At 40.2% G+C, this 144179-nt stretch overlaps 1 protein-coding gene across 1 annotated transcript; it reads left to right on the forward strand.

Annotated features, from left to right (window-relative positions):
• The first annotated feature begins 18111 nt into the window (after window positions 1–18111).
• On the forward strand, window positions 18112–104969 carry LOC126194263 (uncharacterized). Its single transcript, XM_049932755.1, has 4 exons — window positions 18112–18115; window positions 20372–20592; window positions 81821–81983; window positions 104892–104969. The coding sequence occupies exons 1-4, from the start codon at window positions 18112–18114 to the stop codon at window positions 104954–104956; spliced, it is 453 nt and encodes a 150-aa protein (XP_049788712.1). The 3' UTR covers window positions 104957–104969.
• The last annotated feature ends 39210 nt before the right edge of the window (window positions 104970–144179 follow it).

The raw sequence follows: 144179 nt of genomic DNA on the forward strand, positions 1-144179 counted from the left end.
AGCCGCACTTTTTTCCGGTTTTTGTAATCCAAAAACCCGCCTGCGGCTTAGAATCGAGTGCAAAGCCAGCGGAAGTTCTGAAAAATGTTGATAGGTGCCGCCACAACTTAACATCTGCCGTCGAATATATGTAGCGCTACACAAGCATGCTTTATGGGCACAAAGATAAATACTGGCGCCAAAACCTCTGCATCAGTAAATAAATTTAAAAAAAAAGGTAGAAGACGAGCTTTTTTTTTCTCCGCCCCGAGTTTCGACCACTGCATTTTCATACATTATCCAACGAAGTAAATACAAATTCCGTATTGTTCATCTTCGAATGTAGCAGAATTTCAATGTACTACGAAAATCCGACTGGCAAGACTGTTAGGGATGTTTGTCAATATGGCCAACTCTACGTTCCGAGTTTTTTCCTACCTGTGAGAAGAGATGGTTGCCTAATAGGAACCTGATGAAATGTGAATAACATGCAGTATTCTCTTCACCATAAGAATAATACGAATATAAACATTTTGCCATGTATTCTTTCATGTTTGCTGCTATCTCATTTAAATCCTGTCTGCGTAATAAACTACGAAACTAGAGTGAGACAACAGCAAACGCGGAAGAATATACGTATCGTGTCATGTTTATATTCGTATTATTCTTATGCCTAATAGTGATACAGTCAGAAATGAAGCACGGCAACTGACTAGATTTTAAATGTAAGATGACTAATTTCTGTGCAGAATTTGATGTACTAAAGAAGCGGCCGCAAAGATTTTCAAACGGAGGAAAATTTTCGCAAAACTCTCGTTCAGAACATGATATTCTATCATACGCATCTTCTATCATACACATTTGGTTCTTTTTGATCATTAAAAGAAAGCAGCAGTGTAAGTAACAACAAATAGCAGTCTCTTGCCATTGTTTCGCTAATGAGTCGATTCCTCTTTTTTTTTTTTTTAAAAGCGGCGGTAGCGCGCACAAAAGCAAGTCATGCTGCGAGCGGCGACAGGCCGTAAACACGCACTATCAAAATGCGACAAACAATGCATTACACAATACAGTAATGCATTTTCAGCTTAGAGTGACGTAAACACCTATAACAAAGAAAACGGCACTTATCAGATCAAAGCAAAATAAGCAATCGATTCAAACCAGACGAAGCACGTGAAAAAGGAAGGGTACCCGTATAAATACGGACGGAGCGCCTGACGCATAGCAATGGCTACCTGGTAAAGCTTAACTGCTAAGCTTACGACTCAAACCAAACTACTGTAGCTGTATCGTCTTTCATTCGACCTAAATTGTGTCTCATATTACAATGGACCAACTTTGTTTCGATTTGGAGGTGCGGCCTAAAACTTTTCTCTCCCCTTGAATTTCGAGTCTCAAATTTCAGGTGCGGCTTAGATTCGGGAATTTTTTTTTTTTTCCTTTATTTCGAGTCTCATTTTTCAGGTGTGGCTTAGATTCGAGTAAATACGGTATATATATATATATACTCCTGGAAATGGAAAAAAGAACACATTGACACCGGTGTGTCAGACCCACCATACTTGCTCCGGACACTGCGAGACGGCTGTACAAGCAATGATCACACGCACGGCACAGCGGGCACACCAGGAACCGCGGTGTTGGCCGTCGAATGGCGCTAGCTGCGCAGCATTTGTGCACCGCCGCCGTCAGTGTCAGCCAGTTTTCTGTGGCATACGGAGCTCCATCGCAGTCTTTAACACTGGTAGCATGCCGCGACAGCGTGGATGTGAACCGTATGTGCAGTTGACGGACTTTGAGCGAGGGCGTATAGTGGGCATGCGGGAGGCCGGGTGGACGTACCGCCGAATTGCTCAACACGTGGGGCGTGAGGTCTCCACAATACATCGATGTTGTCGCCAGTGGTCGGTGGAAGGTGCACGTGCCCGTCGACCTGGGACCGGACCGCAGCGACGCACGGATGCACGCCAAGACCGTAGGATCCTACGCAGTGCTGTAGGGGACCGCGCCGCCACTTCCCAGCAAATTAGGGACACTGTTGCTCCTGGGGTATCGGCGAGGACCATTCGCAACCGTCTCCATGAAGCTGGGCTACGGTCCCGCACACCGTTAGGCCGTCTTCCGCTCACGCCCCAACATCGTGCAGCCCGCCTCCAGTGGTGTCGCAACAGGCGTGAATGGAGGGACGAATGGAGACGTGTCGTCTTCAGCGATGAGTCGCTTCTGGCTTGGTGCCAATGATGGTCGTATGCGTGTTTGGCGCCGTACAGGTGAGCGCCACAATCAGGACTGCATACGACCGAGGCACACAGGGCCAACACCCGGCATCATGGTGTGGGGAGCGATCTCCTACACTGGCCGTACACCACTGGTGATCGTCGAGGGGACACTGAATAGTGCACGGTACATCCAAACCGTCATCGAACCCATCGTTTTACCATTCCTAGACCGGCAAGGGAACTTGCTGTTCCAACAGGACAATGCACGTCCGCATGTATTCCGTGCCACCCAACGTGCTCTAGAAGGTGTAAGTCAACTACCCTGGCCAGCAAGATCTCCGGATCTGTCCCCCATTGAGCATGTTTGGGACTGGATGAAGCGTCGTCTCACGCGGTCTGCACGTCCAGCACGAACGCTGGTCCAACTGAGGCGCCAGGTGGAAATGGCATGGCAAGCCGTTCCACAGGACTACATCCAGCATCTCTACGATCGTCTCCATGGGAGAATAGCAGCCTGCATTGCTGCGAAAGGTGGATATACACTGTACTAGTGCCGACATTGTGCATGCTCTGTTGCCTGTGTCTATGTGCCTGTGGTTCTGTCAGTGTGATCATGTGATGTATCTGACCCCAGGAATGTGTCAATAAAGTTTCCCCTTCCTGGGACAATGAATTCACGGTGTTCTTATTTCAATTTCCAGGAGTATATATATATATATATATATATAGTGATTTGTTCTCCGTACTCCCACGAAGGTTTCTAGCCGAAAAAAAGAAATAAGACACATTCTTGAGGAGATATGACGTCATAAACAATGAGATGCCACTGCGGGAAAATACCCAGATTTATGCATCCACTATTTGAGAATGAGAGCACTTAGCGATTGGCAACAAACGTTACATACAATTTGAAACCTCTACGAAAATTTTTCTTGCTGACACCCCCACCCCAAAATAATGAAAGGAAAAAAGATTGTCGCTTCCTACATTTTCTCAGTACATACCGTAAATCTGCCGCAGTAGGCATGACGTTTTAATGTATTACTATTAACTCTAATCGCAACATATTTCGTATACAGTATCCACATATATCAGTAAATGCGCCGGAAAATTTTATGTCTCTTTACTACATATAATTCAGGAGATACGACGTGCTAAACATAGAGATGCGTGAAAAACTGCCGTGTCAGGCATGACCTTTTGTTATATTATTTCTTCACTACTAACACTATTCGCAACACGTTTTGCAAACGTGATAAAAAAAGTATATAAAACCACGGGCGTATTCCTAAAAAAAAACGTGCCAAAATTTTAAATCAGTCGGTCAACAACTTTCCGAGATTTCTTCCGTTGCGAAGCACAGGCGTACAGCTATTGTTTAATAAATATCTTAACTGCAGTAATGACGTACACTTTTCGCAAGGAAAGGAAACAGTCTGAAATAAAAATAAAATTTACGACGCAATGAATGGCAGATTGTTTTTCGTATTTATTCGAGATGTCATACTTTTGTAAAAACATTTAAAGCCATGTGGTCCACCGTTTTCACTGTCACTATGTTCTGTTTCTGTGTTTGATTAAAATAGAACAGAAATACAATTTACAACAAACTAATAGGAGATTGTTTTTGTTATTTATTCAAGCTGTGATCGTTTGTATAAACATTTCACGCCATGTGATCAGTCGCTTTCACTGTCACTGTCTTCCGTTTGTGTGTCTGAGTCTTCCTCACTTACATCTTATGTGGCTGTGCTAATGATAATTTCGTCCACAGCAATTTCGACGACACCATCACTTGCCCAATATTCTTCTTCTGTTTCTTTAACTTTCTTGCAATATCCCTTCCAATCATTGGCAGTAACCGACTGGAAAGCTGCGTCCACAAGATTGAGCACGTTTGTGGCAACCAAGTCCCCTGATATGTTGTGCTCCCTAACATGCCTTTTTCTCTTCGCACATGCTAATTCTATTGCGTTTAAGTCGCAGTTGTAAGGTGGCGAGCGAACGACCTGGTGACCTTTGCTTTCAGCCAACAGGTTTACAGCAAAAGACTTCTCAGCTGGCTTATTCGCTCATACTTTTGCATGCAGCTCGTCCTTCCTCATACTCTCATCACAGGGGATATTTCTGCGTTGCAGCCGCTCCAGCATTCACACTTTCGTATCAAACTTCGTTGGAGTTCTCTCTGTTTGCCTGTTATGGTAAGGAGCGTTATCCATAACTATTACTGAATTAGGCGGAAGATTTGGCAGTACCCTCTCTCCGAACCATTTCTCAAAGTTTGCCGAATTCATCTGACCGTGATAATCGCCCTTTGTCGACTTTGCCCAGAACATAAGTTGCCCTTCGTTCACGAACCCATTCTTGGATCCGACACTTGCAACTATCAGTCTTCTCGATGAGCTCCCCCATGCAGTGACACCAACGACACTCTCTTCACGTAAGTCACCCTTCCTCTGCCAACATTTATTAAACGTTATGTTATTATCGATCCACGATTCATCAAGATATAATATTTCTCTGCCTGCTTCCCTGAAGTTCTTCATGTCAACAATGAAACGAGATCGCCAGTGCACAATGTCAGGACATTCTAACAACACATTCCTCTTGTTTTCCACCTTACACCATATGAACCCCATAGACAAAAGTACTTTTCTCAGCGAGACAATACTCCACTTCCAGCCTATTTTGTCGTGCAAAACTGGAAGCAGTGTTCGCAGGCTCGGCACAATCTTCCACACTGAATAAAATTCCGCAATTGTGTCGCGAATGCCACGCTGGTTGAAATCATCGACCATTACTTTGATTTCTCCACTTCTTTTCCTAAGTTAAAAGAGAGAGAAAGATTTATAAGAAAATGCCTTCTGCACTGCATGTATTTTTTTGAATTTGGAAATGTATTGTAATATGAATGTGTTTTGAAATAATACAGTAACCAGTGGTGTTTCCATACAAAGCAATACGGTAGCAAGGAAAAATGAAATATAAGGTAATTCGGACGAAATAGGGGGCTCCTTCAAAGTGATCATGAACAAAATATCAAAATATCTGAAATGGAAACTCACCTTTTTCTTGCCTGGTGTTTGTGGTGATACACGAGGATGATTCTTAGAAAACTGTTTGAATCTTCCAATGCTACGCATGCTTTGTCCTGTGTATGTAGCGGCTCTTACTGAATATTTGTAAATGGGGTGAAGCAATTTTTTCTGCTCCCTTTCCCTTTCACAGCATTCAATCACACACAATATAATTTTGCGAGCATTGCTACATAATACTGGTTTCCTACTAACCGTAGGCCTACCAGTAGGGGTTGTTGGCGACTCCTGAGATGGGCCAGCAACTGCCTCTTCACTCATTTTGATAATGTGTAGCACAACTGCACAATAAAAACACGCAGAACAGTACAGCGCAAAACAATAATGAAGCAGACGACAATGGCTACCTTTTACAACACAGTCAGCTACGTAATGTTGGCAGCAGTCGAAACTGCGTGCCTACCGAAGCCTCCCGACGTTTACCGACTTCTACCGATTCAGGACTAGGGATAGGTCTGCCATTTAAAAGTTTACACACTGTACTGCAAACATTAAAACTGAATTACAGAAAACAATTTTTAAGAATGCTGATCCAAGATGATAGCATTCCTTTAGTGGACAAAATAAAAAAGACCAATGTGAAGGATGTTGTTTATTGGGCTGCAGAGGCATGGCAGAGTGTTTCAGAAAATACTCTGAGAAAATCGTGGAGCAAACTGTATACAAATCTTGAATTTCAGTACAACCTAGTTCAGGGTGTATACGACCCGGGACAACCGGGAGGTCCGGGAAAAACCCGGGAATTTTTCATCCGGGAGAAAACCGGGAAAAACCCGGGAATTGTTTAGAATTCTGGGAATTTTTCATTGTTTTAGTTTTCAGTTAAATTTTTATGATTTTGACTGGTAAGAACCAATACCCAACAAAGGATATTACTGTATCCCGCTAGTGCAAAATAATACAGCAGCAACAAAACATGAACGGGAGAAAAAAGTAAACGAAAAGGAAATGCGCCCTATACAACAACAAAACAGTGCTCATACAAGCGTCTGCCAACAGTAAAGTGTGTCAAAGGCTTTAGGAACACTATGCAATGCTTTATAACAACAAATTGCCTCCGATGAGGGTGACGTGACAACTGTTTAAATTAGATTCGTTTGAGCAGTTTCGGGCGGGCTCTTGCGCATGCGCAGTTGAGTCGCGTATGAGTAGTACCTTTTCCCGCTTCTGGTTGCAGTAGCGTGGCTGGGCGCCACTACTTAATATTGCCCCGGTTCGGAAATATCGTAGATCCAGGGCTGATGCACAGAGCAGTCTGAGTTGTGGTGGGGAGGTGGGTCGTCTCCACATGACCTGTGTTTACGTTCAGTGATTTTGTTATTTCCTCTTCGTTTATTGCTCTCACGTTAAATGATAAAACGGATATTTGTGGCCGGGAGCTATCAAATGAATTAAAATACGTTCGCATAATTACGGCAGGCTAAAGTATGTTAATAGTTTCAGATTTTATTTCCACATTTGACAGTCAAGCATCAATCGCCTTACAGAACAATGAAGCTATTTTTGCTGGTTTGCTAAAGAGATTTGGCTTTTATTAATCCTTTCTACTGAGGCAGTCAATTTATTTGAAACGAAGTGTTTAATTTCACACTATTGGCTAGTTTCAACTGTTCGCTGCATTTCAAGTGCACGTATGAAATTATGCTATAATAAAGAACCAAACGTCAGTACTGGTACTCCAAGAAAATTTACATACGGATGCGCATTTTAAGCCCAATCATGCACTTTAGTATGGTTCGCGAAATCCCGACGCTCTTGAAGTATCCTCTTTCGTCTTGTTTCTTTTATGACATAATGTAAGATCTTTTAATGTTTTACACTTACGGGCTTCCTGCGTCACCGTAGCTGAGCAGGCACAGTGACGCCTGTTATCTGGCACTCTCTTGCAACTGCTCAAACGAACCTATTTCTAACAGGTCGCTGGAAAATATTGCGAATGTTGGTTTGAAAAGCGTTACATTCAAAGCAGATTTCCTTTTACGCAAGATGAATTATGTGTGAGAATGTACGATGAATTTCTTAAATCACAAAGCGTTTGACTCTCATTTAAAAATCAACTCTTTGAGGACGACCATTTAGAAGTATTTCGAGCCCAGAAGATGAGACATTTGCGACGTTATTAAGAATTTTACTGGCACATTTGTGTGTGTATCTTAAAGTGCAACACGCACAAAAAAATCAACATTATATGTGGAAGCTTAGCTTCTCTTCCAACTTATTAATCTTCAAGACCAATATTATATGTGAATGCTATGTATATTAATTTAAGCCATTAACTTTTCTTGTTTGTGTATTCGCACTACTTAAGAGTGATCTTGCTCTTGGCTTACTACATCACTTGTCCTATTGCTGTCATCAGCTGGCGAGATCACGTGAATGAGCTATGACGCTTACAAAAGTGCATCGCAGTCTCAATTTCAATGCTACGGAAAGTAACATGCGTTATTTGGTGGAATTCAAATGTATGCCTTCATAATACGAAAATATGCAGCGTACATGTTGCTGCACATCAAAGGTCTTTAAAACGTGTTTTTCCCCCTGAATTTTGTTTTCTAAAGTGCCGGGAAATTCTACGTCGGTATATAAAACCATAAACATTCAAAGGATTGATGACTTTTCCAGAGCCGAGGAAGAGTATACTGTCACTTAACACTGAAAAAGTGTATTTTCATCCGGGAGAAAGTGTATTTTAACCGGGAAATCCGGGAATTTTTTTTCCTTGTCCACGTATACACCCTGTAGTTGAAAATGAAGAGAAAAATCTACTACAAATGATACAGACAATCCCTGGACGTGAAGAAGCTAGTGAAGGAGATGTAGATGAGTGGATGACAGTTGATGGGGCATGTGTGGACAACCATACTGATGCTGATTTAGTTGCTGCTGTGACTCAAGACCAGGAAGAACTGGACTGCTGTGACGGAAGTGATGATGAGCCTGAAAGCGACAAAGGACAAACGAGAGCTGATGCCACACAGTGACAGCAGAATCCTTTGACCTTTCACTACATTATTTGGAGCAACAGCCCAATGCTACACCTGCTGATTTGATGTTTATGAGACAATGGCGCAACTATGCGTCATATAACAAACTGTCTTTATTACGCCAAAAAACAATGACTGAGTTTTTGTCATCTAAAAGGTAGGGATAAAATGTCCGCTATATTTTAGTAAGTTTGACAGCTTTTCTTTCATTGTTATGCATTGTTTAAACCTAATGTTTCCTTGCCAATTTTTCTAATACATGTTTACTGTACTGCGTAAATTAAAATAGTGTGTATGTACAGTGGTTTACCACAGTTTTCCATACTTAAACTAACGTTTTTCATGTTCGGATTAACCGATTTTTCAGATTACCGGGGTTCGGATTAGCGGGACTCTGCTGTATGACCAAAGGGATACATTTATCATCATAGCCTTTGAAAGAAATGCCCTTGCAGGAAAAGTTAACATTATGATGTATAGGTATGATGGGAAACCTTATGTCCTGTCACCCATGAGATGTTTCATATGTTTATGCTTAGGTTTTATGTCATCCTGCTCCACAGCAGACTCAAAATGTGGCGATTGTTCTAAGAAGGTTGTCCTTGTATGTCAATTGTACTGAGTACAATCTTCCACTTTTACCAGTTTGCGCAGTATTTAAAAAAAGAAAAGAAAACACAAAATATAAATCCTTTGACAGCCTGTTACATACTGAGGCAAGCAGAAATATGAATGCCTCCATCTCTTCAACACGATGACCTATTATAATGCAAAGCTCACTCTCGCTGCTGCCCCCCCCCCCCCTCCTCCCCACTACCACCACCTCGATATGTTTCAAACGAGAGCTCTCGTGGTTTTGTGGCACCATTTTTGGGAACCAATTTCCACAGCTGGCTGTCAAAGCAGATTTCTTTCCGGCTTCTACAGATGATAAGACTCCCTCCGGGACCCCTCTCCTTGTAAACTCACAGATCAGAGACCTAACACCGGTCAGGTGTCTGAGACAGCTGCAACCTGGGAGTCCCAGGGCTGCCCTGTCTTCATCCATCCCTGTGCCTTCAGCAAATAAGCCCACACACAAGAATCTGTGATCAAGAGTTGGGGAATCATCATCAGTGCAAGTGCAAACTACCCCAGCATTCACCATCTGTGACATTTGTCTATCTCCAGGCAGGGCACTTTCTTTGCTTGAGATGACCACCTCAGTCCATCCATCCATCCCCCTCACTTTGCTCCTACTTGGGGATTTCAATGCAAACCATCCTCTGTGGGGAAGTAACACTTCATCTGTTCGGAGCGTTTTGATTGGGCAGCTTCTTTCTGATCCCAGTCTGTGTCTCTTAAATGACAGCACTCCTACCCACTTCATTGCTGCTCACTGCACATTTATCATTTCTGACCTTATGATCTCTTCTCACAATCTCTTGGCTTCGTGACATTGGTCATTCCACGATGATCTTTGGGACAGTGAATCATTCCCATTGGCCGTGTCGAGGACAGTATTGAGGCTATGTCAAGATAGGATTCCGCCAAGAAAGCAGGCACGTGGGGGGTGCAAAAACAGGCCAAATGAAGTTGAAAAAGGCAGCAATAAAAGATCATTTAAGAGTTAACTGGGAGAGGGGACGAAACTTTTTTCCTTCATCCAGATAGCGTCATAAAGAAATGACTACTAACAAACAGTCGTCACATGGGTTGTGTGTCAACCGTGTGCTTGGTTCATACAGGTGGTGCCTACATAGCTAGCTCATGTTTTTGCCACTACTTCACTGTGGTGCTGTAAGACATCACAGGTTAGTGAGTAGGTCCTGAAAGAAATATGCTATTTGACCGAAGGCTTAAGATTTTTGCCAGTTTCGGCCAGCTGAGGACAGGAGTGAAAGTGTTTAACCTCCAAATCATTTTATTGAATCAAAAATGAAATTGGAAACATATGTCACATATAACACACTATGTCATCTCACTTTAATTTTTGCCAGGAATGCCTGGAATGAGAAGTCTGTATCTTATTTTGAAAAATGTCGGCAGATTTTGGTGTCAAATATAGCAGAAATATCAATACAGCTGAGATAGTTAATAAAACAGCGACTTTCAAATCTTAGTAGTTGGGTACTGTATACTTGTGACAATTTCAGTGACTGCAGCATCTTGACAATGCAGTTACAAAAATTATACATTTAGTTAGGCGTGTACAGCATTTTTTATCTGTTGTTGTTTTGGTAGTCAGGTGACTGCTTTGATGCTGCTCTCCATACTGGTCTACCATGTGGAAAACTTTTTTATCTCTGCATAACTGCTGCGCCACATCCTCTTGAACCGAGCGAGGTGGCGCAGTGGCTAGCACACTGGACTCGCATTAAGGAGGACAACGGTTCAATCCCACGTCCAGCCATCCTGATTTAGGTGTTCTGTGATTTTCCTAAATTGCTCCTGGCAAATTGTGGGATGGTTTCTTTGAAAGGGCACGGCAGACTTCCTTCCACGTACTTCCCTAATCTGATGAGACTGATGACCTCGCGGTCTGGTTCCTCCCCCAAACAACCCAACCCAACATCCACTTGAACCTGCTTACTGTAATCATTCCTTGGTCTCCCTTTACAGTTTTAATCCCCACTACCCCCCCCCCCCTCCCACACCCACACCCACACACACACTTACTTCCAATACCAAACTGACAATTCTGTGACGCCTCAGGATCTGTCTTATCAGCTGATCCCTTCTTTTAGTCAAGTTGTGTCTGAATTTCTTTTTTTCCCAGTTTGATTCAGGAACTCCTCATTTGTTATGCAATCTAAACCTATCAAATACTCAGCATCCTTCTACAGCATCGCATTTCAAAACCTATCATCTTCTTGTCTGAATTGCCTATCATTCACATTTCACTTCCATGATGGACTACATTCCTGACAAATATCTTCAGAAAGCTTCCTAACACTCAGTTTTATATTGGTTGTTAACAAATTCTATTTTTTCAGGAATGCTTTTCTTGCTGTTGCCAGTCTGTATTGTATTTCTTTTGTACTTCAGCCATCATTAGTTATTTTGCAACCAAATAACAAAACTCATCTACTACTTTTAGTGTTGCATTTCCTAATCTAATTCTGTTAGTATTGTGTGTGTTACTTTGACTACATTCCATTACGTATGTTGTAATTTTCTTGATGTTCATCTAATCTCTTTCCAAGACACTGTCTAATCTGTTCAAATGCTCTTCAAAGTCTGTAACCATATATGACAAAATTGCAATGTTCTTATTTCTTCTTTCTGAATTTTAATTCCCTTTCTAAATTTCTCTTTGGTTACCTTCAGAGCTTTCACAAATTACAGAGCGAATAACATTTCCTATCTCACCTCCTTCTCAACTGCTGCTGCACTTTCATTTGCTTTTATAACTGCAGTCTGATTTCTGTACAAGTTATAAATAACATTTTGGAACCTGTATTTTCTTCATACTACTTTCAAAATTGCTATTAAGTGTAGTCCGATGCAATTGCAAAAACCTTTCCCTAAATGTACAAATGGGACAAGGTGTAAAACTTTGCTTCCAACGTTTGCCGATATGTGGCGACAGTGGTAAGTATTGGTTGAAAGAAAAAGATTGCAGACGTAAGGCAGTTGCCTTGTACCTTGGTCAACATAACCTCACTCAAACATAAAATGTCAGTATACGAGCCTATTTCTCGTCACTTGTTAGAGGTGTTAACAGGGTGTATACAATCCGGGACAACCGGGAGATCCAGGAAAAACCTGGGAATTTTTTCATCCGGGAGAAAACCGGGAAAAATCACGGAATTTTTTTGAATTCCGGGAATTTTTTGTTGTTTTAGTTTTCAGTTAAATTTTTGTAATTTTCAGTGGTAAGAACCGTTACTCTAACAGAGGATATTACTGTATTCCGCTACTGCAGAATAATACTAATATGAGAGAAAAAAACGAAAATAAAACTGAAATTGCAAAGAAAATGCGCCATATAAAATAACACAGTGCTCGTACAAGCTTCTGCCAACAGCAAAAGGCTTTTGGAAGACTATTTAATGCTTCATAACAACAAATTGCCTTCGATGAGCGTGACATCACAACTGTTTACTTAGACTCATTTAAAAAGTTATGAGTGGGCTCATGCACGCGCGCAGTTGAGTCGCGTATGAATAGTACCTTCTCCTGCTTCTGGCTACAGAAATGGGGCTGTTGGCTGTGTAAGCAGCAATCAGCCACATGATACCTGGAAAAATTTTACTTGCGCGCCCAAGTTACCAGATTCACGCATGTGCAGCAGGCCCGGATCTAGTGGGGAGTGAGGGCAAACCGGGGTATCTGAACCGGGCGACAGTTTCGGGGGGAGGGGATAAATTCATATTCTTGAGAAAAAAAAAAAAAAAACGTGTTTCATAAAGCATCCAGAGAACATCAGTCTATCGATTATTCATATTATTTTGAAACGCTCCCCTCTCTGCCAGGGGAATCCTCGTCACATCTAGAAATAAACTTTCCTGCAGACAAAATGGGACGGGGCTATACGAGCTGAGCGGAATAAAGCCGAACCGGTGAATGCCAACTGCTGCTTGTTTATGTGGTTGATTTGGTTTGTGAATGTTCAGCCTTGTTATAATTAGTAGTGAAATCCATAGAACAGGTAAGGAAGATTACATATTATCTTCTTGATATATCCAAGAAAGCGAAATTTTGACAGAAATCTTTTGACCAGATCGCTACACGAGACAGGGTCAGTTGTAGTCCCCAGCTAGCAGCCGCTTAAGTTCCAGTCTGAGAGTACTGCAGAAAACGCGTTGTACGAACACGTAATAACGCCTAACCGGAGAATAATCGTTGGATAACTAAACCAGTGATTATGGCAGGGTTAGTGAAATTAACCGGAGAATGAGTTTTGACAGTGGTAGGAATAGTTACAGAATTAGTGATGACAAGACTGTTTGTTAGAACGAGAAAGGAGAAGAAATGGGGACATCACACAAATTATGGAAGAATATGACGTTTCCAAATTTATACAAAAATTTCGTTCTACTACTTTTCGGTCTCGTGCATGAGAAACTGGAGCGTATGAATGAAATGTGAAACTATTTCCTAACGTAAAGCTTTTTGCTTGTAGAAGGCCAAATAGGTATTTTCTATTGGTACTTTGTGAATTATATTCTGATGTATTATAAAAATGATCATTATTGCCAAAACAGTCTCGCTTATTTGGTGTGTGTTACAATTGCTGAAATATTAGAATGGCCTATTTTGTTTTCTCCAGTACACAGTGACAAAATAGACGTAATCAGATCGAGAAACCACACCAGTCTTGGGTACTATTTGTATTAACAGCTTTTTCAGTATTAGACAACGACATTTCCATTTTTCACGTAGCAGAACGTTTGACGAACTTTGATAAGGTAATAGTCCTTTCGCAGAAAGGAAAGCACACCATGGAAAGCCGTAGCAAGTTTAGACAGAAAAATCGCTAGGACCTAAGGACTGAAGAAACACGTACTGTCTTGCCTGTCTCTTGTACTTACTGGTTTTGTGTGTCCTATATTTAATTTTGTCACACAGAAGAGCAAGTTATTAGCTAATAGGCAATAAAGAGTCCAGTTTTTCTGAAGAGTTCTTGTTCTCCTGGTTACAAATAATCCTATCCAGTATTAATTGCGAGGTTTTCTTTTTACAAAAAAAAAGAGTGGGTGGGGGGGGGGGGGGGGGGCAGGATGTCAAACCAGCCGACTGGGAGCAGGAGAGGCGCTACAGGGCATTTTAATTTCCGCTGTCCTGAAATGGTTTGATGGCATCCATTACAAAATATACACGTTTGAATTCCACAGAGCGAAATACAGTGATGTGCGGTATAACAATGTTGTTTGAAGATGCGTGGCACCTCACTGCACACTTAAGACCAAATAACTTGTTTTACATATCCTCGAAGATATATCTTTTATGTTTCAGACTCTTCAGAATGATGTGCGCTACAAAATGAACTTATTTTTGAAAAGCATTTTTTTTAAATTTTTGACGTTCTGATGCGCAGAGCAGTCTGAGTTTTAGTTGGGGGGGGGGGGGGGGGGGTAGTCGTCTCCACATGACCTATTTTTACATTTAGTGATTTTTCTGTTTCCTTTTCGTTTACTGCTCTCACATCAAATGAAAACAAGACGGATTTCTGTGGCTGGGAGCTATCAAGTGAATTAAAATACATTCACATAATTACAGAAGAGTAAACTATGCTACTAGTTTCACATTTTATTTTATTTCCACCTTTCTGACAGTCAAGCATTAATTGCCTTGCAGAACAATGAAGTTATTTTTGTCGGTTTGATAAATAAATTTGGCTATTATTAAGCTTTCATGCTGAGGCAGTCAATTTATTCCACACTATTGGCTAGTTTCAACTGTTCGCTGCATTTCAGGTGCACGTTTTCATCTTCTAGCACGTATGGCATTATACCATAATAAAGAACCAAACATGAGATAATGCAGTACTGGTACTCCAAGAAAAATAACGTCCCGAAAACCACACTGAAAAGCTTCATATCTGGTCGAGGCCTACGTCATTGAGAATCTGGACATACCAATGTACACTGTAAGGCGAACTATGTGTTTTAGTATGGTTCACAAAATTCTGATGCTCTTGGAGTATCCTCATATGTCTTGTTTGTTTTATGACATAATGTAAGCTCTTTTAATGTTTTACACGTATGAACATACGGGCTTCCTACATCACCGTAGCTGCGCAAGCGTGATGACGTCTCTTATCTGGCGCTCTCTGACAACTGCTGAAATGAATCTATTTCTAACAGGTCATGGGAAAATATTGCGAATTGGTGTTAGGAAAGCATTATTTTCAAAGTAAATTTCCTTTTACGCAAGATGAACTGTGTGCGAGAATGTACGATGGATTTCTTAAATCACAGAGTGTTTGATCTCTTTTAAAAATCAAATCTTTGATTGCGAGCTGTTTAGAAGAATTTAGAGCCCAGAAGATCAGAGATTTATGTCGATATTAAAAATTTTGCTGGCATATTTGTGTGATGTATATTAAAGTGTAACATGTGCTAAACAGATCAACATTATAAGTGAAAGCTTAGCTTTTCTTGTAGCTTATTAATCTTAGAGACAAATATTATATGCGAAAGCTTTGCTTTTCTTATAGCAACATTATGTATATTAATTTAAACCATTAACTTTTGCTGTTGGTGGAATTCGAATTTATACTTTCGTGATACGAAAATTTACAGTGTACATGTTGCTGCACATCAAAGATCTTTTTCCCCCCCTGAGTATCGTTTTCTAAAGTGCCGGGAAATTCCACGCTGCTGTATAAAACCATATCCGATCAAAGGATAAGTTTTACTGTTCCGAGGGAAAGTATACTGTCACTTAACATGGCAATAGCGTAGTTTCACATGGGAGAAAATGTATTTTTAACCGGGAGATGTGGGAAAAATCCGGGAATTTTTTCTCCTTGTCCGCGTATACACCCTGGTTACGCTTTTGTTTGAATATGAAGAAAACAGCGGCTGAGTCTCATCGAATGCTCTCAAGTATGTATGGTAACGCTGCTCTTAGTGAAAGAACGTGTCGTGAGTGGTTTCAATGCTTCAAGAACGGTTATTTTAACATCTAGACTGGCATAGTGGTGGAAGAGAAAATGTTTTCGAAGATGCAAAATTGGAGACATTGCTGAGTGAAGACTCATGTCAAACTCAAGAAGAGTCGACACAATTAGTGGGAGTGACACAGCAAGCCATTTCAAAACGTCTCAAGGCTATGGGAATGATTCAGAAAGAACAAACTTGGGTCCCGTTTGAGTTGAAACCAAGAGACGTTGAATGGTGTTTGTGTGTCTGTGAACAGTTGCTTCAGAGGCAAAAATGGAAGGGATTTCTGCATCGCATTGTGACCAGGGACGAGAAATGGGTTCGTTACAATAACCCTACACGCAAAAAATCATGGTGATATCCCGGCCGTGTTTCCACGTCAATGGCCAAGCCGAATATTCATGGCTCCAAGACCATGCTCTGCATTTGGTGGGATCAGCTTGGCATCATCTACTATGAGGTGTTAAAACTAAGTGAAACAATCACAGGTGCTCATTATCAAACGCAATTAATGTGTTTGAGCATAGCATTAAAAGACAAACAGCCGCAATACAGCGAGAGGCACGATACTTTGATTTTGCAGCACGGCAACGCTCGACCCCACATTGCAAAAGAGGTCAAAATGTACTTGGAAACATTAAAATGAGAAGTCCTACCCCACCCACCGTATTCTCCAGACATTGCTCCCTCTGACTATCACCTGTTCAGATCAATAGCGCATGGCCTGGCTGATCAACACAACCGATCTCATGAAGAAGTCACAAATTGGATCGATTCGTGGATCGCTTCAAAAGATGAGCAATTTTTTTGACACAGGATTCGTACACTGTTGGAAAGATGGGAGTAAGTAGTGACCAGCAATGGAAAATACTGTGAGTGATACATGTGTAACCAATTAGTTTCATTAAAGCCTCAAATGTTGGGGAAGAAATGATGGAACCAAAGTTGAACACCTTGTAGGAACATAGGTGTGCCTTTCTTCAAACTATTTTCTAGGATAAGTTTTTGGGTCAGTATTGCTTTGCGCATTTCTACATTTATCGAGAACCCAAACCAATTTGCCTCAAGGTTTGCCTCTACCTGTTTTTCCATTATTCATTACAGATTTCATGTCAGTATTTTGTAAGCATAACTAATAGTCCAGTAGTATTGACACCTGTCAACACCTGCCTTCTGTAATTTTGTCATGGCTGGCATACCCAAGAATCTCAGTAATGTTGGGCGAATGTCACCTCTCTGTGGGCCTTCATTCCATTCATACTCAAACCTCCAGATGTCAGACACTCAGATCGGTACTAAATATTGGGTATCGGTAGAGTATCAACGAAAACACCGATTTAGTTCATGCTGTGAGCTGTCATCCAGTAGAAGATGTGTAAGCAGTAATTGAAAGTAACACCAAAATGACAGAGTATAGGCAAAATGTATCTGTGAGCACTGAATGTGTATGGGTAACACCACACCTGTCTATACAATTGTACTCTATAGGTTTGCTACTTGCAACTAATGAAGTGAAAGCAGACTGCCAAAAGAACATTGCTACAAACTCTGAAATGTCCTTTTACATGACAGAAAAATGTTCTCCCATGTAACAATTTCACTCATAATCGGTAAAAAAAAAAAAAAAAATTGCCATCAGCAGGTTTCAAACCCGTGACCTTTAGCATGACTATCTGATGCACTATCAACTCACCTACCAGAGATTTTCATATTTAGAGCTCACATATATGGTTTGCCTATACTCTGTAGTACTGGTGTTAGTTTTAATTATTCTACTGGGCGACAGCACATGGCATAAACTAAATTGATGTTTTGGTTGATACTCTATCGACACACAATGTTTGGTACAGATCTGAGTGACTAACATCTGGACGTTTGGGTGTGAGGTCTCTCTGTGCACTGTCATATTCATCTTGCATGATCATATCTCCCATCTCGTCTTCATTTGCTCCCCCTTCCGTTTCTATAACACTGTCATTTAGTTCATTTCCATTGTAGAGGGCCTACATACTCGTATATTCCTCTGACTGCGTCACTTTGTACATGGAATCTTTCTTTGGGTATGTGACCATATTTGGCTCAAGTAATTTGCTTTTGTCTTAGTGGCCAAAATTCTTTCATTTTTACTCCTTATGACGCATTTCACAACACGGCATTCTCAGATCTGTGATACAAGAAGTAGCAAAAGAATGAGTGGAAATAGATTATATACATTAACAATTAAATGGAATTAAGTACCTTAATGGGTATGCAGCATCTAGTTAAAATTCAACATTCTTCCTTCACATCATTGGCCACACTGCCTCACACTGTGTGGTGTGTTACAAACTAAAAGTATTAAGACACCAGGTGGCATTAGATTCAAATGTCATACACTGAATTATGATCTCTATGATGTGTAAATTAATTATGAACAATTCATAAACCTTCCTTAAATATATTACAGTTTAAAAACCCACACTAAATACAGGGTGTACACAAAGTCCGGGAACACTTTGTTATTTATTGCACAAGAACAAAATATTGTACAGATATCATACATATGTCATTTTGAAGAGAAACCCTGGAAGTTTTTTTCCATGTATACCGCCACAGCAGACTTTGGTAATTTGCCCATAGTCAGCGGTAGTCGCAAACATGGCAACTTCAGGTGTGGAGCGAGATTTGTGTGTGTTGGAGTTTGACAATAGCAAGTGTGCTACAGCTGTTCAGTGGATGTTTAGAACCAAGTACGGTAAGAAGCCACCAACAAGGAAAGCGATTTACCACTGGCACAACAAATTCATTATGACGGGTTGCTTGTGCCCGGTAAAGAGAAGTGGACATCCCAGTGTGAGTGAAGTGAATGTGGAGTGCATACGAGAGACACTCATAAGGAGCCCAAAGAAATCAGTGTGTAACGCTTCCTGTGAACGTGAAATGGCTCCATTGACGGGGGAAAGTCCTGTGACAGAAGCTGTCTATGAAACCACTCAAATTGGAGCTAGTGCAGAAGCTCAGTGACAAAGACAAGGACAAGCTTTTCGAGTTTTGTTTGCAGATGCAACAATTGAATGAAGATGGTTCACATATCGATTGTTTGTAAAAAAATAAAAAAAACTTTCAGAATTTCTCTTCAAAATGCAATATGTATGACGTCTGTACAGTGTCTTGTATATTACATTAAAAATAAGAATCACATTTTTATTTAAATGAGTGCTAGATTGTATCAGAACCTATGCAACATTTGTTGGCTACATTTCAAAATAGTGTCCTTAAGAACACCAAAACTAAGATGTTACATACGAGAAGGAAAAAGGAAATGACAACCAACGGAGGAGACAAGGATCCTTTGTTATGATTTCCTAAAGAAAGTATTATATGTCACCACGCAAAAGACCAGTTACTAAGTGGTCTCTTCAAAGAGCCAAGTATCATCGTCTCCGTCTCTGTATTGAATCGATGAGGTTGTGGGAAACATCTCCAGCACAAACCCCCATGCTGCTGGAGCTAGTATTACTCTTTCCTCTTTCTGCAGGCACATCATCAGAAACACGCAATGAGTTACAGTAAACGAAACCCATATACAGACCGTCCCCACCTCCACCTCCTGCTCTCCCCCCCTCCTCCCCCCCAATCATCACTTATGTTGTGCAGGTCCAAACAGCTTCACAAGCAAGTCGTCAGTTCACCAGAACAGCAGAGAACATTCTGGTGGGCTTCAAGAGCAGAGCTAAGCTTTTATATAAAGATGAAAGATGCTGTTAACTTCCCAAACGAGAAAGCGATGGTATGTTGATAGACACAATGAAAAACACACACACAAATTTCAAGCTTTCGCAACCCAAGGTTGCTTCATCACCTTGGGTTGCGAAAGCTTGAAATTTGTTTGTGTGTTTTTCATTGTGTCTATCAACATACCATCGCTTTCTCGTTTGGTAAGTTAACATCATCTTTCTTTTATATATATTCCCACATGGAATGTCGTGTTCCCCCCCCCCCCCCCCCTCTCTCTCTCTCTCTCTCTCTCTCTCTCTCTCTCTCTCTCTCTCTCTCTCTCTCTCTCTCTCTCTCTCTCTGCACACTCTTGACACTGTGGATCGTGGAATAATGAATCCCTAACAACTTACAAAACAGAAACAGAATGTCCCACACATCCACCTCGAACTACCATTCCGTGGTGAAAGTCCGTTAATTTCCATTATGTGGCCATAATCGTATCAGATCCCTTTCCACATGTATCACCTGAGTACAAATAACACCTCTGCCAATGCACTGCCTTTTTATACCTTGTGTACGTAATACATCTGCCAACTGTAAATGTACATATCACTCTCCCATGACTTTTGTCACTTCAGTGTATTTACTGTCTCACAGCAGTGGGTGTGGTTGGCAGCAACTATGTATCTGTAAATATTGCAAACGCCAAAAAAAGATTTTTATATTTGTTTATTAACACAGTTATCACAATTAGTTTATTGTGTTTCGTTTGTGGCTTAAAATTTTATTTATTGATGTTTCAGCAATTATCTTAGTTACATGTTGCATATTGCTTTATGTTGTTGAGTGTGTTTCTCTTCCTCAGGCTGGGATTAGTGTGCCACTGGATGACATAAAAGAATGTTTCAAATTTGTATCTCTTGGTGAAAAACTCAAAGCAGTTGGTGTTAAGGAGGAACATGAAAAGAGGACCTATCCAATGCCAAAATCAGATGGGAAGCGGTATGCTGGATTATATACAGATGTAAGATGATAGAAAAGAAATACTTCAGCTTATAGCAGTTGGTGTTATTGAATATTGCTCAGTGCTCCATTCACCTTAACAAATCGTCAATCATTTGTCTCTTAAGTTTAAGTAGCACACACTCGATTCCATGTATCTGCTTTGACCCATTACATCATATTTGGAATAAACAGCATAGTTACACCAGTTACTAAGACAACCATAGGTAACATTTAACAACTGGCTGCTTACATGCTTCGAGATGGTGACCAGAAGATTGACCATTACGACCACAAAAGAGCATAAGAAACATGCGGACTATTTCGGACACCAAGTGAAGTAAAGCTAACAGGACAGCCACATGAACTAGGGTCATTTTGAGTGGGGCAAACTAAAAATACTACAATAAGACTAACATCATTGCAATACAAACATGTAATCAAAAAATAACATGTACCAATTCCTCCAGAATAAACCAAAGAAAAGACTACATAAAACACACAGTTGGAATTGAATATCTCACTTGATTTATATAGACAGTGATTCCAGACATTTCTCCTCCTCCCTCCCTCTCCTCCCCTATAATAAATAAATAAAAAATATTTTCCATTGCCCATCCTGAATGCACCTTGCCTCCATGACATCACATATGAAAAAGCAGGATGGTGGGGGCAGCCAAATGAATATTTTTAAGAATCAAAACTATAAATATGATCACTACTACACGTTTCACTCGCAATTTGAGCTATGCTCTTGGGTTCCTGCTTAACCTCAACCTCAAAAAACGTGTCACATCCCAAAACAACCAAATATTTGTGAGAAGCAATGATCACTAATCATTTCACTCACTGCTATTTAAACTGCGTTCTTAGGTTCTAGCCTAACCTTACCCTCGGAAATTGTGCCACATACAGAAAGAAACAGACAAATGTTTGTGAGAACCGAGGTTATAAATATGATCATTACTGATTTCTCTAGCAACAATATAATCTTTGCTCTCAGTTCTTGCCTAGCACCACCCTTGTAAATCATGATTTACTTTGAATAAACAGCATAGTGTACACCAGATAGTAAGACAATCACAGTTAACATTTAATAACAAGCTGCATACATCCTTCGCATCATACGCAGGACATCTTGGGTCAAAGCTGTCGAGTGGCACTGGACCATGCATTTGAACCTGCTGCACTGTACACATTACTACAATTTGACATTGTTGTCTTGATTAGTTGTATATTTTCTTAATCTTCAAGACTAAGAAAATTGCCGATAATCAAGTTTCCATTAAAAAACAGAAACAGTACTGTACATCTTTCATGTATTTCTGTGCAGGTATGTATCATATCTATATGTCTGTATCTTTGTACTGTCCATTAGTTCTTGTCATCTGGCAGTAGTGTTTCTTATATTACTTTTTGAGAATGTCTCTCTGCTTTAATATATATGTTACCAAGGAGGGTTTGTTTACTATGGTCAGCTTACTTGCTAAAATTAACTGAAAAGGTTTGTCATTAATTTATGTGTGGAAATATGGAAGAAATTAAAATGATAATTGAAGGGCTGTGATTCTTCTTGATGTGCATTTAGATGGGCCACGTTTAATCATAATTTATTGCTACTGTATTGTTGTCATAAACATTTCGGTACAGGAATATTAATCGAACATGTGTAAATGGCCAGGCTACGTTTATGACACATCAGATATTTGCTTCTTTGTCCACACAATGTGGAATTTGTTTACCATGGCATGAGTCCTCTCTCTAGCACACCATTTGTTCATTATAAATAATTACATCCTCTAAAAAGCTGGACCCAGATATGCAGAGTATAGTGTAAAGCAGTCACACAAATGTTTCACACTCAGTCAGCATGATCCAATCACTGTGTCTTCTGTCAGATTAGATGTTACCAGTGTTGACTTCCATGCAGTGCCTTGATTCCCCCAGATTTAATTTACCATAGCACTGAAGGCTCTAATTTAGCATCCCCAGATAGTGAACAGGCACATGAAAAGTGTAGGAAGGCTTTTCTGTCATTGTACCAGCAACTGTTATGTTAATAAATGATGTGTAACATTACTCTTTTAAAGTTCAGGATAATAGAGCAAAATACTAAAGACTTTCTCAATGCAGTTCAAACATTTTAGCATTATTTAAAATTTACATTAAAGATTTTGATTTAATCCTTCCATTACGGCATTGCAAACTTTTGGTACAAGCAGACATAACATTGAGAAATGCACCTCAAAGAAGTACATCAAATTTCCATATGAATACTAGTAGCTAAAACATAAAGGGCATTTCCAGTGTTGTGGTAACTGGTGACAGTCTTCCATATTGGTATCAGTTTTAGTAATTTTTTGGCCAGTTTCTTTTATGAGATATTCAAAATCTTGATTTGACAGTCTGGTGAAATTCTGGATCAGCATCAATCAGTGATTTACATTTTCAGAAGCTGTTCACATAGTTAAAGAGTAACATATCCACAAATTGTGATGTCTCCCTTTTTTTCTTTCTCAGAGCAATATATAATTTCTCTGTGAGTTTTGCAGTATTAAAATTGCAGGAAAATTGTGTCTCAGAAAATTTGTTGTTCGATGTCTATCATTGCAGCGAGTTAGGGAGAGCAATGCTTCATTTGAGCATCAGTCTTCTGGCTGGTTTGATGTTGCCTACCACAGTTTTCTCTCCTGTGCTAAACTCTTCATCTCAAGAGTATCGGTACACCAATCAATTATTTCCAGAATAAGATTTTCACTCTGCAGCGGAGTGTGCGCTGATATGAAACATCCTGGCAGATTAAAACTGTGTGCCCGACCGAGACTCGAACTCGGGGACCTTTGCCTTTCACTGGCAAGTGCTCTACCATCTGAGCTACTGAAGCACGACTCACGCCCGGTGCTCACAGCTTTACTTCTGCCAGTACCTCGTCTCCTACCTTCCAAACTTTACAGAAGCTCTCCTGCGAACCTTGCAGAACTAGCACTCCTGAAAGAAAGGATACTGCGGAGACATGGCTTAGCCACAGCCTGGGGGATGTTTCCAGAATGAGATTTTCACTCTGCAGCGGAGTGTGCGCTGATATGAAACTTCCTGGCAGAGTAAAACTGTGTGCCCAACCGAGACTCTTCCCTTCCAGCTTTGTGATTTATTGTCATATTGTCAGATTTTTGTATTAACTTTGTTTTCAAGTACTTGTAACTGGCATTCTTCCCTTTTAGTTAACTCCATGTTTTTTCTCTGTAGGGTAGTACTGGTCTGATGATTACGTTATATTGCTTCATTTAAGTTTTCCTTGTGAGTAGTTTAGACTCTAGAAGTTCATGTATGGAGTAGTAGGCTTTACTAACATTTTGCAGTCTCATTTTCTCTTCTGTTTGTCTCTTATTTTGTTCACCTATTAGTGTGGCCAGAAATTTGACTTGTTCTGCCCATTCAAATTTATGTTTGCTGGTTACCTCATGAGAGTAGTTGTGTTGTTCGTCTCTACATCTTTAAACTGTGATGCATGTAGTTTTCTGATTGTTTACTTTTAGGCCAAACTTGGATGCTTCTTTCACAAGCTCCACAAATAGCTGTCCAGTTTTATTTTTAAAGCGGCCAGATTTTATTCCATTTAACAAAGCCTCGCTTATATTATCATCCATGCATGTTTTACAAAGATTTGTAAGTTTAATAAGTTATTTTATACTAGTGGACATTTGCTCTCTTTTACTGTGCTAGTCTGCTACATGTGTGCTTCCATTTTCTTTCATGTTATTTCCCTTCCAAGGTAGCAGAATTTTTAAATTTTGAACCCCAATTTTTTAAAGTTTATTGCTAATCTCAGTTGTGCAATTTTATTATTATTTTTGTCAGACTTTGGTTTACTCTCAACCCATATTCTGTGATCATTGGACTGGTCATTCCATTCAACAAGACCTGTAATTCTTCCTCACTTTCATTGAGTATAGCAACATACGTGTTAAGGATAGACAGGATGGACCATTTTAATCCATAATGGGAAATAATGTGGGATGGAGGTTATTGATTGATTGAGGGGAATTATGGGACTAAACGGCGAGGTTGTTAGTTGTAATGGGACACCATTTTCTCACATTACCTTTTTTTTATAGAAATAGCCGATACCATTTATACTATCAATTCTTGTATAGGTGAATATTATCTCAGCTGTTTAAGTAAAAGAATTTCATATGATTTTGTATACAATGTATTATATTTCAGGCTAAAATGTATAAAAGGAAATTAATTTGGTAGTACTATGTACGTACAGTTAAAGTTACTTTTCTTTTAAAAATATTTGAAAATACAAAATATCTGGCATATTTAAAATTCATGTTATTAATTGACAATCTGACACTTATTATTAAATTCTGGATTCATTTGTAAAATAATTATATAACTTGGTGATGATTCTTCTTTTGTAAACTCTTTTGCTTTTTTAACTCTTCGGCATATTGTGAGTACCGCAGAAAGTAGTTAATAGTGGGCATGCCTCTGATGGAAACGTACATGTTTTTTAATTCTGTCTTCAACAATGTAATTGATGGTTGTATGAAAATGGAGATTGTGAAATCAGTGTGATATAGATGAATGGAATAAAATAAAATAAAATCATGGCAACAGATAGTACTTCATCAGCTATTTAGTCATCTGGAACCCAGGAAGTCCAAATTTCAGCCGCAAGAACTGGAATCAACAACGACAAGAGAAAATGAAGGTAAGTAAAATGTTTTTCTTTTGTATATCTTGCACCTCATGAAGCATTCAAAACTTGTGCAGAGACTGAGAATTTTAATAGTGATGTGTGGGAGGGTAAGATTATGCAGTCCAGGATAGAGATGAGATACAACAAAATGTTATAGATAAAAGCTGTATGTGGCAAAGAGAGTCAGGCATTGTTACTAACGGCTGTGACGTTGAAAGTGTTTTTGCGGGTGATTTGGAGGTTAAAGTGATTTTTCTTTTTTTAAATGGGAACCTAATACTTGATTCAATATTTGAAAAGAGGCACCATGTTTTACGTATAAAATGATACATTATTCGCGGTCATGGCTAGCTTGATGAAGGTCAAATAAGCATATATATTTTTAGTTCTGGTAGGGATTAACTTTGAATAGAGGAGGGATACAGCAAACACAACATTAGATACAAATTGGAAGGAGCATCTCAAAGAATGTGAGACAAGGGGATTCACTCAATGACTTGTAAATAATGATCAACATTTTATTTATTTTCTCTCTTGCAAATGCCACAACAACATTTGTACTCTGTGACTTATTTATTTTTACCAAAAAATTAAAACTGAAAGTTTGAATCTCTGTTTGCTCTTTCCAAATCTGACATCACAAATAGTGGTTTCCATGTAACAAAACTTTCTGTTTGAATGACATTCAGTAATTATATGTAAACTCAAGGTTGTTGATAATGGTACATGACCATTTATGCCCCTTCCAGTCTGCATCTAACATTGCCTTTTACTGTATCCTTCCTCTGTTCTGAGTTAATCCATAAACTAAAGAAAAAACATATTTGCTTATTTTACCTTCATTGAACTTTGCCATGTACTTGAATAATGTGTCATTTTATAAGTAAAATTTTCTGCACTTTTCAAATATTAAATCAAATATTAGGGTTCCCATTTAAAAAAACCACTTTAACCTCCAAATCATCTAAAATCACCTTCAAGGTCACAGCCTATTAGTAGCAATGCATGATCCTCTTTGCTGCTTACAACTTTTACCTAAACATTTTGCTGTGTCTCATCTCCATCCCATTTTTTTTTCCAAGTATGGATTATACCTGAGATTGATGTAAAATAATATGTACATCAATACTACAGTCTCAGAGACTTCAGAAGGACATAGAGACATTCAGAATCGTAAGATTTATTTATTTTATTTATTTCTTACTCCATTGATCCAACTGTGATAAACTCACAATGATGTAGAGTGTGTCAGTAAACAATCAATACAAAGGTAGTAGTAAACCAGTCACTCAGACAAAAGTAATACTACATGTTTACTACACACATATGTAGTAAGAGTGACAGATTACATCAAACATTACACATAGAAAGTGAAAACAAATTAAAAACCAGTGAAAATGACTATGAAAGTTACATGGGTATGTTACCCACATCATTGCTCAAACTTAAACTATGGTATATCACACTCAAAATATCTGGCCCACAGACCAAGGTGGTTTTTTCATTGTTGCTAAAAAGAAAAAAAAAAAGAAAAAATAAAAAAAAAAAAAAAACTTCTAAACTGTAAAATGTACTTTCCAGTAGATATTGCTAGAGATGCTCCCTAAAAGAGGAATGGTTATCAAATTTGTTTTTAATATCTGGAGGGAGAGTATTAAAAACTTTTGCACCAGAGACCTGTACACCCTTTAGCACCATAGTCAGGTCTTACATTCGTTATAGAAATCGTGCTTTCTCCTAGTATCATATCCATGGTATTCACTATTTCTTTTATGAAACTCAGTACTTTTGCTGATGAAACTCATGAGAGAAAATATGCACTGGGACGTGATAGTAAGAATTTTTAATTTCCGAAAAAGGTTTCTACAACTACATCTGGAGTCTATGCTGCTCATTATTCTTATAACACGTTTTTGGGCCAAGAGTATTTTCTTTGCTAGTGTTTGGTTTCCCCAGAATATAATATCATACATTATGTTGTTGTTGTTGTGGTCTTCAGTCCAGAGACTGGTTTCATGCAGCTCTCCATGCTACTCTATCCTGTGCAAGATTCTTCATCTCCCAGTACCTACGGCAACCTACATCCTTCTGAATCTGTTAAGTGTATTCATCTCTTGGTCTCCCTCTGCGATTTTTACCCTCCACACTGCCCTCCAATACTAAATTGGTGATCCCTTGATGCCTCAGAATATGCCCTACCAATCAGTCTCTTCTTCTAGTCAAGTTGTGCCACAAATTTCTCTTCTCTCCAATTCTATTCAATACCTCCTCATTAGTTATGTGATCTACCCATCTAATCTTCAGCATTCTTCTGTAGCACCACATTTCGAAAGCTTCTATTCTCTTCTTGTCTAAACTATTTATCGTCCATGTTCCACTTCCATACATGGCTACACTCCATACAAATACTTTCAGAAACGACTTCGTGACAGTTAAATCAATACTCGATGTTAACAAATTTCTCTTCTTCAGAAATGCTTTCCTTGCCATTGCCAGTCTACATTTTATATCCTCTCTACTTCGACCACCATCAGTTATTTTGCTCCCCAAACAGCAAAACTCCTTTACTATTTTAAGTGTCTCATTTCCTAATCTAATTCCCTCAGCATCACCTGACTTAATTCGACTACATTCCATTATCCTCATTTTGCTTTTGTTGATGTTCATCTTATATCCTCCTTTCAAGACACTGTCCATTCCGTTCAACTGCTCTTCCAAGTCCTTTGCTGTCTCTGACAGAATTACAATGTCATCGGCTAACCTCAAACTTTTTATTTCTTCTCCATGAATTTTAATACCTACTCCGAATTTTTCTTTTGTTTCCTTCACTGCTTCCTCAATATACAGATTGAATAACACCGGGGAGAGGCTACAACCCTGTCTCACTCCCTTCCCAACCACTGCTTCCCTTTCATGCCCCTTGACTCTTATAACTGCCATCTGGTTTCTGTACAAATTATAAATAGCTTTTCGCTCCCTGTATTTTACCCCTGCCACCTTCAGAATTTGAAAGAGGGTATTCCAGTCAACATTGTCAAAAGCTTTCTCTAAGTCTACAAATGCTAGAAACGTAGGTTTGTGTTTCCTTAATCTAGCTCCTAAGATAAGTCGTAGGGTCAGTATTGCCTCACGTGTTCCGATATTTCTACGGAATCCAAACTGATCTTCCCCGAGGTCGGCTTCTACTAGTTTTTCCATTCATCTGTAAAGAATTCGCGTTAGTATTTTGCAGCCATGACTTATTAAACTGATAGTTCGGTAATTTTCACATCTGTCAACACCTGCTTTCTTTGGGATTGGAATTATTATATTTTTCTTGAAGTCTGAGGTTATTTCGCCTGTCTCATACATCTTGCTCACCAGATGGTAGAGTTTTGTCAGGACTGGCTCTCCCAAGGCTGTCAGTAGTTCTAATGGAATGTTGTCTACTCCGGGGTCTTATTTCGACTCAGGTCTTTCAGTGCTCCGTCAAACTCTTCACGCAGTATCGTATCTCCCATTTCATCTTCATCTACATCCTCTTCCATTTCCAAAACACTGTCCTCAAGAACATCACCCCTGTATAGACCCTCTATATACTCCTTCCACCTTTCTGCTTTCCCTTCTTTGCTTAGAACTGGGCTTCCATCTGAGCTGTTGATATTCATACAAGTGGTTCTCTTTTCTCCAAAGGTCTCTTTAATTTACCTGTAGGCAGTATCTATCTGACCCCTCATGAGATAAGCCTCTACATCCTTACATTTATCCTGTAGCCATCCCTGCTTAGCCATTTTGCATTTCCTGTCGATCTCATTTTTGAAATGTTTGTATTCATTTTTGCCTGCTTCATTTACTGCATTTTTATAATTTCTTCTTTCATCAATTAAATTTAATATTTCTTCTGTTACCCAAGGATTTCTACTAGCCCTCGTCTTTTTTCCTACTTGATCCTCTGCTGCCTTCACTACTTCATCCCTCAAAGCTACTGATTCTTCTTCTACTGTATTTCTTTCCCCCATTCTTGTCAATTGTTCCCTTATGTTCTCCCTGAAACTCTCTACAACCTCTGCTTCTTTCAGTTTATCCAGGTCCCATCTCCTTAAATTTCCCCCTTTTTGCAGTTTCTTCAGTTTTAATCTACAGTTCATAACCAATAGATTGTGGTCAGAGTCCACATCTGCCCCTGGAAATGTCTTACAATTTAAAACCTGGTTCCTAAATCTCTGTCTTACCATTATATAATCTATCTGATACCTTTTAGTATCTCCAGGGTTCTTCCATGTATACAGTCTTTTTTTATGATTAACAAATATCATTATACAAATAATAGTTTTGACAAAACTGAAATATTTTGGAATTAATTTCGGGCCTGGCCTTGCTAACATGTTTTCGTATAGAACGAAATAGATCCTTTAAGATTACTAATATTTTGTCATCCTAATGTTTACAATTGTTATAGAATTTATATTTGTTTGTTATAACAAAAGGTACTAACTAGGGCTAGTTAAAATAAATAAGAAAATCAATTACATACATAAAACTAAGCACAAAATCAGATCTGGTGTTATGTTCTTTAAAGCTGAGGGCGAAACTTTCTCTTTTATGGAAGTGCAGATTATATTCACATATGTTAATGCTAATTAGTTAAAAAATGGAAAAAAATGAATTTAAGTAGGCAGATGGCAAAATAAGAAGGGAATTAAAATTATCCCAGCTTGCTTCGTCACTGGTTGAGAGCAGGGGTTGAGTAGGGATGGACGAGGATATTGTGTAGGTTTGGTGGGTGGCAGAATAGCAGTATGAAATGGGGGGGGGGGGGGGGGGGGAAGAAGGATAGTTGGTTGTACATTCCTCATTTAGGGCAAGACAAGAAGTAGTCAAAACCCTACCAGAGAATATGATTCGGTTGCTCCAGTCATGGGTGGTACTGAGTCGTGAGGGGAATTCTGCTCTGTGGCCAGATGGTGGGACTTTGGAAGGTAGTGGATGACTGGAGGGATAAGGCAAGGGAGATCCGTTTTTGTACAAGGTTGGGAGGGTAACTGCATTGTGTTGAGATCTTATTGAGACCCTCAGTATATTTTGAGGAGGACTGCTCGTCACTGCAGGTGTGACAGCCACGGGTGGCTAGGCTGTATGGAAGGGAGTTCTTCGTATGGAATGGGTGGCAGCTGTCGAAGTGGAGGTATTGCTGGTGGTTGGTAGGTTTGATATGGATGGAGGTACTGATGTAGCCATCTTTGAGATGGAGGTCAACATAAAGGAAAGTGGCTTCTTGGGTTGAGTAGAACCAGGTGAAGTGAATGGGAGAGAAGGCATTAAGGTTCTGGAGAAATGTGGGTAGGGTGTTCTGACCCTCAGTTCAGGTCACGAGTATGTCATCAATGAATCTGAACCAGGTGAGGGATTTCAGATTCTGTGTTCTGCCTCAGCTTCAACTACAAGGAGCGAGCCAGATAACCAGGGATATTTTAATCCAAATTGTATGATTCATGTTCTCACAAAAAGAAGGAAAAAAAAACTGTAATTTCGTCCAAATGTCCAAGTTGTATTTAATGCTTAAACTGAATGACTACCTAAGTTAATTGTATCATATAACCAATGCATAGTTTCTTCTGAGTATACTCCTCTGGCTCATGCGTATTCTGAAACTGTGGGCCATACTCCTCTTTGTTGCAAATTATTTGTCCTCAAAAGTCTCCCACTGGCTGGCAATAATTTTCTTATTTTTAATTTAATCTAATTTATTTATTGCATTGAGGCAGAATTGATGGTGCCCACATGTATTTTCTGCATATGAATTTAATTCATCAGCAAGTGCTATTATGATTCATTAGATAAAGACAAAAACTATCAAAATATTTACATATTAAAAGAGTGTAACATTCAAGTTCTTTATTTAAATGATTTTTATTGAAAGAGTGTACTTGTGATTATAAATTGGGCCTTATTGAAAGAGTGTACTTGTGATTATAAATTGGGCCAAAGTGATTCTTCAGTAAGTAGACAGAAGTGCTGTTGAATATAACATGAAATTTCAATGTGGTGAACATCAGAGTGTCTGCATGAAAGACTTTTGTGACATTTTTGGCATTTTTTCTATCCTTTACATGGCTAAAAGATCATGTGAAAATAAATGAGATGATGATGATGATGATGATGATGATGATGATGATGATGATGACGATGAACAACAACTTGGCAATGAAGACTGAATACACTTGGCACCATCTAACTTTGATCAGAGAGGTAAGCATGAAAACACACACAACACAATGTGGTGAAATTGTTGTTGAGGCTGTCAGGACTCATGTGAAAACTTCTAAAATTATACTAATCATTTTTATCATCTTGAATTGCCCACCTATGTGAATATAACACAGTGACTTCTTCCCACAGTTGACTATGTAAAAAGGAATGTTAAGAGAGAGGTGTACAGACTTCAGTGTTTCATTTAAATTAGCCTTATGTGCAACATGCAAAGCAAGAAATGAATGGATTTTTAGAAAACAAAGAAATGCTGATGGCTGCAAAACTTCATCAGGTTAAAACTGATGCAGCTTCTGCTTTATTGAAGATATTATAATTGGGTGCAAAATGTGAACCATGGGATTTGTGATCGGTAACATGATTTGTGCCACATTTCGCCCATTCTGACTAAACACTTTTTTGTGGAAAAGGAAAAGGAGGGGGGGATGACTTTGGAAATACAATTTGAACATTCATGTATGGTACATAGGCACTACGTTTATGATTTGTGTTGTATGAAATTATAGCATCCAGCAGGTCTACTGAAGTGTTATCTTGCTTGTTTACCTCCTTGAAGGTATTAGACAGTACACTTCAAAAAAGGAAGCTGTTTTTATTTTCAAATTCATGTTTAAGACAGAGAAAAACATTCTCTTCAGTCTGTATAAAGTGTTTTGCTATAATCTGTGTGATAATATTGAGTATTATTTCCTCATACTAAGGCACCCCCCCCATGAACCATGGACCTTGCCGTTGGTGGGGAGGCTTGCGTGCCTCAGCGATACAGATAGCCGTACCGTAGGTACAACCACAACGGATGGGTATCTGTTGAGAGGCCAGACAAACGTGTGGTTCCTGAAGAGGGGCAGCAGCCTTTTCAGTAGTTGCAAGGGCAACAGTCTGGATGATTGACTGATCTGGCCTTGTAACAATAACCAAAACGGCCTTGCTGTGCTGGTACTGCGAACGGCTGAAAGCAAGGGGAAACTACGGCCGTAATTTTTCCCGAGGGTATGCAGCTTTACTGTATGATTAAATGATGATGGCGTCCTCTTGGGTAAAATATTCCGGAGGTAAAATAGTCCCCCATTCGGATCTCCGGGCGGGGACTACTCAAGAGGATGTCGTTATCAGGAGAAAGGAAACTGGCGTTCTACGGATCGGAGCGTGGAATGTCAGGTCCCTTAATCGGGCAGGTAGGTTAGAAAATTTGAAAAGAGAAATGGATAGGTTACAGTTAAATATAGTGGGAATTAGTGAAGTTCGGTGGCAGGAGGAACAAGACTTCTGGTCAGGTGACTACAGGGTTATAAACACAAAGTCAAATAGGGGTAATGCAGGAGTAGGTTTAATAATGAATAGGAAAATAGGAACGCGGGTAAGCTACTACAAACAGCTTAGTGAACGCATTATTGTGGCCAAGATAGATACGAAGCCCACACCTACTACAGTAGTACAAGTTTATATGCCAACTAGCTCTGCAGATGACGAAGAAATTGAAGAAATGTATGATGAAATAAAAGAAATTATTCAGATAGTGAAGGGAGACGAAAATTTAATAGTCATGGGGGACTGGAATTCGAGTGTAGGGAAAGGGAGAGAAGGAAACGTAGTAGGTGAATATGGATTGGGGCTAAGAACTGAAAGAGGAAGCCGCCTGGTAGAATTTTGCACAGAGCACAACTTAATCATAGCTAATACTTGGTTTAAGAATCATGAAAGAAGGTTGTATACATGGAAGAACCCTGGAGATACTAAAAGGTATCAGATAGATTATATAATGGTAAGACAGAGATTTAGGAACCAGGTTTTAAATTGTAAGACATTTCCAGGGGCAGATGTGGACTCTGACCACAATCTGTTGGTTATGACCTGTAGATTGAAACTGAAGAAACTGCAAAAAGGTGGGAATTTAGGGAGATGGGACCTGGATAAACTGAAAGAACCAGAGGTTGTACAGAGTTTCAGGGAGAGCATAAGGGAACAATTGACGGGAATGGGGGAAAGAAATACAGTAGAACAAGAATGGGTAGCTCTGAGGGATGAAGTAGTGAAGGCAGCAGAGGATCAAGTAGGTAAAAAGACGAGGGCTAGTAGAAATCCTTGGGTAACAGAAGAAATATTGAATTTAATTGATGAAAGGAGAAAATATAAAAATGCAGTAAATGAAGCAGGCAAAAAGGAATACAAACGTCTCAAAAATGAGATCGACAGGAAGTGCAAAATGGCTAAGCAGGGATGGCTAGAGGACAAATGTAAGGATGTAGAGGCTTATCTCACTAGGGGTAAGATAGATACTGCCTACAGGAAAATTAAAGAGACCTTTGGAGATAAGAGAACCACTTGTATGAACATCAAGAGCTCAGATGGAAACCCAGTTCTAAGCAAAGAAGGGAAAGCAGAAAGGTGGAAGGAGTATATAGAGGGTCTATACAAGGGCGATGTACTTGAGGACAATATTATGGAAATGGAAGAGGATGTAGATGAAGATGAAATGGGAGATACGATACTGCGTGAGGAATTTGACAGAGCACTGAAAGACCTGAGTCGAAACAAGGCCCCCGGAGTAGACAACATTCCATTGGAACTACTGACGGCTTTGGGAGAGCCAGCCCTGACGAAACTCTACCATCTGGTAAGCAAGATGTATGAAACAGGCGAAATACCCTCAGACTTCAAGAAGAATATAATAATTCCAATTCCAAAGAAAGCAGGTGTTGACAGATGTGAGAATTACCGGACAATCAGTTTAATAAGCCACAGCTGCAAAATACTAACACGAATTCTTTACAGACGAATGGAAAAACTAGTAGAAGCCGACCTCGGGGAAGATCAGTTTGGATTCCGTAGAAATACTGGAACACGTGAGGCAATACTGACCTTACGACTTATCTTAGAAGAAAGATTAAGGAAAGGCAAACCTACGTTTCTAGCATTTGTAGACTTAGAGAAAGCTTTTGACAATGTTGACTGGAATACTCTCTTTCAAATTCTAAAGGTGGCAGGGGTAAAATTCAGGGAGCGAAAGGCTATTTACAATTTGTACAGAAACCAGATGGCAGTTATAAGAGTCGAGGGGCATGAAAGGGAAGCAGTGGTTGGGAAGGGAGTAAGACAGGGTTGTAGCCTCTCCCCGATGTTATTTAATCTGTATATTGAGCAAGCAGTAAAGGAAACTAAAGAAAAATTCGGAGTAGGTATTAAAATCCATGGAGAAGAAATAAAAACTTTGAGGTTCGCCGATGACATTGTAATTCTGTCAGAGACAGCAAAGGACTTGGAAGAGCAGTTGAACGGAATGGACAGTGTCTTGAAAGGAGGGTATAAGATGAACATCAACAAAAGCAAAACGAGGATAATGGAATGTAGTCGAATTAAGTCGGGTGATGTTGAAGGTATTAGATTAGGAAATGAGACACTTAAAGTAGTAAAGGAGTTTTGCTATTTGGGGAGCAAAATAACTGATGATGGTCGAAGTAGAGAGGATATAAAATGTAGACTGGCAATGGCAAGGAAAGCGTTTCTGAAGAAGAGAAATTTGTTAACATCGAGTATAGATTTAAGTGTCAGGAAGTCGTTTCTGAAAGTATTTGTATGGAGTGTAGCCATGTATGGAAGTGAAACATGGACGATAAATAGTTTGGACAAGAAGAGAATAGAAGCTTTCGAAATGTGGTGCTACAGAAGAATGCTGAAGATTAGATGGGTAGATCACATAACTAATGAGGAGGTACTGAATAGGATTGGGGAGAAGAGGAGTTTGTGGCACAACTTGACCAGAAGAAGGGATCGGTTGGTAGGACATGTTCTGAGGCATCAAGGGATCACCAATTTAGTATTGGAGGGCAGCGTGGAGGGTAAAAATCGTAGGGGGAGACCAAGAGATGCATACACTAAGCAGATTCAGAAGGATGTAGGTTGCAGTAGGTACTGGGAGATGAAGAAGCTTGCACAGGATAGAGTAGCATGGAGAGCTGCATCAAACCAGTCTCAGGACTGAAGACCACAACAACAACAAGGCACATCTACTTACATAGTGACTGCACTGTGCAGAGAAAACAGTTAGATGGATAAGTCATACTGACATACTGGATCAGGGGAATCACACATTTGAAAGCCATATGTTTTCTAGAAATGAAAAGGGAAGACTTCAAGAACTATAAGCCATGAGCACAAAATTAATAAAGCATAAATGTAACGATACTGCTGTGTTACTATGTTTGTTTCTTGAAGAAAGAGAGGTCATTGCATCGAAGCTACAAGGCCTATAGCACATGAGATTTTCCATCCCACCAGTTTTATCTTTCATTTTGTAGTAGTTTTGCAATGTACATGCCAAAGAAATTTGACACTGAACATATTATTTGTATTTTCAAACCTTCTCAGATGCTCCAGTGAATGTAAGTTTAAATTATCCATTTGTAATTGTGAGTTGTTTCTTAAATATCAAGTTCAAGTTGAAAAAAATGTAAAAAAGAAAATAAAATTTTAATTTTTTGTCTTTCAGTGATCTGTTTTATGTGGAGAGCATATCGAACTAAAAAGAATAAATAAAAATAGGGAAAGATATATTGCTACTAACTACATGATGAGATGTTGAGTGGCAGACAGGCACATCAAAAAGACTGCTATAAATTTGAGCTTTCAAACAAAAGGCTTTATTCTGAAGAAGTAATCACATGCAGAGAGAGAGAGAGAGAGAGAGAGAGAGAGAGAGAGAGAGAGAGAGAGTTTTCTCATCTCTTCTCATTATATTATGACCATGTAGTCAGCATTAGACCTTTTTAAAATCTGTCTTCAGTTTTATGTCCGTCCCTAATATCCAATATATTACTGGTATTTGAAATTAATATTTAGTAGGATTTCTTTATATAAGTATCATCAAAATTAATGACATCAGTTCAGGTATGTATTATCATGAAGTATAGGGGAAACTGAAGTGCTCATCCTGACCTTTCTTTGACTGGCGACTTTTTATCAGAACAACACACAATGTTAATTAAGGACAATGCTTTATTTAGTCATTTAAAGACACGAGTTTTTTGTGTTCCTAAACAAATTTAACAGGCTCTCTCCACATTTACAAATAGCAACAAGCAGATTCACTTCACCACTTACTGTTCATTATACCTATGCATTAGTTATCACACTGCATCACTGGGGAGGCTCTGAAAATTACCAATATGACAGCTAGTCCACCTCATTTATCAAGTTGATGCCAAGGGGTTGCACCTTCACATTTGGTGCCTCATATGAGTAGAATGAGAATGAATCATGAGAGACTTGAAATGTTTCTCATGTGCAGACTCTATTGCCTAAGCTACCGTTGCATCATCCTTATTCTGAGGCTGTGGTGGATAACTCTGAGACATTGTCATTTGAATCTTTGTCTTAAGATTTGCTGAAGGGTGCACAAAAACAAAGCTAAGGCAGTCACAGCCTTCTAAACCACAGATTTAAATTTTTTCTGTTGCGTGATATTGGTTCTTCAATACCAAACTCATCTCTCTCTCTCTCTTTCTCTCTCTCTCTCTCTCCCCCTCCCTCCCTCCCTCCCTCCCTCCCCCCTTCCCCCTCCCCCTTTTTCCAAATCTATCCAGTGGTGATCTTATTTTTGAGCAGTTTGAGTGTCTGAAGTCCTGTCACAGGCCAAGTTATTGTGCTGAAGACTGATGTAGAAGAATTATGGGTAAAGTTTAAGTAGATTGTAAATCATTGTCTGGAGAGTTATGTACCTAGTAAGTGGATAAAGGTTGGAAAAGACCCACAATTGTTTAACAACAAAATTCGATGGATGCTGATGAAGCAGAAGTTGTTGCACTCTCAGTTCAAAAGAGAATGCATAAATGATGACAAGCAAGGTTAGTAAAGATTCATGCATCTGTAAAAACTTCTATGCACGATGCATACAACAACTACCACCATAACATCTTACCAAAAGTTCTGGCAGAGAACTGAGAAAATTCTGGTTTTATGGAAAATTGCTAAGTGGCTCTAAGGCTTCCATTCAGTCCCTTGTTGACCAGTCTGATGTGAAGATAGCAAAACTAAAGCTGAAGTTTTAAATTTCACATTCAAGAAATCGTTCACACAGAGGAATTGTTCAAGCGTATCATCATTTGACCATCAGACAGACTCGTGTATGGACAACGTAATGATAAGCATACCTGGCATAGAGAAGCAACTGAAAGATTTGAAAGCAAATAAATCACAAGGTCTGGATGGAATCCCAGTTTGATTTTAGAGAGAGTACTCTACGGCATAGGCGCCTTATCTAACTTGTATTTATCATGAATCTCTCGCCCAGCACAAAGTTCCAAGCAGCTGGAAGAAAGCACAGGTAACTCCATTGTATAAGAATGATAAAAGAATGGAATCGCAAAATTACAGACCAATATCCCTAACTTCTGTTTGCTACAAAATCTTTGAACATATCCTCAGTTCGAATATAATAAACACTCCTGAAACTAAGAAGCTTATGTCCACAAATCAGCATGGTTTTAGAAAGCATCACTCATGCAAAACTCAGCTTGCCCTTTTCTCACATGAAATACTGAGAATTATGAATGAAAGGTAACAGGCAGATTCCATATTTCTAGATTTCTGGAAAGCATTTGACATGGTGCCCCATTGTCAGCTGTTAACAAAGGTATGAACATAAGGAATAAGTTCACAGATATGTGAGTGGCTCAAAGGCTTCTTAAAATAACAGAACCCAGTATGTTGACGGTGAGTGTTCACCAGAGACAATGGTATTGTCAGGAATGCCCCAGGGAAGTGTGACAGGACTGCTGTTGTTCTCGATATACATAAATGATTTGGCAGACAGGGTGGACAACAACCTGCAGTTGTTTGCTGATGATGCCATGGTTTATGGTAAAGCATTGAAGTTGAGTGACTGTAGGAAGATTCAAGACAACTTAGACAAAATTTCTAGTTGGTGTGATGAATGGCAGCTAGCTCTAAGTGTGGAAAAATAAGTTAATGTAGATGAGTAGGAACATCAAACCTGTGATGTTCAGATACAATATTACTAGCATCCTGCTTGACAAAGTCAAGTTGTTTAAATATCTGGGCATAATGTTCCAGAGCAACATGAGGTGGATCGAGCATATGAGAACTGTGGTAGGGAAGGCAAGTAGTTGGCTTCAGTTTATTGGGAGAATTTTGGGAAAGAGTGGTTCTCCTACAAAGGAGACAACATATAGGATGCTGGTGCAACCTATTCTTGAGTTCAGCTCAGATCGAAGGAAGGTATCAAAGCTATTCAGAGGCAGGCTGCTAGATTTGTTACCAGTAAGTTCGAACAACACGTAAGTGTAATGGAGAGACTTTGGAAACTCAGCTGGGAATCCCCTGAAGGGAAGGCGATGCTCTTTTTGAGAAACACTATTGAAAAAATTCAGAGAACTGACATTTGAAGCTGCTCCCAATATACATTGCACATAAAAACCACAAAGATAAGATATGGGAAATTAGGGAGGTGTACAGACAGTTGTTTTTCCCTTGCCTTATTTTCAAGTGGAACAGGAGAGGAAAAGATACATAGTAGTACAGGGTACCCTCAGCCATGCAGCATACGGTGGCTTGTGGAGTATTTGTGTAGATGTGGATGTAGATGTAGATTACTATGATACTGCTGACTTGGTGAAGTATTTCTCCAGCTTGGTTGCTTGTCGTGAAATTTGTTTGTGTGCAGCCCCGTAGTTGGTACTGCCTGTATTTTTACTAACCATTGTACTTTCTTTATCAGTTTCTTTTGCCCATGCTTTGTACCTGTGTCCTTTCCTTATTTTCTTTCTCCAACTTCTCTAGTGTCTGTATTTGTTGTAAGTATTTCAATAATAAGGATACGTGATCTATTCTTTTTCAAAAAGTTTTTTTTTCCTCGTTTTCATCGTGTCTCTTGCCAGCAACATCTCTGGGCATTAGTGTACAGAATAAAACTGTTGCATTTCCAGCTTTCATCTTTTCCTGGTATCCACAAATTGTAGTCTGGACCATATTTGGCTGCCCTGTCATTAACATGTAGCATTTCTGGGCAGCATTCACTTCATCAGCAGCAGTCTCTAGCCTACATCCACTGTCTTTAGCCTGCACCACAGTCATTATCTTACTTCATTAATGGCCTGCATTAGCTTAGGTGTAAACCGGTTCCTGCCTACATTTTCCAGCCCACACTGTGTTTGGCATGCACTGTCTTTATATTTATAGCATCTCAGCTGTTATCATTTATAGCATGCGCAGTCTCTTGCCAGCACCATCTCCAGAGTTCACAACCCACAGTTGACACTATCTCTACTATGTGTGTCTCATGCCTTCACTGTTATGTGGCCTCTACTGTCTTGTATCATCATCATCATCTTGTCCCTGAACTATCATCATAATCATTCTTAACCTGCATGATATTGGGCATCTGTGGTCTCCAATCTCAGCTTGTCCAGCACCACCTGCAACTTTCATTGTGTTAGCCTCCTCAATCTTTAGCCTGGATTGTCTTAGTGCTGCACCATTTTGGCTTTCACCATTTCCCACTAGAATGTGTCCAGCAACAGTGGTTTCAGCCTACACATTCTTTGATATTAACATGTATTGATATGCCAGGTCTCCAGCCTGCTGCAGATTTGGCTTGTGTAATCTCCATTTGACTTTGACTTGGGTCTGCAGCATATCCAGACTACAATACCAGAGTTATCTATAGCCTCCATCTGGCACCATTTAACGCATCCAGTCTGCACTTTCTTCAGGCTTTACTGTGTAAACCCATCCACACTGCTAGCCAGCTTTTTTTCTGGCCTACACCATCCCAAAGATCCACAGTCATCAGGCTGGGATCTCTCTGGTGTGAATTGTCTGTGGCATCTTCTCTGGCAATTATAGTCTCCTGCCAACACTGTGTTTAGCATCCACAATCTCCAGCCACACAGAATTAGATGTACAGCATCTTGGCCTACACCATTAAGGCAGAATAAAGTTAATTATTTTTATTAATTTAATCTGTTAGTGAATTTACGTAGCTCCCTCTGCTATATTTTGAACATAACTTTAAAAGTTAATGGTTTATAGAATTTGGTATCACAGCTGGTCTTCCTCTTTTATCAATTTGACACCAATAGTTGTTGTCTTATAATGTGTAACAATTTTTGGGCCAAAGCAGATTCTAGTAAAATTTTGTTTTCCTCATATTTAGGCACATTGGTATAGCTCCCTTTGGCTCTAGGCTTCTTAATCTGGAAAAACGTAATCCATGAGAAGAAATAAAAGTTACTCCCAAACCTTTATTGAAGACCATACTAAAAGCATTCCTAATAAATTGCAGCTCCTGTTCTGTATACGAATTTGTAAATATGTGAAAGCAGTAATGTTTCATTAAATGTAGGTTAATCAGTATAACTGGAATGTTTGTATATCTCTCTTATTCATTAACAGTCTATGCTATTTTTAATACATTAGCCACTATGATGGAAAAACTGAAAAAATATTCATTGGATTTTCAAACATTAGAAAATTTTTATTAATATTAGTGATTTATGAGAACCACCACAGCTGTATTGATAGATATTTATTATGCCACATCTGGTTTCCTATGTTAGGTTATCATCATCAGGTTGCTGAGTTGTCAAAACCATGATTTAAGATGGTTAGCCATTAGCGGTGACTATTAGTTTCAATCACTTTTGTAGCTCAAAATGATCAAGATTAGAAAACTTTTGTCAGTTGTGCTTGCAGGTAAAGTAAAGTAAAATAAAAAATCTGTGATTCATACCTATAAATCTCGGGTAACATATGTTGAATGGTGGTACATGTTATGTGTTGTCATACTGAACCAATAAAACGTAACAAAGGAAATAAGCAAGTAAAGCAATACTTCATTTCCTCCTTTGCTGTACATCAATGCAGAAAAAATTTTAAATGTGAAAAACAATAACTTCACAAATAAAATTGAAATAGATTTTAAAATTTTCCATAGCTTATATATTTTACTGTTGTTTGATTTGTGCATTATGTGTTTTTTTAATTTGTAAATAACCTATTTTTCTTTACTAAAAGTAGCAGTTTCTAATGATTAATCATTTCTTCCTTTTTAATGCACAGCACAAGACATAAAAGAAATTTATAAACTAATAACAGAATAAGGGTTCTGTGTAATATGAGGAAAATAGGTAAAGATCAAGTTATTAATGTGTAGTAGCAGTGTGTTTAGTGCTCCTCCTCTGGCTATGCTGAATTTGTTATTGGCATATTTCCACTAGAGCAAACACATCATGAATGTCATCTGGCAGCATTCCACCACAGACATCAAATGCCATCAGATGGAACACCTGAGCGTAGCGTAAAAACTATGTCAGCTATTTGGTATTGGTCCCCAATACTTTGATAATATTCAAAGATTAAATGCTCAAGTGTTTTGTGAGCATTCATCTCTGTATGCCTATTTTAATATTTGTGTCAGGTATTTTGTTCATTCAGCCATTTGTCTGGCTCCTTGCTATTCATAACACAGATCTCCAATTACTCTTAAACTTCCAATCATTTCTTTTTTCCTAACTTTAAGAAAGATTTCCAGCTTATATGCTGTACTGCAGAGAGTATATACTAGGTGCGTTCTTTAAATCCTACATCAAAGGAACTCTCTCTCAGACCAATATACTTTTCTGTATTTAACGGCACGATATATTTTAGATACCATATTTTCCACATTTATTTTTATTTTGTAGAATGATATGAAATGCTTGTGTTTTACATTATCTCACTTTTATGAAGACAATTTCAATCCCATTCTTCTGAAATGTCTATGCCTATGTATTTATTCTGAAAACCCGTATGAAGTATGTAGTTCATTTATCTTGTAATTGATCTACTAGGAAACTTCTTGTTGTTGTTGACATTTGCACAAATATGTATTGTATCCATCCTGGATTATAATATTGTAGTTAATAACATTTGTCATGTCGAAGTTTATATTATTATTATGTAAACACTGACGACACCAATTGCATCTAAATATGTTTAACGGTGGAATAAAACATTTGTATTTGTGAAGTGTGTGACAGAAGGTGTGTAACATTGTATCACACACTAAGGTATTTTCCCATTCTATTCACATACTGTATGGAGCACAAGAATGATTGTTTAAATCCCTCTGTGCATGTTATAATGAGTCCAACATTGTCTTCATGATGTAGAGGGCCAAGATATATCTCTAAATTCTTCACTAAACACTGATTCTTAACAGAATGAGATTTTCACTCTGCAGCATAGTGTGCACTGATATGAAACTTCCTGGCAGATTAAAACTGTGCGCTGGACCGAGACTCGAACTCGGGACCTTTGCCTTTCGTGGGCAAGTTTTTCTACCATTTGAGCTACCCAAGCACGACTCATGCCCCGTCCTCACAGCTTCACTTCTGCCAGTATCTCGTCTCCTACCTTCCAAACTTCTCCGGCACACAGTTTTAATCTGCTAGGTAGTTTCATTGGATCTTAACAATTTGGAAGTAGGCTTTCGCAAAATAATTGGCTTCTGCCAGTCAGCTTTTTCAGTATTTCCGTGATGCTCTTTCATTATTTCCATGATGCTCTTTCATTATTTCTGTGATGCTCTTTCATTATTTCCATGATGCTCTTTCATTATTTCCGTGATGCTCTTTCATTACTCAAACAAACATGTGATATAAGTACATCTTTTCTTTGTGCTCATTCAGTACCTCCTGTTAATCCTGTTTGGTGTGGGACCCATACACTTGGATAATATTCAAATGTGAAATGCACAAGAATTTTGTAAGCAATCACCTTTGTATACTGACAGCATTTTTTCAGTATCCTGACAGTGAATCAAAATCTGCAGTGTGATATTTCCTTGCCAATTTTTAACTTGTAGAAATCTTGTGTGTTGGCCTGGGTCACTTTGTAAGTTCTCCACAATATTTCAGTAAACTGATTTATTGCCACCTGCAGGTTGTTCCTGTTAGTGTCCTACATATACATCTCACTCCACAAACCACCTAACGATGTGTGGCAGAGGTTACTTCTGGAACCAATAACTGATCCTGCCTTCCCTGTTCCACTTGGTAGTGGCACATCAGTAGTATTATTGTCGGTAAGCCTCTGTATTATCTCTAATTTCTCAGATTTTCTCATCATGTAATTTCATGAGGTGTATGTGGGAGAAAGTAATATGTTGTCCAACTCTTTCCAGAAATTGCACTCTCAAAATTTCAATAGTAAACCTCTACATGATGTGCAACACCCCTCTTGTAATGTCTGTCACTGGAGTTTGTTGAGCATTTCTGTAATGCCCATGATGAAACACAACACTTTTTGTTGGATCTTCTCCATCTGTTCTATCAGTTCTACCTTGTAAGGATCCCAGATAGATGCACAGTAGTCAGAAATCGGTCAAATAAAGGTATGCCAGTTTCTTCATGGATGAGTTACATTTCCTTAAGTCCCTCCTGTGAATCTCAGTCTGGCCTCTGCTTTTCCTACTGTTTGCTTTATTTGGTCATTCCACTGAAGGTCATGCTGGATAGTTACTCCTAGGCACAGGGGATAGGCAAAATAATGTGAATTGGGACGGCTGTGTTTGATGGTCAACAATGTAGATAAGAGATGTGTTACACTGGACTGTGCATGTTCAGTACAGACTAGGCATCAGTGCAGATCGTTTATTAATAGTGCACACTTCAAATTTGCATTCGGAGGCCAAGGGTGACGTGCAATGAAAGACCTAACAGAATTCCAAAGAAGGCAGATTGTGGGGGCCTGATTAGCTGGAGCATCAGCTACCAAGACAGCGAACTTGCTGAATGTTTCAAGAGCAACTGTTTCAATACTCGTGACAGCCTACACAAAACATGGAAAGATATCATCATGTAAACATAATAGTGGGTACAAATGAAAACTAAATGACAGAGATCGTCATATGGCTAACACGAATTGTGTCAAAACAGCACACAACTATGGCAGCTAAAGTGACTACGGAGCTCAATAGCCATCTTCGAGACCCCATATCTATTGATGCTGTCTGCTGAGAATTCCATAATGCGAATATTCATGGACGAGCTGCTATACCGAAACCATTAGTAATGACAGCCAAAGCAAAGAAGTGTAGAACGTGGTGTCAGGAGCATAAATCCTAAATGGCTGATCAGTGGAAACATGTCATATTGTCTGACGAGTCAACATTTTAATTATTTCCAACATCGAACCAGGCTTACAGCTGGAGAAATCCAAAAGAAGCCTACAATCCTGATTAATTGATTCCAATCGTTAAGCATGGAGGTGGAAGTGTGATGGTGTGGGCAGCCATGTCATGGTATTCCATTGGTCCCATCATTACTCTCAAAGGCTGTGTTACACCCAACGATTACGTGAACATTTTAGGTGATCAGGTGCACCCCATGATTCGAATGTTGTTCCCCAACAATGATACCATATTTCAGAATGACAACGCACCCATTCACATAGCCAAGACAGTATAATTATGGTTTGAGGAGCAAGCAACTGAACTGCAGCATCTTCCCTGGCCAGCACAGTCCCCAGACTTGAACAGAATCGAACTCTTGTGGGCAGTATTGGAGCACAGATTCCGGAGCAGATTTCCATTTCCTTCATCACTACAGGAATTAGAAGAGGTTCTGATCGAAGAGTGGCATAACATTCCACTGGAGTCTCTACAATCAGCATATGCCAGTATTCCAAGAAGAATCGCAGCTGTATTACGGGCAAATGGGAGTCCAACCCCTCATTAATAAACCATTCCCAAATAAGTACAGGTGTTTGCATTATTTTGCCTATCCTCTGTATTTTCAGTACATACTGTTTTCAGCAGTTTGTCATTTATAGTGTAGTTGTGCTGTAGTGGATTTCTTTTCCTATATCTACTCAATTTATTACATTTATGTACATTTTGGGTCAACTGCCAAAGCATGCGCCATTCATCAATCCTCTGCAGGTCATTCTGCAAATCTATACTGTCTTCTGACATTGCTACTTTCTTATAGACAACCACATCATCTGTGAACAATCTTAAAGAGCCTCTGACACTTTCTAGTATATCTTTCATATACAATGTAAACAGTAATGGTCCTATCACAATTTCCCGGAGCACTGCAGGAATTACATTTACATCTGTCAGTTTTGTTCAGTTAAGAGTTATGTGTTGACTTCTATCTACAAGGAAGTCTCACATCCAGTTGCAAATCTGGTCCAATACAAAGTAATTTTATATTTTTTTCACTAAACGGCGGTGTGAGACAGTGTCAGATGCCTTCCTGCAGTGAAGGAACATGGCATCAACATGAGCACGATTATCAACAGTACACTGGATCTCATGGAAGAACAGAGTGAACTCAGTTTTGCAAGCTCTCTGTTTGTGGAATCCATGGTGGTTTTTATAGAGGAGATTTTTGCTCTCCAAAAAGTCATCATCTTGAGCATAACACATGTTCCATAATTCAACAACAGAGTGGTGTCAACAGCATAGGCCTGTAATTATGTGCATCTGTCCTGTGACCGTTCTTGAGAACAGGAATGACCAGCACTTTTTTACAGTCGCTAGGTGCCTTTCATTGCTCCAGTGATATATAATAAACTGCTGCTAGAAGGGATGCAGCTTCTTTCAATAATCTTTATATAATCTTTTAAGTATCTCATCTGGTCCTAATGTCTTTCCACTGCTAAGCGATTGGAGTTGCTTTTCTATTCAACAGTCGGGTGTCTCAGTATCTGCCATTTCGGCTTGAAAGGAGGGACTGGTCTATGATCTTCTGTTCTGAAACAATTTTGGAAGGTCGAATTCAATATTTTGGCCCTGTCTCTGTTATCTTCCATATTGGTGCTAGTATGCTCAGTGAGTGAATGAACAGAATCGTTTACCGGTTTTACATAAGACCCAAACCACCTACAGTTTTTACTCAGATTGTTTGACAAAATTTAACTTTCAAAGTCATTGAGTGCTTCTCTCATTGCTCTTCTTACACTCATTTTTGCTTCATTCAGTTTTTGTTTGTCATCTAGGGTTTGATTTATCTTGAATTTGTAATGAAGCTCTCTTTGTTTAAATAGCAGTTTTCTGACATGAATACTAAACCACAATGGGTCTTACCTATTCCTTAAGACCTTGACCAGAACATACTGGGGTTTGTCTAAGGTGTATTCAACAATGCTTTTGAATTTTTTTCCTTTTGCACTGCTCATCTTCAGCTTCAGCACTGAATGTTTGATTCTGACTACTCAGATACTCTGAAATTTGTATCCTGTCACTCTTGATAAGCAAAAATATTTTCCTGTCTTTCTTAACATTCCTTGTAAAACTCATAGTCATAGTTGCTATGACAGCCTTATGGTCACTGATGCCTTCCTCTACTGATTAAATAAGTTCATGTCTAGGAAGCTAACTTCATGATTTGGGTCTCTAATTATCTGCTCAAAGTAATTTTCGGACAATACGTTAAGAATAATGCCACCAATTTTGATGGCATGACTCTTGCAACCTATATCTTGCAAGTTGAAGTCACCCCCTATTACAATTACATGAGCAGCAAAATGATAAATGATGTTCTGCAGGTTCTCTGTGAAGCACCCTACCACTACAGCTCCTGACACAGGCAGTCTATAAAAGCATCTGATTAGCATTTTTGACTAGCCTTTGATGCTGAATTTCACCCAGACTAATTCACATTTGGAATCTCTTCAAAATGGTTCAAATGGTTCTGAGCACTATGGGACTTAACATCTGTGGTCATCAGTCCCCTAGAACTTAGAAGTACTTGAACCTAACTAACCTAAGGACGTCACACACATCCATGCCCGAGGCAGGATTCGAACCTGCGACCGTAGCAGTCGCGCGGTTCCGGACTGCGCGCCTAGAACCGCTAGTCCACCACGGCCGGCTTGGAATCTGTGATAACCTTGCTAGATATTATTGAAATCTTTACTGCAATAATTATGTTGACACCATTGGTGATTAAGTTATCCTTACAATAAATATTTGAGCCTGAGCTCAGGATTTCATTGCTATTCACTTGCAGTTTCAACCAACTTTCTGTTTCTAATACTATCTGGCGATTATAATCTGCAGTAAGGGAAACTGATTCTGGAATCTTTCCTTGATTGTCCTGCAGTTTACTAATGTCGTATTAACCCTTTTTATACCCGATCTGCAAGGACAAACATTCTCTGAAAACATTGTGGCTGATGTAACTTTGATTTTGGCAGGCAATTAGTCTCTGATCTCAAGGGAGGTTGGGATTCTCTAACTTAAAAAAGGTTCCATGTGCATGGCACAAGTACTCTGTTATCCTTGTAACTACTTTCTGTGTGTATTGCACACCTGACGAATTAAGGGGAACCCCACAAATCTGCATCTGATAGCGGAGGTCGAGAAATTCGTGCCTAATGCCATCACAGAGTTGTCTGAGCCTCTGATTTAGACCTTCCACTCTGCTCCAAACCAGATGACTGTGATCAGCCCTGAGTATGATGCTACTAGTAACTATATACATTAGCCATTACCCTCTCCATCACTCCACTCATGCCCCCAGGGGCTTGGCATTAATTTGCTGGGTACAGGCTTGGTTAGTAAGCGCTGCCAGTCCCCCGTCACCTGGGCATGCTTCATCAACCACCTTGCGGCGGAGTGGTGGAATGTTGTATGTCTCAGGGAATGGGGATCTCAGCTTGACTGCCCAGACTGTGAGGATGGAATAAACCTCTATAAAAAAACCTCTCATTCTCAAGGTGTGCTGCTTGCTGATGAGATACATGGCTGTTGAGGTGGAACAGTCATTAGGGGGCAACCTCCGGGGAACCTGCTGCACCTCAGTTGTATAAGGCATATCTAGGCATGTGGGTCTCTGTCTAGGTGAACTTCTAGTTCCCTAGCTGCTCGTCGGACTGTGATGGATCCTTCGAAATTTTCTTTGCCTCCTCCCAGCAGAAAGGGTGGGCCGCTGGTAGTTTCCAACACCCAATCCAACAAGAGGGCATGTGTAGCCAGTCCTCCTGACTCAGGAGCAAAATCTGAAAGTATCACGACTAGTAACAGAACACATGATGGCAGTCAGAATGTGTGTTTAAACGTTAAAAGGAAAGACGGCAGCCTGGAGAAAGTTTCCCATTTCTATACTCACAAAGGGCTCAAGGGCACTGCTGACAGTTTGTTAAGCAATTGCGTAATGGGACGCTGTTGGTGGAAACCACTAGTTCCCAACAAGCTCAGAATGTACAGAACGTGGAATCCCTTGGGGAATATACCATCAAAACTCAGCTGCACACCACCTTGAATTACAGCAAAGGTTGTGTGACGTGCAGGGATCTGGTGGACATTCCCAAAGAGGAACTGAAAGATGAGTGGGCTCCAGCAGGAATAGTTGATGTGCAAAATATCATGAAGAGGGTGGATGGGGTTTTTGTTAAGTCTGACTCCTTTATCCTGACGTTTAATAGCACGAAACTCCCTGCGCATATTGAGGCAGGTTTCCTTCGTTTAAGTCTCGGCCTTATGTACGTAACCAATGCAGTGTTTCAAATGCAAGCACTTTGGGCATACTACTCTTAGGTGTCATGGAGAAGCTACTTGTGACAAGTGTGGTCAGGCCGCCGATGAAGGTGTCCATTGTTTGTCTCCATTGAAGTGTGTGAATCGCTCTGGGCCTCACACCATCTGGAGTCGGGACTGCAGAATGTATCTGGAAGAATGGAAGATACAGGAGCTTAAAACTATTAAGCACATCCCCTGTACTGAGGCAAAAACGCTGTATAAAGCCACACCGCCCTCGTGTTTTGCTACCTCCTTCACTTCAGTTGTTAAACAGCCCACACGGAAAGCTGAAGCTGCTACACAATTGGAGGCTGCCAGTGCTGGTACTAGTACCTGCGTGTGTCCATACACTTGTTCTGCTGCAGTCGTTTCTAAGCCTGTCCCTCCCCCGAGAACTTCAGAAAAAGCTGTGGTTGCTCACATTGTACAGTTCCCTGCCCCTCCAAAGGTTCCGTCTGGTACACTGTCCAACATATATGAAGATAGTAACTGTTCTCGAAAGAACAGATACCATAGATGACCATGCAGCTTCTCTAGAATAAATGATAATCAATGGAACCCTCATATGAATGTGCACAGGTTGCCCAAATTATGGGAATCGTCGCCTTAGTATGCTCGAGTAATTAGTGGATGAACAAATATCTATTAGGTACATTACATGTGTAGATTGTGGACAGTTGGGAATGTGGGTCTCACGGGAAGCGTGCAAGGGATAAGTTCCTGCAGTGGCGCTATTCATCTGTCTCCTCGGTGGCTCAGATGGATAGAGCACCTACCATGTAAGCAGGAGATCCCTGGTTCGGGTTCCGGTTGGGGCACACATTTTCAGCTGTCCCTATCAAGGTATATCAACAACACCCATCAGCAGCTAACGGTTCAATTAATTATCATTTACACTGTCCAATATTGCCACACCTGCAACCACAGTTGTGGCTACCAAGGGGAAAAAAGTCAAAGGCAAAACGTCAAGCACCAGTGAAATTGGGCAGAAAACAGACATCGGCCTCTCTGACATCTGTTGATTCTTCCTTAGAAGCTACGGAGCTTGATGTCGGATTGGGGCAGCCATCTTGCTCCAAAACTGCGCCTCCACCCATTGTGGGCTCCCCTCCCCATCAGGAAGTCAGGATGAAAGTACTACCCCCCTGATAGATGGCTCCCATTACACAGTACAACATGAATGGATTCAGGACGCACATGGAGGAACTGAAACTCCTAGCACAGCAAAACTCTTTGTGCTTGTGGTTGCAGGAAACACATTTCAAAGCATCTGATGCCCCTGCACTACAGGGCTATACCCTATATCGCTAGGATGACCTGACGGGAAAGAGCCTAAGGAGGGGTTGCTATGTTTGTCAATAATGGGCACCACTCTTCTGCTCTTCCCCTGGCTACCAACCTGTGACCAGTTGCAGTTGAAATTTCTGCACATCAGAGGCTTACAGTTTGTTTTCTTTATTTACCTCATTTGGATGCAGCAGACTCTGAGGCTCTCACAGACCTCATCCCACAACTCCCCCGACCATTTCTCCTCCTGGTCGACTTCAATGCCCACCTTGGCCCTCAGGGTTGAATTTTGGAGATCCTCCTGACATCTCGAAAGCTGTGCATCCTAAACACTGGTGCTCTGACTCATTTCTGCGCTGCTACTGGGTGATTCTCAGCCAGCGACCTATCTTTCTGTTCTCCAGCCCTCACCGACTCTGTTCACTGGTAACTCATTGGCGACCACATTCCAGCAACCACTTCCTAATCCACCTTCAGCTACTCGATGGCGTGTTGTGGGAACAGAAGCTACCAACATGGATGATTGGCAAGGCTAACTGGACACTGTTCGGCCAGTTGGCTGTGTTTGAACACCGTGACAGTGTCCAGGAATGGGTGGATCACATCACATATGTGATCCATCATGCTGCTGATCTATCCATACCATTTTTTCGGCCCTCAACAGAGGTGACCTGTCCCTTGGTGAGCAGAAGAGTGCCGTTTAGATGTCTGGGACAGGTGTGCAGCTCTTTGGTGGTTTAAGTGCCGCCTGACAGTGGACAATCTCACAACCTTTCGAATTGCGAGAGCCAAGGCTTGCCATGTCATTAAAAAGAGCAAAAAGCAGTCATGGCGTGAGTTCCTGAACTCCATCAATCATTCCACTTGTTCCTCAAAGGTATGGAGGCCATCTGGAGGATTTCCGGTAAACACAGCCATTTGCCGATAGCTGCAGTGCTGAACCAGGGGTGCCTCCAAACACCACCTAGAAACATGGCTCAGGTGCTGGCTGAGCATTTTGCACAAACTACTGCCAATGCAAGCCAGGATCCAGCGTTTTGTTGCTACTGTGTGACTGTCAAGAGGGAAAAGTTGGACTTTAGGTTGAATAGTTCTGAGGCCTACAACTCCCCTTTCTCCATATGGGAGCTCGAATTGGCACTGACTGAGACTTCTGACACTGCACTCAGTCATGACCACATCCAGTACTGCATGCTCCAACATCTGACAGTGGCATCAAAGGAAATCCTCTTTGAATGTTTTAATCTAATATGGCAGACAGACGTCTTTCCCAACTCATGGAGGGAGGCAGTTCTCATCCCTCTCCTCAAACCAGGAAAGGACCACACATGTCCCAGTAGTTATCAGAGTATTGCCTTGACAAGCTGTGTAGGAAAGACCCTGGGATGGATGGTTAACCGTCGTCTGGTCTGGCTGTTAGAGACCACGCAACTCCTTAGCTGCTCTCAGTGTCAATTCTGAAAATTCCAGTCCACGGTCGACAACCTGACCCTCATAGAAGCAGCTATTCAGCAGGCTTTCCTCCGTCAGCATCACTGTATAAGCATATTATTTGATATCAGTAAGGCATACGATACTACTTGGAGACACTGTATTCTCACACAACTGCATCAATGAGGCTGAAGCGAGGACGTGTCGTATCTCCGCTTACAGTTACCCATGTGCAGTGAACCGGCTTTATCGCCGCGCCCACGCACTATGCTCAATGGAGAGGCTTTCTAGCAATAAACGACTATAGCGGTTTCGAGACTGGACACATTTATTTTTCCTACAGCTACAATAAATGTCACATAACAATCTTCGCTGATGTTCGTCTATACGGGTGCATTGCACTGGCGGCACGGCTCGGTCACCGATCCCGGAGGGTGTACACTCCAGTGACGAGCCGTGGCGCGACCGCGTGGACCGAGCGAGGCAAAAGGCCGCGTCACCGAATGTTCTGCTCCTGGCGCGACAGGAGGCGCCGTAACGTCCGCGAGGAAACGAAGGACAATTGAACGGCGACTGCGTTTGCGACCGCGCGTACGCATTTACGGCGGAGTCACGTTGACTCGACGCACGTGGTCCGCAGCGGAAGAACTGGGGAGACGTGTGTCGCGTCCCGTCGACTAGCTCGCACTGGGGGCAGCTTTGTTCCCGTGCGGTCCGGTGTGCGACGCACCGTTGCCGAAATTCCGCGTAACGGTACAGCTGCCCCTACTTGTGTCGGCAGTGCCGTAGTTCAGCCCTGCGTGCGTTGGACGGTGCTGCCGCCACACAGATCCCCCCTTGGAGAGCGGAGCTCCGTAGCTGCGAAAACGCGGCGATCGTTCGGTGGCGCGCGTGTGTTTAAAGTTCGCGCGCTGCGTGATGGCAGTGCGGCAGCTTTGGTGGGGGTCGGTCGGCGTTGGAAGGGCGGCGGCCCGTGACGTCAGCGCGCCGGACTGGCGAGCGTGCGGTGGGCGTGTCCTCGCGCTGGCGGCTAGTGGCAGCGGCAGTAGGCACTGGCTGCTACTGTCCGTAGCGATGCGCGTGAAGGCGCGTGTTGCAGGTCATTGGTGCTGACGTCTCGAAGGCGCTTGCGCGAGTGCGTTGCCGTCGGAATAGAACGCGGGTCCGGGAGCTACTACGGACAAGCCGGGCAGTGTGGAGCGCGATGTCCGGAGCTCGACGGAGAAGCGAATGCGGTAAGATGGCGCGGATGCCAATCCGGCCTCAACGCCCGACGCGGCGGAGGCAAACGACGCGAACGCGGGTCCAGGAGCTGTGACGAATGCAGGAGACGGTGTCCGGGGCTCGACTGGTGTTACCGGCCGAAGGCACTTGCAGCCGGGTGCGCCTAGGTCCGGTCGCAGCTGGCGTTTGGGTGCGAGCAAGGAACGCGGCACCTGGTTGCTTCGTTGCCGAAGAGGGCGTGGTACCAGCAGTAGCCACTTTGTGCGTGCTGTGACGTCGGCGGGGTACCGTTGGAGCGGCTGCGTTGGAGCGGCTGTTGCTGCGTTGCCGGCTGCGTGAGCCACGCCGCCTGTCGCCCGGTCTGCTGCCGCTGCGGCGCGTGCTGCCCTCTTGCTGCGAGCGCGCCAACCGGTCGACTTGCGTCGAGAGAGCTGCCACCTGTGCGGTCAAGTTATGCACTAGCTGGTGCAGGTCGGCATCCGATGCGGGTGCGGGAGGCGCTGGCCGCCACGGAGGTGGGGGAACGGAGTCGTAAGATGCCGCAGCCGCGGTGCTAGGCGCCGTTGTCAGCGCGTCGTGCACCCTGTCGGCCAAGTTAGCGACGGCGTGCAGCTGCATCTCCGTCTCTGCGGCTATCGCTGCCTGCACCTGAGCTGGGACTACACTGAGCTCACTCTCTAGCCTCGTGTTGCGTGCGAGCAGTTCTTCGATGGTCTTTTGCAACTCCTCTAGTGTCGCCATCTTAGTTCAGAGTCGAATCCTCGTACAAGAGGAAAGTACACAGTGAAAATAACACAAGGGAAACACACGAAAAGAAAAAAAAAAATAACACTAAGCAGTCTGCGATCAAAACATACGCGCACAAAAACAATACAAAAAAAAAGTTAGTTAAAAAAAAAATTTACTACGGAGCACTGTTCGGCGCGGGCGTATACGCACAAGCCTACTCGCAGTTCCATGTCTCTCGTACCGATGAACGTTCGTCACCACGTGTTTTTTTAGCCTCAGATCACGCCAGGGTCACCAATGAAGCGAGGACATGTCGTATCTCCGCTTACAGTTACCCATGTGCAGTGAACCGGCTTTATCGCCGCGCCCACGCACTATGCTCAAGGGAGAGGCTTTCTGGCAATAAACGACTATAGCGGTTTCGAGACTGGACACATTTATTTTTCCTACAGCTACAATAAATGTCACATAACAATCTTCGCTGATGTTCGTCTATACGGGTGCGTTGCACTGGCGGCACGGCTCGGTCACTGATCCCGGAGGGTGTACACTCCAGTGACGAGCCGTGGCGCAACCGCGTGGACCGAGCGAGGCAAAAGGCCGCGTCACCGAATGTTCTGCTCCTGGCGCGACAGGAGGCGCCGTAACGTCCGCGAGGAAACGAAGGACAATTGAACGGTGACTGCGTTTGCGACCGCGCGTACGCATTTACGGCGGAGTCACGTTGACTCGACGCATGTGGTCCGCGGCGGAAGAACTGGGGAGACGTGTGTCGCGTCCCGTCGACTAGCTCGCACTGGGGGCAGCTTTGTTCCCGTGCGGTCCGGTGTGCGACGCACCGTTGCCGAAATTCCGCGTAACGGTACAGCTGCCCCTACTTGTGTCGGCAGTGCCGTAGTTCAGCCCTGCGTGCGTTGGACGGTGCTGCCGCCACAAGGCTTTAATGGCCACCTCCCCATTTTTATTCAGTCTTTCTTGTCTCAGCAGTTTTTTTGGACCCGCGTTGGTGACACACTGTCTGATAGATTTGTGCAGGTGAATGGTGTCCCCCAGGGCAGTGTTTTAAGTGTTGCCCTCTTTTCCATAGCCATCAACAGTGTAACATCTATGGTAAGGAGTCCATTACAGTGTATGGTAAGGAGTCCAGTAAAGTGCTCCTTATTTGTGGATGACTTTGCTGTTTTCTGTTCCTCCTCCAGTGTTGCAATGGTGAGCCGTCAGTTACAACTTACAGTGCAGTGGTTGGAGGAGTGGGCTGCAAAGATATTTTTTTGTTTTCTTGCTGATTTTGTGTGTGTGTGTGTGTGTGTGTGTGTGTGTGTGTGTGTGTGTGTGTGTGTGTGTTCATTTATTTTAATCATTCTTGTCGTCCTTTTAATTTGCTTGCCTTGCATATGAGGGACACTAGCATACATTTTAGAGACACAGTGTGGTTTCTGGGCTCATTTTTTACTCCAGATTGTCATTGTTGCCACACCTGCGAGACTCGAAAGCCAGAACCCTGAAGACACTGTACATTCTCAAGTGCCTCAGCCACAGGTCTTGGGGAGCCATCAGGGCATGTCTCCTCCTGTTTTATCAGGCTTTTGTACGTTCACGGCTGGACTACGGGTGCATGGTGTATGGGTCAGCGAGGCCCTCTTATTTGCGGATCCTTGCTGCTGCGGAGATTTGAATGGCCACGGGTGCTTATCAGACCAGTCCCATACCCAGCCTCTGTGCTGAGGCCAGGGAACTGCCACTTATTATCTGGTGGCAGCTCCTGCTGGTACGCCAGGTGTGTTAAGTTTCTTGCAGCTCCAACCTCACCCACTCACCATATTGTTGCTCATCCACCTCTGGACCCTCTTTTTTCCCACCATCCCTGAGCCACAATGCCATTTGGGATCCATGAGCAATGTGTGCTGGAGTCCCTCGGTGTGGAGCCTGTGTGGCCCCAAATCCAGAGTTTTAACTGCCTGTCATCCTGGTTACTGGAGAGGCCCAGAGTGATTTTAAATTAGGTGCAATACAAGAGAGATTGCACTCCTGCCACCATTTTTAATGCAACATTTTCTGCCATTTTATCTGAGCACCATGACTATGTAGCTGTTTTTACAGATGGGTCAGAATGGGGATTCTGTTGGTTGCTCTGTTGTTTTTCCAGATCATGTCCTCAAGGTTTGACCGCCTCAAGCATTTCTGATGCAGAATTGTCTGCGATCTGGCAGGCACTGGAGCAGATGAGACACTCTTCCCATCCTAAATTTCTTGTCTGTTCCGATTTACTAAGTGCCCTTTGCTCATTGCAACAGTTGTATCCAGCAGAAAAAATAGTCCAGACCATCCAGGATACCCTCCTCCAACTACGACGACGGGGGGTGGGGGTGGGGGGTGGAGGTGGCTTTTTTGCTGGGTTCCAGGGCATGTCAGCATTGCTGGGAACGAAAGGGCAGATCTTGCAGCCAAGGAGGCGTGCCTCGATCCGCAATTATTTCAATGTGCCATCCCACTGCATGCACTCACCTCGCTGTTGAGCTCACGAGTCACGCGTCAGTGGGAGAAGGAGTGGCTGGAAATGACTGACAATATGCTCCAGTTAGTCAAGTCCACAATGCATGTGTGGTGTACTTCCTTCCATCACCGTAGACGGGACGAGGTTCTCCTCACTCGGCTTCAAATAGGCCACAGTCCTATGACGCATGGCTTCCTGCTCCGGTGAGAGGACCCTCCAATGTGTGGTGCTTGTGGCGGCCAGGTCACTGTGCACCACATTTTATTGGATTGCATTTTATTTTTGGACCAGTGGGCTGCAGCTGACTTGCTGGCAGATCTGTGATCTCTTTTGGGAAATACTCAAATGAATATGGTTAATCTTTTTAAAGTTCTGTGACTTGTCCAATGTTTTTACCAAGATTTTAAGGAGAGGGTCTTAATTTGTTCACAGGGTGACTGTCTCACCCATATTTTACATAAGTGGCCAGCCAGTGACAATTTCCCATGGCATCCTTCAAGCTCCTTTCTCGTTTTCAATAAGTTTTATTTTCTTATACAGCATTAGGTGGTGGCATTATGTGTGTGTGTGGGGGGGGGGGGGGGTGATGGGGGCAGCGATGCCTGCCTGCAAAGTATGGTCTTCAGTCTGTACACTATAACACTGGATGTGGAAGTTTCACTGTATGGGTATGCTTTGTTTTTTCTTAGCTCAGTGCAGGGGTCCATGGCAGATATGAGCTTTTCAAAACACTATAGAACAGAGAATCACGAATCATAAGTAAATTACAGTATCATTGAATATGGCTGTAAATAAAAGTATAAAGAAAGATATGAAGATCATTCTATTTACGAAGAGCGACAACAGACTGACTTCAGATTACCTGATAGGTTAACATGGAAATTTCGTCTTCAGCAGTGACAATGTTGAGCATCAATGGTCAAAGTTCAAGAGCATTGTGCAATATGCTTTAGACTGATATGTGAAAATCAAAGTTGTGAGGGAACGAAAATACTTGCCATGGATCAACAACCATGTTAGGAAACTGCTATGAAAGGAAAGGGAGCTTTACTGCAAATTTTTAAATGTAACCAAAATCTGATTGGCAAATAAAAATTAAACAGTCAAAATTAGTGTAGGGAGGACCATGATGAATTCCAAAGTAAAATTCTATCAGCTTGACTGAAAATCCGAAGAAGTTTTGGTCTTATGTTAAATCAGTTAAAATATCAAAGCCATCTGTCCGGACACTCTGTGACGATAATGGCTCTGAAGTGGAGGGTGATATAGAAAAGGGCTGAAATACTAAATATCTTTTTGAAAACTGTTTCTTAGAGGGAGGTTGCACTGTAGTTCCTCACACAAATGGCAAAATGACAGATATTGGAAGGTCTCTGAAGGAGCAATGCATTCCTAATGACTAGAAAAAAGTACAGGTCATTCTTGTTTTCAAAAAGGAGAGTTGAACAGATGCACAAAACTATACTTCAGTGTGTTGAACAATTTTGGGACATATTATATGTATGCCTATTATGAGATTTCTGGAGACCAAAAATCTCCTGTCTAGGAAACAACATAGATTCCAAAAATAACAGTTGTGTGAAACTCACCTTTCTCTGTTTGTTTATGAGACCCAGAAAATAGTAAGACACAAACACCCAGGTAGATGATGTGTTCATTGATATCCAAGAGGCATTCAATACAGTTCCACAATGCTGCCAAATGAACAAAATAGGAGTGTATGAAATATCGGAACAATTGTGTGATTGGATTGAAGAGTTTCTGGTAAGCAGAACACAGCATATTATTCTTAAAAAAGAGAAGTCTTTAGATGTAAAAGTAACTTCAGGTGTGCCCCAGGGGAGTGTTACAGGACCATTACATTTCTCAATACTTATCAATGACCTATTAGATAATGATGCAAGTTTTTGAGGCTTTTTGTGGATAATGCTGTTGTATACAGAGAAGCTGCAGTGGTATAAAATTGCAGTGAAATGGAGAAGACCTCTAAAGGACCGATACTTGGAGCAGGAAGTGACAATTGACCATCAACATAAACAAATTTAAAGTACTGCAAATGCATATACAAAAAGACCCCTGATTGTATGATAACATGAATGCACAATAACCTCTGGAAACAGTCCCTTCCATAAAGTATTTAGGAGTACGCGTACAGAGTGATATAAAGTGGAACAGCTACATAACATTAATTTTGGGTAGGGCAGATGCCAGATTGAGATTCATTCAAAAAAGCCTCAGGAAATTTAGCCCATCAACAAAAGAGGTAGCTTACAAAACAGTCATTTGACCAGAACTTCAATATTGCAGCCAGTCTGGGATCCATACCAGAGAAGATTGATACTGAAAGCAGCACGTTTTTTTACAGGTTTATTTTGTAAATGTGAAAATGCCATGGAAATGCTTAGTCACCTCCAATGACAGACACTGCAAGAGGGGCAGTGTGGTTTACTGTTAAAGTTCTGAGAGCATAGATATTGCTTGCTCCTGCATATGTGTTGTATAAAACCATGAGTATAAAATTAAATTGAAGCCCACATGGAGGCTTACCAGCAACCATTGTTCCTGCAAACCATTCGTGACCAGAACAGGACAATGGTGAAGTGGCATTGGTGTGGAAAGTACCCTCCACCACACACTGAAGGTGGCTTTGCAGAGTATAGATGTAGATACAGGTGTAGATGCAGACCAAGTTGCAGGACACTAAATTTGTTGGTTGGGCAGTGTTGGACCCTAAGTTCAGTGGCCTCTTTAATCACACAGATTACCAAAGTACTTTGGTTCTGCCATAATTTATAGTATGGTCACTTTTTATACTGTGGTCTGCTTTGGCTGATTTGGTAGTGTCACATAATTCAGTGTGACATCTATGTTTACAGCAGCTCTCTCCTACAATCAGTGTGCGTAAACTTTCTGTACATACTGGGTCCCAGCTTGCTATCTGGGCTCTGTTTCATCAGGATGTCAAGAAACAGATGTTGTTCTGTCTACCTCCATGGCAAACTGTGTGTTGAGATCACAGAATAATTCACCTAAACTGTTGCATCCATGTGGGCAAATGATGCATGATTCATCCTTGTAACCTTAGAAACAGGTTGGTTTTAGTTAGGCTTGTTGAAGAGTTTGACAGAGCACTGAAAGACCTGAGTCGAAACAAGGCCCCGGGAGTAGACAACATTCCATTAGAACCACTGATGGCCTTGGGAGAGCCAGTCATGACAAAACTCTACCATCTGGTGAGCAAGATATATGAGACAGGCGAAATACCCACAGACTTCAAGAAGAATATAATAATTCCAATCCCAAAGAAAGCAGGTGTTGACAGATTTGAAAATTACCAAACTATCAGTTTAATAAGTCACAGCTGCAAAATACTAACGCGAATTCTTTACAGACGAATGGAAAAACTGGTAGAAGCGGACCTCGGTGAAGATCAGTTTTGATTCCGTAGAAATGTTGGAACACGTTGGGCAATACTAACCTTACGACTTATCTTAGAAGAAAGATTAAGAAAAGGCAAACCTACGTTTCTAGCATTTGTAGACTTAGAGAAAGCTTTTGACAACGCTAACTGGAATACTCTCTTTCAAATTCTGAAGGTGGCAGGGGTAAAATACAAGGAGCGAAAGGCTATTTACAATTTGTACAGAAACCAGATGGCAGTTATAAGAGTCGAGAGGCATGAAAGGGAAGCAGTGGTTGCGAAATGAGTGTGAGAGGGTTGTAGCCTCTCCCCGATGTTATTCAATCTGTATATTGAGCAAGCAGTAAAGGAAACAAAAGAAAAATTCGGAGTAGGTATTAAAATTCATGGAGAAGAAGTAAAAACTTTGAGGTTCGCCGATGACATTGTAATTCTGTCAGAGACAGCAAAGGACTTGGAAGAGCAGTTGAATGGAATGGACAGTGTCTTGAAAGGAGGATATAAGATGAACATCAACAAAAGCAAAATGAGGATAATGGAATGTAGTCGAATTAAATCGGGTGATGCTGAGGGGATTAGATTAGGAAATGAGACACTTAAAGTAGTAAAGGAGTTTTGCTATTTGGGGAGTAAAATAACTGATGATGGTCGAAGTAGAGAGGATATAAAATGTAGACTGGCAATGGCAAGGAAAGCGTTTCTCAAGAAGAGAAATTTGTTAACATCGATTATAGATTTGTGTCAGGAAGTCATTTCTGAAAGTATTTGTATGGAGTGTAGCCATGTATGGAAGTGAAACATGGACGATAAATAGTTTGGACAAGAAGAGAACAGAAGCTTTCGAAATGTGGTGCTACAGAAGAATGCTGAAGATAAGGTGGGTAGATCACGTAACTAATGAGGAGGTATTGAATAGGATTGGGGAGAAGAGAAGTTTGTGGCACAACTTGACTAGAAGAAGGGATCGGTTGGTAGGACATGTTTTGAGGCATCAAGGGATCACAAATTTAGCATTGGAGGGCAGCGTGGAGGGTAAAAATCATAGAGGGAGACCAAGAGATGAATACACTAAGCAGATTCAGAAGGATGTAGGTTGCAGTAGGTACTGGGAGATGAAGAAGCTTGCACAGGATAGAGTAGCATGGAGAGCTGCATCAAACCAGTCTCAGGACTGAAGACCACAACAACAACAATGTTCAAGGGCCTTCTCCTCGAAATCTTCCGTGAAAGAATTTCCCGCAACCAGAAACAGAAGATTTTGTCTGTATATTCATAATGATTTCCATCACACAGGAAGTAAATAGAAGTGTGTACAAACTTGAAGAGTCTCATCAAATAGGTCTTTAATTTATTGCGTTTAAGAGGTGAAGGTGGACACTAATCAAAACTCGCAAACAGGTAACTACCATCGACACGAAGTTCTTGTAGGTGTACAAAATCATAAGGACTGCATTAACCATTTACTTCACGAAATATTGTAACTTGTCTCTTGAAAGAGGGAGACAACACTATGCTCAGAAATGCCTGGATACCACCTCGAAAAAACTATTTGATGTCCATCTCAAGACAGCTTCAGTGATCTCTCCCACTTCATGGAGTGGTTTGATACTGTCACATGGGCACAGGCAGATAGCACATGAAGGAAATCTACATTTAAATTCATTTCTTGTAGCACAACACAAACAACCATGATAGAACCACTTAAGTGGAATGTGATCAATCTCACAGGGAGAATGATCAATGATGGAGCACTGTCAGTGCTGGGGAAAGGAGTAAACATTGCTCTGACTCCAACATTGGTACTAATTGCAGCTATCGTAAGCAATGTGGAGCAGACCACCTACAATCCCATAACTTAATGAGGCTGAAGAAATACACTGTAAATCATGCCACATGCTTACCAGAACGCCACCATTTAAGAGCATAATTTCCTAACGTTTCAGAATACAGGAGAATAAGAGGAGATCTGAAATGTTGCCTGCAGGGAAAAACCATTGAACTGCTTCACAGTATCTGCAGTGCAAAAACTGTCAAGAAACTTTAACCACAAGCTTCAGCTCTGCCACAACTGTGCGGTCTGCCAAAAGAGGGCATACAGCTGTGGCCAGTTGTAAGCAATATAGGAGCAACAATGTACAAAATTGGTCAAACACCTCTCTGCTCATCTGAGTCCATCTGTGGGGATTGCACGCATCATGTCTGGAATTCAATTCATTTTGTACAACATCTACAGAACTTCACCTGAATGGTAGTGACCTATTGGTGTGTTCTGACATAGTGTCGCTCTTCACAAGGGTACCACCGAGGGTCTCCATGGAATTAATAAGCAAGAAATTAGAGACCTACCTGCTGAGACTCTTTGAGTTTGCACACACCTCAACTTACTTTCTGTTTGATGGAAATTAACAGATGGGCAGCTTTGCCATAGGGTGTACTCTGTCACCTGTTGTGGTGAATTTGTTCATGGAAGATTTTGAGGAGAAGGCATTTGAGCAAGCCCCCGTAAACCGACCTGTTTCTACCATTACATGGATAACTTGTATGTTGTTTGGTCAAATGGATAGGACAGCTGAGGTGAATTTCTGCACTACCCCAATTCACTTCATCCAACATACAGTTTACCATGGAGAAGGAATAGGATGGTGTCCTCACATTTATTGACATCCTGGTAGAATGAAAACCAGATGGCAAGCTGGGACACAGTGCATACAGAAAGCCTTATCTATATCTGCATGCTTTCAGTAGTCACAACAGCTCCCAATATGAAGGTATTTTATGCACACTGGTTCTACACATGCTATACATACACTTGTACATAGGACACAATCCATCTGTGACCAAGACAGCCTTCCAACTGAGTTGAAGCACCTGGAGACAACATTCTGCCGGAGTAGATACAATGGCAAGGAGAAAGGTCTGGAGATACCCCCTCTCCTGACCTTGACATTGCTAGTTTCCATAAAGGATGATCTGGGACTATTCAAACTAGAGATCTACCAAATCCACTGCCTATGTGGCAAGGCATACACTGGGAAACTGTTCGAATGATAGAAATGAACTGCCATAAACATACATGTCGTATTGAATTTCACCAGACCACCAACAGCTGTGGCTGCCCACAGTATAAAAACTGACCATACTTTAGATTACAACAAAATCTACATCTACATCTACATCTAAATGACTACTCTGCAATTCACATTTAAGTGCTTGGCAGAGGGTTCGTCGAACCACAATCATACTATCTCTCTACCGTTCCACTTCCGAACAGCGCGCGGGAAAAACGAACACCTAAACCTTTCTGTTTGAGCTCTGATTTCTCTTATTTTATTTTGATGATCATTCCTACCTATGTAGGTTGGGCTCAACAAAATATTTTCGCATTCGGAAGAGAAAGTTGGTGACTGAAATTTCGTAAATAGATCTCGTCGCGTCGAAAAACGTCTTTGCTGTAATGACTTCCATCCCAATTCGCATATCATATCTGCCACCCTCTCTCCCCTACTACGTGATAATACAAAACGAGCTGCCCTTTTTTGCACCCTTTCGATGCCCTCCGTCAATCCCACCTGGTAAGGATCCCACACCGCGCAGCAATATTCTAACAGAGGACGAACGAGTGTAGTGTAAGCTCTCTCTGTAGTGGACTTGTTCCATCTTCTAAGTGTCCTGCCAATGAAATGCAACCTTTGGCTCGCCTTCCCCACAATATTATCTATGTGGTCTTTCCAATTGAAGTTGTTCGTAATTTTAACACCCAGGTACTTAGTTGAATTGACATCCTTGAGAATTGTACTATTTATCGAGTAATCGAATTCCAACTGATTTCTTTTGGAACTCATGTGGATCACCTCACACTTTTCGTTATTTAGCGTCAACTGCCACCTGCCACACCATACAGCAATCTTTTCTAAATCATTTTGCAACTGATACTGGTCTTCGGATGACCTTACTAGAGGTAAATTACAGCATCATCTGCGAACAACCTAAGAGAACTCCTCAGATTGTCACCCAGGTCATTTATATAGATCAGGAACAGCAGAGGTCCCAGGACATTTTCCTGGGGAACACCTGATATCACTTCAGTTTTACTCGATGATTTGCCATCTATTACTAGGAACTGCAACCTTCCTGACAGGAAATCATGAATCAGTTGCACAACTGAGACGATACCCCATAGGCCCACAGCTTGATTAGAAGTCGCTTGTGAGGAACGGTGTCAAAAGCTTTCCGGAAATCTAGAAATACGGAATCAACTTGAGATCCCCTGTCGATAGTGGCCATTACTTCGTGTGAATAAAGAGCTAGCTGCGTTGCACAAGAACGATGTTTTCTGAAACCATGCTGATTACGTATCAATAGATCATTCCCTTCGAGGTGATTCATAATGTTTGAATACAGTATATGCTCCAAAACCCTACTGCAAACCGACGTCAATGATATAGGTCTGTAGTTAGTTGGATTACTCCTACTACCCTTCATAAACACTGGTGTGACCTGCGCAATCATGATCGATAGGCAGTATTACTCCTTCTGTGATAGTATGATTAAAGAGGCCATTGAAATTAGGGACAAGACAGTTCAATCAACAAACATAGCAGCCTGCAACTGAGACAGCTATGAAGCCCTGCACTGAACCATGAGAAAACAATGTGGTCCCACAGAGGGAGGTCCACACTCATCAATGGATGCACACAGACTAGAGATCACAGTTCATATTTTGGCATGACAACCCCACCACCTCCATTACACACCATGACAGCTGCACAGATAGCAAAAGGAATGGAGTGATAGAGGAGGCAATAGCCAACATACACTCCTGGAAATGGAAAAAAGAACACATTGACACCGGTGTGTCAGACCCACCATACTTGCTCCGGACACTGCGAGAGGGCTGTACAAGCAATGATCACACGCACGGCACAGCGGACACACCAGGAACCGCGGTGTTGGCCGTCGAATGGCGCTAGCTGCGCAGCATTTGTGCACCGCCGCCGTCAGTGTCAGCCAGTTTTCCGTGGCATACGGAGCTCCATCGCAGTCTTTAACACTGGTAGCATGCCGCGACAGCGTGGACGTGAACCGTATGTGCAGTTGACGGACTTTGAGCGAGGGCGTATAGTGGGCATGCGGGAGGCCGGGTGGACGTACCGCCGAATTGCTCAACACGTGGGGCGTGAGGTCTCCACAGTACATCGATGTTGTCGCCAGTGGTCGGCGGAAGGTGCACGTGCCCGGCGACCTGGGACCGGACCGCAGCGACGCACGGATGCACGCCAAGACCGTAGGATCCTACGCAGTGCCGTAGGGGACCGCACCGCCACTTCCCAGCAAATTAGGGACACTGTTGCTCCTGGGGTATCGGCGAGGACCATTCGCAACCGTCTCCATGAAGCTGGGCTACGGTCCCGCACACCGTTAGGCCGTCTTCCGCTCACGCCCCAACATCGTGCAGCCCGCCTCCAGTGGTGTCACGACAGGCGTGAATGGAGGGACGAATGGAGACGTGTCGTCTTCAGCGATGAGAGTCGCTTCTGCCTTGGTGCCAATGATGGTCGTATGCGTGTTTGGCGCCGTGCAGGTGAGCGCCACAATCAGAACTGCATACGACCGAGGCACACAGGGCCAACACCCGGCATCATGGTGTGGGGAGCGATCTCCTACACTGGCCGTACACCACTGGTGATCGTTGAGGGGACACTGAATAGTGCACGGTACATCCAAACCGTCATCGAACCCATCGTTCTACCATTCCTGGACCGGCAAGGGAACTTGCTGTTCCAACAGGACAATGCACATCCGCATGTATCCCGTGCCACCCAACGTGCTCTAGAAGGTGTAAGTCAACTACCCTGGCCAGCACGATCTCTGGATCTGCCCCCAATGAGCATGTTTGGGACTGGATGAAGCGTCGTCTCACGCGGTCTGCACGTCCAGCACGAACGCTGGTCCAACTGAGGCGCCAGGTGGAAATGGCATGGCAAGCCGTTCCACAGGACTACATCCAGCATCTCTACGATCGTCTCCATGGGAGAATAGCAGCCTGCATTGCTGCGAAAGGTGGATATACACTGTACTAGTGCCGACATTGTGCATGCTCTGTTGCCTGTGTCTATGTGCCTGTGATTCTGTCAGTGTGATCATGTGATGTATCTGACCCCAGGAATGTGTCAATAAAGTTTCCCCTTCCTGGGACAATGAATTCACGGTGTTCTTATTTCAATTTCCAGGAGTGTATATTAGAACATCAACATGAGCAGTCAGCAGGAACCACCTGCAGATGGCAGAGAGTTTGTTTGCCAAAATATCATGCTGAACTTATAACGCAACCCGTGCAGACACCCAAGAATTCTAAAAGAACTGAAGTCTGTTGCCTGGTTTATCTATGATCGAACCATTGAACCTATGTGATCATTACATTCCATATCCACAAAAATTACTTCACCCACGTATTGGGAGTTGAATGATACCAACTCTGAGTCAATAATACTGTTTGTCATAATTGTGATTCATTCATGTTGTAATCATTTGAAACTACTTTTCACCATTTTGCAAAGTGCACAGTTTTATATTTCTGTATATTTAAAGCAAGTTGCAGTTTTTGTTTCAGTTGGAAATTTTATCAAGAATTGATTAAATATTTGCAAGCCTTATTTTGGGAAATATTTAATTATAAATAAAACATCTTCGGAAAAAAAGATGAGGCTATCATCATTTGCCAGCTTATTAATATTCAACTTGAAAAGCAAGGTTTTCAGTGTACTTTCCTGGGGCACACCCGTAGATACCTTTGCTTCTGTTGGTGACTCTTTATGCTAGATAACATGTTGTGTCCTTTCTACTTAGAGCTCCTCCATTCAGCCTCAAATTTCTCTTGATCTCCCATATAACTACACTTTTGATAATAAGCTTATGTATGATACCAAGCCAAATGCTTTTCAGAAGACAAGAAATACTGCATCAACCTGATGCTTTGATTCATCACTTTCAGAATTTATTAGAAAAGTGCAAGTTGGGTTTCATAGGACCTCTTTTTACAGACTCAATGCTGGCTGGCACAGTAAAGGTCATTATGTTAGACATATCTCAAAATGATTGTGCTCGGAATATGTATGTGTGTTACCAAAAAGAAATCAAACTTATTTTTTGGTGGACTTAGCTTTTGTAATACCACGTTTTCTGCTAGGAGTCCATAGAGTGAATGTTCCAGAGTTGTAAGCTGAGTGTCATTGCTGACGGAGGTCAGGAATAGCTTAAGCAAAGTTTATAGTATCAACAGTTTTGTGTGATTGTAATTTTTGCCATGGCTGATTTTCGTGTACAGTGCTGAAATTCTGCTTTTGGCTCAGAAAAAGTGGAAGAGAAACTCTTGAAATGTTGAAAACGGTGTGCAAGGAAGATTCTATGGGGAAACTCAGGTGTTTGAGAGGTTTACCCATTTCAAACACAGTGAAATGTCGATTAATGACAAACCTCATTCTGGTTTCATGCTTCCTACACATAGACTCAATCTTGTTGCACAGATCCCACAACATATTGGGGTGAAATTATACAATAAGTTGAAAAAGACAAATCTCCAAAAGATTAAAACTGATTAGCAAAAAGAAAATTGTATAGCACTCTGGTAGAAAAATGCTATTACTCTATTGATGAATTTTTTACTGATGATCTGACCGTTTGAGCAGGATAAAAATTAATGGTAAATGTATTCAGATATTTTATAGTTCTAGTACATGTTATATTCTATGTACAATACGTTATAGTTACAAGCTTGAAAAGACCCCTGTACACTAAATCAGTGATTTTTTAACATGTATGTTATGAGACAATAAAATTCTGATTCCGATTTTGATCATTCTTCTAAGACCCGAACACATGAAAATGTTGAAGACATCCACACAACCATCAACGAAGATCGACAATGGACCATTGAACAAATTGTGGAGCTGTTGGGTTGTGACACAAGGTTTGAGAATGAAAAGAGTGGCTGCCAAATTCGTGCCATGACTGGTGACTGCTGAACAAAAACTAAATCATGTGGAAGCATCCTGTGCTTTGAAACAAGAGTCCCAAAATGATACATACTTTTTTTTTTTTTTTCAAAAAATTGTCACAGGTGACAAAACTTGGTGTTATGCTTACAATCCTGAATAAAAGCAGCAGTCAAACCAGTGGAAGACATCAAGTTAGTTAGTTAGCTCTTAGTTAAGTGTTCCATTGATCAATAGCACGGAAAAACTGTTGTGATGTGGAACGTGTCAAATGCACAAGAAATGCGCACAGGAAACAAGTTTCTTTTTCTTCGCCCCCCCCCCCCCGCCCCCCAAATTGCCCCAAGAAAGCTCATCAAGTGAAATCAAACATTAAAACATTTCTGATTTGTTTTTTCGATGTGAGAGGAGTCATCAGGTAGTTAACCAGGCTTTCTACTTGGAAGGTTTGAGAAGACTGTGCGGCAAAAGTGGTCAATTTTTGGCAGTCGGGTGACTGGTTTTTCCATCATGATAAAGCCCCTGTTCACACAGCACTGTCCGTATGACCTCTGTTCCTTACCACTCTCCCCATACTCACCCGACATTGTCCCTTGTGACTCTCTTATGCTTCCTAAAATGAAAAGAGACATGAAAAGAAGTCATTTTGCTGATGTTTCTGAGGTGAAGTTAGAAACAATGGAGGCACTATCAGGATCACAAAAGGTGAATTTAAACAATGTTTTTAAAAATGGAATAAAATATTAGATGAGTGTATTAGAGCAAATGGAGAGTACTTTGAAGGGCATTGAAGTTTTTTACTTAAAATGTGAATAAATAAGTTACAAAAATTTTGGTTTCTCTTGGGTACCCCCTTGTAACTAGAACTCTACAACATGTGGACATAATGAGATGACAGTTCAGTGGATCGCTTGTGTTACCATTCTTGTAGATGAGTGTGACCGGTCATTTTTCCAACCATTGGTCACAGTTATTTTGTTTGAAGCAACTACAGGATATTATATTTAAAATGAGAGCTAACTCAGTGGCAAATACCGTATAGAGTCTAATAGATGTTCCTGGAGTTTTGTTTCAGTGATTTCAGCTTTTTCTCGATGTCACTGACACTAATATCTCCATAACTGATCTTTAGAGCTGTCGAACAGTTAAACTAGGGCTGTCGTTTGGTCTTACTTTGTAAAAGAACTTTTGAAAATAGAGTTCAGCATTTCCACTTTTGCTTTGCTACCCTCTGAATTCAGTTCCTGTGTTACCCATGAGTGTCTGGTGCTAACTTTGGCACCACTGACAACTTTTATGTATGACCATAATTCCTTTGAGTTTTGTGAGATGTCTTTCAGTAAGACTGTATTACAGTAGTCATTGAAGACTTCATGCATTGACTTTCTGACAGTCAGATGTGTTTCACTCAACATCTCTGCCTGTTTCTTTACCCTTCTGTTTTGCAACAGTTGTACAGTAACCACTGTTTCTGCAGAAGGTTCTTTACAGAGTGCGTGTACCAACACAAGTAGTTTTATATCTGGTGCATGATGAATTGTTCCTTTAAACTTGAGCCACAGTTCTCAACATGCTTGTGGCAGTGGTAAAAGTTCTGAGTTCCTCTTTTAGATATGACACTGTCACTTTATCTATTATATTGAACATGTGAATCTTTCTGTTTATTTTAGATGTCTGTTATGCTTTGGTTATTATAATTGGTACAACTGCCCCACCATCACTGAGATCAGTTTCAGTATGGACATCCTCAGTGAGGTTTGGCCTGTTTGTTGCTACTGGGTGGCTTTGAGCTTTTTGTTTATTGCAACAAGTGCACCACCTCCATTTCCCTTTAACATATACTTTATTCCGTGTATCTCAGTGCTCTCAATTTTGGGTTTCAGTATCTCTGTGTACCCAATAAATTTTTGAATAGCTCCCTGCACTGGAACTTTCTTGCAAATGCCTCAGTAGTTGATCACTAGGATTTTAATATTTTCATTTGTAGGGCGTCATTTCTTTGCATCTTATACTAACGTATATATATTCTGCAAACAACTGTGAAATTTTTGGTAAAGAATAATTCACATTATACCACTTATTAGAGTGTCTTCCCATTCCATTTGTGAATGCAGTGGAGGAAGAATCAGACCCTAAACTCCACGCAATAGTTGACCAACTGCCATGTCACCCTGAATCATTCATCAGTGGATGTGGTGTGGAGGGGCACGGTCAGCATACTGCACTCCTGGCCATTGTCAGTGTTCCAACCTTGAAGCCAGTACCTGACAGTCAGGTAGCTGTACAGTTGGCATCATGAGGCTGAGAGCACCTCAGTCCCCAGCCTCCCACCAATGGAAAAATTTCTGGAAGTACCATAAATTGAACCCAGATCTCCCACAAGACTGTCTGTCATGTTGACCTCTCGGCTACGGGGGTGGACAAACACCTTACTGCATGGTGTAGTTAGTCTTATCATGTCTTCATGGTCCCTACTTGAGTGGCAGACAGAGGATTGCCGTATATCCCTAGATTCCTTACTTAATACTGCTTCTTGAAATTTTTAAGTGGGTTCTTGCAGAATAGTTGACTTCTCTCTTCATGCGTGTGCCAGCTCAGGTATTTCAGCATCTCCCTTTCTGATATTCTCCCATCGGCCAAACAAAGATATAACTATTCATGCTGCTCTTCTCTGTATATATTCAATACCCCATGTTAGTCCTGTTTGGTGTGGACCAGGATGGGTTGCACAAGTTTTTGTAAACAATCCCTTTTGTAGACTGATTGCATTTTCCTAGTATTCTAACAGTAACCTGAAGTTTGCTGCTTGCTTTACCAACAAGCAAGCAGTACTTTATGCTTTTAATTCATTTTCCATTTCTGGTTTCAGGCTGATTTGGCTCATCTTATGACTGAGCGGGCAGAGTTGTGGTAAACACGCTGACCTCGTATTTGGGAGATTGGTTAAAACCGTTGTTTGGGCATCTGTTAGGGATATTAGTGATGGGCCCATTTTTTTACACTAACCAACATATCCCTGTCTACTCTCCAAGAAGGGAATTATTAGTTCTGAAAGTTAGGACTGTATTGTGTATTTTTGCATGTAAATGTTGGCAGAACTGATAATTTGCTTGCTGAAGGAAAGTATTGGCCAGCAGTTCTTCTTCATAATTTTGTAGTTTTTATGAGTGAGTTTTCCTTTTGATGCAGTTAACAAATCTTATTGTCTTCTATGCATCTGAAATAAGTCACTACATGGGTTATATAAGCTACAACTTTTACAATTTATAGTATTTTACTGTAGTTTATTGAACATGACATGTAAGCAGAAGAGATAAATTAATCATCAGTATATTCTGACATTATCTACAATGGTCTGATAATGCTTACAAAGTTTGTTGTTCCGTACCTGTACAAATGTACTTGTCTGGGGTTAAAGGAATCATAAAGGCAGTTTGTAGAGCATTTTCATATGCAAAAGAATTTTTTGACTGGTCAGTAAGCAGGGAAAACCGTAAACATTGGAGAGTGTAAGATCAATGCAGTGAAAGGTGACCTTCCAACCAAGATCCTATGGCTCTTGTCAAATCAGCAGAGAGCAGGTGGGTATTGCCATGCCAGTAGCAGCACATAATGCAGTCTTTTTGGTGGTTCCTCTGGGATTGTGACTACAAGGCATCTCAATTGTTGGAAGGAATGCCAGCAGCAGTGAATATATTCTTGGGACACAGTTTGTACTACAGAGCTCCCTATTTGTGCTTCGAAATGCAAAACCTTCTTTTTTGTAGACTCACATTATGTTTTTCTTGCAGAACGTTTTCTTTTTTGGGCTAGGGCTTTGAGCTTCTTTTTACGAAGCTAACATAAATGTGTCACATCTCATCACTATAGCAATTCAAAATACGGAATAGGAGCCAGATGTACAGGTATGGCCACCTACTGGCTTTTGTTCCTTTAAATTAGAGTTATCTTTATACTTTACTCTTTTACTTGCCCAGTGTGCCCACAAATGGGTTCCCTGACTATAATTAGTATCTGCTGTTATGCTAATGTGAGTTTAGTTACGCTGATTCTGAAACTGTTCAAGGAGAACAAGTAGCCACAGTATCCTTTTGTTCTTGAAATTCCTGAGGATGTTGGAACTGCATAGTTATCATTTCCAAGCTTGTAATTTCCATGTTGCAGTTGCTATAAATGTGGTATTGGTTGCCAGAAATAAAAGATCAGACATCAATTTTAGTAATATTCATGGTTTATTCAAGCTTCTGATTCCACATGTAACTTGAGGTGATAAGTGTTTCATATTAAGCACTAATATTGTGCACCTTTGACACAATGTGACAAAGCAAGCTGGGTTAATTTTAATTCCCCTCTTGTTTTGCCATCTGACTCCTTAAATTCGTTTTGTTACTTTTAACTAATTATCATTAACATTCGTGAATATAATCTGCATTTCCATAAAAGAGAAAGATTTTTGGCCCTCAGTTTTAAAGTAAATAACACCAGATCTAATTTTGTGCTTAGTTTTATGTATGTAATTGATTATCTAATTTATTTGGACTATTCCTAGTTAGTATTGTTTGTTATAAGATGAAATCAGTGATTGTTTCATAACTTAAATTCTATTGTTGACATATAAACAAGTATGAATTCTGTAATAATTGGAAACATTTGGAAGATGAAGTACTAGTAATCTATTTAGTTCAATTCAAAAACATGTTAGCAAAACCAGCCCTTCATTAATTCCAAAGTAATTATCAGTTTTGTCAAAATTATTGTTTGTGTATTCATATTTGTTAATCTGATGATTTAAACAAATATTTTGGCCTAAACCTCATAGTAGAAGAAACTGTTAAAAAGATACAATCTTTCTATGTATTCAGTTAATTTAATGAGTTAAGTTTTAATTGTAATTTCTGTAAATTTAACTTTGAATAATGTGTAGTTTCAGCACTTATTATTGTGATGATATATAACGGCCCAATTTTTGGTCACAAGACAGTCAGTCCGTGGCCGAGTTTCATATGAGTAACCTGTGCTGGTTAGAACAACAACAATACTTCAAATTAACTGTGGAACAAGTGTTAAACAATTAGGTCGTGTGTAAAAACAGTGACAGTGTATGCTCCATACGTACCTGATTATTCTTCAAGAACTGTGAACTTTGTGGTTATGTTTTACTGCTCTTAGCTGTTCATCAGTAAACTATAATAGCAGTAAGTGGAGTTTTACCTGCAAACTGTTAATGAGGCTTATGGAAAGTTTAAACAGTAGTTCACTGGCCATAAAACTGTGTATTATTGGAGGGTTGTGAACAGTGAAATTAAAGTACTATGAAACACAACTGTGCACCTGTCAGCTACATAATTGCAGTAGTCAGTGTCGGAATCCGCAACCCATTTTTTCAGCCAGTGTAGCAACACAGTACATCAACACAGAGGACAAAAAATGGTTCAAAAGTCTCTGAGCACTATGGGACTTAACAGCGGAGGTCATCAGTCCCCTAGAACTTAGAACTACTTAAACCTAACCAACCTAAGGACATCACACACATCCATGCCCGAGGCAGTTTTCGAACCTGCGACCATAGAGGTCGCTCAGTTCCAGACTGAAGCACCTAGAACCGCTTGGCCACTCTGGCTGTCCACCGAGTACAATCAACAAAAATAAAGCAGCTGGAACTGCCACAACAAGTAGATTTTACAAAACCACATATGCTTTCTGAGACATCCAAACAGTGTTTTTGCATTTCTGGCTTGTCAGTGCTAAACCAGGTACTCTTATTCCAGAGACAGTAAAATGTTTATACTTTAATGTCTTTATTAAGGTCAGTAATAATTGGTATAGATTCCCATTAAAAATAAATAGATATCAGCAATTTTCATATAATGTTTCTACTTTTTTGTAATGATCAGTGGCTATAAAATATACTTTAGCATTCCTGTTTTTAACAGTGCAAGGAATTTGAACTCAGCAGCTGTTTTGAAACTGTACAGTTAAGACCATGTTTCAATATTTACTTTTCTCTGAGAGCAATTTTCCAAGTTTTATGTATTGTTTCAGTGTTATAAAAGTTCAGTTAGGACGCTAGTATCAACATCTGTGAAAATTTAGTGTGTTGTGGAATTTTGATTTAAGGCACATTTTAAATATTTAATACTTGGGTTATAACCCAACACAAGTGTATTGTGAATACTCCATACTCTAATCCGCTAAGGGCTCATTCAGTACTCATATTGTAGTAGCCCCCGACAGTACAGTGATCACACTATTGATGTCTGAGCTGTCAATTCTCCATGCATGACAAAAAGTAGGTGTATGTCTGTTTGGAGGTACTTGGACTCAGGCACTGGCTGTCTTATCAGGTGGCCTGCTTTGGCTGCGTAGCACCCATGGGGGAATTTTGTCATCATGATATGGCCAAAGGTATCAGCTGGAGGCTGTGAGGTTCTGGCCGTTTCTTCAGACAGACTGCAATTTATTTATTTATTTATTTCATGTTCCGTAGATCTCGTATTGTGAGCACGTCACATGAGATGTGGAACGAATCAAACATACAAAACAACAAAGATATAAAAAGATACAAAACAGTCTTCATTAAATATATAAAAATGTTCTACATAACTGCATATAGTTAATACAAAGTTTAGAGGAAAAACAGATATTGTACATATAACAGCAGATTTCTTTGAGTGTTAATACAAAATTTCATGTTTTAATTTGGAGAAAAATTGCAAGCACATTTCTTTGTTAACAAGATGGATAGTTCTATCTAAATGCTATTTCCCTTTTTGCATCATAAAACTCTTCTAATGTATAAACAGACAAATTTAACAAATATTCCTTTAGTTTTGCTTTAAAAAGAGATTCATTTTCTCTTAAACATTTTATCTGCTCAGGGAGGTGGTTAAAAATTTTTGTTCCTGACCATTTGACACCTCTCTGAACAACTGTCAGGTTCTTAAGTTCACAATAAGGATTTTCTTTCCCTCTTGTATTATATTTGTGATAGTTCTTATTTGATGGAAATTGTGCAGGGTTCTTAATTACAAAACACATCAGCAAATATATGTACTGGGATACAGTGGTCATTATTTGCAGCTTTTTGAAAAGGTTACGTCATGATGTCCTAGGGGGTACTCTGCCCATAATTCTAATAGCCCTTTTCTGGGCCACAAAATTTTCTTTGCCAAAGCTAAATTTCCCCAGAAGATAATTCCATAACACATAACGGAGTGAAAATACCCATAGTATGCGGACTTCACAGTGGTTAGATCTCCAATGGAAGACATCATTCTGATTGCATACATAGCCGAGCTCAATTTTTTAAGGGTCTGTTGTATATGGAAGGATCAGTTCATTTTGCTGTCAATATGTACTCCAAGAAATTTAGACACATCCGTTCTTTCTATTGGTTGATTTCCACATGTTACATTTATTTCTCTCACTTTTTTTGTTTTTGTATGGAACTGGATAAAATTTGTCTTACTTGAGTTTAGAGAGAGAGACCATTAACACTGAACCAGTTAATCACTTCAGAGAGTATGTTGTTAACTGACTCCTCGAAATTAACATCTGATTTTCCACTCATGAAGATGGTGGTATCATCAGCAAAAAGAGTAAATTTGCAAGGCAGGCTTGCACACAATGGTAAATCATTTATAAACATAAAAAACAACAGTGGCCCCAGAATTGAGCCTTGAGGCACACCACAACTAATAGAAGTCCATTCAGACTGAGCAGAGGTATCCCTTGACTCATCTGAGCTGTTTAAAATTACTTTCTGTTTTCTTTCCTGAAGATAAGATTGCAGCCAGTTACCTGTGACACCCCTTATTCCAAGTAGTTTGGCGTTCTTCATGAGAATGTGGTGATCTACACAATCAAATGCCTTTGATAAGTCACAGAAAACACCAATTCCTATCATTTTTTTGATTTAGACATTCAAGTACTTCATTTGTAAGTGCATACACTGCATCCTCAGTTGAACAGCCCCTTTGAAAGCCAAACTGGCTCTTGTTGATAAGTCTGTTCATTATGAGGTGTTCAGTAATTTTATTGTGCATTAATTTTTCTAGAATTTTAGAGAAGGCTGTTAACAGTGAAATAGGGTGGTAGTTAGTGAGCTCAGCTCTATCACCCTTCTTGTGTAGGGGCTTCACAATGGCATACTTGAGTCTTTCAGGAAAAATGCCTTGTTGAAATGAAGCATCAAAAATATGGCACAGAATATCACTAATCCATTTACATGAAAATTTCAATAAATTATTGGATACAATATCTACTCCTGCAGAGTTATTACACTTTACAGACCAGATGACTGTTTGAATTTCCTCTACAGTGATAGGATTAATGTACATTTCTGGTATTATGTTAGAGTATGCATCCTGACATAAAGTCATAGCTTCCTCAACAGAGGGCCTACAGCCAATTTGTTGGGTTACTGACAGGAAATGTTTGTTAAAAAAGCCACACTTTTTTGATTTTCTATTAAGTCAGCCCCATGCCTGATTTTTAGGTCAACTGTGTCCTTGTTTTTGTCTTTGTCTCACTTTTTATAATGTTCCAAATTGTTTTCATTTTATTATTAGATTTATCTATTTTCTCCTTATAGAAAAGGGCTTTTGACTTCTGTATTACTTTCTTTAAAATTTTGCAGTATAATCTATAATGATTCCATTTTTGTGTATCATTAGTTGTTCTGATTTTAGCATAAATTTCTCTCTTAGTTCTGCATGACTGTTTAATACCTTCTGTGATCCAAGGCTTACTTACGAAATTTGGATTTATATTTTTGACCCATTTCTTTGGAAAAGATTCTTCGAAAAGGGCAGAAAAATCATTTATAAAATAGTTATATTTGTCATTAGTATTATCAATGTTGTAAATAAAGGACCAGTCCATTAGCTGCAACTTACAGTTGAAGGATTCTTTTGCCTCTTTGTTCATTAATCTTATACATTTCCACTGGGGAGATAGTTTAACAAGAGGGTTAACACTGTAAAGAGTGATTAATTGACCATCACGGTCTGTGAGACCATTTATAACCTGGTTTACATTAATATTCTGGTATCTACTTACATTTAAAAATACATTGTCTATCATAGTTTGGGAATCTGGTGTGATTCTAGTGGGAAAATTGATTACTGAATTCAGATTACAAGTGGACATCACATTCTGGAAGTTACTTCTATTGTTATTATCAGTCAGACAGTCTACATTAAAATCACCTAAGGCTACAATATCCTTTGTTTTTGAAAATAAAACTGACAATACCTGGTCCATGAGGCTAAAAAAGATTTTTATATTTCCTGATGGTGCCCTGTAAACAGCCAGGACTATTAATAAATTGAGATTCAGCGCAGACCATTATGATCCTAGGAACTTTCTCTCCTTGGCCATACCTTAGGAGGAAAACGAAACCAAGTGACTTGCAAACATTTAACCCCATCAGTTCCCGGTTTGTACCCAAATAGATAAACAGTCTTTCCTCTCTATAAAGCCAATGTTATTTCTGGAGAATATTGAAAACATATTTGATGAACTCTCTTCTTATAGTAAATTACAGAGTGGTTCCATCTCTTGTAAGCAACATGATACAGGTTACCACAAACCCCATAACAACTCAGACTTGGTACAGGGATTAATTTTTCATCAGAACTAAGTGCTGAAAATAGATGAACAACTACATAAACACTTGCAGAGCCCTGGAACTTTGTATGTCATGTACACTGCGGCCCACCAGATAATGAGGTTGACACTAGTGCACATAGCCTTGTTTTTAATTGGGATTCCCTTCCAGAGCAGGTCAAAATTGTGGTTTTACTGTTGCAATGTGAAGCCGTATTTCGTACCCCTGATGCAGTGCTGTAAATGCCAATGCTTCGACTACATATCTTCCCGGTGTATACATGATCAGTCTGTGGAGACTGTGGCCAACCACTTCACAAAAATTCACCATATATGCTACCACTTGCCTATGTCATTTGCAGAAATGACTACCTTACTCAGTCCCCAAAGTGTGCTACCCGAGTCTAAAAACACAAAATCCAGGAACTGAAGCTCATAAATTTCCTCTTACATTTTGAAGCTCAGATAAAATGTGATCATTTATGGCCAGTCTCAGTGGTATTAAGTTTCAACCTGTCATGGATAGGCCATCAGCAGTAAGTGGCCTATTTCCTCCCTTAATGTTGACCTCTGGTAGATGCACAAATAAAATGGACTGTGGGCTTGATAAGCCCTCCCATCCCCTGTACAGCATCTATCAGTGACAGGACTTTCTTTCAGGGATCTTCTTCTGAGAAATCCACAGAGCAGCAACCTAATACTAGTCAGTGGATGAAGGTGCCAAAAGCTGCTGGGCCCAGTGCTACACACTCTCCCTCCATTCCTACAACCAAAACAAATGAGCCATCAGAAGATTCTTGATCACTAAAAGTTGTGAAAGAGGAAAAGAATAAATCTCAGGAGAAGGCCAATAAGTTGGGGGCACCAGATCCCCATGCCATCAGACCCCAAACTGATGTTCGTTGGTGTTCCATCTCCAGTGGTGACAGACAGTGGTCCTGATGCTTGACCTATTTTTCTGGCTCCTTCATCCCTAAACCAGACACCCTCAGTATGATGATCCAATAGGACTGCATTGGATATTATTGCCTAATTGCCAGAATTTTTGCTATGAATTTTCTCCACACTTCACTGACAATCATTCTTCAACTCTTATAGGTTACCATTCATTGCTGGAACTGTACTGGCCTCAGAGAGAGTATCTGGTGAAATCTGTACATTGTTTTGCACAGATGTCATTGGTGAGCGGATTTTCTTCCATATCATGTTGGAGGCAATGTGGTGAAATTGCTAATGGCCCCAGTGATCACTTTGGGTAGTGTTTGTTTACCTCCAGATAGAGCACTTACTTACTTTGAGAAGACCACCTTAATTCAGCAACTTCCCCCTCCCCTCCCCCCTGCCCCTTTATTGTATTTGGGGATTTCAGTGTGCACTATTCCTTGTAGGGAAGTACCACATCATCTGGTAGGAACCTCCTTATTGCCCACCTTCTTTCTGATCTTGAGCTGTCTCTCCACAGTGAGGGTACTCCTACCCACTTTAGTGTCACTCATGGCACCTTTTCAGCTTTCAACCTCCCCATCTCTTCCCCTAATCTTGTGGCTTCATTACAACAGTCAGTGCATGATGATACATGTGACAGTGACCACTTTGCAGTGATCCTGTCACTTCCTTGTCGCTGCCCATTGGACTGTATTCCATGTTGGGCACTCTGAAGAACCAACTGGCAGTTGTATACCTCTGCCCCCTCTGTCAGATTGGACTGACAAGGTTGAGGGAGACTTCTCTGACAAGATCATCCACACCACTGGTTCTGCTATCCGCCTTTGTAAGGGCCCACTGTGTCACCAGCTGATGTCCCATGGTGGACCAAAGATATTGCAACAACCCTGCAGTGTCTCAGGTGACATTCTCCACCGACCAGCATTCCATACAAAGGTTCACTATCTAATTACATGCCATAAGGAGGAGAGCTGCAAGCACTGCTTCTCCTCCTAAGGAATGTATGCCTCTTCATTTCAGTTGTGTACCAAGCTCCCATAATCTACTAGTCTGACAAAGATCAACAACATTCCTGGGTCTCCTCCTTTGTAATGGCATATCTACCCTTGCGTCAGTTAGTGCAAAACAACTCGCGGCCCCCTTTGCTGTTACATTGGAGTCCTGCTTTTACCCATCTATCTTTCAAACACGTAAAAGAAAAGTTGAAGATATTCCCCTGTCTTTTACATCTATCACATTGAATTATATAATGAATCATTCACTGACTGGGAACTGTTTCAGGCCCTGGCCCCATCACACAATAAGATTCCAGGCCCTGATTAGACTCATAATCAGATGATCCAACATTGACTGTTACTCAAAGATTACTACTACTCAGGGTCTTCAACTGTATTAGATTAGAAGATGTTTTACCTGCACAATGGCAAGATAGTATCATCATCCCAATCCTTAAACCTGGGAAAAACCAAGTAGCCATTGCCATCTGCTGATCAATTAGCTTCACAAACATGCTCTGCAAACTGCTTGAAAGGATAGTAGCCCAATGTTTATCCTGGGTTCTCAAATCTCAGGGTTTTTTGTCCCCCCATCAGTGTTGTTTCTGGGAGAAGTATCCACAACCAATGATCTGGTTAGGCTGAAAACAGTAGTCTGACATGCCTTTTCTAAATACCAACACCTCATTGCAGTATTTTTTTTTATCCACATGAGACATACGACACTGCTTGTCGTCGTCATATTTTACTCACCCTCCATGACTTGGCATTTTGAGGCTCCCTGCCTATTTTTATTTTGAGTTTTTATCACATTGGTTGTTTTAGGTTAGAGTTGGAACATAACTTGGCTCCCCACTTGTCCAAGAGAACTGCAGCACTCAGGGTTCATGGTGGGGGCTACACTCTTCCATACTGCCCTCAATGGGCTACTAACCTCTGTCAGCTCACTGGTTGCCCCTGCACTGTATATCAACAAACTGTAATTAGTATTAATCTCACTCCGTAGCCTTCACTGAAGACCAGCCATAAAGCACCATCTGAAGGGCCTCTGCTTGGACCCTTTTCCATGGCTTCCAATTCTCTCGTGTGAGAAGGCGTATCACGAATTTTTATCCTCATACCCTAGTTCATCCTGATGCAGAATTTTTCTTGGGTACTTAGCACTTGTGTTCTTGTATAGTCTTGATTTTTGGGGCTCCTGTTTGGTAAAAAGCTGACATACTGCCCTGTGTTCATCAGCTAAAGACCATCTGCATGTGAAAGCTTAATACTGTGTACTTCCTTACCCATATACCTTTGGGTGTGATTCACACTGCTCTTCTACATAATTACTGGGCCTGGTTTGGACTATGGTTGCCAGGTTTATGGCTCATTGAAAGGGTCAGCTTTGAAATTGTTGGACCCCTTCCACCATTGGAGGATAAGACTGGCCACTGGCACCTTTCAAACCAGACCTGTAGAAAGTCTCCTTGTTGAAGCAGGTATCTTCCTTCTTAGTTCCAGTGATACCAACGTTTGCTCACTTATGGAATCTCCATCTCACAGTTTTTGAATCTTCCAATTTACCAATTTCTTTTTGCATACGAGGGGTACTGACCCCACAACACTTTTCCCTTTGTGGGATTAGCAGTTAGAATGCGCCTAGAGGAGTCTCTGTTTGGACACTTTACTAACCTCCTTAGAGTGTGCTCTCCATGTTTTCCCATGCATCTGGATGACGAATTAGGACCTAAAGTTTTTCATCACCGTGACCTTTCGGTGTCTGCTGAGATGGTTGTTGTTGTTGTAGTTGTTGTTGTGATCTTCATTCCAGAGACTGGTTTGATGCAGCTCTCCATGCTACTCTATCCTGTGCAAGCTTCTTCATCTCCCAGTACCTCCTGCAACCTACATCCTCTGCACATATACAGACACAAGCAGACATTTGTAAAGATTCCAATCCTGGGAGCGGAAAGACTTACCTTAGGGGGAAAAAAGGACAGGTATACACTTGCACACACACACACATATCCATCCGCACACATATAGAAACAAGCAGACATTTGTAAAGGCCTTTACAAATGTCTGCTTGTGTCTGTATATGTGTGGATGGATATGTGTGCGTGTGCGAGTGTATACCTGTCCTTTTTTTTCCCCCTAAGGTAAGTCTTTCCGCTCCCGGGATTGGAATGACTCCTTTCCCTCTCCCTTAAAACCCACATCCTTTCATCTTTCCCTCTTCTTCCCTCTTTCCTGATGAAGCAACCGTGGGTTGCAAAAGCTTGAATTTTGTGTGTGTTTGCGTTTATTTGTGTGTCTATCAACATACCAATGCTTTCGTTTGGTAAGTCACATCATCTTTGTTTTTAGATATATTTTTCCCACGTGGAATGTTTCCCTCTATTATATTAGTATATTTATGTGTTTTTGATATGTAGAGTGATTGAACAAAAATGAACCAAGGACTACTATAGTTAATATTATTACATCTTCTGCTTTGTAACTGCTAATTATTTCCTCTTGTTCAGAGATGAATACAATAAAAAGAATCTTCAATGAAGCATTTATGCAAACAAAAGCAAACACTAATTGCATATTATAGAAAATAAATTAGTTAATAAACCCTTGCTTTGTAAACAAGAAATAATTTTTTAAACTTTTTAGGTACGTGCAATGATACAGCCTCCACTTAAGTCAGCATTTCAGGAACTGAAAGAGGAGCTAGAGGAAATAGCGCATGCCAAAGGTCGTAGTGCTCCTACAAGTCACTACCTGCTGCCAAGTAGAGATATATATGAAAAGACTTACGGAATCAGTACAAAATCAGGTAAGGGAGTAGCTGAAAATCTTTACAGCAGGTAAGGGAGTAACTGAAATTCTTTGCAGCAGCCAGCAGATGACAGAAAATCTTGGTGTACTGTAAAAACATTACTCCTCTTCGAATCCACTGTAGGAAGCGGAAACTTTGAATAGTGTGCATTGAATCGAACTGTTGTTTTCAGCTTTTAATTGTGAAAAAAGAAATAAAAATTTCTGTCAATGACAAATTTGTCATTGTCAGAGAGTCTTGGAAAACTGCTAGGCCAGTGGCATAACGCCTAAGAATTGTGTGCAGATTACTTACATGTGGGCAGTGGTATTATGATTGTTACTTCTTATACATACTTTTGTGTAAACTCTACCTTGCACATAAACTGTAGTATAATCTTTGGTATATTAATGTCCAAAATCTAAACTTGCAAACAGAAGAAAAATTTTAAATTTAGACGTGTTGCATGTTATATTATTTTGACTTTATTTCGATAGTTCAAAAGGTAAAGGAAACAACTATTTCCTTCACAGTTCTTGTCTACAGTGACTTCTGCACCTCATAATTCTTTTAGTGGACATTCTACAGACAGAGCATCTGTGTGTTGTTTGGGCTGTGGACTGTATGTGACTAGTTCATGATCTGGAAGCACTTGGGTTTGGCTGCTGGCAGTCAGACTATGAGTGTTTCTGTTTGTTGTTTTGTGTACCTCTGTGCAATAAAACAAAAAATGATGTAGAGCTGAAAGAATATAATTCTCTTGAATGCTAGCTGCATTTAAATTAATTGAGTCTTGAAGTGAGAGGATCAATTGCACGAGTAATGAAGTGAGACAGTCAAATGAACAGTAATTGTTTATTGTCTGTAATGACAGTTCATACCACAAACAACTAGGTCATACTCATACAAAAATGAAAATATTATAACACTTGTTTTGCACTAGAATTTGTCATTTCCCAAAATGTTAACAGTGATTTACAGTTATTAAAGATGAACAGTCAACAAAACAAAACTGTTAGCACAAAAAAGGCTAAGTCCCATATCAGACATTCTCAACATGTACAGCCATGTCACAAATTGTGGCAGCACATTCAGCAACATATTATCATACCAGCCAGATGTACCACACACTACAGTGGAAAATAATGCCAGTTAAGCATTATACATGGAAGTATAGGACATCATCAACGATCTCAAAACTTTTAGTGATCTGATGTCCATAGTTAAATGCAGTTTGAAGGAGGTGTTAGCTTAGCTGTGCCGGTAACTCAAAGCAAAGTGCTTCCTCATCACTCATTAAATCAGAGTTTGGTTCTGCCATCTGGCCAATATTTTTTGTCCCTGTCGTGGTTGGTGCCAATGGCCTTTCTGTGGTTGCTTCTCTTGTCGTTATAAGAACAACATTGGTACATATTATTTGTAATCTTTAAGAGAAGAATTTTAATACAAGCTAACAAAAATTAAATCAAAGAATTCTTAAAATTCTAAACAAAATTTACCCAAGTTGTTTTTATGATGCTCATTTTATAGGAACGAGAGAATATTATTATTTTGAGGAGTAAGTAATTTTAGATCAAATTACGAAATTTGAATTACAAGTGTATGAGAGAGTAACTACGTACCTAATTGTTCAATTCTTTGGCGCAACTGAAACCAGTAATGATGTACTTTTTTTCAAGTTACACACTCTAATATGTGCCAAGGTCAACAGGAATCCTTTTGCCCTTTTATTCAGGTATATTAAGATTCATTATCACTCTCAGTTTTGATATAATCAGGCGAAAATTAAGTTGCTGAAGATAAAGTTTAAGCATAAAACAGTTCACAGAAGTAGCAGATGGAATGGGAAAGCAGATGCAACAGAAAAAAAAAAAATACTAGGATGAAATTGAGTGAGAGAGGATAAATACTTAATGATGAGATCATAAATTTTGGTCTCAAAGCAAATTTACAAATATGCTGGGAAGAATATGCTCAACTATTCGGCATAGAAGATCTGAATAAGTCATTTAAATTCTTTAAGACAATATTTATTAAAATCTGGTTGGAGGTGTATAATGATCCAAAAAAGACTTGCAGCTAATAAGACTACATGGTTTCTGTAGTAGCCACCAGAAAGATCGCGGGAGGCGCACATTGGCACGGCGCGTCACGGGCGGTAGTTGCCGCAAGTAGAGTCCCGTCCACCAGAGGGCACGCGAGAATTCGGACGCGACCTCTGCCGGCGTAACAACAAGAACAACAACAACAACTCCGGCATCACGGGCCATGTCCAGTGAGTTAACATCGGGAATGCCTAGGACACAGTCCCGGTCTACGCTAAGTGAAGTGCGACGTAACGTGAACAGTGTTACTACACAATTGGCGATGAGTAGGGTCGTTCTTTCGCGTGTTGCGTTGTTGTTCCGGTTTCGCAGCTTCTCCACGGCATGGAGGATTTGGTGCAGGTTTTGGTGGCGCAGCAGACGGAGCTCATGGCCACCATGAAACAAGTGCTTCCGGCGTTGCTCTCCACGCCATCTGCTCCGGCGCAGTTCCCCCCTCCCTTTCCCCCGTATGACGAGACGGCGGAGGATTGGGACGCCTATGAACAACGCCTTCGACAGCATTTCCAGGCGTTTCATGTTGCCAATGCGGAGGTATGTCGTGCTCTCTTCTTGTCTTGGATATCTCCCTCGCTGTATCAAGTTTTGCGGCAGCTAGCGCCGTTGCAGGAACCCTCGTCCTTGTCTTTTGACGCATTGTGTTCATTGCTGTCTTCCTATTATCGCCGCCGCACGCATGTTGTGGTGGCTAGGGTCGAGTTCTATCAATGCAAGAAACAGTCCCATCAGTCTTACCGGGCATGGGCCGCTACCCTGCACGGTCTTAGTCGCAAGTGTCATTTTGTCACGGAGCAGTCGCGAGAGTCGTATGCCCACGTTATGGTACGCGACGTCATTGTTCGTTCGGCCCCTGATAGGGAGGTCCGGCAACGGGCCCTGCAGTTAGAAGACCCTTCCCTCGAAGAAGTCCTGTCCATTGCTCAATCGTATGAAGTCTCTCACGCAGCAGGTCAACAGCTGGAAGCATGGTGCGACGTCGTGGAGGTTCAGGGCGGCGCGGCCGCGTCCACGGTGTCCGGGGTGGACGACGTGCGAGCGGTACAATCCGGCTGTTACGGCCGCTCCCGCACGGCGCGTAAGCAGAATTCCGGCCGCCGGCCCCTGTTGCCGTCCTGTGCGTCGTGCTATATACATCATGATCGGTCAGAGTGCCCCCGGCGTTGGACCGTTTGTAGCAAATGTAATAAAAAAGGTCACATTGCTAAAGTTTGCCGCTCAGCCTCGAAAGAATCGAAGGAAGCAAGTACAGAGGACATGGACGTTGACATTCAGGAAGTTTCATCGGGCCAGGCTCCCGATGCATCGGCATGCAAACTCTTTATCGAGGTGTCGGTTCGGTCGCGCCGGTTACAACTGCAAGTAGATACGGGTGCGGCAGTTTCGTTGTTGAATGCACAAACTTATTCCGACCTTGGATCGCCCCCATTGGCGCCAGTTTACCGGCGTCTACACGGTTATGGTAAACAGTTCATTCCCCTACTGGGTCAATTCACTACCAACGTGACTTACAAATCAGTCACTCGGCCTATTACTTTTATTGTTGTCAGTGATGCGAGCTCCGCTAACCTGGTCTCCGAAGACGTTCCCTATCACTCATTGGAATCTTTGATCTCAGACTTTCCAGATATTTTTGAGGAGGGCCTGGGGCGTGTTTCCGATTTTGAAGCTCACTTAACGTTGAAGGCGTCGGCTCGCCCGCGTTTTCTCCGCACGAGACAGATCCCCTTGGCTCTCCGCCCTCAGGCAAAGGAAGAGCTAGACCGGCTGACAGCCCTAGGGGTCGTTCTTCCCGTTTCTTCCAGTGAGTGGGCTTAGCCCCTCGTTATAGTCAAGAAGCCCTCGGGAAACTTACGTCTTTGTGGCGATTTCAAGGCCACCATTAATTCCCAATTGGTGGTGGACACCTATCCTTTGCCTCGTGCTGATGAATTGTTCTCCGCCGTGGCGGGAGGCCAATATTTTTCGAAAATCGATCTGTCGGAGGCTTATCATCAGATACCACTTGATGAGGACTCCAAACGGCTGGCGGTCGTCAACACCCCGTTTGGCCTTTACCAATACCAGCGGTTGGCTTTTGGAATATCCAGTGCCCCGGCGATATTCCAGCGTTATCTTGAGCATGTCACGTCGACAATCCCTCATTGTATTAATTACCTGGATGACATAATTGTCACAGGCCGCAGCACGAAGGAACACTTGCACAACCTTCGCACCCTCTTTCTCAAATTCAGGTCTGTGGGCTTGCGTTGCAACCTGCATAAGTCAACCTTCTTCCAACCGTCCATTGAGTATGTGGGCTACACCATATCTCGGCATGGCATCCAGCCACTAGGAAGTTTGGTCCAAGGTATCGTCAACCTTCCTCGGCCCACTTCGCTGAAAGAGTTACAAGCTTTTTTAGGCAAGATAGTCTATTACCACCGGTTCATTCCCAGGGCTTCCACTATAGCCCACCCCCTGTACTGCCTTCTGCACAAGGGTGTTCCTTTTGATTGGTCGCCTGCATGCTCGCGAGCATTCACCTCGTTGCAGGGCCTCCTCGCTTCAGCCCCTTGTTTGGCTACTTTTGATCCCCATAAGCCGTTGGTCCTGGCTACAGATGCTTCGCAGTATGGGGTGGGGGCGGTCCTGGCCCATCGCAACGCAGATGGTTCCGAGCAACCACTGGCGTTTGCGTCTAAAACGCTTAGTCTCGCGCAGGCCCATTACTCCCAGGTGGAAAAAGAGGCTTTGGCCATTGTCTACGCTGTTACCAAGTTTCACCCTTTCTTGTATGGCACGAAGTTTCAGTTAATCACTGACCATAAGCCGTTAATATCGTTATTTGGCCCCGCCTCTCAGATTCTGGATAGGGCGGCCCACAGACTACAGCGCTGGGCCTTGTTCCTCTCTAAGTACCATTATGACATTCATTTTTGCCCTACAGGACAGCATGCCAACGCCGACGCTCTTTCCCGTCTTCCGGTGGGCCCGGATCCTACGTTCGATCGAGAGGAGATTATGTGTTTTCATTTGGATGTGGCGTCCCGCCAAGCAGTTGATGGCTTCCCGATCACTAGTTCTCGAGTCGTCAGGGAAACGGCGGCTGACCCGGTTCTCCGGCAAGTAGTTCTCCTCATTCAGCAGGGGTGGTCGTCCCGCCCTCCGGGCCGGGCCTCGGACCCTCTTCGTAATTATTTTCTTCTACGAGACCGCCTCTCGGTCTTGGAAGGAGTTCTCCTTCTGGCTACCGATGATACAGCTCCTCGCGTGGTTGTTCCTGCAGGTTTACGAAGGGAGGTCCTCACGTTATTACATGCGGGACACTGGGGTGTTTCCCATACTAAAACCTTGGCTCGCAGACCTGTGTACTGGCCCGGTATTGACAGAGAAATCGAGCACTTAGTGGCCGCCTGTTCCCAGTGTGCGAGCCAACAAGCATCTCCCGGGGCAGCGTTCTCTTCATGGCCGCCGGCAACCCAAGCATGGGAACGTGTTCACATCGATTTTGCAGGCCCGTTTCTCAATGGCTTTTGGCTCATTGTCATTGATGCTTATTCCCGATTCCCATATGTGGTTCGCTGCTCCTCAACCACTTCAGAAGTTGCAATCCAGGCACTAGCAAAAATCTTTTCTGTGGAAGGTCTGCCAATCACCCTGGTCTCAGACAATGGACCGCAGTTTATTTCGCAGACCTTCCAGGATTTTTATAGGCACTTCGGTATTCGGCACGTTTGCTCTCCCCCCTTCCATCCACAATCGAATGGGGAAGCCGAGCGCATGGTGCGCACATTTAAGACGCAGATGAAAAAGTATGTGCACGAATTTCCTGCAGAGGAAGCCTTGACGTTTTTCTGGAAGCCTTGACGTTTTTCTTGACGGCATACCGGACCACACCAATGGGCGAACGCATCCCCGCAGAGCTCCTCCATGGGCGTCAATCTAGGACTCTGCTGCACCTCCTCCGGCCTGGTCCTCGCCAGTCTTCACAAGACGGAGTACCTGGCTTTCCACTGGGTATGTCGGTCTGGGCCCGTGGATTTGGTCGCAGTCCATGTTGGATACCGGCAGTGGTCCTGCGCCGAAATGGCCGCCGGCTCTATACCTTGCAGGCGGGGGATCGGGTGGTATGTCGTCACCAAAATCAGCTATGTCCACGTTCGGGCACCCACCCTCCGACCTCTCGGACACCGGCTTCCCCATTGCCGGCACCTGTATTGGTTTCACAGGGGACGTTACCTCCTCTCCCCGCTGTGACTCTGCCGCCCTGCGATGGTTCTCAGCCTTGGCAGCCTCCAGTAGCTCCAGCACCGGCATCGACATCATTCGAGATGCCCCAGCGAGAGCCAGCCCCCCTAGCAGGCCCGGTTTCTCAAGGGGCTAGTTCACCTGTGGTCGTCCCTTCCCCTTCGTCCCCGTCACTGGGTCTTGCCCCTCCCGAGGTGGAACAGGATCCGGAGTTCGACAGCTTGTCACCCATTCTGTCCCGAGCTCCGGTTGTGGGACGACGGGGGCCTCTTCGTGTGGGTCACTTCCAGCCGTATTCGAAGGTTCCGGCTCGAGGGTTGGCAGATCCCCTCAACTCCGGCCATCCAATGGATGTGGAGGTCATCGCTCCTGCCCGACGCTCCACCTTCCGACGCAGTGGATCACAGTGGCTTCACCCCCCGAAGGAGGAGGAGTGTAGTAGCCACCAGAAAGATCGCGGGAGGCGCACATTGGCACGGCGCGTCACGGGCGGTAGTTGCCGCAAGTAGAGTCCCGTCCGCCAGAGGGCACGCGAGAATTCGGACGCGACCTCTGCCGGCGTAACAACAAGAACAACAGCAACAACTCCGGCAGCACGGGCCATGCCCAGTAAGTTAACGTCGGGCATGCCTAGGACACAGTCCCGGTCTACGCTAAGTGAAGTGCGACGTAACGTGAACAGTGTTACTACAGTTTCCTAATTGACAGGACAAGTGTAGATAATAGTTTTCCAATGGAAATTGTGTTTCATTTCTCCCTAAATTTCAAGAAAAATATAACTCACTAATTTTGGTGATCTGCTGATCTGCGGATGAGAAACTACAGACACCAGGTGATGGAATGCACTAACTGCCTAACTGCAGCTAGAATTTTATTTGAGAAAATGACTGTTTATGTTCTTATTTGACTTTGTTGTTAATTTATCCAAATGATGCTATTATTATTGAAAATGATTTTGAATACAGAGGAAAGGTGCCTTTTATGGGAAAGTTTGTTACTGTGAGACAGCTAGATTCTGATTAAAGTAAGCACTCAGCTCTGTTGGAAGTATCAGAAATTAGGTCTCACAGTGCCTGAGGTGTAGAGCTGTGACAATAAGCCCATTGCAGAGCTGGGCCTTGTCAAGAATCCTTTATTTTAAAAGCGTTGAACTCCATGTTTTTAGGTGTACGTACATGTAGGGCTTATTAACTAAAGTTGAGTAGCTGTTACATCAATATTAATGAGTCACAAAGTAATCTTTTTCCCCATTCAGTATAATGAATTGTTCTTCAAAACAAGCCTGAGATTATGATGCTAGGTTTCTAGTGCAAGATGGGTTATTGCTAATATGTACACCAATGATATCCTAAGATGTGACAGTATAGAATATTAGTACACGCACTGTATAATATTTTGTAAATGGACAGATAAAAAAGTATACTCATCAAGCAGCGGCAGGCAAACACACATGAAAGGATTAGCTTTAGGAGCCAGTGGCTCCTCCTCCTGCCAGAAGGATCCTGCTTCAAAAGCTTGTGGAAGTGAAATTGGTAAATTTTGAAGGGCATCATTTGTGTGATAGACAAAATAAGAGAAGATAGTGTCCACATCTGCTAGACAAAGTAAGAGAAAACAGTGTCCATATCATTTTTTCACCTCATTCCACACATAAAATGCAGCCTCTTGTGTGGAATTTATGCAACTGTTAAAACACATCATTGTCAGGTGGTAGAAACTTGGTGGACAAATAACCTAGGTCAAGTTGTAACCTCATTTTTGATTACAATGTTATTTGAAATGGCCTGCTTGACAGTAGTAACAAAGGAAAGTGCTATAAATGGCCTCTGGAAAACTGGTCCCTTCCCATGTAACAGACATATACTTAGAGACAATGACTTTGTAATACACAAGCAGTTTGACATAAAATATGCAAAGGAATAAATGTGAATCCAAATGGTATCTGGCCAAATTACAAAATCAGCAAGCCCCACCAAGAGACATCAGCCCTAGTAAAATCAGAGCTTTCTGACTCTGTTAAGCAGCTAACATTGTTTTGATTCTGGGCACATTTGAAACTATTCAAAGAGAAGAAAACTGTAGCAGTAGCAAAGGGGATAGAAGCAAAAGTTAGTTCTTAGAAAAGAAAAAGAGAAAAACTCAAGAAACCTAAACTTCCAATAATTCAGAGTCTGATACAAAGTTTATTGAAGACACTTCAGATGTGCAATCTGAAGGAGAACACACTGAATTCATACGAGGCGGAATCCAAAATTTTCGGGACTGATGCTGCCAACTGGAAAGTAGTAGTAGTAGATCTTTGCACCACTAGGTGGTGAGAACTGCATATCTGATGAGTCAGTGTGTGGAATGGCATTGAGCTGGGAGGATGTGTTGTGTGTCCACAGTGATTTCCATAATACTCTGTGTTTGGTGTGTGGCAATTTTAAGATGGATCCGCAAACAGAACAGCACATGTGTATCAAATTCTGTGCAAATCTCGAGAAAAGTGTTACGGAGACCCTTGCAATGATTCAACAAGTGTTTGGGGGACAGAGAATGAGCTGTACACATGTGTTTGAGTGGCATGCTTGGTTCAGGGCCGGCCGTACAGCCATCGAAGATTGATGCTCACACTGGAAGGCCCTTTAGCCGCACAGCGCCAGATATTGTTTCCAAACTTCAACAGTTGGTTCGTGTGGATCAACACCGAACCATTCAAGACCTTGCAGATGAAGTAGGTATTGGTTATGGGACAAGTCAACGAATATTGACTGATGAATTGGGCATGCATCGTGTCGCCGCAAAATTTGTGCCAAGGATCTTGATTGCCGATCAGAAGGCACAGCATGTTGAAGTGTGCACAGACCTCCATCAGACCACATCTGATGATGCAAACTTCTTGTCATGCACTATCACTGGGGATGAGAGCTGGATTTACGGTTATGACCCAGAGACAAAGCAACATTCGTCCCAGTGGAAGAGCCCGGGCTCTCCAAGACCCAAAAAACTAAGACAGGTGAAGAGCAAAGAGGAGGATCATCATTTTCTTTGATACCAAGGGAATTGTTTACAACGAATTCGTACCACCCAACCAAACAGTGAATTCCCCATACTACTGTGACATTTTGCGATGGCTCCATGAAAATGTGCGGCAACAACGGCCCAAACTTTGACATCACAGGAACTGGCTGCTGCATCATGACAACATGCCCTGTCACATGTCCTTTTTTGGCAAAAAATAACATGGTGGTTGTACCCCACCCACCATGCCTGATTGGGCACCTTGCAACTTCACACTATTCCCAAAACAAATTCAAGTTGAAAGGCCATCGGTTCAACACTCTAGAGAGGATTCAAGAAGCTTAGCTGGCGGTGATAAACACCCTCAAAGAATAGGATTTCCAGAAAAGTTTGACCAGTGGCAGAAGCGCTGGGACCAGTGTGTACATGCGGATGGGAACTACTTTGAGGGGACCAATAACCTTTGCAGCTCGGGTCCCTTCAACCCCACAAACCAACCAACCAACTACTTTGAGGGTGATGGTGACCATTAGTCCAAAGGGAAGGTTTTCAACAGGTGGCGGCACCAGTCCTGAAAAGTTTGGATAGCACCTCGTATTTTGCAGTGGTTGTTTCTCTGAAGGCTGACAGAGAGAAATGAACACAGTGCATGGAATGCTATCCCTATGTTCCTGAAGAATGTTATCTTGAAAAAGAGCTTTTATAAGCCCTGAATGCACTTCTTTTGCACAGTAAACACAGAAAATGTCTGAATGGCTGTAGGGAAGAGAGTATTATTATTTTAGGATTTATCTGTTCTTATATTGGTTGATATGAAGTGTTTTCTCTGACTGCATCATTTTAGCATATAATTTCTAATTCAAATGGACTTCTTTGTTCTTTTATTTCAAATTTATATTTATTAAGTGTTAAGTAGAATGAATTCAATAAATAAAATTTAACGTTCAATGATTTTATGTAGATTTCCTTTTAACAAACATACAGTTATATCAATTATTGTAAAACAAAGTTGGCTGGAGTGGCCGAGTGGTTCTAGGCACTACAGTCTGGAACCGTGCGACCGCTATGGTCGCAGGTCCAAATCCTGCCACGGGCATGGATGTGTGTGGTGTCCTTAGCTTAGTTAGGTTTAAGTAGTTCTAAGTTCTAGGGGACTGATCACCTCAGAAGTTAAGTCCCATAGTGCTCAGAGCCATTTGTAAAACAAAGTAGAGTAATATTAGATGAGGAAAGTTACACATCATGGCTGAGGCTAGTATTAGGTCCACCCACCATTAGCGTCAGTTACCTACCTTATCCAGTGAGGTATGGGAGCAGTCAGCCTCTGGATATATGTCCCATCATCTATGAGGCTCTCCTATGTATCCAACATTAGGTCCCACAGTTGGTCAGCTGTTCATGGGGCCAGTGTCGGCCACTGTTAAGTTCGTGTAATGCATCACTTTGGCCCACAATTATTAATGGAATTCAAGTCCAGCACATAAACAAGCCACTTGATCAGGTCGACATCAGTCTTTTATGACAACCATTGCTGAGTGAATGATTCGACTCGTGTGAACTGGTGAGTGGTCCTTCTGAACTGAATCACTCCATTGGGATAGTGCATCCTCACACTTGGCATTATAGTATACTTCATGATGTGCACATAATGATCCACAGTGAGAAGACCATAAATTTGGTGAAGTATCCCCATCCTATCTGATGATAGCTGCTCCCAGCATGAGACTGTGATGCTGCTAACACACAAATGTTGCACCACATAGTGTTAGTTGTCATGTGCTCCCAGTGGCCGAAAGATCATCACTGACCCTTCATTCACTGAGCTAAATATTGACTAATGTGGAAAGATGATGTGGTGCCAGTCAAGGTGCACACCATGGTCTACATTCAGTTCAGAAAAGGCAAGCATATAGAGTTTGTGATCATCAGAGAAGGCCTTTTTATTGGCAGTCCTATGGGCTCTAAGCCCAGCATCCAGTCAGGCATTGCAAACAGTTAATGAGCATGCAGGTAAATTGGTTTCTTTCATAAGCTGGATGGCATTCAAAAACAGATTTTCATATAGGTGTCAGCTAACATGCTGCCTTGATCCTTGCTGAGGCATCAACATTTTTCATTAGCCTGATTCTTGAAGCCGGCCGATTATCTCTCTCTCTCATGCCACCTCTTTATTCACTTCTGCATAGAGCACCTAAGTACCCTCCGTCACACACCGTTGGGTGGCTTGTGGAGTATAAATGTAGATGTAGAGCGAGCTTGAGCAAAATAGCTGGCTGCCATTTCATGTGCTCTAAAACTACCATACTTGATGAGCCCCATGAATCTCATGGCCTGCATATGCTGACTGTCATATACTCATCTTGTTCAGCATCTATCTGCTACATCCATGCTATGCTTGCAATACATCAGCAAACAATACGATTGTAAAACAAAATGGTATTCAAGGGACATGAAACCTAATTACTTCATTGGAATTCTGGATCCTTAAATGCTACATGCAGTTGCCATGTAACTGTGCAGATTTGTTCTTGTTTGTTTCCTCCAGGCAGTATCATCTCAACATTTCAAACAGATATAAGTATGTGATGTTTGAAATTTTCCCGGCGTGCTGATTGTTCCATAAAAACACGGGAGAACTGCCGTAAGTCAGTAACATCTTGCCACGATATTTCGGCACAAAGTCTTTTGGCCATCGTCAGGTGAGTACATCTGTAGAAGTACTGGCAAATACGTACTGAGCTCTGCTATTTAAAGCCAAAGGGGGCTGCATTGCGCATGCGCTGCGCATGTATTGTTTAGCGTGTGCGTTCACAACTCCATGCGCTGTGCCTGGCGCCCTCCACGGTGAAAACTTAGCATTTCGATATCAGATTGATCTTCATCTTTATACCGATAACTACGTTGATTACAAAGTTTCTCTACAACGGGATTCCAAGCAGAATTTAACTGGTAACTGCTATCTCAATTGATAAGAGTCTCGCTGTCTGACAATTTTATTTCTATGGATTCATTTATAATTGAACTCCAGAAATTTGATGTTTGAGCCACAATTTTTGTATCATTGTAATTCATAGAAGGCTAGTAGAAATGCAATGTTCAGTGATTGCGGACTTGGTGGGTTGGAGAAGGCAAGTATGCCGCTGGTGTTCCACAATACGTTCCTGCACCGTTCTTGCTGTCTGCCCTATATATGACTTGCTGCAATCACACAGAATCTTGTAGACACCTGATTTACGTAAGCCCAGGTCATCCTTAACGGATCCCACCAGTGATGATATTTTAGGAGGAGGGCGAAAGATGACTCTAACTTGATGCTTCCTCAATATTCTACCTATCTGTGATGAGATGTCCCCAATAAAAGGTAGATAAGCCATTGACCTGAAGACCTCTTCTTCTTCCTTGTTGCGTCGTTTGTAGGACTGCATAGCTCTGTTCACTTGCTTAGTTGAAAAGCCATTCATCAGGAATACTTTTTGCAGGTGTTTCAGTTCCGCTTGAAGACTGTCGACGTCAGAAATAGTATGGGCATGGTGGATTAAAGTTTTAAGGACACCCATTGTTTGTGCCGGATGGTGGCAACTGGTAGCTTGCAGATACAAATCTGTATGGTTCGGTTTCCTATACACCAAATGACCAAGTGTGCCATCATTCTTGCGCCGTACCAGAACATCTAAAAATGGCAAACAACCATCTTTTTCAGCTTCCATAGTGAACTTACTATTTTCATGTATGGAATTCATATGATGTAAAAATTCCTGGAGACGGTCCACACCATGAGGCCATACTATAAAGGTGTCATCCACATAATGCCAAAACACTGTCGGTTTAAAAGTGGCAGAGTTGATAGCTCTCTCTTCAAAATCTTCCATAAAAAGATTTGCCACCAGGGGAGACAAAGGACTCCCCATGGCGACCCTGTCAGATTGTTCATAAAGTTCATTGTTGAATGTAAAATATGTAGAAGAGAGAGTATGCTCAAACAACGTTGTAATATCTGCATCAAACATATTACTGATCAGGTGTAATAAATCTACAAGAGGCACCTTGGTAAAGAGAGAAACCACGTCCAGGCTGACCAGCAAGTCGTTACTTTGCAGCTGTAAAGACTGAATACGGCTGATAAAATCACTAGAGTTTTTTATGTGATGAGGACATTTGCCTATAACTGGTTTAAGCAGTGATGCCAGAAATTTTGCTAGGTCATAGGTGGCTGCCCCAATGTTGCTCACGATCGGACATAATGGTACACCGCGGAGGGCGCCAGGTGCAGCGCACGGAGTTGTGAACACACATGCTAAACAGTACATGCGCAGCGCATGCACATTGCAGCCCCCTTTGGCTTTAAATAGCAGAGCTCAGCACGTATTTGCCAGTACTTCTACAGCTGTACTCACCTGAAGATGGCCAAAAGACTTTGTGCCGAAATATCGTGGCAAGATGTTACTGACTTACGACAGTTCTCCCATGTTTTTATGGAACAGATATAAGTATGTTTTATGTGCAGTAATAATATATGGCCACAGAAAATCAAAAATATCTGTAAGTAAAATCATTACAATAAGAATGGAACAAATACACTGCTATAAGTGCATTCATGAGATGCTGCCATCAGTGCCAGTGTGTGTTGCATTATCACTGCTGCTGAGCTGTACACAGCTGAAGATACCCAAGCTTATCAAGACATGCAGACAGTATTGTTGTGTCAACTGTATCAAGAAAAATTTACCATTGATGCTGCATGGGAGATTGTTAGGTAACACACAACACTCATCTGAAAGTTTGTATTTGGTAAGCAAAATCTGCTCATATTAAATTTTAACAATTCAACAATTCTCTTCTCAATATCCTGCAGTCACCACAGATGCTTACTGCAGTGGCAACATCGCTGACAGACCAGCAATGCAACTTGCCAACTCGGCTGCGAAGTGTGGCCGACACGAGCGTTTTCAAGCCAGTACCACGGTTGACAAAAAAACATGTAGGTGTGGCCAACGTCCATCAGAGGGCATCAACCAGCAGCAGGGGAAGGGGGCACGACAATCAATGAACTATTTCCTGGTGATCACGTGTGTGCAAATCGTTCCGGAAATATCCTTCCGCCCGGGGATAGATAAGTCAGCGCCTGGCTATTCAGCGGGCAGTTCTCGACTCGCCAAATGCAGAGAAGATCAACCAGTCCAGCAATGTGCCACCTCAACCATCCTCTCTTCCACAATGATCATAATACATCTCTTCCATCATGTTAGGCTATCTATCAGCCACTAACAGCCAACTTCGATGTGGAACAGTTGTGTGGGTATAGAGACAAAGTACATTACGTTTTGGAATTAAAAATAAATGAAGTATTGGAAATTTTTTTAATTATATACTGGTGAAAGCCACACTTAAATACTACTTTTCTACATAGTTGCCATTTAAATTAAGGCACTTATCGTAGCGATGGATGAGCTTGGACATTCCTTCGTCGTAAAATTCGGCTGCCTGCACCTTCAACCACGTGGCGACTGTCTTTTGGGACAGAAAAGGTGTGATTTTTGTGGATTTCCTGGAAAGAGGCACTACAATAAACTCTCAAAGGTATTGCCAAACTCTGCACAACCTCAGAAGAGCAATACAAAACAAGCACAGGGGAAAGTTGGACTCAAAGATCTTGCTGATTCACGACAACGCCCGGGCCCACACGGCAAATGCCACTTGTGAAGTTCTCAAATCTTTTAAGTGGGAGTTGTTTCCTCATCAGCCGTACAGTCCTGACCTGGCACCGAGCGACTTCCACTTATTCCCAGAAATGAAGAAGTGGTTGGCTATGCAGCGTTTTGAATACGACGCACAGCTTCAAGAAGAGGTAACCACGTGGTTGAAGGCACAGGCGGCCGAATTTTACGACGAAGGAATTTCCAAGCTCGTCCATCGCTACGATAAGTGCCTTAATTAAATGGCAACTATGTATAAAAGTAGTATTTAAGTGTGGCTTTCATCTGTATATAATAAAAAAAATTTCCAATACTTTATTTATTTTTAATTCCAAAACGTAATGTACTTTGTGGATAGCCCTCGTAGGTTAGTTGTTATTTGGTTGATCTCCAGAAGGGATCCTTATTATTTTTTGGTTGAGAAGAATGGTTTACCATTGGTGGTTGATTGTAGTTTCCTTAATAAAAAAAGTTGGCAAAATGAGTTGGTTCTTGCTCTGTAAATTTAGCACAATATATTACTCTTTCAAGTGCCACAAAACTTGGACATTAGTCGCTCAATAAACTGCAAAATTAAAGTCCCTAAGACCTTGAACCTTTCTGAGTAACTGAATATGAAATTCATTTTCACTGTGGTCCATCTCTGCAACAAAATATTAATAAAGGCAAAATAAACAATGTGAGGGAGAGAGAGACATACTAGAGAAAACAGCATAAATGATTTGATCACAAGAAGCCTACAGGGCACCCACTACAGCACTTAGGATAGAACTTGTGAAAGAGCATTTGGCAGTTAGCAAGCTTATCTAAACTGAAGAAGTTTTAATTAAGGTATTGTGCCAGGGTATAGCATTTATAATGGTATAGGCATCAAGTGAGGAAGACGCCTTCTTCTAACTTTTCCTGATGCCTATATCATGTAGAAGAGGAAGCAGTGTAACTACTTTTTTCCTGCATTCTATGAATCAACTTGCTCAGTCATAGGCTGGTGCCCAGTGACACCTACAAACATGTCGGTAGCTGAAAACTGGGGACATGGTGCACTCTCATCGTCAGGAGCCATAAATGTGAAGGTTTTTTGTGTGGGACCCAAATGGAGAGCTGAACTACAATGCTTCAGAACCCTGCAAGAGTCCTTGTTCATTGCCTCACTTCATTGATAATTACCCTTCTTCATGTCAGTGATGGCTTGCTTCATCGCTACTATTATTCAGTGATTGGTTGGGAGAAGGTCATTAATTACAATGGATTGAGTACCACTATACATGTATTTTATCCTTTCTTGAAAGATACTATTGAATCAGTCATAAAATCATGCCATGAGATCCAAATAAAACTCAACTTGCTTGAATGCTTCAGATTTCGTTGATGTTCCCTGCATGCAAATTACTGTATGATATTCTTCCGACACTTGATCATACAATTCGTTACATCATTTTGGTCTAGACTCTCATCAACTGGAGTAAAATTGTCTTCATTGATGAGTCTTGCTTTGAATTGAGCCATGATGACCAGCAGAGATGTGTCTGGAGGTGCCCTGGACAGTGGAGGGATACACTTGACTGTTGCCCACCAAGTGGCCCAACAAGCAGGAGTGATAGAGTGGCCTGCCATTTCTTTTTATAACAGAACCATTTTGGTTGTCATCTGCAGCACCTTTACTGCACACCAGTATGTTAATGATATTCTGTGGCCTCCTTTGTTATGTTTCCCTTGATGGCAAGCCATTGTGGGCTTGCATTTCAATCGCAAATGGCGAAAGTTTCTACTGCTTGTCTTTGTGCTTTACAAACCCTAACTTGGCCAGCAAGATTGCTAGATCTTTCCCCGATTGAGAATGTTTGGAGCATTATGGGCAGGGCCCTCCAACCAGCTCAGCAGTTTAACAGTCTAACTTGCTAGTTGGACAGAATTCGGTCCTCAGGAGGGCATCCAACAACACTGTCAATCAGTGCCAAGCCAAATAACTGCTTGCATAAGGACCAGAGGTGGACCAATGCAATAATGTCTTGCACAGTTTGTGAAGCTCTTTCTCTGGAAAACATCATCCAATTTTTCTGAAATTGTAATAATTTTCCATCCCATTCAGATAATTCCTTCATGTCATGTCATTTTTTTTTTATCTTTGAGTATATTTCTTTTGTGGCATATTGTAAATAAATTCTCCTCATCTGTGCCAGTCAGCCTTAGCAGATAGGGGAATCTGTCTAGTATTAGCATCGATGAATCCCAGAACGTCAGCTAAGCCCTACTCACAATCAATTGTTGTTCAACTGCTTAGAAAACACACATAACATCAGTCGTAATGAGATTTCAGTAGTAAACATACGGAGCTATGTACAGGAAAAAATATATGAAAACCACTGCTGAAACTTGGTATAACATTTTCAGTGTTACACAGGAAATGATAAACTTATTAATAGTGGTAAAGAAAATTTTAATTGTGAACTTGACTAAACCCTACAAAAAAATGAACTGTTCCAAGCTCCTTAAAATAGATACACCATTATCATACTCACTGAAAGACAGTAAACATTCCATAATAGACTACCACAAAACTTAATTGAACATGTAGATGCAAATAATTGTAATCATGTAATCAAACACAAGTTTCATTGAGCTGATGAAATATGTGAAAACTGACAGATAATAAGATATTGTTTTCAAAATTTCCTGGAAATATTAAAGTAATACATCATGTGGATAATATTAGCATGTACAGGTTGTTGTTGTTGTTGTTGTTGTTGTGAGTCCGCAACTCGTGGTCGTGCGGTAGCATTCTCGCTTCCCGCGTCCGGGTTCGATTCCCAGCGGGGTCAGGGATTTTCTCTGCCTCGTGATGACTGGGTGTTGTGTGACGTCCTTAGGTTAGTGAGGTTTAAGTAGTTCTAAGTTCTAGGGGACTGATGACCATAGATGTTAAGTCCCCAAGTGCTCAGAGCCATTTGAACCATTTTTGTTGTTGTTGTGATCTTCAGTGCAAAGACTGGTTTGATGCAGCTCTCCATGCTACTCTATCCTGTGCAAGCCTCTTCACCTCCAAGTAACTGCTGCAACCTACATCCTTCTGAATCTGCTTACTGTATTCATCTCTTGATCTCCCTTTGTGATTCTTGTTCCCCACACTTCCCTACAATACGAAACTGATGATCCCTTGATGTCCTATCAACCGATCCCTTCTCTTGATCAAGTTATTTCACAAATTTCATGTTACCCCAGTTCTATTCAGTACCTTCTCATTAGTTATGTGGTCGACCCATCCAATCTTCAACTTTCTTCTGTAGCACCATATTCCAAAACTTCTATTCTATTTTTGTGGAGACTGTTTATCGTCCATGTTTCACTTCCATACATGGCTACATTCCACACGAATACCTTCAGAAAAGACTTCCTAACACTTAAATCTATATTCAAGCTTAAGAAATTTCTTTTCTTCAGAAATGCTTCTTTTTACCATTGCCAGTCTACATTTTATTTACTCTCTGCTTTGGCCATTGTCAGTTATTATGCCGCCAAAATACCAAAATTCATCTACTGCTTTATGCGTCTCATTTCCTTATCTAATTCCCTTAGCACCATCTGATTCGACTGCATTCCATTATCTTTGTTTTGCTTTTGTTGATGATGGTCTTATATCCTCCTTTCAAGACACTGTCCATTCTGTTCAGCTGCTCTTTACAAGTCCTTTGCTGTTTTTGATAGAGTTACAGTGTCATTGGCAAACCTCAAAGTTTTTATTTCTTCTCCCAAACTTTAATTCTTACTTAAATTTTTCTTTGATTTACTTTACTGCTTGTTCAGTATACAGATTGAATAACATCGGGTATAGGTTACAATCCTGTTTCACTCCCTTCTCAACCACTGCCTCCCTTTCATACCCCTCAACGCTTATACTTGCCATCTGGTTTCTTCACAAGTTGTAAATAGTCTTTTGCTCCCTGTATTTTACCTCTGCTACCTTCAGAATTTCTAAGAGAGTACTCCAGCCAACATTGTCAGAAGATTTCTATGAGCATACAAATGCTATAGATGTAGATTTGTCTTTCAGTAATCTATCTTCCAAGACAAGTCATAGGTTCGGTATTGCCTCACATGTTCCAGCATTTCTCCGGAGTCAAAATTGATCTTTCTCGAAGTTGGCGTCTAGCAGTTTTTCCAGTCTTCTGTAAAGAACTTGTGTTAGTATTTTGCAGCCATGACTATTTGAACTGATCATTTGGTAATTTTCACACATGTCAGCACATGCTTTGTTTGGAATTAGTATTATTATATTCTTCTTGAAGTCTGACGGTATTTCAGATCTTGCACTCCAAATGGAAGAGTTTTGTCATGGCTGGCTCTCCCAAGGCTATCAGCAGTTCTGACACAATATCGTCTATCCCCAGGGCCGTGTTTTGACTTAGGTCTTTAAGAGTTCTGTCAAATTCTTCTCACAGTATTATATCTCCCATCTCAAGTTTGTCTACATCCCCTTCCCTTTCTATAATATTGCATTCAAGTTTATCTCCCTTGTATAGACTCTCTACAAACTCCTTTCACCTTTCAGCTTTTCCTTCTTTGCTTTGGACTGGAAATTTGAGCTCTTGAAATTCATACAGCTGCTTCTCTTTCCCCCAAAGGTCTCTCTAATTTTCCTGTATGCATTATCTATCTTTCTCCTTGTGAAATATGCTTCTAAATTTTTACATTTGTCTTTTAGCCATTCCTGTTTAGCCATTTTGTACTTCCTCACAGTGTCATTTTTAGACATTTGTATTCCCTTTAACCTGTTTGATTTGCTGCATTTTTAAATTTTCTCCTTTCATCAGTTGAATTCAATATCCCTTGTGTTATCTAAGGATTTCTACTAGGCGTTGTCTTTTTACCTACTTGATCTTCTGCTGCCTTCACTATTTCATCTCCTGAAGTTACTCATTCATCTTTTACTACATTCCTTTCCCCTGTTCTAGTCAACTGTTGCCTGATGTCCTCTCTTAAACCCACCAAAACCTGTGGTTCTTTCAACTTATCTAAATCCCATCTCCATAATTTTGTACCTTTTTGCAATTTCTTCAGCTCTAATCTACAGTTCACGACCAACAAATTGAGGTCAGAGTCCATATCTGCCCCTGGAAATGTCTTACACAACTTAATATCTGGTTCCTAAATCTCTGCCCAACCATTAAATAAACTATCTGAAACCTTCCTGTGTCTCCAGGTCTCTTCCATGTACACAGCCTTCTTTTATGATTATTAAACCAAGTGTTAGCAATGATTAAAGTAGGCTCTGTGCAAAATTCTACCAGGTGGCTTCCTCATTCATTCCTTTCCTCCAGTCCACATTCACCTACTATTTTTCTGTCTCTCCCTTTTCCTCCTATCGAATTCCAATCCCCATCACAATTAAATTTTTGTCTCCTTGGAGTATCTGAATAATTTCTTTATCTCATCATATATTTCTTCACTTTCTTCATCATCTGCGGAGCCAGTTGGCATATAGACTTGTACTACTGTGGTAGGCATGGCCTTTGAGTTTGTTTTGGCTATGATAATGTGTTCACTATGCTGTTCATAATAGCTCACCCGCATTCATATTTTCTTATTCATTATTAAATCCACTTCTGCACCACCCCTATTTGACATTGTATTTATAACCCTATATTCACCTGACTGGTAGTCCTGTTCCTCCTGCCACTGAACTTCATTAATTCCCACTATATTCAAATGACCCATGCCAGGCATCGAGCTACCGCCCCATCAGCCTGCTCCCGTCCCTCTCAAAAGTTTTAGAGAGGCTGTACACGAGAGGACTGATGCGACAAGTCACCCAGGAGGGCATCATACCAGACGAGCAGTTCGGGTTTCGAGAAGAGCATGCCAATTCCCACCAGCTTCTGTGAGTGGTAGAACCAGCGATGAGGGCACTGGAAACAAGGGAATACTTTGCCGCAGTGTTCCTCAACGTCTCCCAAGCGTTTGACTAGGTGTGGCATGACGGTCTCGAGTTCAAACTTTTTGAACAAGGGATACCGACATCCCACATGACGCTACTGCTGTCGTACCTGTCTGAACGAACCTTCCACGTGAGGGCTGATGACGGTACGTCCACAGACCAGCAGATATGTGCAGGAATGCCGCAGGGGTGGATTCTCAGCGCCTCGCTGTACTCCCTGTACACTGCTGATGCCCCAAAAGTGGCAGGAGTTGAACTGGTGCTGTACATGGATGATACGGCCCTGTTCACTCACAGTATAAACGCCCAGCTGCTGAGAAATCGCCTACAACGTGGGTGCGATGCCTTGGGCTCATGGGCAACAAAGTGGCAGCTGAAATTCAACGCCACAAAGAGCCAGGCAGTTGTCTTCACCCGAAGACTCTTGCTGCCAGGGCTTATGCCATTTGAAATCCTGGGAGAACCTATCCCATGGAGTGGGACGGCGAAATACCTAGGGATTACCCTAGACCACAGGCTCACCTGGAAGCATCACATCCGTGATGTGAAAGGGAGAGCAATAGGACACCTTCGCACCCTGTATCCGCTGCTAAACTTGCAGTTGTCATTGCCACCACAACATGGCATCACGCTTTACCTAACACTGGTTCGCCCACTGTTAGAGTAAGCGGCCATTGTCTGGGGGAAAGCCGCAGATGCTCACATTGTGACTTTGCAGCAGATACAGAACTGCGCTCTGAAGACTGCTATGCATCTTCCGAGGTGCTTCTCGATGCGCCAACTCCACGAGGACATCGGGATCCTGCCTCTCCAAGACAGGTTCTGCGCCATCGCCAGGAAGTTCTACGAGAAAGCAGGACACTCCCGCAACTGGCTCATCCGTGGACTGGGCCAACAACCTCATCACAGGCCAACCACACGTTGGTCTGACCTGCTGAGGGATTAAGTTTTTATTAATCCCCCACCAGAGTGTGTCTTTCTCTTTTTCAGGTCACACCAGCAAGGACCAATCAACAAGAGTGGTCATATATTTTTCTCTCTTTTACAGGAACTGCAGGAATGACAAATTTTGTCCAAACTGCACCACCTCGAGCCAAGGATAGGCTCCTCCTTTCAGCGTCAGCATATTAAACTTTAACCTATCCATTTCCCTTTTTAAATTTTCAAGTTACATGTCTGATTAAGGGATCTAATATTCCGTGCCCCAATCTGTCGAATGCCAGTTTTGTTTCTCCTGATGATGACATTTTCCTGAGTAGTTCTTGCCTGAAGATCCAAATGGGGGACTATTTTACCTCCAGAATATTTTATCCAGAAGGACGCTATTGTTATTTGACCATAAGGTAGAGCTGCACCCCCTTGGAAAAAATTATGCCTGAAGTTTCCCATTGCTTTCAGCCATTCGCAGTACCAGCACAGAAAGGACATTTTGGTTGATGTTAACAAGGCCAGATCAGTCAATCACTCAGCCTGTTGCCCCTGCAATTACTGAAAAGGCTGCTGCCTGTCTTCAGCAACCACACGTTTGTCTGGCCTCGCAACAGGTATTCCGACGTTGTGTTTGCACCTATGATACAGCTGTCTGTATCGCTGAGGCACGTAAGCCACCCCACCAGTGGTAAAGTCCATGGTTCACAGGACAAGGGACAGGAGGGGTGGAGGGGGGGGGGGCAGGTACAGTTGCATCTTAAAATTCTCTCATCAGATTCCAATGCTCAAGACTCACATAACAAAAAATGTCTGCTCAACATCTTATCCCAAAATTCTTCATTGCAACAGTATTTGTTCTCAGATTGACTTGTTTCAGTTCCCAACTGCAGCTACAATTCTTAGCCAGTTTACTGGAAAGGAGGCATCTTTCCAGTATAACTGATCTCATGAAATAATTTCTCTGTTAATGTGCTTTAAAACGTATCTATGAGTAAGTTTGAATTTTATATTGGGGTTTGTGTACTTATCGTTTCAGACAATCTGCCGCAGTGGAAGTCCTGGATAACAACAACTGTAAGATTTAACTATAAAGTTAAATGAATATTTAATCCAGTATAATGTTTCAGATGAATATTTATTACAGTCTTAAAGTAAATAAAAGCATCTTGACAAATCTGAAATAAGTAGTAACATACTTAACGATAATGAAATGAATGTTGCTCAACAAGCTACATGCATTCTGTCCAAATACACACAAAGTACTCACTCCACATGCCAATATGGTTACCCCTATATATATATTCCAAACAATCCCGAACAATCTTTGGCATTGTTTAGAATCATTTTTTGATTAACTAACAATTAAAATTAACATATAAAAACTGAAAATACATATATAAACGTATGTTTACTCCAGAACAGCAAGTACAATTCTATGTTGGATCGTATTTGTGATACTATTTGAGTATAATTTCTCAAATACATAATTACAATAATGCATTTACATATCTCATTAATTACTTGAGACTCCCTTCGTGGAAATTGTTCCCTTTATTTACAGAGCTTCTACACTTTGAGGTAAATGGAATCAAACAGTTATTTTTGCAGTTATAATTTTTTCTAGCGAAGTTATATATTTTTGTATGCATGTGTAATTCCGAATTCATCTGGAGAATGCATGTTTTAAGTACGCAGACCGCTTCGTAGAGTATCTTGAAGTGTGCAGTACGCAGACTGTTTTATAAGGTGAAATGTCTGACCAGTGACCAATCTTACTATTTTTCATTTGTCCAGACACTTCCGATGTTTCACTTCTGTCCTTTTTCAATCATTAAACATCAATCAATGTTTTTTTTTTCAGGACTATATGTGCAACACAGTTGCTGCTTTTCCTTTCACAGTAAGTGTTACCATATAACAGAATGATACATAAGAGTGCAATTACGTACCGGGTGATCAAAAAGTCAGTATAAATTTGAAAACTGAATAAATCACGGAATAATATAGATAGAGAGGTACAAATTGACACACATCCTTGGAATGACATGGGGTTTTATTAGAACCAAAAAAAATACAAAAGCTCAAAAAATGTCTGACAGATGGCGCTTCATCTGATCAGAATAGCAATAATTAGCATAACAAAGTAAGACAAAGCAAAGTTGATGTTCTTTACAGGAAATGCTCAATATGTCCACCATCATTCCTCAACAATAGCTGTAGTTGAGGAATAATGTTGTGAACAGCACTGTAAAGCATGTCCGGAGTTTTGTGAGGCATTGGTGTCGGATGTTGTTTCATCATCCCAAGAGATGTCGGTCGATCACAATACACTTGCGACTTCAGGTAACCCCAAAGCCAATAATTGCACGGACTGAGGTCTGGGGACCTGGGAGCCAAGCATGACGAAAGTGGCGGCTGAGCACACGATCGCGACTAGCAATCCTTCCCCCCCCCCCCCCCTTTCCCCCCTAATAAAACCCCATGTCATTCCAATCATGTGTGTCAATTTTTACCTCTCTATCTACATTATTCCGTGGTTTATTAAGTTTTCAAATTTATACTGACTTTTTGATCATCCAGTATTACTCTGAGTGACAATATAAATGACTAATACATCATACTGGTTGTGTTTTATAAGTCATTGAAACGTCACCAACAATTATGTGGTTGGACGTTATACACAGGTACGTGTTCACCACTTGGGTGTGAATACACAATAAATGAATCATAAATGACTGGTACATCATAACAAAACATGGTTAGGCATTATACATTGGTAAGTGTTCACCACTTAGGTGTGAATACACATTAATTGAATCATAAATGACTGGTACATCATGACAAAAATATGAATAGGTTTTATACATTGGTAAGTTGGTTAGAGCATATATCGATAAGTGTTGAATGGTATGCTTGAAGGATCTCAGCAATAGAAGCATATGCATGTGGACAGAGGGAAGGATAGCTTGGTACTCTGATGAGAAGTAAGAAATGAAATAGAAGATTCGGAGTGTTGGTGTTGGAGAAGAAAAGATGACAGACCCCAAAGACAGGAAACCCCCCTACCCTGGACCCCCACTGTTCCAGTATTTAACTGTGGAACCGGAGGGAGAAGAGTGTTCGGCATTTCCTGCAAAATGGCCTTGCCACAGCTTCACCTTCCCAGCCCCCGAAAATTAACCCCAACACTCCCTATTGACTGATCAATGAAGGGTGAACAATTAGCATTCTGCAGGACAGAGTAAATGACATATAATGCTGTATTGGTTAATTCAAGTAACAAATGCTAGATACTACCAGCTGACTTACAAGCAGTCCCTCTAATATCTGGGTTTGATTAAACATAATCAATTACATAAATATGAAATATTGAAACCTGTGACATATCTGAGACATAAACATGAAAATACTAAAGCGAGGTACAGAATTACTGTGTTCTTCTGACATCTGTTGCTGCTCAAACATAAATTAGTATATAAACATGAAAATATAGAAATAAGGTAGTCAAATGAATCAAATTACAGCATATCCCATATCAATAAATAATCAAAGTCATCTGCCTCATAGGGCAGATCATCCAAGTGTTACAATGTTAACATTATGAGAAGTACTTTCTAATGCATCAATATGTTAGCTAAACACCATGAAGTCATGTATGAAAGACAAAAAAAATTATGTCGCATTTTCAAAATTAAGCAGAAGGCAGGTCTGAGATACAAAATTTTAGGTTCCTAAAATCTTAGCTAAGTGTCATGTTCTCCTTCCAATAGACAAGGCATGTACGAAGTGCTGTTTCAAGTTCAAGGACATATTTCATGCGTTTATAATGTTACAAAATTATATATAAAGCAAAGGTAAAAGATATATATATTTTCAAGCTGTGTTACATATAAATAAACAGTTGTTAGCAGAGTGATGGAATTAATTATAGTCAAGATATTGTTGTTAATAATTGCTGGGGTGTGCTATATGCCACAAGAAAGCAGTTTACCACTTGGACAATGAATTATTACACTGAATTAGATTGCATGTGTCAGCACATCACAGTATAATATATGACAATACATTGCTAGTTCTAACTTTGTTCCCATAAGTTGTAGATCTATTTAAAGTAAATATATTTCTTTTGAAAAGAAAAGAGTTTGATAATGAGTGATCACTGAAAACCATGTTGCGCGTGACAGTATTTCATTGTACAAGCAGAGGTGGAAGATATTTCAAGCAGCAGCTCATATAAACAAACTCTCATAAGTTTGAGAATACATTGACAATGAGTAATTTAAAAGAATTATATTGCATGTAAGTATATCATTATACTAAGTCTAGATAGATCAGATCAAACAAAATGACTATAGTGTGCATCGAATCGTGTAAAAGTGGTTGTCAAGCAACCTACAAGAAACAAAAATTGTTAACCTTTCAGACATCTATTTTCATGGAAAAATTAAGTCAGTTTTCAACTGTTTAAATACATCAAGACATAATGACTGCACCATTTGCAAGATCAGAAGTAAATTGGCTCCCATTGTCAGATAAAATTGCTTTTGGTGTACCCACTTTAATGAAGTAGTCTTTAACAAATTTAGTAACTATTTTCTTACTAGTTGCCTTTTTTTTAAAGGATAAAATTTCTCGTATTTGGAAAATAAATGTACAATGTCCAAAATATTTTGAAATCCTCCTTTAGCTCTTGAAAGTTGACCATAAAAATCTATTCCCACCAAATCCAACTGTTTATGTGGTACCACATTTTGTAAAAGCCCCTTATTGGTTTTATTACTAACTTTTGTTCTTTGACATCTGTCACAGCAGGTAAGTAAGGTCCTAACTCTCTTAGACATGTTATGAAAATATATCCATTCTTGTATCTTTTGAATACATTTCAATGTACCAGTGTCCGAAGCTTTCGTGTGTGTATTTTATCAAAGTATTTATATGAGAATCAGGCCAGCAAACTTTCCAAGTATCACTATCTGGGCTGTGTCTGTAAAATAAAATACCTTTGAAGACCTGGTAATACATTTGTACTTTCTCATGACCTTTCTTCCCTAGATAACTCTTAACAAGCTTCCAATGATCATAACCATTTTGATATCTTCTCAATTGATTACAGATTTTCCTAATTTCACTTTCCTCTTTGACATCTTTAAAATACATTATTTTAAATTTTTTGTCCTGACCGTTGTTTTCATTATCATTTCGATTCCCCACTGGCATTTTTGACAGGGCATCAGCAATGGCATTTTCAGTTCCCTTTATAAAATGAACTGTGTATTTGAACTGCTGTAAGACCGACCACCTGGTAATTCTCCCATGATACAATTTACACTCTTGTAAGTAGATTAATGCTTTATGATCTGTATAAACTTTGACTTCATGCTCAAACAAATAATTTTTAAATTTTTTGAACCCCCCATACAATTGCCAAAAGTTCCTTTTCAGTTATCATATAATTTCTCTCATGTTTTTGTAAGGTTCTGCTTGCAAATACTATATAATGATGTTCAGTTTTCCCGTTAATTTCTTTCTCTTGGAGTAAATGTACCCCCAGCCCATAATCACAACTGTCATCAAACAAAATGGTAAAGATAAATCAGGTCTATAAAGAATTTCACTTTCTACCAACTCCTCCTTAATTACATCAAAAGCTAATTGGCATTCATCAGACCAATCCCACACTGCATTTTTCCTTAAGAGTTTGTTCAAATATGGTGCATTAAGTGCCTGTGTTTTTACATATTTTCGACAGAAGTTTACTCATCCAAAATAAGACTTTAAATCTTTTTTATTTCTAGGTTTTGGGAATTTTGTGATGGCCTCTATCTTTTCTCCATCAGGCAAAATCCCTTTTTCATTTATGAAAATTCCAAGAAATTTTAATTGTTTCATTGCAAATTTACATTTTCTAATTTCAAAGTCTGTCTCAATTTCTCTCCAATTTCCTTTAAAATTCGAATATTTCCTCCCAGGTCTTACTTGTTACCGAAATGTCATCCACATGAATAATTAATTTTCCAAGAGTTTTTAGATATAAAAACAAAGATGATGTGACTTACCAAATGAAAGTGCTGGCAGGTCGACAGACACACAAACAAACACAAACATACACACAGAATTCAAGCTTTCGCAACAAACTGTTGCCTCATCAGGAAAGAGGGAAGGAGAGGGAAAGACGAAAGGATGTGGGTTTTAAGGGAGAGGGTAAGGAGTCATTGGGAGAGGGTAAGGAGTCATTCCAATCCCGGGAGCGGAAAGACTTACCTTAGGGGGAAAAAAGGATGGGTATACACCCGCACACACACACATATCCATCCACACATATACAGACACAAGCAGACATTGGTTTTTAAATATGTCTGCTTGTGTCTGTATATGTAGCCCATGCCTACTACAGTAGTACAAGTTTATATGCCAACTAGCTCTGCAGATGATGAAGAAATTGATGAAATGTATGATGAGATAAAAGAAATTATTCAGATAGTGAAGGGAGACGAAAATTTAATAGTCATGGGTGACTGGACTTCGAGAGTAGGAAAAGGGAGAGAAGGAAATATAGGGGGTGAATATGGATTGGGGGAGAGAAATGAAAGACGAAGGCACCTGGTAGAATTTTGCACAGAGCATAAATTAATCATAGCTAACACTTGGCTCAAGAATCATAAAAGAAGGTTGTATACATGGAAGAATCCTGGAGATACTAGGAGGTATCAGATAGATTATATAATGGTAAGACAGAGATTTAGGAACCAGGTTTTAAATTGTAAGACATTTCCAGGGGCAGATGTGGACTCTGACCACAATCTATTGGTTATGAACTGTAGATTAAAACTGAAGAAACAGCAAAAAGGTGGGAATTTAAGGAGATGGGACCTGGATAAACTGACTAAACCAGAGGTTGTACAGAGTTTCAGGCAGAGCATAAGGGAACAATTGACAGGAAAGGGGGAAAGAAATACAGTAGAAGAAGAATGGGTAGCTCTGAGGGATGAAGTAGTGAAGGCAGCAGAGGATCAAGTAGGTAAAAAGATGAGGGCCAGTAGAAATCCTTGGGTAACAGAATAAATATTGAATTTAATTGATGAAAGGAGAAAATATAAAAATGCAGTAAATGAAGCAGGCAAAAGGGAATACAAACGTCTCAAAAATGAGATTCACAGGAAGTGCAAAATGGCTAAGCAGGGATGGCTAGAGGACAAATGTAAGGATGTAGAGGCTTATCTCACTAGGGATAAGATAGATACTGCTTACAGGAAAATTAAAGAGACCTTTGGAGAAAAGAGAGCCACTTGTATGAATATCAAGAGCTCAGATGGAAACGCAGTTCTAAGCAAAGAAGGGAAAGCAGAAAGGTGGAAGGAGTATATAGAGGGTCTATACAAGGGCGATGTACTTGAGGACAACGTTATGGAAATGGAAGAGGGTGTAGATGAACATGAAATGGGAGATACGATACTGTATGAAGAGTTTGACAGAGCACTGAAAGACCTGAGTCAAAACAAGGCCCCGGGAGTAGACAACATTCCATTGGAACTACTGACGGCCTTCAGAGAGCCAGTTCTGACAAAACTCTACCATCTGGTGAGCAAGATGTGTGAGACAGGCGAAATACCCTCAGACTTCAAGAAAAATATAATAATTCCAATCCCAAAGAAAGCAGGTGTTGACATATGTGAAAATTACCGAACTATCAGTTTAATAAGTCACAGCTGCAAAATACTAACGCGAATTCTTTACAGATGAATGGAAAATGGTCGTTGTATGGAGTGTAGCCATGTATGGAAGTGAAACATGGACGATAAATAGTTCAGACAAGAAGAGAATAGAAGCTTTCGAGATGTGGTGCTACAGAAGAATGCTGAAGATTAGATGGGTAGATCACATAACTAATGAGGAGGTACTGAATAGAACTGGGGAGAAGAGGAGTTTTTGGCACAAATTGACAAGATGAAGGGACCGGTTGGTCGGACATGTTCTGAGGCATCAAGGGATCACAAATTTAGCATTGGAGGGCAGCATGGATGGTAAAAATCGTAGAGGAAGACCAAGAGATGAATACACTAAACAGATTCAGAAGGATGTAGGTTGCAGTAAGTACTGGGATAGAGTAGCATGGAGAGCTGCATCAAACCAGTCTCAGGACTGAACACAAGAACAACAACAACTGTTTCCACAAAAATTTTTGAATCAGTTTCTGTATTAAAATGTACAGTTGAATTGCCCTGCGTACTGATACCTCATTAAGTTAGGGTAGTATCTCCACTGTTAGCATTCATTGTTAATGGTAGCATGTGGCCTATTATTTGTAAAATTCACATCTATTCACAGCTTATAGTTCACAAATTATCACTTCTTCCCAACATTGTTTTTAGAAAAACAGGGTACTGCTGTGCTGAAATGCTGTGCAGCTACAATTTACTGTAGTTCTGCCGCATCAGGTGCATCCGAAGATTCCGCCAAAGTTGTTGTCTGACACACATAGCCAGATGTAAGGTAGCTGCAGAATTTCTTGACTTCCAAAAACCTTTATACTTAGTACCATACCAACATTTATTAATGAAAGTACAATCATATGTAGTATTAAATATAATTTCTGATTGATTTGATGATTTTTTGGTATTTAGGATGCAGAATTTTGATATTATTAGATTGTCATTGGCAGAAATAGAATTAACTTCAGTCATGCCCCAGGGAACTGTGCTGGGTGAGAGGGCACAAGTTTTTCCACTATGTTATTGATTTTAAAAAAGGAAACTATTTTATTAATAGAAAAATCCATCACTTGCTTGATGTAAAAATGAACAAGTGTATATAGTTGTGCATTTTGGTAAAATCGAGTAGAAAGGTTATGTCGAGGGTTAGAAATATCTTTTTTATATATGAAGGTTTATTATGGGCACATTCTGTTGCAGTTATTCCGTTTATTTGCCTGAGGTATTCCTTATGGGCTCCTTGTAGTGATGAGGACTGAAGACTGTAGTGCTCTACTTGATGTCATCACAAATGCAGCAAAGCAACTTTTGGGCATATGCAGCTCCAAGGAATATCAGTAACTCTAACATAATTTGTAGCAATAATGTCTCTCTCTCTCTCTCTCTCTCTCTCTCTCTCTCTCTCTCTCTGTGTGTGTGTGTGTGTGTGTGTGTGTGTGTGTGTGTGTGTGTGTGTGTGTGTGTGTGTGTGTGTGTGTGAACTAGTTGTCAGTCGAACATAAAGGTGCATGCTAATGACTTACCTCATATGCAAATTATGTAGTTATTTATAACTGAACAATATTCACAAGTGTTCATTCAAGTCCCGATAATATTTTAGAACAGTGCAAAGTGAGTAACAGTTGGAATTACTCAACTCATGCAGATACCTGTATGCAGGAATACGAAACTGAATGATCACATGGGTTCAGTCATAGGTAAAGCAGGTAGCAGACTTCAGTTCAGTGGTAGAATACGGGGGAAATACAGTCAGTCTATACAAGAGATTGCTTACAAATCACTCATGTGATCCATCCTATAATATTGCTCAAGTGTGAGAACCTTAGCAAACAGGACTAATGTGGGACTTGTATACGTAAGTTCACTCATAGGTGTTCATTAGTTAGTGACTAAATTCTTAATTCTTTTCTTACAAAATTTTCATCAGAAGAAAAACACGACACAGTGGAATATTATTATTGCACATAAATACTTTAGGGTTAAAGGAACCACTCACCAAAAAGCTGAGGCGCTGAGTTGTCGACAACTCAACACTTCCGCTTTTCGGAGAGTCTCCTTTAATTCTAAAGTATTTATGTTCAACAAGAAGTTCTCCACAACATTATTACACATGAGATATTAACCATCCGAGAACTAAGCTTGGACTCTAGTATGTAGATGTGGTTCAAGTGAATTCTAGTTGCGAACTATCAGTGGTACTGAACTACATGCTGTTTATGATCTGAGTGTCCGGGAGATGTTATCATGACTGTTTTGAAGCAAGGACTAACTATTTGCTGCCTAGAGGGGTTTTATCAAGACTGGCATATGAATATTTTGTGAATACGGTAATAACATTTTAGTTTATGGCACTGCAAGAGTCATATTTAGGAAGTGTGTCAACAATAATTTGATTTAGCTGCGTGTTATTTTCTCATAATATTTATACTTAGTGTGCTGTTGGAACAACTTCAATCACCAATTTTTCTTGATTAACAAAGTTTTTAAGCAAAACTAAATATACCATTAGAATCAGCAGATTGTACACTGTTATATATTTATATTTATTGTCACAGAAGCCTACTTCTATGTTCTTCTTGTACTGAATCATATTATTTTTCTTTTCTTATATGTAAGCTATATGTAAACTGAATGAGCTATAAACTAAAGACACCACCAAAAGTAAATTAACAAGTTGTTTTGTGGCAAGGATAATGTCTTGATACATCATCAAATATCTATATGAAACAAAGTAAAAAAATGCTCTTCAATTTATTAATTCTTGTATCTTCACCCTTTTGTTTTGGGAAGTGGTACTGTATGAATGTATGCTTGGATCTGTCGTACCAGCATTGTTAAAAATGTTTATTTTAACTGTTCGTTAAAAGTATTATAAAAAGTTATTAGAAAAGGAATATTTATTCACAGAGTTATAAGTTCAACTCCTATCTGTTCATCATTTCACTCGCCATCAAGATCCTGCATCAAGAGGTTCATTGCAGACAAGAATAATTAACGTCACATCTGGAGGAGCGTTCCTGCAATGAATTGTCATGCTCAAGGCTAAACGCAATGGAATTAATGTGAAGGTAATGACTCAGACTTGATAAGCAGCTATTGAACTTGGTTTATTTATGCTGAAAATATTGTGCTTCGTGTGTTATGAACTTATAGACAGACCGACAATTTCAATGGTTACTCTGACTATTTGGTACTGCACACAACTGGAAGCAGCAGTATGTAATGCAAATTGTGTTTATCGAGCTTAGATGTACTGATATTCACGGTGTATTGATACTGGTATCAGTTAAAGTTCACTGAAGATTGTGCACAGATTCATAAATTACCATCAAAATTTTCTCAACTATTCTTTCCAATCAATTTTTCCAATTATTCAAGCAATTATTAATCCATTTGTATTTCCACATCCCTATATATTCTCCATTTCACTAATTTTGTTGTATTTTGTTGTTCAGTACTATATGGATATCACCGTATAATGGTATTGGGGGCTGAAACAATTAGCGTTGTCTGAAATAAAAAGTGCAACTAGTACTGAAATTTTGTTAAAAATTTTAGAATGAATTGTCAAGTGTGTTATAAGGAATCTCCTTCACAAACTTTATTCCAATAACCTACCAATTGATCATAGCTTTTCACTTGCTTTACCTATGGTTGAGCATATGTGATCATTCCATTTCATATACCCACAAATTGTTACAACCAGGTATTTATATCAGTTGGATGATTCCAACTGCAACTCATTTATATTCTAATCACAGGTTACTACATACTTATGTTTTTGATGTGGAAAATTTTATATTTCTGAAGATCTGACACATGTTGCCAATATTTGTACCACTTTCAAATCTTATCTAAATTTCACTGTGAAGCTTTTTTCATGCAGCAGTTCATTATAGATAACTTCATCATCCGCAAAAGTCTGAGATTACTATTAGTATTGTGTATCATACCAACTCATTCACATTGTTATGTCATAACCACACTCAAGACCAAATCTGAAAGCAGGGTTAGAAAGTACGTTTTTTATAAACCCCATTGTACAGCCAGAAGTAAAGCGACCTCCTGGATGGAGAGTGCAGCTGTTTATACAAACATGGAGTATTCCAGGCTGCCATTATTTATACAAATATAAAATATTCCAGAATATACAAAAATAAGATATTTCAAGAACTTTCCAGAAATGATAAACAATAAATAACAAATAACTGCAGTTGGTTGGGTTTGAACTGGCAACCGACAGCACAACAGCCAGCGACACAGACCACTTTGCCCCACTACATGCACTATTGATCATGTCAGTTTGCAACATGATAAGAAATAGTAGTAACACAATTCCTTGTAGTACACCAAAATTTATTCCTACATCTATCAGTGACTCATCATCCATGATAATATACTATGTTCACTTTATCAAGAAATCCTGAATACAGCGACAAATATTGTTTGATCCAATATGATAATGCTTTTTTTTTAATAAACATTGGTGTAGTACAAAGTCAAATGACTTTTGGAAGTTGAGAAATTTTGCATCTAGCTGATTGCCTTGATTCATGGCTTTCATATATCATGTGAGTAAAGTGAAAGTTGGGTTCTGTGTGACCATTGTTTTAGAAATCTATTTTGGTTGGCATGGAGGAGGTTATTTTGTTCAAAATACCTCATTATTTCTGAGCTCAGAATATTTTCTTACATTCTGTGACAATATTATGAAAAGGATAGATTTCTACTTGCCATATAATGGAGATGCCAAGTTATAGACAGGCACAATTAAAAGATTAGATTAGATTCAGTTTTCGTTCCATAGACCCAAAAAATGAGATGATTCTCATAGGTGTGGAACAGGTCAGAAAGTATAACATAAAACATTTGAATATAATACTTACTACCCTAATCATTTGTCAGGAGACAGTCGAAAATAAGTTAATACAATGCAGTAAACTGGGACAGCTAATATTTACAGAATTAACACACTCTCAGAATGAAACACAGTTATCCACTATAAATAAATTTATCATACACAAAATAACTAATCTTGACTGTTGTGACCAAGTGTTGTCAAAACTGAAATCTAACAGATATTTTTACTTAAGCTGACTTAAGTCTCTATTAAGATATTCATCTGTGGAATAGAAGGAGTTGCCTCTCAAAAAGTCTTTCAAACTCTTTATAACCATGCTTCATCTGAAACCAAGTTTGTAATTGTTGCTGGCAATTTATTAAAAATGTGTGTTCTTACATATTGGACCCCTTTCTGGATCAAGGTAAGTGATTTTAGGCCTTTATGTAGATTCTTCTTGTTCCTAGTATTGATACTGTGTACTGAGCAATTGGTTGGGAACAGAGATGTATCACTTGCAACAAATTTCATTAAGAAATAAATATACTGAGAAGCAGTGGTTAGAATACAAAGTTTCGTGAACAGGTTTCTACATCATGTTCTTGAATGTACACCACAAATGATTCTTATCACACGATTTTGCACCCTAAAAACTTTTGCTCGGTTTGATGAGTTGTCCCAGAATATGTTCCCATACAACATAATAGAATGAAAGTAAGTAAAGTATTCAAGTTTTTTTTATATTTATATCTCCTACATCTGACATCATTCACACGGCAAATACAGACTTGTTTAGTCACTTAAGCAAATCTGTGGTATGCCCTTCCCAACTGAATTTATTACCAAGTTGTAATCCCAGAAATTTAACACATCAACCTCTTCAATCTGCATGTCTTCATATGTTATACTCATGCTGGAAGAAAATCTCTTACAGATTCTGAACTGCATATAGTGGGTCTTTTCAAAGTTTAATGACAATGAATTAGCTTTAAACCACTTATTAATGTCAGTGAAAATTTGATTAGCAGCTGTTTCTAAATCCATACTTGACTTGCTACTTATTGCAATGTTTGTATCATCTGCAAACAAAACAAACTTAGCATCTGGCAATGTAACAGATGAGAGGTCATTAATACACACAAGAAAAAGCAATGGATCCAAAATGGAACCTTGAGGAACACCACATGTAATTAATTCCCAGTCAGATGAAGACTGACTGCTTACTGTACAGGTATTTCACAACAACACCCTTTTTTCCTGTTAGATAGATAAGACTCAAACCATTTCGCAGCATTGCTGGTGACACCATAATACTCTAATTTACTTAGGAAAATGCTGCGGTTCACACAGTCAAAGGCTTTTGACAGAAAATGACAGTAGCCTGTAATTTATTACCTAATGAATTAAGTACATTCTCACTGTAGGTGTAAATAGCTTTCTCTATATCAGAACCCTTCAGAAATCCAAACTGTGACTTGGACATATGTTATTTGCAGTCAGATGCTTAAGTAAACGCTTGAACACAACCTTTTCAAATATTTTTGAGAAGGTGGCAAAAGTGAAATTGGCCGATAGTTTGATGGTATCTCTTTATTCCCCTTCTTGTAAAGAGGCTTAACTTAAGCATATTTTAGCCAGTCTGGAAATGTTCTGCCGATAAGAGATTGATTACACAAATAACTTAAGATAGAACTTAACTCGCATGAGCACTCTTTGATTAACTTTGTTGATATGTTATCATATCCACTGGAATATTTAGTTTTTAATGATTTTATGGTGGATACTAATTCTTTGGGAGATGTGAGTGTCATTTCCATTTTACTGAAGTTATTTTTAAAGACTGGTCTCAGATACTCCATTGCACTGTTCACTGAACCTGCTAACCCCACGCTCTCAGTAACAGAAATGAAGTAGTTGTTTAAGAGGTTTGCAACACTAACTATACTTGTTACCAAAGTTTCATTTATTTTTAGAGATATCTGTTCCTCTTCCTTTTTGGCCCCACCTGTCTCTGTCTTCACAATATCCCATTGCAGTATTCTTTGTAATGCATTGCAATTCTAACCTCAGAGCTGTTCCTAGATAGTAGATAGTCTTCTTTTTGTCCCACATGATATCTTTATTCCTTGGATAATCCACAGTTTATTTTTTGACTTGTGTGTGAGTTGAGTTACCTTTAGGGGAAAACAATTCTCAAAAGCAGAGGCAACTTTATTAATGAATGTTTTGTATTTTCCATTTGAGTCAGATGTTTTGTAAACAACTATCCATTCCATGTCTTTGAGCAGTTTCCTGAATTTCTCAATTTTTGACTTATTTATTACACTCCTGTACTCAGATTTAATAGATTTTTTTATCCTGACAAGTTTCAACATTTAACACAAGATGCTGCATGTCATGATCAGATAGCCCATTTACTATTGGTTTTGTGATATGACTTTTTTCCCTAGATTTGTCTACAAAGATTTTATCAATAGCAGTCTCAAAGCATTTACATATCCTAGTAGCAAAGTTCGCGGTAGGAACTAAACTGAATGATGTTATTACTGATTGCAATAATTGTTCACTGACAGAGCTTTTCAATAAATCCACACTAAAATCTCCAGCAACCACTATTTCCTTGTTTTTTGCTACAAGGTGGGACAGCAGAGCTTCCAGATTTTTTTATGAAGAGGTTAAAATTTGTTGAAGGAGATCTGTATTTACCTACTGTTATAAAGGACTATTAAATACTACTTCTGTTGCACAAGCTTTTAAGTGCTACTCTGTGCAAAATTTATTAATATAATTATTCTTGAAATCAAAACAGTTTCTGACAAATATGGCAACCCCACCTTTCTCCATATTTCCTCTACCGAAATAGGAAGCTAACTTGAATCCTGTAACATTTAACATATCTATACCAGTGGTCACATGATGTTCAGAGAGGCAGATTATATCAACTGGTTTTCTCAACTCTAATTCTTCAACACAAATAAGCAACTCATTAAGCTTACCCCGTAGTCCTCGGATATTCTGATGCAATAGTGATAGCTGATTTTGTGCACTGGCTGAATTATAACTGGATGAACATAATTTTCCCACCAATTTTTGAGTATCTTTAGTTTCAATCAGAAGCTGTCTGCGGGAATTGTGTACATTAAAATTTGGTTTCTGGCTGCCTTTTTTTTTTATCAATGTTATTTTCAGCCTGTCTCTGAACAACTTTTGTTTCTGCCCTTCCTGTCACTTGAAACCACTGGTACTTTACCACTTGTGACAGTGTGCCCCCCTCCCCCTTAAGTTATTTGCCATTAGCCCAGACAGTTTTCCCTTCTCTTTCCTGTTGAGGTGAAGGCTATGCCTAGCATAGTCCCACCTGCTGATAGAGTCAACACGAACCACACCGATATGAGGCCCCATGCCTGATCCAAGCAGCCGTTCCACCTCTAAATTAACTGTCCTAGCAGAAGAGTTTGAATGAGACTGGTCATGGTGACTCAGAACAGACACAAGCCCAACACCAGTATGTCTCATTGCTGAAGCTATCTTTACCAGGTCACTCTCAATTGAATAAGTTCGGTTCATATCTATGCTGTTGCCTGCCCCACCCACTATTACCATGGTGTCTTCCTTTGTGAAGTCTTTACAAAGTGAACCTACATCCTCTATCACTGGACCCAGACTTGCACTAGGTTTAAAAAAGCTTGTGACCTGGTAATCTGACCCTAGTTCATCCTGCAACAGTTGGCCAACACATCTACCATGTGAACTACCTAACAACGAAACTTTCTTCTTCTTTGCAGATTTTTCTGACTTCTTACTTTTCAAACACTTTTCGAAATTTTGTTGTGTCCTGTCTACTCCTACATCTATTTGTGGCTCATCAGTTTCCAACTGTGACAACTGATCAAACCTGTTTCCACATTCATAACCACACTGTCTGAAAACGTCCTATTCCTATTTCTTCTATAACCTTTGTCACTTCCCACCTATCTTTTCCCTTCTCCCCCCTTAACCTTTCCAGATCTAGTTCCGCCTGAAGGGCAGCAATCTTCTCCTCCTGTTCCACTATCTTCCTATCTCTACATCAAATCCTGCACAACCAGTGAGCCTTGTTTATTTCCCCAATTCCCACACCTCTACAGTCACCCACATGAAAGAAACTGCAACAACCCTCACACCACACCCCAGAACTAACAGTCCTATGGCAAGTCATACACTTCTCACTCATGGCAAACAAATATTAGCTTTAGTCTGAGTTAAAACAAGAATAACTTTGTACATTACTCAATTAATATATTAAATTTCATAGAAATTGTAGGCCTAAAGTTCGGATACTAATTTAAAACTTCTGGAGAAACAAAAACGATATAACCTGTATTGTTTATGTGACAAAACAAAAAGTAAACAAAAAACTGAGCCTACACTGTATAAAGTTTCCACTTATTTCAGTACTTTTCACTTCATCTATCTACTAGAGAGTCAAATGGATTGTGTATAAGAATACACTAACAAGTCAACTTTACTTTATTGAAATAATCATGGAACTTACAGTATATCACAATGTAAACAAATCCTAGTCCAATGAAATGTTTTCTTTTTTCAGAAAACTACACAAAAATGTGAATCCTTCAATTGATAGCTCACAATAGGTATTACTTTACTAATTATCGTGTAATATTGCCTTAATTGTTATTACGCAGTTAAACACTTATCTTTACGAGAGCTGTGAATGTACACGACCCACCAACCAAAGATATTAACATAAACAACTAAGCTTTTGGCCAAAAGGCCTCCTTCAAATTAGAAATCACACACACACACACACACACACTCTTGCACAAACACATCTCATGCGCATATGACTCCTGTCTCTCTCTGCTGAAGCCATGTCAACTATCATTACATTTACTTGACTGTGTGTGTTATTGTGTGTTTTCTTATTCAGTAGGAGGCCTTTTGGCTGAAAGTTTTCTTTTTAGCAGTCTTTTAGTTGTGCCTGTCTACGATTCAGCATCTTCGCTATACAGTGAGCAGCAATCTATCCTTTTCATAATATTGTCATTGCTCCATCCTGGATCTTCCATTCTTAGATTCTGTAATAAATGTATGTCAAAGATCGCAGACAGTAATATCCTTTTCTTAGACATGTGTAACTTGCACTTTCTTCAAACTACTGGGCTAAGCTTTTTGTTTGAAGGATCTGTGCTATAGTTTGGTTAAAAGAGAGCAAACTCAGATGCAAATTTTGTATAGAATCTGACAGGAAATCCATCAGGCACTGGAACTTCATCCAATTTAAGAATGTCATCTGTTTCTCAATGCCATTGACACTAACATCTCTCATTTTTTCAGTGCTGGAAGAATTAAATTGTGGCAGTACTCCTGGATTTTAATTTGTAAAGGACCATTTGATAAGAGTTCAGCTAGTCTGCTTTTACTTTACTATCATTTTTTCTGCTTTTGTGATTCAATGGGTGTCTGCACATTAATTTTTGTACTGCTGACATCTTTCACTTATGACCAGAATTTCTCACTTTTGTAAGAGGTCTTTCAATACTGCTACTTGTAGTCATTGAAGGTTTCTTGTGTTGTTGTTTTGTTAGCCAAACATGTTTTCTTTAGCATTCTCTGTCTGTAGCCTGTAACCCTCCTGCTACAATAAGCACTGATTAATACTTGTGGTCTTACCAGGCACAATCTAGTGGTTTAATAACTGTGTAATGTAAAGTTCTGCCATCTTTAGTACAGGGATTGTGACTGCTATATTCAGATGCAAGCAGTTGCTGACCCTTCACTTACAGCTCCATATGGTGCTGGCTTTGGTCACACCACTTGAAGCTGTTGCCATTGGGCATCAGTGTGGGGAGCTGGATGTTGGGATCTGAGGCACATATCACATGTCCCCCCAGCGAATCCACCACTGTGATTACCCACTCTTATGTTGATGTTCCACCCATAATTGAGTGGGAGCTCATTCCAAGATGCAGAAACAAGGAGAAGGCTTTTCAAGCAACCAGTCGAAAGTCCTCCCTTGTTCGTCTGACAACCAGGTTTCAGGTGCTATCTGTGTCTGGTATAAAGATTCTGAGCCAAATGCAGTTGCTTGTACTTTTTAGAGGAAGTTGCCTCTAAATCTGCAGGATATGAGCAGTCACAGAGGTTGGGATTATTTAAAAATGTTGGGGGGGGAGTCATCCCAGACATGGAGTGGTTCCTTCTGGATGCCAAGAAGAGCACTGGATGCAGCCAGTTGCATGTGGTGGCACATGTTGTTACTAATGATAAGTGCTTCTATGGATCTGAAGGGATCTCCTCTCTGGTTTTGGGTGGCTATCTGGATTGGTAAACACTGCCAGTCTTCCTTTCAAGATGAAGAAAGAGGTCATCATCTTTAGCATCGTCAATAGGACTCATTGTGGACCTTTGGTACAGAGTCACATGGAGGGTCTGAATTGGAGACTCAGACGGTTCTGCAACTGTGTAGGCTGCAGATTCCTCGACTTGCGTGAAAGGGTGCTGGGTATCATATAAGATAATGTACACAATCGTGGTTCATAAAATTGCCATTAACAGAGAAGCCAGTGTGACTAGAAAACACAAAAAAATACTGAATGAGAGTTACACATTAGGTACTGAGCTGAAGAAAAGTATATTGCATATAGCACACAAAAAAATAAAATAAAAAAATTACAGTTGAACCTACTTGTGAAAACATAGTACAACACTCACTTGACATGACACACAACCTCCAAGGTTAGAAGACAAGGTGTTGTAGACACAACTTACACGAGATGACCAAATACGACAACTTATTATAGTGTAAATTGCTGTAGAAATTGCAAATACGCTGAACATCCCTTTATGTGTAAGCTGGCTTTGCTCATTGAGGGTACTGTCTGGATGTTGCAACTTGCATGTCATGATTTCTAGCTCTTCCTGAACTGGTCTTGCCAAATGCATGGCTATATCTTACTTAGGATTACAAATGGCACCATGTTCTCTGAACATAGTTTGAAAACTTCTTCCTGTCTGTGCAATGTACCTACACACACACACACACACACACACACACACACACACACACACACACACACACACACACACACACACACACTCTGTGGACAAACCAATGCTCTTCATAATGAACTCAACATTGCGTGCAATTTTTAGTTACATAATCAGTGGATCTAACACTGACAGACCTGTAATATTTCCTTCATTTATTGGACATGGGACCAAAATTCAGGATTCTGCAGTAGTTCTTCTTGGCCATCTCAATGTCTAGCCTGAGGAGGGTACTACCCTGTTTTCCCTTAGTCCTCTTTTGTTTCATTTTTTTAAACATCATCTTACAACATGTCTTGCTTTTAGTGTTTGCTCTGTAGCAGACCTATCTTCGTTAATGCCATTCATAAAGTAATGTGGTTTTAGCACTATTAATAGCAGGTGACACTTGGGAGAAAACATGGGGGTGCACCCATGTTGTTAGCTGCAATTTCTTCAATTGTCCCTCCTGGCTCCAGTATCAGTTCTGGTGCCGGCCACTCCCTGATGTTTATGGGTGCTGAGGCATCTTACTGTGGTTCGCACAACTGTGTTGACTGGACTTGCTGGACATCCACAACATGAAGTGTGCTGGGCGCTAATATGGTAAGCCACTGTTCAGGTTCACAGATTGGCATTTTACACCATTTATGCCTTTATTTTAATTTCTTAAGCTCAAGACATATATCTAGTCATTTTAAGTTGTTCGTTCATAGGTTAAAATAGGCTGGCAGTGAGAATTTATTTACTGTTACATTCAAGATTTTTCTGGTTAGCCCCCATTTACCAATGTGGTACAGGGTGACTCGGAGAAGCTTTTCTAGCCTCAACCACACACCACATGGGATCTCACATGCTACATGGTAAATTTGTTGGAGTTTTTAGATGACAGATACAATTTTCTCACATGCAATCAAGATATGACCTGATGTTCTCATTTGTACAGACCCTTTTAATGTTAATTATTTTTATATAGACACCCTCGTAGTTTCCCTTGTTTTTTGTAGTGTCTGAAGGTGGTATTCACATATGAAACCCAGGCTATGTGTATGATTTTGTTGAAATAAAGGATTTGTCAAGTACAGCTCAAGAGGATTTTTTCCTCATGAAATATTAAATGCAATTAGTTGTGGCATGTTTGTTGCTGTTAAAAGGAGTCTATCCTGTAGAAAAGTTGAAGTAGGTAGTTCCTGCGAACTAGTATGGGTAGAGGTTATATTTGACAACCAGAATAAATTAATAATTGATTCCTTTTATCTACCACCCAACTCAGATAAATACAGTAGCTGAACAATTCAAAGGAGACTTTGAGTCTCATTTCAAATAGGTACCTTACTCATACTATTATACTTTATGGTGACTTCAATCTACCATTGATTATGTTGGTGAAAATACACGTTTAAAGTCAGTGGTATGCATAAAACATTGTCTGAAATCATACTGAATGCTTTCTCCAAAAATTATTTTGAACAATTAGTTCAGGAGCCCACTCAAAGTCTAAATGGTGTGAAAATTACTTGATCTTGTAGCAACAATAAGTCTTAGCAAATAGGGAGCATTATGATGGGAGTCGTGAACACATGTTCATTGTAGTGAGACTGAATACCATAACAACCAAACCAACCAAAAATCAAAACATATCTATTTCCAAAAGCAAATAAAAATTCACTTGATGTCTATGTAAGAGACATTTCCACTTCTTTCAAGTTATGTAAGTGTATACCAGACTTGGTTTAGATTCCAAGAAATAAGATCGGCAGTTATGGAGAGGCTTATACCAAATAAATTACTAAGAGACAAAACTTATTCAGTATGGCACACAAAACAAGACAGATCACTGTTGCAGAGGCAAAGAAAAGACCATGCAAAATTTAAAAGAATGCAAGATCCTTAAAATTGGTGAAGTTTTACAGAAACTGAAAATTTAGTATGGACCATAATGTGAGATGCTTTTAATAATTTCCACACCAAAAGCCTACCTCAAAATCTGGCAGAAAATCCATAGAGATTATCGTCGTATCTAAAGTACGAGGATGGTTTGAAAAGTTCTCGGAATCACCACAAAAGGTCAGCGCTAGCACAAGGAGTTATTCATGTGATATTCATTGGACTGTTGCCTGTAAACCTGTGCCACATCAGTGCTCTTGGAAGAGAGCTGTGGTGGTGATGTGGCTCTGTTGTTGTTCCTGCATATTGATTTGCGAAGATGGAAAAAAATCGAGATTCTAGCATTGATTAAGTACTTCGTAAAGAAAGGTTTGAAAGCAGATGACATTCATTCCGATTGCCAGAATACATTGGGGGGACTCTGCTCCTTCATATTCAACTGTTACCAAGTGGACAAATGAATTTAAATTTACGTGGGAGAGCTTAGATGATGAACCGTGCAGTGGTCAGCCAAGATGTGTCATGATCCAGAAATAATTGTAAAATGCACAAAATGGTCATGGAGGGTTGCCGATTGAAATTGCGTGAAATTGCTCGCGCTTGCCAGATGTCATCTGAAAGGGTATATTGCATTTAAACTGAAAAATTAGAAATGAAAAAATTATCTGTAAGATGGGTGCCGCGACTCTTGACATGCGCCCACACACATGTGCCATTACCGTGGCTAAATTACATGAACTAAGGTATGAATTGTTTCCCCACCCACCTTATTCACCCGATATTGCTCTGTCAGATTTCCATCTCTTCTCAAAACTGAAAATTTTTCTTGGAGGATGAAGATTCACTTCAAACAAAAAATTGATAGCCGGAGTTGACAACTATTTTGCAGGCCTGGAAGTAATTCATTTTCCAGATGGCATCAAGGCACTGGAACATCATTGGACCAAGTGCATTAATCTGCAAGGAGATAGCATTGAAAAATTAAAAAAATGTGTCAGTGATGTAAGTACTTTTTTTCTATTCTGTTTCAAGAACTTTTCAAATCACCCTCATACGCCAGCAGCAAGGCAGAATCAATAACCACTGCATGACAGCTATGGTAATATTACTAATGACACTACCACTAAAGTGGAGTTACTAAATAAAAGTTTTCAAAATCCCTTTACCAAAGAAGACAGTAAATATTCCAAAATTGGAATCAAGAACTGCTGTCAACAAGAGTAACTTAGAAGTAGATATTCTCAGTGTGGCAGAGCAGCTTAAAGCATTTAATAAAGGCAAGTCCTCCAGGCCAGACGGTATACCAGTTAGATTCCTTTCAGAGTATGCTGATATGATAGCTCCATACTTAACAATCATATACAACCACTCACTTGATGAAAGGTCCATAACTAAACACATGTTACGTCAGTGCTCAAAAAATAAGTAGGAGTAGTCTGTTGACTTGCAGACCCAAATCACCGAAGTCAACTTTTGAGCAGCCATCATAGGTTGTTTGCAGCTTATGGTGTCATTTACCATCTAGTAAAGTCATCTGATGATCAAAACCACTTGCAAGATTAAGATACCATATCTGTATGGTGTGAAAAGTGGCAGTTGACCCTAAATAATGAGAAGTGTGAGGTCATCCACTTGAGTACTAAAAGGAATGCATTGAATTTCAGTTACATGGTAAATCACACAAATTTAAACACTATCAATTCAACTAAATACCAAGGAATAACAACTGCCAGCAAATTAAAATGGAACAATCACATAGGTAATGTTGGGAAGGTGAACAAACGACTGCATATTATTGGTAGGACACTTAGAATGCATTAAATGCCCAAACAAAAGCGACACTAAAAAAAAGAAGGGCAGCTCATTTTATATTTTTGCGAAATAGCGTGGAGAATGTCTGTAACATTATTGCTGGGAGTATGAGTAAACATAATTATTTAAAACCGCTAAACAGTAATGTTCACTTTGAAATCTCATTAAGTAGCCTCACCAAAAATGAATAATCGAAATGGTTCCTCCACCAGGTATAGAATATGATGTACTTGTACTGAAAATTTAGACTGAAACAAATAAGAATGAAAAAGTTAGTAAAATTGTTGGATGACGTGAACTCAGCAGTAGAATTAAATACTGAACTTTTTAGTATTCGTATCTGCTTTGCTGCTGATGTCCTGTCATTCATAATGTGTTGCTGTAAGAAATTGTAGCGATCTTGCCGCATCATGAAAATCTAAATGAAAGTTCAGGAGTTGCAATAAATTCTGTTATTACTGCATATGTGGTGTGTAGCAATGGACTATTGGCATTACAAACTGATTACATCTTGACTGTGAAAACACTACACTGTGCATAATGACAGTGTTGTTGCACATCTGTTTATACTTGTTTATAGTATTGTTTAAGATAGAAATTTACAAAATTATGATAGAAAATTAATACACAAAGATAATCTGTGGGCACCATAATTTAGGTACATTATTTCCTGATGATTATGTGTAGGTAGTTTGTGAAATGAACAATTTAGAAGTGTTAAACACAATAATATATAGAAATTAACAATGCTAATTACATTTGATTAATTTATAAACAAAATATAGGTTGCAAATTAAACATGATTTCTTTTAATAGTAGCCACATAGTTCATAGTGATTGCTAGGGCTGAAAATCAGCATATATTTACATTTGTAATAAAGGACTGCATAACTTCTCTTTAATTACAAACAATGTTGCAAGTATTTTGTATAGCTGACCTATTATACTACAAGCTTTGATGAAATAATGCATACAGTGCGCACAGAATATGAGACAAATGGAAATTCTAATGAACACTGGTAGTCATTAAAAAATTTAGATAATTAGTCACTTCAGTGTTAGCAAAACATATTTCTACCAATCACAGAGTCTCTGGATATTAAGTATACTTGTTCTAATGTTGTCATGAGCTTTCTGTATGGCTTCTAACCAGAACTTCCTCATTACCTGCTGTGTAATTCACATAGTAATTAGCATCAAATTGCAATATTTGGATGGTTGACAACATTTTATGTGCATATCTGAGGCTTAAATGTCTATAAGGAGTGTGTTCTGTAACAAGTTATGGATGTGATACTCAGGTTGGGTTGCCAGTCTTTAAAACAAAGGTGTATTTTGTTGTGCAGGATCTTTTCATAAAATTTCGATCACCAATTTTCTCCTCGAAATGCGAAAATATTTTATTGGCACCTAGCTACAAAGGGAAAAAATTTCATTGTAATAAAACAAGAGAAGTGAGAGCTCTGACAGAAAGATTTAGGTGTATCTTTTTTCCACGTGCTGTTCGAGATTGGTACTGTAGAGAAATATACTTAAAATGGTTCAATGAACTTTCTGCCAGGCACTTAATTATGAATTGTAAAGTAGTTGTGTAAATTTAGATGTTGATTTATAACTGTTCTATGTTTATTTCTTCTTCATAATGAGGTGGCATTTCATAAATTCTATGAATGCATTGGTAGAATAATTCAAATGGAATTGTTACTTAATTTGTTTGTCCATTTGTAATGGTTCACCTACTTTGTTTCTTCATTGATCGCTTGTTGTCCTTGGTGTTGACGCACTGGCTGAAAAAATAGGAGTTGGATGTGCACTTACTGTCTACTGTAAATGATGTAGTCGACAGATGCACAGTTGCATTTCACAGTCTTTTACTTTCACTTTTCACAAGCCCCCAATAATACACAGTTATATGGCCAATGCACTATTGTTTGTTGTGGATTGGCAAGAGGGCCAACCCACTAATGTAAGAGGAAACCGAAAGGCACGCGTTTAAGCTCATGCAGGCTGGTGTGAGGTCTGGAACAGCACAAGGAATTTAGACTTCAGAAAAAAGGAGGTAACTGGTGGAATACTTAACTTTAATCCATTAATGTAGAACATAGCTCTTGTCTGTACATTCTTTACAATATCAATAGCAACTGATAATGGCGCCTTGCTAGGACGTAGCAAATGACGTAGCTGAAGGCTATGCTAATTATCGTCTCGGCAAATGAGAGCTTATTTTGTCAGTGAACCATCACTAGCAAAGTCGGCTGTACAACTGGGGCGAGTGCTAGGAAGTCTCTCTAGACCTGCCGTGTGGCGGCGCTCGGTCTGCAATCACTGATAGTGGCGACACGCGGGTCCGACGTATACTAACGGACCGCGGCCGATTTAAAGGCTACCACCTAGCAACTGTGGTGTCTGGCGGTGACACCACATTCCTCCCCCGCAAATCAGCGTACGGTTGTGTTATAAGCTTCCGCCCGCCATGGGGAGGACCCCATGTTGACGTATGCGACCAGGTGGGGAGCCTAACAACAGGCGAGGCTGTGCCACCCGCACCCTGCCATTCGGTCCGAGGGGAGCTAGGAAATGCCTGAAAACCTGCTCCAGGGTGTACGCCAACATACGGTGTATGCGCCCGCAGAGAGACAGGAGGGGCCGAAGGGTCGACCTCCATCGGGCCGGGGCACCCGACGGGTGAATACGACAGATGATCCGGATCGGGCAAGAGTTCCATGTCGGAGGACAACTGGGCACGGGAAGCGATCTGCGGCGTGTGACCCAGGGAGGCGTCTGGCGGCTGCAGCGAAGCGTCCATTGCGGGCATCGCCGGCGGGAGAACAGGCGGCGGCGCGTCGCCATGGGGCAAAATGGAAGGCAGCGTCGGTAACACCTGGGGCTGAGGCGAGTCAGTAGCTAGGTCCCCAGGGCGCTGACCGGACGACACCGTCACTGAAAGCAGACGGCGAGCGGCAGATCCCATCCTCGTCGCCAAAATGTTGTGGATTGGCAAGAGGGCCAACCCACTAATGTAAGAGGAAACCGAAAGGCATGCGTTTAAGCTCACGCAGGCTGGCGTGAGGTCTGGAACAGGACAAGGAATTTAGACTTCAGAAAAAAGGTGGTAACTGGTGGAATACTTAACTTTAATCCATTAATGTTGAACGTAGCTCTTGTCTGTACATTCTTTACAATATCAATAGCAACTGATAATGGCGCCTTGCTAGGTCGTAGCAAATGACGTAGCTGAAGGCTATGCTAACTATCGTCTCGGCAAATGAGAGCGTATTTTGTCAGTGAACCATCGCTAGCAAAGTCGGCTGTACAACTGGGGCGAGTGCTAGGAAGTCTCTCTAGACCTGCCATGTGGCGGCGCTCGGTCTGCAATCACTGATAGTGGCAACACGCAGGTCCGACGTATACTAACGGACCGCGGCCGATTTAAAGGCTGCAACCTAGCAAGTGTGGTGTCTGGCGGTGACACCACATTGTTCTACCTTCCCATAAGCCTCATCAATAGTTAGCAGGCAAACATCCACATACTGCTACAATAGTTTCCTGTTGAACATCAACAAGCAATAAAAACATAACCACATAATTCAGTGTTCTTTCAGAATAATCAAGTATGTATGGAATAGACACTGTCATTTCTTTAATACATGACCCATTGGTTTAACACTTATTTCACTGTTAAGTTAATGAATTGTTGTCATTCTAACCAACAAAGGTTCCTTGTCTGAAACTCAGCCATGGACTGACTGACTCGTGACCAAAAATCGGGCACTTGTATATCATCACAATAATAGGTACTGAAACTACACATTGTTCGAAGTTAAAGTTACAGAAATTACATTTAAAACTTAACTCATTAAATTAACTGAATACATCGAAAAATTGGGTCTTTTTTACAGTTTCTTCTACTTCAAGGGTTAAACCAAATCATTTGTTTAAATCATGAAATTAACAAATATAGTTACGCAAGCAATAATTTTGACAAAACTGTTAATTACTTTAGAATTAATGAAGGGCTGGTTTTGCTAACATGTTTTTGAATAGAGCTAAATAGATTCTTTAAGATTACTAGTACTTTGTCTTCCAAATGTTTACAATTATTACAGAATTTATACTTGTTTATATGTCCACAATAGAATTTAAGTGATAAAAAAATCACTGATTTCACCCAAAAACAAATGATACTAACTAGGAATAGTCAAAATAAATTGGAAAAATCAATTACATACATAAAACTAAGCACAAAATTAGATCTGGTGTTATTTACTTTAAAACTGAAGGACAATCCTTTTCTTTTATGGAAATGCAGATTATATTCATAAATGTTAATGATAAATTGTAAAAAGTGAAAAAAAATGAATTTAAGGAGGCATATGGCAAAGTAAGAGGGGAATTAAAATCATCCCAGCTTGCTTCGTCACAATCTGTAACTGTTCTCTGTCATAAGGGGTGTTCCCAGAGAAATTGAAGATAGCAAAAGAAAATCTCCTGTTCAAGAAAGAGATAAAAACAGAAGTATCAAATTACAGGCCTATTTCACTACCATCTGATTTTTCAATCTCCTGTTCAAGAAAGAGATAAAAACAGAAGTATCAAATTACAGGCCTATTTCACTGCCATCTGATTTTTCCAAAATAATTGAAAAGTCTATCATAAAAGACTAATCAATTTTATGGAAAAAAAATAATTACTTCTCAGATACACAACACAAATTCCAGAAAATCTAAATATACTGAAACTGCTGTTTTTACATTCCTAAATAAAGCATTAAATGCAATAGACACTAAAAAGCATATCTCAGCTATATTTCTAGACTTCTCTAAAGCATTAGATGTCATCAGTCATAAGATATCGTTCAAGAAATTTGAATCTGTAGTTAGTAGGGTCCCAGCCTATAAATGGATAAAATCATATCTTGAAAATAGGAGCCTGCTATCCAAGACAGGAACAAGATAACGTCCTACTGCTCAGAAAAGCAGAGAATTAAGCACGATGTACCACAAGGTTCCATTGTAAAACCCACTCTATTTCTACTCTTTGTACATGACCAGTCCACCCATAAGTACATAAAATTTGCAGATGACATGAATGTGATGACGAAGGGAAAGACCGGAGAAGAATTACTGCATGAGATTAAAAAGCGTACCAGCCACATTACAGACTGGTTTTCAGGAAACAGTTTATTAATAAACACAGAAAAAATAGTTACAATAGACTTTCACACAGTGCAAAATAAATGTCCACTAGAGTTGTTTAGCAGAACCCTTGAAAATGTAAGCTCCACAAAATTTTTTGAAATATGGATCCAAGAAGATATTAGATGGGTCCAACAAGCAAAATACATTCCAAATAAATTGAATACCATTTGTTATGCTATGAAAATTCTTTCTCGCTGCATGTCGTAAGAGACGCTAAAAAATGCATACTTAGCCCAGAGAGAATCTTTGCTGCGATATGGCATAATTTTTTGGGGAAATGCATCTGCTAGCAAAAGTTGTTTTAAATGCCAAATAAGAATTGTAAGAGCCATAGAAAATGCTGCCTCAAGAAGCCCATGCAAGCCCTTGTTTAAGAAACTTCACATCCTTCCACTACCATGTCTATATATTTTACAGGTAATAATATTTGTTAGGAAAATCTTAGAAAATAGCAACAATCTTACATCAGCTAACCAGAGTATCCATCTGTATAACACAAGGAGAAAGTGAGATATACATGTTCAGCATGCATACTGAACACTAAAACAGGATGGACCACAGCAAACAGGAAACAGACCATACAAGAAGCTACCTAATAACATTAAAACAATAAAAGACATTTCAAAATTTAAAACTGCTCTCTGTAAATATTTATTGCAAAAGTGTTCTTATAGTATAGATGAATGTCTTGAAACATAAGAATTTATAGCCTAATATTAAAAAAAGAATGAATGAAACTTGGATCGAAAGTTTTACGTTAAAAAAAAAAAATAAAAACACTGAGTGAATTACTTGTGTTAAATATCACATATGTAAGTTGAATTTTCAGTTGTGAAAATATTAAGCCTAAATCAATGTGAATATTCTAGTATAATTTAAATATGTGTATTGTAAATCCCAATGACTAATCCAATGTTGTATTATATACTTTGAACAACAAATGATTAAAAGAATCAATAAAAATGAAATTAAATAAGTTAGACACAAAACTACAAGAATTAAAGTCTCAAGGGTAAGAGCTAAATGCTAGGCTAGATACCACTAATGAGATTATAGATGCTCAAGATGTCAGATTTGAAAAAGCCCATTCTGAGACAAAAACACAGATAACTAAACAACAAACTGGATATCACTAGTCCTAATGTCAAAATAGGTAAGTATTTCCAACAAGTAGACTAGCACATTACTGATTCCCATAAAGAAAAGTTAGAAATGAATAATGAAATATCAAAATACAATCAGCAATTTCAATGTTATCATGGGTGTTACATTTATATATACTTCAACAGTCTGATCTACTTATAATGGAAGTGAATGAATACTCCACTGAGTTAAATACAGGATACAAACAAACATCATACACTAGAGTAAGTTTTAATATTTAAAAACAATGTGAGGTAGATGTTTCATGTTCCACTTTTATGACCTTGGAGGAGTGTGGTAAAGATTTATTTGAAGAGATGGTTCAACAAAATATTGAATTACATATCAACACATTGCTTTTGTCAAATGTTGTCTGTAAACAGTCTGTTCAGGAGAGTTATTTAGTTTTAATACACAACTTAACTGGTAGGACATACATGTAACTGATTTTTGTCAACAGTTTAGGAATAGTTACATAGAGTTTGGTTGTCCTGTAGCACCTGCTGTTAAATTATCAGACATGTCTGATGATTGTGTACTAATAACTTATAACATTAAGTGAGGAGATTGTTAATGAAAAGAAAAAAATAAAGTTCAGTGTTCATTTAAATTTAAACTAAACATTGCAAAATGATGAAATTAAATGAACTAAAAAGAAAGATTTGACGTAGAACATTTGACCTTGTGCCTGTATTAAGCAAAATGAGGTACTTGGATTGACAGGTTATGCAGAGATGGTTACTGGCACAGAGTGATGATAATTATGTTCCCCATTTCCTCAGGGTATTCACATTCTGGGTTAATTTTCTAGAGCAAGACCTACAATCATCAATATATTTCTTCACTTTTCATTTTCAGTACAATGAACCTTCTCTTCTTCTATAACAATGAAAACAATCAATTTTGACAAAATAATTTAATTGGATAGATAAAAAAGCTACTAAGCAAGCAGTGGCAGAACACACGTTAAAAGATGGTTTTAATTAGGCAAGCTTTTGAAGCCAGGGGCTCCTTCTTCAGGCAGAAGGGTTGAAAGGGAGGAGGAGTGAAGAAAAGGACTGGAGAGGGCTAATAAAAAAGGTAGATTTCAGGAAAGTCACTCAGAACTGCAGGTCAGGGGAATCTTACTGCACGGGATGAGAAGGAATGTCTTTGGTTCTCCCCTATTATCCTATAAGCAGCGCGTCTATAATAAAAGTTCCAGTTTCAAAACGCTATAGAAAGAGAACCACTGTTCAGAATGACATCACATTTGAACAGCAATAATTGGCACGGGGGAAAATGTCATGTAGGGAAAAAAATTGAGGAAAATTTTACCAATAGGTAGCACTGTAAGCATCTTAATGCAAAAGGGGTCGACTACAAATGACATGACTCATAATGTAACAGCTATGTTTGAGTTGCACATTACACCATCCATACTGTTCAATGTGCATGTGTAAACAAGTTAAGCAGACAAACAGTTGTGGCACTATTAGTTACGGAAGTGTATCCCCCATGCCAAGGTTTTACCATATCAGATGGGAAACATCAGTTCTTAATTGTCTGAAGGAAAAAAACCACATGAAAAGAAAAATATCAGCTTTTAATTATCCTGGGGCCAAAAATCACATAAAAAGCAAAATGACATGGGACTTTTGTTAAAGTTAATTCTTTTATTAACATATTTAAAAAGAAGTTTTGTGTTGAATTATTAATCAACATCATATATGAGCATGATGTTTTGTTTATCTCTGTTCTTTTATTTTGAGTCACAACACTCACACTTTTACTCTTAGGTGTTTTTAGAATCTCTTTGGTCAAGTTACTTCTTGTGTAAACAGTATCTCCAGATTCAGAAATAAATCTAAGTATTTGAAAACCAAACACACCTCTTTTTAGAAGCAACTGATCTTTATTGAGAATAAATAAGTTTTTTCCTCAACAAAATACAATATTTGTTATTGTTCAGGGGCCAAAAACTGCATAAAAAGAAAAATTACACCATTTTCTAACTGTTGTGAGACTTGTGCAAGACAGGTTTAATGTTTTCTGCTACAAGTTGAAATCGAGAAACAGCATGTTCCGCAACAGATTAGAGAGTCTTGGGAATGACATTCAGAATGCACTGTGTAATACATGCCTTCAGTTCAGCTACATTCGTAATTGGAGCACTGAACACAACATCTTTCAGATAATGCCACAGCCAAAAGTTACACAGATTAAATTCAGGTGGTCTGGATAGCCAGGTTATAGGGAAATTATGGCTGACAATTCTAGAATTTCCGAAACACCTCTGCAGCAGCTGCTTCACTGTCTGTGCAACTTGTGGAGGTGTGCCATCAGGGATAAAAATGACCCTACCCACACATCCATGCCGCTGAAGTGTTGGAATGACATCTCAGAGTAGCACTTGCAACCTATTCCTTCCATTATTTGTTTTATGTATTCCACTTCTTCATAATGGCACTGGTGGGATTGTGTGGTGACAGAATTCTCCAAAATCAATTGCAATTAAATCGTTCTTCATGCAGAAAGTGTAACAAACGTGTAGTCAAAGGAATTCACTGCATCAAGTGCAACTTTTGGTTGCACAAGAAGTGTGCTAACGTTTGTCTGAAATTTATAAATGACAATATTCAGTGAACATGCCTTGACTGTATAAGTGATGACAATGTGTGATTACCATCTGCACTACACTCTAAGGATGAAATTATTCGTCTTCTTCAAAGTGACAGTGACACTCTGAAAGCAGAATTGACTTTGGTGGAGCAAGAAAATATTGCATTGAAACATAAAAAGTGTTGTGTATGTGAAAAACTCCAGTATTAGATGGACCTACTGAGGCAAATACGCGGAGAAAAACAATTGACAAACCACGAAAAAATTAATCTGCCATTACAAAATCGAAAGAAAAAGAAACTGAAGATACAGAAGAACCAAACAAATATAAATGGACCAGCGTAATATACAAAAAAGACAGAAAGAAGCATTATAATAAAACGGAAATTGAATTCTTTATTGTTGGTGACTCATTGTTGAAAAACGTAGTCGTTCCAAACTCTGAAATCTACGTTCGACCTGGAATCAGCACGCATCAATTGCATACACACCTAAACAACGTCCTAAACTCAAGAGATTGCGCAGTAGATAAGCATAGCAGAAATCCAAAAGGTGTTTTTATCCATGTGGGAAGAAATTCGCTTCTAAACAACAGCGAGGAAGAAATTGTAAACCACACAAGGAACCTCATCCTAACGGCCAGAAGACTCTATTTGAATTCCAGAATAATAATAATAAGTGGCATTGTGTACAGGAGATCGGTGAATGACAGCTATGTGCAGAGAATAAACGGTAATATTAAAGAACAGTACAGTAAACTAGGAGTCATTGTCATTGGTCCCAACAAATTTCCAAGTGCAAAGTGTGTTGCCAAAGATGGTCTACATCTGAACAGTTTGGGCTCAAAAATATTCAGTAAGATCTTCATAGATACTTGCCTGGTCATAAAAAATAAGGGAAACTGATAAGTAGTGATGGGGGTTATTATGCAACAGCCACCCCCAAGATCATTATGAACTGTCCGATAACACCCTTTCTTTTTTTTTTTTTTTTTTTTTTTTAAGTGCTTGCGTGTATTTACGTATGATTCAGTGCTTCGTAGGGCCTTTTATGTGTATATTTATAGGTATCGTTCAGTTTAGTTTGCCCAAAAGAAACAATTCTCCTTTGTAAATACATATAGAATAGTCTGGAATGACGTACATTCTCATGATTGTTAATAGATTGTTGTAATCAACAAAAATATGTGTATATACCAAATTAAATATTAGATTGTGAAGTTGAAGTAATAAATGTTTAGCAACAAATATTATGAGGCTGTGGAAATGTTAGCATAAATAACTAACACCTCAAATTACCATAATTGCAATTTGTAAATTTGTTAACCCAAAAACCTCATTACGATTCAAATGAAAATGACAATCATTATCCAGTGATGTACTTTCATTCGTTATTCGTTTTTATGTAATTCATAGTAAATAATGATGCTAGTAAATTATGCAGATATTTGCCTCTTGCTAGTTACACCATCCAAATTTACGAAGTTACAATACTTGAGAAAACGTGCGTATTTAATTTATGTAATCTGGCGAAGCACGATGTATTTACTTTGAACAAATATTAGCAATAAAATCCATACAGTAACTAATTATGAAATTAAAGTAAAATAAAAATAATTGTTGAAATCAGATTGTGAATTAATTTTTATGCATAAAACCAAAATGATGATAAAAATATTATGTTGTTTGAAATTATATTGTACTTCCTGTACAAATGTAACAGCAGTTAGTTTAGATGAAATTGTTTTTAATTGTAAGTTACATTTTGTAATAAATTAACAGTGATAGCGATTGTTAAAATTGTCAAGGCTCTAGCGACAGTGAAACACGAGAAGTGACATGGTTCACAGAAGTTACCACATCCAGTTGAAGGCTTCCGTTGAAGGCGTTGCAAGTATTAACTTCGAAGACGAAAGTTTTGGCGGGCAGAAAGATCTGTGTGTGTTATAGGTTCGTTTGAGCAGGTGCCAGCATGCTCGTGCATATGCGCAGAGCTGAATTCGCGTATGAGCAGTGCCTTCCTCCCACTTCTGCTACTTGAAGCGTGGCTGTTTACCAAATGAGCAGTGGGGGGTCCTTCTGCACATGACCCGTATATGTGTTTCTGGTTTCGTGGTATTGCTGGTCTCTTCATTTATGGATCCCACATCAAGTGAAGACAAAACAGAGTTCTGTGGCTGGTAGCCATCAAGCGAATTAATGCACATTCTCATCATCATGAAAGACAAAAATAATATAGTCATTACAATTTTTTGACTTTATATTATTTCCATGTTATTGGCAATCAACCATTAATGTATTTCTGTCTCTATTAATTTTTTTTCCACTGAGGCAGTTAGTTTATTTGAAACCAAGTGTTTCATTCTGCACTATTGGCTACTTTCAACTTCGTACAATTTAAAGCGCAAATTTTCATTTTCTGGGACGAATGACATTATAAGATAATAAAGAACCCAACATGAGAATACAGTACTGGACCTGCAGGTACTTCAGAGTGCATCTGGACGTAGAAATGTGCAATTAGAGCGGAATGAAGCATTTTAGTATGGTTTATGAAATTCTGATGCTGTTGGAGTAGTCTCTAATGTCCTGTTCTTTTTATGACACTGTAAGATCTCTTAATGCTATATATGTTTGAACGTAAGTAAACATTGACTTGAAGCTGACTAAGTAGGCAAATTTGGTCAGTAGTTTTGAACTAAATATTTTGTTTCAAATATATTGACAGCTGTAGCAGAATTTTACAAATCTGCCTTCTGTGAAACCGTGTTTTTCGATGACAAGGCACTTGACGAGTACTTCCTCTAGGCCTGAAGTTATTTCTTAATTTATTTTTACATCTTAAATTTATAGAATGCCATTTTATGCTAATTTGTAGAATTACAGCATACTGTGTTTCATCGTTTTAACTCCGCACATGGCTTTATATTTATTCCTAGAGTAGAATTTAAACTGTCAGTTGTACAGTTTCTTTACTTCACAGGCAACCTTGTTAATTTTTTACACATTTTGAAATAGTCATGAAATTTATTGTCCTTTAATCTGGTGTAAGCTACACAAGAAACTGTTTAATTTTTTTCTGCAAGAAATTTGTATTCCACACTACTACTTTTTGTAGTACTGTGTAGATGCAAACCTGATTGGAAATGCTACATAACAATACTGCAGAGTTCGAAATAAAAAAAAGAAAACTGTCAAAGTCACCCCATAGCAAAATGTTATGGTACTTTGAGCTGTGGAGTCTAATTTTGAAATGATATTATGCCAAACCCCCCATGAACCATGTACCTTGCCATTGGTGGCTTGCGTGCCTCTTCGATACAGATAGGTGTACCGTGGGTGCAACCACAGCGGAGGGGTATCTGTTGAGAGGCCAAACAAACGTGTGGTTCCTGAAGAGGGGCAGCAGCCTTTTCAGTAGTTGCAGGGGCTACAGTCTTGATGATTGGCTGATCTGGCCTTGTAACACTAACCAAAAAAGCCTTGCTGTGCTGGTACTGCAACGGCTGGAAGCAAGGGGAAACTACAGCTGTAATTATTTCCGAGGGCATGCAGCTTTACTATATGATTAAATGATGATGGCGTCCTCTTGGGTAAAATATTCAGGAGGTAGAATAGTCCCCCATTCAGATCTCCAGGTGGCGACTACTCAGGAGGACATCGTTATCAGGAGAAAGAAAACTGGCGTTCTACATATCGGAGCATGGAATATCAGATCCCTTAATCGGGCAGGTAGATTAGAAAATTAAAAAAGGGAAATGGATAGGTTGAAGTTAGATATAGTGGGAATTAGTGAAGTTTGGTGGCAGGAGGAACAAGACTTCTGGTCAGGTGAATACAGGGTTATAAATACAAAATCAAATAGGGGTAATGTAGGAGTAGGTTTAATAATGAATAGGAAAATAGGAATGTGGGTAAGCTACTACAAACAGCATAGTGAATGCATTATTGTGGCCAAGCTGAATACGAAGCCCACGCCTACCACAGTAGTACAAGTTTATATGCCAACTAGCTCTGCAGATGACAAAGAGATGATGTGATGTATGATGAGATAAAAGAAATTATTCAGATAGTGAAGGGAGATGAAGATTTAATAGTCATGGGTGACTGGAGTTCGATAGTAGGAAAAGGGAGAGAAGGAAACATAGTAGGGGAATATGGATTGGGGGGAAGAAATGAAAGAGGAAGCTGCCTGGTAGAATTTTGCACAGAGCATAACATAATCATAGCTAACACTTGGTTCAAGAATCATGAAAGAAGGTTGTATGCATGGAAGAAGCCTGGAGATACTAGAAGGTATCAGATAGATTATATAATGGTAAGACAGAGATTCAGGAACCAGATTTTAAAATATAAGACATTTCCTGGGTCAGATGTGGACTCTGACCACAATCTATTGGTTATGAACTGCAGATTAAAACTGAAGAAACTGCATAAAGGTGGGAATTTGAGGAGATGGGACCTAGATAAACTGAGAGAACCAGAGGTTGTAGAGAGCTTCAGGGAGAGCATTAGGGAAAGACAGAGAAGAATGGGGGAAAGGAATACAGTAGAAGAAGAATGGGTAGCTTTGAGAGACGAAATAGTGAAGGTAACAGAGGATCAAGTAAGTAAAAAGATGAGGGCTAGTAAAAATCCTTGGGTAACAGAGGAGATATTGAATTTAACTGATGAAAGGAGAAACTATAAAAATGCAATAAATGAAGCAGGTAAAAAGGAATACAAACGTCTCAAAAATGAGATTGACAGGAAGTGCAAAATGGCTAAGCAGGGATGGCTAGGGGACAAATGTAAGGATGTAGAGGCACATATCACTAGGGGTAAGATAGATACTGCCTACAGGAAAATTAAAGAAACCTTTGGAGAAAAGAGAATCACTTGCATGAGTATCAAGAGCACAGATGGAAACCCAGTTCTAAGCAAAGAAGGGAAAGCACAAAGGTGGAAGGAGTATATAGAGGGTCTATACAAGGGCGATGTACTTGAGGACAATATTATGGAAATGGAAGAGGATGTAGATGAAGATGAAATGGGAGATATGATACTGGGTGAAGAGTTTGACAGAGCACTGAAAGACCTGAGTCAAAACAAGCCCTGGGAGTAGACAACAATCCATTATAACTACTGACAGCCTTGGGAGACCCAGCCCTGACAAAACTCTACCATCTGGTAGCGAGATGCATGAAAGAGGCGAAATACTCTCAGACTTCAAGAAGAATATTATAATTCCAATCCCAAAGAAATCAGGTGTTGACAGATGTGAAAATTACCAAACTATCGGTTTAATAAGCCAAGGCTGCAAAATACTAACACGAATTCTTTACAGACGAGTGGAAAAACTGGTAGAAGCTGACCTCGGGGAAGATCAGTTTGGATTCCATAGAAATATTGGAACACATGAGGCAATACTGACCCTACGACTTATCTTAGAAGAAAGATTAAGGAAAGGCAAACCTTTGTTTCTAGCATTTGTAGACTTAGAGAAAGCTTTTGACAATGATGACTGGAATACTCTCTTTCAAATTCTGAAGGTGGCAGGGGTAAAATACAGGGAGCGAAAGGCTATTTACAATTTGTACAGGAACCAGATGGCAGTTATAAGAGTCGAGGGGCATGAAAGGGAAGCAGTGGTTGGGAAGGGAGTGAGACAGCGTTGTAGCCTATCCCCGATGTTATTCAATCTGTATATTGAGCAAGCAGTAAAGGAAACAAGAAAAATTCGGAGTAGGTATTAAAGTCCATGGATAAGAAATAAAAACGTTGAGGTTTGCCGATGACATTGTAATTCTGTCAGAGACAGCAAAGGACTTGGAAGAGCAGTTGAACAGAATGGACAGTGTCTTAAAAGGAGGATATGAGATGAACATCAACAAAAGCAAAACGAGGATAATGGAATGTAGTCGAATTAAGTCGGGTGATACTGAGGGAATTAGATTAGGAAATGAGACGCTTAAAGTAGTAAATGAGTTTTGCTATCTGGGGAGCAAAGTAACTGATGATGGTTGAAGTACAGAAGATATAAAATGTAAACTGGTAATTGCACAGAAAGCATTTCTGAAGAAGAGAAATTTATTAACATCGAGTATAGATTTAAGTGTCAGGAAGTCTTTTCTGAAAGTGTTTGTATGGAGTGTAGCCATGTATGGAAGTGAAACACGGACAATAAATAGTTTGGACAAGAAGAGAATAGAACCTTTGGAAATGTGGTGCTAATGAAGAATGCTGAAGATAAGATGGGCAGATCACACAACTAATGATGAGGTATTGAATATAATTGGAGAGAAGAGAAAATTTTGCACAACTTGACTAGAAGAAGGGATTGGTTGGTAGCCCTACCAACTATTCTGAGGCTCAAGCGATCACCAATTTAGTACTGGAAGGCAGCGTGGAGGGTAAAAGTCGTAGAGGTAGACCAAGAGATGAATACACTAAACAGATTCAGAAGGATGTAGGTTGCAGTAAGTACTGGGAGATGAAGAACCTTGCACAGGATAGAGTAGCATGGAGAACTGCCTCAGACCAGTCACTGGACTGAAGACCACATCAACAACATTACGCCAAAAACTGCTTCCTTATTTGCATCCTTTATCTGGATGGGATATGATAAAACAATTGCTATCGGTAAAACTATGTGTGTCCTCTCAACAACATGCCACAGTGTTGCACATGGTCATGTGATGCCACACCACCCACGAAATTCCACACAGAAATGCAACGAAAATTGTACGAGCAGAGAAATCACCAAGCACGGGCTGCCTATGTCATTGTAGCTGTGCATGCACAGTACAGTCTGTTGTCTGTCGCTGCTTGGTAACTGTTCAAACGAACCTTATTGCTTTCGCCAAGATGGTAGGTGGTGCATGGCACTGTTGTAGTAACTCAGCAATATTGTGCTATTGAGATTTCTAAGAGGCGAAAAGTGGAACACAAAATTGTTGGAGAGGAAACAGTAAATGTAATATACATTCTCATTCTGGGAGGCAAACAAGCTGATCGGTTAAAATGATTGTGGTTAGAATATCTCATTTTCCCATAGAATATAAATATATAGGTTTTATTTAATGCTGTGACATATTTACTCAATTAGCACGTGTAGTGTTGAACTCGTGAACGTCATAAACGGCAGATTTAATTTCATAGCTGTATTGTATGCAACTTAGTACTGTTGCAGTGGCTCTTGGCAGGTTTCTTCAAAGGTAACTCTTGTATAAACATGTTGAGATGTTAAGTAACGGTGTTGTTGAACTTCATTTTTAGTCACTGAAGTGTATAGTGATGAAACTCACAAAAAACAAGAAGAGAAATGCAGCAAAACTAGGATACTGTGGGAAATTCGCATTTGCAAAACAAGATGCTGAAATAGCAGGTAAGGATTCATACAAATGCCTCACCTGACATTCAAAAAATTCGTGAATCAAATCAGTGTCTAGTAAATTCACTCTTTATTGCTAATCTTAAGTGCCATAAGTGAGTAACTGGGTTTAGGATGGAAGTATTAGAATTTCAATGTTAGAATATAGAATTTTTAGATTTTAGCTGCTCTGCTTAGAAAGGAAATGCTGTAGGACAGATTGAATAAAAGTATGCTGTCAGTCCTGTTTGTGGGCCAGTACAGTGGGAAAGATCTCCTAAGTGCAAAGCAGGCAGTACTGGCCTTTTTGGGTTGTACAAGAAAGATGCAAACTCTGAACAAATGTTCCAACAGTAAGTAAGTTTCATTCTTGATAATTTAGTCCTGTTTTATTGCCAATTAGCAGTCATTGCCTCATCACTATTTCCTACCTCAGGCTAATGTGAGGTTATTTGGACAAGGTCAGGTTTTGATGCTACACCCATCTGCTTTGACCTGTAATGTCATGGTGAGCCTAGATGTTTTTGAGTCTTTCTGTTTGTAGATTGTGTGTTGTAGTATATGGTGGTGCTCTCTTGTGCTGGATGTTTGTTAGTGAGTTGTCTGACAAGAACTGAATGTTTCAGGTTGCTATTGAAAGAATTTGTGTTGGCTTTTTGGTGAGTTACTTTGAATTTGCATATTTGGCTGATGGATTCATTTTTATGTCTGGAAGTATTAGTGCTATGTGTTTCTTGTGGTCGGAGATTTAATAT

The sequence above is a fragment of the Schistocerca nitens genome, chromosome 1 (genome assembly GCF_023898315.1).
Source record: "Schistocerca nitens isolate TAMUIC-IGC-003100 chromosome 1, iqSchNite1.1, whole genome shotgun sequence".
NCBI lineage: Eukaryota > Metazoa > Arthropoda > Insecta > Orthoptera > Acrididae > Schistocerca > Schistocerca nitens.

Bases quoted from the DNA above. Each gene is read 5' to 3' on its own strand.
- LOC126194263 (XM_049932755.1), top strand. The intron at 20,593-81,820 runs GTAAGATGATAG...TAAACTTTTTAG, and splicing joins ATGCTGGATTATATACAGAT to GTACGTGCAATGATACAGCC. The intron at 81,984-104,891 runs GTAAGGGAGTAG...TTATCGTTTCAG, and splicing joins CGGAATCAGTACAAAATCAG to ACAATCTGCCGCAGTGGAAG.